The sequence below is a fragment of the Micropterus salmoides genome, unplaced genomic scaffold, assembly GCF_014851395.1.
Source record: "Micropterus salmoides isolate LMB-PRFRI ecotype aquatic unplaced genomic scaffold, ASM1485139v1 Ms_hic_scaffold_11, whole genome shotgun sequence".
Taxonomy (NCBI): Eukaryota; Metazoa; Chordata; class Actinopteri; order Centrarchiformes; family Centrarchidae; genus Micropterus; species Micropterus salmoides.
The window spans coordinates 16,022,933-16,167,111 of NW_024040152.1; the positions used below are offsets into that span (position 1 = coordinate 16,022,933).

The 144,179-nt window shown below is 40.8% G+C and overlaps 8 protein-coding genes across 11 annotated transcripts in view; 4 read left to right on the forward strand and 4 right to left on the reverse strand.

Moving 5' to 3' along the window:
- Positions 1-12,615: 12,615 nt before the first annotated feature.
- On the reverse strand, positions 12,616-26,454 carry tars2 (threonyl-tRNA synthetase 2, mitochondrial). Its single transcript, XM_038711352.1, has 18 exons — positions 26,255-26,454; positions 25,281-25,456; positions 25,083-25,197; positions 21,276-21,397; positions 20,799-20,907; positions 20,024-20,088; positions 19,850-19,928; positions 19,122-19,268; positions 18,784-18,882; positions 17,218-17,387; positions 16,964-17,126; positions 16,275-16,412; positions 15,740-15,817; positions 14,456-14,556; positions 13,440-13,541; positions 13,268-13,340; positions 13,023-13,137; positions 12,616-12,887 (listed from the first exon to the last, which is right to left on the reverse strand). The coding sequence occupies exons 1-18, from the start codon at positions 26,336-26,338 to the stop codon at positions 12,745-12,747; spliced, it is 2,079 nt and encodes a 692-aa protein (XP_038567280.1). The 5' UTR covers positions 26,339-26,454; the 3' UTR covers positions 12,616-12,744.
- A 2,010-nt stretch (positions 26,455-28,464) lies between these two features.
- rprd2b (regulation of nuclear pre-mRNA domain containing 2b) lies at positions 28,465-47,221 on the reverse strand. The gene is made up of 10 exons (XM_038711348.1): positions 46,923-47,221; positions 37,006-37,135; positions 36,588-36,835; positions 36,401-36,453; positions 36,139-36,265; positions 34,927-35,102; positions 34,357-34,642; positions 33,964-34,221; positions 33,152-33,316; positions 28,465-32,997 (listed from the first exon to the last, which is right to left on the reverse strand). Exons 1-10 carry the CDS (start codon positions 47,116-47,118, stop codon positions 30,989-30,991), a joined length of 3,648 nt encoding a protein of 1,215 aa, XP_038567276.1. The 5' UTR covers positions 47,119-47,221; the 3' UTR covers positions 28,465-30,988.
- A 112-nt stretch (positions 47,222-47,333) lies between these two features.
- On the reverse strand, positions 47,334-58,522 carry prpf3 (PRP3 pre-mRNA processing factor 3 homolog (yeast)). 2 transcript variants are annotated; one of them, XM_038711350.1, is made up of 17 exons: positions 58,364-58,522; positions 57,845-57,998; positions 56,924-57,054; positions 55,335-55,502; positions 55,154-55,240; positions 54,787-55,043; positions 54,551-54,669; positions 54,276-54,463; positions 53,976-54,142; positions 53,703-53,785; positions 52,949-53,092; positions 50,522-50,621; positions 49,815-49,928; positions 49,571-49,689; positions 48,353-48,430; positions 48,207-48,262; positions 47,334-48,132 (listed from the first exon to the last, which is right to left on the reverse strand). In XM_038711350.1, exons 2-17 carry the CDS (start codon positions 57,987-57,989, stop codon positions 47,983-47,985), a joined length of 2,106 nt encoding a protein of 701 aa, XP_038567278.1. In that variant the 5' UTR covers positions 57,990-57,998; positions 58,364-58,522; the 3' UTR covers positions 47,334-47,982. The 2 variants fall into 2 exon arrangements, with proteins under 2 accessions (XP_038567278.1, XP_038567277.1); XM_038711349.1 differs by having other exon boundaries at positions 54,787-55,067; positions 58,364-58,521.
- Positions 58,523-65,625: 7,103 nt separating this feature from the next.
- On the reverse strand, positions 65,626-72,891 carry LOC119897558 (circadian-associated transcriptional repressor-like). Its single transcript, XM_038711353.1, has 6 exons — positions 72,698-72,891; positions 70,624-70,967; positions 70,436-70,511; positions 69,786-69,864; positions 69,224-69,407; positions 65,626-69,087 (listed from the first exon to the last, which is right to left on the reverse strand). Exons 2-6 carry the CDS (start codon positions 70,963-70,965, stop codon positions 68,485-68,487), a joined length of 1,284 nt encoding a protein of 427 aa, XP_038567281.1. The 5' UTR covers positions 70,966-70,967; positions 72,698-72,891; the 3' UTR covers positions 65,626-68,484.
- Positions 72,892-80,230: 7,339 nt separating this feature from the next.
- Positions 80,231-99,589, forward strand: ca14 (carbonic anhydrase XIV). 3 transcript variants are annotated; one of them, XM_038711354.1, is made up of 13 exons: positions 80,231-80,487; positions 80,784-80,807; positions 84,554-84,733; positions 84,998-85,143; positions 86,963-87,058; positions 87,160-87,226; positions 87,629-87,786; positions 92,572-92,698; positions 95,248-95,271; positions 95,422-95,506; positions 95,667-95,708; positions 96,650-96,703; positions 98,689-99,589. In XM_038711354.1, the coding sequence occupies exons 1-13, from the start codon at positions 80,418-80,420 to the stop codon at positions 98,798-98,800; spliced, it is 1,185 nt and encodes a 394-aa protein (XP_038567282.1). In that variant the 5' UTR covers positions 80,231-80,417; the 3' UTR covers positions 98,801-99,589. The 3 variants fall into 3 exon arrangements, with proteins under 3 accessions (XP_038567282.1, XP_038567283.1, XP_038567284.1); XM_038711355.1 differs by lacking the exon at positions 95,667-95,708 and having other exon boundaries at positions 80,233-80,487; XM_038711356.1 differs by lacking the exons at positions 95,667-95,708; positions 96,650-96,703 and having other exon boundaries at positions 80,234-80,487.
- Positions 99,590-102,017: 2,428 nt separating this feature from the next.
- LOC119897560 lies at positions 102,018-103,363 on the forward strand. Its single transcript, XM_038711357.1, has 2 exons — positions 102,018-102,166; positions 102,391-103,363. Exon 2 carries the CDS (start codon positions 102,403-102,405, stop codon positions 102,985-102,987), a length of 585 nt encoding a protein of 194 aa, XP_038567285.1. The 5' UTR covers positions 102,018-102,166; positions 102,391-102,402; the 3' UTR covers positions 102,988-103,363.
- A 9,330-nt stretch (positions 103,364-112,693) lies between these two features.
- On the forward strand, positions 112,694-119,522 carry crabp2a (cellular retinoic acid binding protein 2, a). The gene is made up of 4 exons (XM_038711358.1): positions 112,694-113,029; positions 116,467-116,645; positions 117,268-117,384; positions 118,839-119,522. Exons 1-4 carry the CDS (start codon positions 112,948-112,950, stop codon positions 118,887-118,889), a joined length of 429 nt encoding a protein of 142 aa, XP_038567286.1. The 5' UTR covers positions 112,694-112,947; the 3' UTR covers positions 118,890-119,522.
- Positions 119,523-142,299: 22,777 nt separating this feature from the next.
- Positions 142,300-144,179, forward strand: part of itga10 (integrin, alpha 10) — a 38,143-nt gene continuing 36,263 nt past the window's right edge. Inside the window, exon 1 of the mRNA XM_038711359.1 lies at positions 142,300-143,201. Within this exon, the coding sequence (XP_038567287.1) occupies positions 143,150-143,201 (52 nt within the window). The 5' untranslated portion in view covers positions 142,300-143,149. The remainder of the gene's footprint in view (positions 143,202-144,179) is intronic.

The window sequence follows — 144,179 nt, forward strand, 5'->3', positions numbered from 1 at the left end:
TGGGCTTAATAGTGTGCCAATACAAACACTAATTGTCCTACAAGTAAGTGGAAAATGCAATTGGGAAGTGGAAAATTATTATTTTTTATTTTGCATGGATGAAATTTAGCTGTTGACTGTCTGGCACAGAGCTGTTTTGCAAAATATATTTTTGAATGAATGTGTTTTCTGGTAACTGTTTAATCAGTTAAGCACTAGAAAACAGACATGCTGCACCAATTTGGAGCTCAGATACTGTAAGTACACCCAAGTGACATGCCACATCTGAGCAGGAATGACGACTGTGTGGATGTGTGTGTGTGGGCTGTGAACTCTTCTTGGTTGTGGTTTGAAGCAGATGTGAAAACTGTCTGATGCCAACTCGTTTACACAATATTTATTTGGTGGTAGTTCACCAAGCTCCCCAGTCAGTCAGTACAGTTTTCTAAAACAGAACCACCAAACAGCCCACAATGGGATACTGGGAGGTAAAGAGTGACGTGTATGCATCTAAACCAAAGTCTCTCACAACTTGTACAATTAAGAACTGGCATTCCTCCTCCATCTATTGAGGTTGGCAGATTTGGGCGAATCTAATTTTCTACTGTACTGTACATACTTCATACGTAAGTGTTTATTTTAGAGTGTCTTTTTTTAATGAAAAGGGGACAAAACCAGGAAAATTTGACTGGTTGCTTAATTTTCGTGTGTTTAAATTCGCTAACTTTGTCTCAAAAGCAGGGAGAAAAGAAGACAAGATGGACTATTTAGTCTTTCTTTTGATTTATGAAGTAGGTTACTTTATTTCGAAGTGCATATTAATAACATTTCTGAAAATTTGCCAGAGCTAAACAATTATAATAAAAACTTTAAGATTGTTGTAAACACGAGGGTCTGGAAATCTGATTATTAAAAATGGTTTGAATTGGTTTTCTTTATTTTGGGACTTTTTGTAACTTTGTTTAGTTAAACATCATTCTGAATCTAGTTTATTGGTGGCGTCTGTTAAGTCCATGAAGCTTCGGCATGACATCCTCATCATGAAAAAAAAAAACGAGGAGAGCATTAGTGAAGACAAGAGAGGATGAAGAACAGAGGGAACAGAGTTGGTAGGTCTTTCTGATCCCTCTTGAAACCTTCTCATTAACATTTCCCACCCTGCTGCCTCTGAGAAGAGTCGAAATGGTGGAAATGTGACAGAGAGAGCGAGGAGTGAAAGGCAGGGTGGGTACGTCGTGAGTTATGGTCTAACACATATTATAACACACCCAGGGCTTGAGATGTCCCAGGGCCAGATGCTGCTTTTCTTGGACAGGCATCCTACAACATGGACACGGCGATGGTGAAGAAGATTAGTGACTTCAAAGCCCACAGAGAGCTAACAACTGAGGACTTAAACCACATTACAGAGCGGGCTTAAGATTTGATCTGTCAAAATAAAATAGTTAATGTTAAAGGCGTTCCAAGAATGATGAGGGTGGATTCCAGAGGTTAATGCACATGCATAGACACATATGCAGTAGCTTTGTGTGTGTGCGCTTTGTGTGCGATTAGTGAAATGGATATCTCTGTACTTCTAAGCAGCATGTCTATCAGTAACTACAATTAGCCAGAGGTCATTGCCATGGCCACCAGTGGTCCATGACCACTTATAGCCGGCTGCTCCCCTCCCCTGCCCTTTTCTCTCTGGATCCCTGAGAAGCAGTAACTAACGCATTGGCCTGCTGACATGCACCACCAACCACACTACCCTGATAAGCAAAATGTCTATATCAACTAGTCACCACAACACACAGATGGGGGGTGGAGGTCCAGGGAGGTCCGTATGTAGATGCAGATCTGTTATTTGTCTCGGATGGCTGATCTGAGTAATGGCACTACAGATCAGAGTTGCACTACCCTGTGGGAGTGATATATCACTCTAAAAACGTCTTGTATGAACACACACCCTGCCTCCAGAAAACACACACACTCACCCCAGCCTCAGGCCCAGACACAGTAGGTCGGCAAACCTTTTACTGTTAATGAGGCCTTCAGGCTTCTTCAGACCAGCAGACAGTCAGAGCTCTGGGTTTGACCGACAGAGAGAGGAGTCAGGGCTGAAACATGTTTCAACAAAGATGCATGTAATCATCTTTGTGTAGGAGGGAGAAGAAGGTGTTGCCATCTAGGTATCAGTTTGTCCGTTGGTTGGTTCACCCCTTTGGTTCAGACTGAAACATCTCGTATATAAACTACTTTGATGATCCCCGCCACCAGCAGTTTGACATTTTTGTTTTTTAGTGAAATTACTTTTTTATGTATTGTCATGAATGGTACAGTCATGATTTGGGACACTCATGGTCCCCAGAGGATGGATGCTAATGACTTTGGTAATTCCCTGAATTTTACCTCTGGCGCTACCAGCAGGTCAAAGTTTTCACATATCCAGGAAAATGTATCAACATCTACTGGAGGTATTGGCACATATTTTGGTACAGACATCTGTACTTCTTAGGAGGTTTTGACATTTACATGCATCTTTGCAGAAGCTTAACTTCAGCTTCAGTCTTGTGGTGAAACTATAGCTCACACCAGAGCTGGCGTGCACACCTGTAAAATCTCAAGGACACAGAATCCATATCTGTAATCAAGCGCATCAAGCATGCATTGACTGGCTGGTTCTCCAGCAGTTGTGTTAACATGGAAGCAAAACAAAGACCCGAAAGGTGAAAGGATTATTTGCAAATTTAGGTTGAAAAGAGTTGTCTCTTTACAGATTTTTCTGTTTTTGTGTTGTCTGTTTTTGTAAATGTGCAGCACATAAGAACATTACATGAAAGTATGCTGGCACATGCCTTTGCGAATGTCTTCACACTTTGTCTGTGCATGTTTGAAGACTCACCGATGCAAAAGTATGTTCCAAGCTTAAGGCGTAGCATGTAGTTCAACATACAGCACACTGAAGGTGACACATATTCATTTGGACAGTGTGAGCTTTACAGTGAGATAGAGAAAGCCATGACTTGATTTCTGTGAAGGCGCCTAACTCAGCTGAGAGGAGGAGGAGGAGGAGGAGGAGAGTTCTGATCCAACAGTAAAGACAGCCTGAGAAGCCTCGAGCAGAGAGGAGAGAGAGGCTGACAGACGAGGACACAAAGGGAGTGAAAAGAAAGGCAGCGGCAGAAAGGGGATGAAAGGGAATATGAGAGAAAGCGGTAATGGCAGATTAGACGGGAACTGAGCAAGTGTAAAGGAGAGTGAAAGAAAATGAACGCAGGAAGGGGGAGTGATTTGTCTGGCTCAGATGGAGTCAATATTTGCTCCATTCCACCAATCCTGTGCCAGGGTCTGGATCAAAGCAAAGCATCAAAGTTTGTTCAAAAAAGGACGCAGAGAGCCAAAGGAGAAAACGGTGGACATCTTTACATTCTGATGTGGAAGTGGCTGGGAGAACCAAGAGGGATACTGTTTCACTAAAAGCATATTAGTTTGAAGTTAATTTATGTGAAATTGTAAGCATAGGTCATTGTTAAACCTCAGGCGGGAAGATCATTATGGATGAGAATAAAAACAAAAGCGAAACTTAGGGTTAAAAACGGGTAAAAGAGGGAGATAAGAGGATCGACGGGTGGATAGCTCTAATAAGGAGTTACAGTGGCCACTGGTGAGACAAGGACATGAGCAGGAGAGAGAGGTCGGCTCAGTTGGACCCTAATTGGCTGACGAAACAGCTGAAATAACCTTGGTCCAATTATCGCACAAAGAGCAATTGTTGCCCATTCAGAGAAGCCACTGGTCCACATATGTACACATAACAAGAACAAGCAACAGGATTTATGTCTGTGTGAACGGGCATGTATGGTATGGCTTGGCACAGTGCAGTCATGGTTGGCACAGGAGGCACTGGGCCACAAGAGATACAGCGGAACGACTCAGCTGGATAGTAAGCGCTTCAGTATATTTACGGTCGATTGGATATAAAGACTACTGTGAATTGTATAATAGCTTACATTTCAATTACCTGCTGCTGTTGATGAATTCCTGTCTTGTTCAGTCATGGAGCTCTTGGTCGTTACTTTTAGTTTACTGTGCAATATTGATGGATAGAAGTTCTGTTTAACTTAAGAGTCTACAGCCACGCTAGTGGCTCCATGAGGCTGTATTGTAAAGAAAACAAAAACTGTTAAATGGATAAACCAAAGTGTTGGACAAAGTTCACAAAGACCATGAATCTCAACAAATTGCATGGTAATCCATCCAACAGTTTTTGTGATATTTCACTCCGAACTACAAATGTCAAGCTGCTGGTAGTGTTGTAGTACTTGAGACTTGTATGGTCTTGGTCTCGTCTTGGACTCGACAGCATTTGTACTCAGCCTTGTCTCGGTCTCGGACATTAAGGACTCGGGATTATATTTCAAGACCATAACTTTGGGAATATCAATAAATTGCTTTTGCATTGTCTGATTTAACATCCTTTGATTGGATGTAAAACGTATTGCTTTAAATCCAACCAATAACCCTAATTAAAAATGTGTTACCGTTAATGACTGTCACCCCTCCCTGCGATGGCAAACATGGAAAAGGAGTGTTGAGTAAAGATGCTTATGTTGATTTCAGCTATTACTGTTTGTATGTGGGTGTTTTAATGGGAATGTGGATGTTTCAGATCAATATGAGAAGTACCTATGATGTCATTCCACATTTTATTATGTGTCATGTAATGTGGGGAACTGGTCTTGGTCTCGACTTGGTCTCAGCCCCTTAAACTCTTGGTCTTGTCTCGGTCTCGATAAACTCTGGTCTTGGTCTTGACTACAACACTAGCTGCTGGTGGCGCTAGATGAAAGTCTGTAAACTTCATTCTCCGCGAACCACCAATTTATGGTAATGCCTGTAATCCATCCCATAGCTGTCATAGACATTTCACATAAAAACACACGTATCACCCTCATGGCGGTGCTAAAGTAAAAGTCAGGGAATCACCAAAGTCACTAACATTCATTGTCCGGGGACCATGTATGTACAAAACGTCATGGCTTTCATGGTGCACCCAGTTTGTGAGTTATTTCAGTCTGGACCAAAGTGGTGGACATTGCCATCCTTTAAGCCACAGCACTACGGTGGCTTAAAATTGCAGAATAGACTTTATTTACATATATGAAAAAAGGCAACAGGCTTGAATGAGAAATAAGTTATTATTCCTTTCGCCACGTACACTATACTTAGAATTATTACCAGCAATTATACTGCTAGGGAAAGCTGGAAAGCTAGACTGGTCTGCTGAAGAAAATAGAGAAAACAGTTCTCTAAGGCTCTGTTGAAACGAGTACTCTGGTGATTTAGTGTTGCACTTCCATAAACTCACAAGCGACGGACTAAAAAAAGATATGGATAAAATCGATGCTGCAGTGCCAATGTCTTGACTTTTAGTACACATGGGTCGAGCTCCAAAGATGCAGGATCCTAAACTTGCCATAAAGTAACTCAGTAGCATCTTGCATTAGTCTTCCCCTGTTTCCTAAATGCCCACTTCTTTCAAACTCCACACCTTCAGTTTGTAACACAGGCTTTCTGTTAAAAACAGATCTGATCAGTTGCCTTTAACTCCCGTCAGAGCCACAGGGTAGGCTGAATGGTTCTTCTCATGACGAGTAAACTGAACGTTACGTGCAAAATCAGTGGAGTGCCCCTTTAACGTCTTATAGGGCCTTTATTCTAGCTTTATATTCATTAGTTAAAAAAAATAACAAAGCAAATCAATAGCTCCTTTCTATCTATTTACCTATAATAGTAAAAATCGTGCGGCATACCCAGGGCAGAAAAATACCAACTGTTGTGTGAAAGGGGCCCGAATCTCTACACAACAGAGATGCAAGACTGGATAATAATGCAGGAATCTGAGAGAGGCCCCTATCAGTTCAGTCGATACTGTGGCTGAATAGTGCATATTCCCACACAAATTTGCATTTAATCAAATTACTGAATAGCAAATGATACATAGTAAATTTGGGGAGTGCAGGGCCCCAAATGCCCAGGGGCCCTGGGGCAGCGGACTGGCTTGCTTGAATTGTAATCCAACCTCAATAGAAACAATTCTCCCTAAATATTATCTGAGGTCTGAACACTATGTGAAACTTGCTCTCTATTACAACTTCTGGAAGAGTAAAGAAAAAATAATTCATAATGCAGAGAATTTGCTTCATTTGTGCATACAGAAAAAATATTGTTCAACATAATACTTCAACATTTTGGGAGCTACGCTGGTTTGTTTTCTTGATAAAAGTTAGATGAGAAGGTTGATACCATTCATGTCTGTAATAACCCACCATGAAGCCACACCACCGTCAGTTTTACACTTTTTGGACAGCTTAATCAAACGAGATGCGTCTTAATTTGTGAGCTTAAGAAGAAAGAGCTAGGCTAGCCTTTTCCCCATTTCTAAATAAGACAAGCTAACTTTCTGCTGGTTTTAGGCTTTCATCTAATGGACAAATATGAGAGTATCAATCTTCTCATCTAAATCTCAATAAACAAGCAAATAATCGTATTTCCCCAAAATGTTGGACTAATCCTTTAACTGACAAGGCCATCAAATTTAGTTACATTCTCTTTAAGTAATGTTCTTGTTTATCTATCTGCAAGGTATCTGTAATATAAATATAATGTCTTTGATGCCAGATGCATTCTGTACTAAAACACACACACACACACACACACACACAGCTGGTCAAGCTGGTTTTTCTGTAAAGACAGTTATGCAACTACAAACAGACTCTCTACCACACATACTTAAGTTCAAAGATATTGAAAGAAATAATTATACATCAATCATGTGAGCGAGTATGAGTTGCATGATAAAACCCTACAACATTTCAAACATGCCCTGAGCCACATCTACGTCAAGGATTTGGCCGCGTACTCTGTTACCCTCCCCTCCTTTAGCCTTGTATGAACTGACTGGTCTGTCTTTCCTTCCCTCACCCAGGTTTAAGTTACAGCACCCTCCAAAAGCAGGAATCCTGAAAACAACCTGAGGTCACGGTCTGAGGTCAGCTTCTCCTCCTTCTTACTCCCCAAGGCTGCACTTGTTTCTGCACATCATACTGAGATGAGGAAAGGGACTGAAGGTTTGTACAACATGCACTGGATATACTACATGCACAGCAGAACATGCAGGGCTGAATTTCTGAATGAACAGGTTTACACAGTGGCTTCAATTACAGTTACAGCATAGTTGGAAAAGAAGCAATTGTTTGATCTACTGATTAACTTCATTACAAAAACAACTTCACAAATCAACTTGAGTCAACTTCCTACAATAACTGTTATCTTTAATAACTTCTGGTTTGCAAATAATCTAATATTTAGTCCATGACTGAGCAGTGATAGAGGTACATGCTTGAAACTTTCCAGTAAATATCACATCCAAAATGTTTTTTGTAAACAAAAGCAAAACTGAATCAACTGTTGCAGCTACCACTTGTAAGTTTTATACAGTTAACTTGCATATTGGAAGTCTTTGAGTCTGGATTTATGACCCACCCTCCAGTTTTCTGTCATTTTCTCTTTACTGCCCCATTATTTCTTGAGCCTGCCTTGGCTCTTTTGCGCCCTGCAAGATTCAAACAACACATGCAGCAGTATGGGATATCAGAGCATGGGCGTCTTCCACGTGGGTTGGCACAAAGTCATGCAAGCAAATTCAAAACTGATGCTTGCCTCCCGAGCCTTCCTTTCTTCACTCCCGCTTATAAAAAAAACATTTCACAGTGAGTTACTGCAGGATGAGAATGGTAAATGTAAATATCTGTAAGTTTACAAAGGTGTTGATTTATTCTCCTCGCGTCTAACTTGGCCAACATGACCTCTGACTTTCCCCTGAACCCATAAACTCCTCCCTTTCTGAGAGGGATTCAACAGGTTGGCTAGAACAATAAACCAAATGCCTCTTTCACACAGAGGCTCCTGATTGAAGAAAGCGTCTCTGTCTGCTCTCTCTTCTCTCTAGGTATCCCGCTCTGATGATAGGAAATCAGGTCAGCAGTGTGTTGAGCATAGCAGACATACTTGGGAGCAGACTGAGGCCAGACAGAGACTGTACACTACTGTGCTGTGTTATGAGTTATCTGTGTGTCTTTGTGAGTGTGACTCCCCCGGCCTGGCACAGTCACCAGCTCAGCATGGATGTGTGCATGCAGGCACATCTATTACTTTTAAATGAATCTAATGCCAAGTGCAAGCACACATCTAAATCAAAGTATGTAAACTGCACACCCGTGGATTAAAAGTGGAGACCGTCTGACGGATTGAGAGAGCAGCCAGATCAAATAAGGACCTACATGCCCAAAAACTCTTTGTATAAACTGAGAGCTGGGGCTGGGCTGAGAGGACTTACTGGACCCAGAAGAGTGAGGGGAAAGGAAAGGAGAGACAGACAGGGACTTGGCGAGAGGGAATAGGAGCTGAGCATGTTAGGCCAGGCAGCGCGGGTGGGCTGAGATTTTTGGGGTCGATGGAGAAAGCTTTCTGACTAACTTTATTCTGCGTTTTTTTCCTTTTAAAATATTTTTTTTTTGTTTTGCTTGATTGTTGCTTGGTGCTTTAAACATGCAAATGAGTCCCTACCCAGATGCATAGATCTGTGTTTTGTTTTTTTTGTGAGTGTGCTCATGCTGCACTGCTGTCATATATTTGCATATATATGAAAAACATTTACACCCGGCACACCTGTTGAACAGAGTAAACAGTCCAAATGATCTAGTGATATTCCCTCAGGTGGTAATTTTCAGGCCCCTATCCAAACACGACCCACTTAAACACAAAAGGCACAGAAGAATTGGAATCCTGGAGGCTGATTATTGGAGGGAGAGTGACTAAACTATTAGCATGTTAAAGAGTCCAAATCTGTGTGTGTGTACTAACGTCAGCGCAGGGTCTTAACCGCTGGGTCCATGTCACTGTTTGGCTCTGAGCCCCACATACCTCCTGTTATTGTTTTCAGTGGCTTCACTTTCTAAGGCCACCTTGGCAATGATCACATTTCTCTCTTTCTGCTCACACACTCTTTTTCTTTCTTGCCCCTACTTTAAAACACACATAAAATGCATCAACACACACACACACAGGGGGGGTTATTTATAACAGGGTGGAAGGGAAAGGCAGCCTGGCCTCGCTGGGCCTATTTTGGGAGGTTCAGCCTTCAATCAGTCAGGCTGACAGTTTCTCAGTGATAGAGGGAGAACAATACAGGGCTGCCGGTTTATCTTCCTCCGGCCAGCCTGTTTGGCTCTGCCTTCCCCCCGCCTGGGTCACCGTCACTCTGCCTCCCTCCAGGAAAACTGGACTTCCAGGACAACAGTGATCTCAAAATATGTCACTTTACAGCCTCTGTTGGGCTCCCAAAATGCTTTTCTATTAGGATCAAACTTCCAGTCTTAAGCATGATATCTCTAGATATTCATGATTACATATGCAAAAATCAAAGTTAAAAAGGATCTTTAGGATTAACATTAATAAAATGCTATGAATCTCCTTCGTCAGGACGGTGTGGGTGTGTTTAGATCAGATGCTTTCAACAGCCGGACTGCAACAATCAGTCAAATAATACAAGTAATAATCTATCATAATACAAGGTGCCTGGGGCCATGTGAGTGGGGAACAGGGAGTTCAGGGCATGCAGTGTGTCCAATGTGTATGCATGAGAGTACTAGAATGAAGAGAACCTTTTGTTATAGTATAGTAAAGTGTAGGGTTTGTTATAGAGATCTATACAGTTGTTTTGTCTGTTCCCAGTTTTTCTTTAAGATACATAGAATGGTGTTATGATAGTGTAGAGCATCCTAGGTTTGTGTAACTGTATAAACTTAATAAGAAAACAATGAGCAGGACCAAACTTCCCAATTCAATTTTATTTAAAACACTTTGTTGTAAAACACCACACAAAATAAAACCCCTCACTGCCTCCCTCCCAAACAAAGAAAGAGTTAACTCTAAATCAAATGTCCCTCAGGGCTTCCTTACAGTCAAGATGGTGGCGAAGATAACCAAAAAGAGGATCTATTCTTCTCATATATCAGGCCAAAATCTCAGCAAAAATTGTGATTTACCGAAACTACAGAGGTCAATGAGCATCTTAGATGTGCAAAATATTAGGCTAATGGGTCCAGTAGTATGTGGAATTAGCTGCGGACAGATACACACATGCCGACACGACCAAACGCATGATGCCCTCCAGGCTTTCACCTGGAGGCATAATTACAGCCCTAATTGACAGTAACCAACCAACTGCCATCAGATTCTGATTCAAATGTACCTAAATCCTGATTGGTGCATGGAAGTATGTGACATGATCTTTTCCCACCCACAAACCAGAGAGAAGAACACAGAGAAAAAAGTAAATATAGAAATTTCTAATGTGAAATAAGCAAAACTATTGTAACCTCAGGAGTAAAGGGTGAGCTCATGTACAACCCCATCACTCGCAGCAAGAAGCTGATTGAGAAAAAACATTTTCAGGGCTTTTAACTTTTAATAGATAGACAGTTCTTTATAGTTTTCCCATGAGGGCTTCTCTCTTATATTACACTGCTGTAGATATCCATCTGTGCCTCCCTGAATGATTCTCTTTATTGTCTCACTATATAGAGTAGCAAAAAGCTTTTTTATACTGTCCCCACAGCAGCTTTCTTTTTCGGTACACCCCTTTAGCTAAAAATAATTTCCTATGAACTCCGTACGACTCCACCAGTTGAATGAAGGATTGCTTTGTGTGTGTGTGTGTGTGTGTGTGTGCGCGAGCGTGTGCGTGTGCGTAAGCAAAGATAGTAGGGGGTGGGAGTAGTGGGGAAGTGAGGAGGGCAAAGGGAGTCTGATATTGTTATCTATTAAGTAAAGATTTCAGTGTTTACCGGAGCTAATGGTCTGTGTCATCACTACGCAACTACTGTGAAATGCTGGCTGGTGGCTGGGCCACATTTTTCACAAAGCCGACAGCAAAGTTTGCAACAAGGAGTGCTTAATATATTCACTAACAAGGAATGATATTAAGAATAAATCAGTAAGAGTGAACTCTTTTTTTCCTCAAGGGAGGATGCAGGCTTAAAGAGTCAATTCACTTAAATTCCCAAAAACCTTTTTTTCTAGCCATGCAGATATGTTTGGTTTTGCCTGCATGTGCTTGTGTTATGAAATTTCTGTTCAGTGAGGTGTGTGGATTAATACGAGTAACAGGGACACTGTTTCTGGACAGAGATGTTCAATATTTAGCTACACTAGCGACATGGCTCCTGGGAATGTCACCCTAGCAATGTTGGTTGGCCCACAGCTTTTATCCTGACTGAAATATCTTAAAAACTATTGGACTACGAATTGCCATGACATTTTGTACAACCATTTATGACCCCAAGAGGATCAATCTTAGTGACACCAACAGCAGGAGGACATTTTTAGTTCAAAGTGAAATATCTCAACAACCTATAAATGCATTGCCATTACATTTGGTACAGACATATATCTCCCCTTAGGATAAATTGAAAACCCTTTGGCCTATTCTCATTTTCATCTAACATCACCATCAGGTCATGTGTACATCAAGTACTCAGCTGTGCTTTGTGTTTAGTGACAATTAGCAAGTACTAGCTTGTTAACATGCTGAAGAAGGTGAAAATAGTAAACATTATTCCTTTTAACATCAGCATGTTAGCATGCATGTGAAAGCCCTGCTGTGTGTAAAGTGTCTCAGGGAGCCTCCAGCAAGGCTGTAGACTCTTAGTCTTAGTTTAACTAAGTTTTCAACACTGAGCACATCAAATGAAATTTCATTCACCTCCATTATATGAGTGCACCAGCAGAAATCTCAGATATCTAAAAAGGTACTGTTGAGCCTCAGGTCTCCTATAAGGCCTTCTGTGATTCCCACATAGCTGGTCAAGAAACAGAGGAGTATTTAGCAACATGTCTTCAATACAGAAGCTCCCTATTACATCTGTGGGTTTGAAACGCAGAATTCATCGACTTTGTTAATGCATCTGAGCTTGATTAAGCCATTTTTTCAATCCGACTTGTCTGACTTATAGTAGAGGCTTCATCATGAACCCGCCTCCCCTTTCTTGCCTACTAAATGATCTCCGGAAGAACTAAACACACAAACAACTCTACTTGTTTCACAACCAGCTTTGTTGAAGCCATTGCCTTTTGTCCAGTTGACTCGGTTTATACTTTCCCTCGCTCTCTGTGTCACTGTTGTGACTGATGTCTTTTCCATCCTGCTGCCCTCTCTCATTAAAAAAGGAAAAACTTCCAATCCTTTTGACCTTTACCTTGACTCGGCTGTTTCCACTAAACACACATGAAAACAGACAGCCCTGACACTGCTGCTCCCTCTCCTATTTTAGTCAAACCCCCTCCGCATCCTCCCTTTCTTCCAGTCTTTTAAAGGTATGCCTGCTTTTCTATTTGGATATCTTGACACAGACTTACGTAAGCGGGAGGTTCGCATATTTAATGGACTTGAGTGAACAAATTGCAACTGCAGTCGAGTAATGCTGGTATTAGACCGATAGTGATCTTAAAATAACCTTAAATCTCTTCTCTGCACTTTTTTGGACACAGATTTATCAGCGCATGCCATTAATGGACAAATCAACAAGTAAGTAATCTTTTATATACTTTTATTACAAATTGAAGCAGCCACCTCTTTAGACTAAGCCAAAGTATAACAGCTTGAACATGTAAAACAAACATTTATTACATCTGTGACTCATTATCTACAGAACCGTCTCATCAAAACTCGTCTACGTTGCTCCTGCTGTCTCGTAGCTGCGTGAGGGATGTCAGCACCTCGTCTGTCGGCCTCCTCCCCAGCTGTTTACCTCCCCTGCTCCTCACATTCACTGTTCCACTCTCACTCTCCTTATCCCCCACCACTGGACAAAAACACAAAAACAAAATGTCATAATCAGGTATGGTGACCTCAACAGCAATGAGCAGGGAGTTAGGGATTGTGTAGTCAACTTAACAGACAGGCTTTAGTATAATAAGTATCTATTATTAATCTTTACCAAATATGTAGTTGTACTGGGCCAGCTGAGCAGAGCGAATCTTCTTATTTAAGGTTGCTCCCTGATCATCATTAAAATCAGCCATGAAGCCAGCTTCACGGAACTGCCGGACAACCTTAACAGAAGAGAGGCACTTCTTTTAAGATTGTATCGGTACTGAGCTTCTCACGTCAATGAGCAAATTAATAATGACAAGAAGAACAAAGTTTGAAAGAAAGTACACTTGGTCTGCACAATAGACTGACCTGTTTGCTGTACGACTCACTGTTGCCCCCCACAGGTATCACCATGACCTGCGCTGGGGACAACCACAGAGGCCTTGGTGAGGTAATAAGAGAGAGGTTAGGGTACTTCTGCAGAATCTCTTCAGCCTGATTAAATGCATCTGACTCCACATGAAAATTAATATCTTCTCACCATTTTCCTCCAAAGTTTTCAGCCAGTATAGCGATCATTCTCTCCAGTGATCCCAGCACTGCTCTGTGGATCATCACTGGCCTGTGCAACTGTCCATCTTGACTGTGCAAAAGGAAAAAGACAAAACAAAGGGAGTGAGGGTTGGGTTTTATGATGGTTACTTAATGTCAGAAGGTGTAATAATAATAATAAAAAAATTTGTAGTGCACTTTACAGTTGAAGCAAATTTCAAAGTGCTACAGTTAAGATCATAAAAGCAAGGTAAAAACATCAATATAAAATACAAATAGATAATGCAACAGCTTCCAGGGTTAATTAAAACTCATATGTTCTGCTAAAAAGAAATGTTTTTAGTCCTTTTTTTAAAAGTCTCAGTAGTCTGAGGTATATTCTGTACCTGTATTGTATGACTGTACATTTCTTTTTCACGTAGCAGCTATCCTTAAATATCTGAGATTATTAGGTTATGTTGCAAATCAATGGGCAGGACTGTTCAGTGCAGTAATGTGATAAAGTACCTTGCTCTTTAAAGTATTTGCTGGATTAACCAAAAACAGACAATCCTGTTTGGTTATTGTATGCATAAATGGTGTCTTAATTGCTTTTCCTGAAAATGTGCTACATTGCAACAAATATCAGTGATTCAATATAAAGTTACACAATCTGTGATGGAGGACTCTATCCTTATTCACTCCTAAATGGTCAAAAACACTTTGATGTAGAAGGACACCATGAGCAAAGTAAGGCAGGCTAATAAGAGGCAAAAAGGTTCATGGGAAAAAACAGAGAGCTTGAACTTAAATTCAATAAAGGACTAATCCTTCATGATCAAATTAGCTCCATATGAAGTTAAGATTTCTGCCATTTTAACTTGAGCAATTCCAGGACACTGCAGCAAGCATGTGGGTTTATCAAACATGTTTTAAAAGTGCCAACGTGCAGATCACGTACGTAAGTCACTACAGATGTAGGAATGTTAAGAGACTGAGAGCCAAATGCAGAAATCTAGGACTCACCCGACATACAGAAGGTCAAATCTGATTGGCAGCTGGAAATCCAACTGGATTGTGGCACACTGGTGTTGTCTGCCAATGGCATCTTTGATCTGGATGTCAATCTGTGGTGAAACACGTAGTTGTGTTCACATTAGCATTCACTTGTCTAACCCAGCCAAAATATACAAGTTCAGAGCTCGGTGCTACAGGCGCTGCTGGGGGCAAATTGCATTTTTGAAGACAGGCATGGTTATGAGTAGGTTTCCAAGAGAAGATAATCTAGCTAATTGTGGTTAACACACCTTTGCTAGATGGCTGGGAGGAATGTTTTGTTTGTTTCGTTGAGAGTGTTTGTGTATCTAGCCCCAACCTGACTTGACCTACCTCCGCTCTCTGTGCCTCCAAGTGAGCTCCATCATGTAACGTCTGCCTGAAGCTGACTTCCTCTTGATGTTTACTGACTTCTTGTAAAAGTGAAAATGAAATGCCTCAAAGAAAACCAAGGTCATTCTCAAGTCAAGCCACTTTATATATTTTCTTAAAGCACGTGGCTATAAATTTTCTATGAATAACTGTCACATTTCTGTTTCTATTACTGTTCCTGTGGTCTAGGACAATGTGAACTGAATCATTTAGTGCTCTTTGCAGAGCCAGGAAGGAAAACAAAGACGTCTGTGTCACTCTCTAATCTGTGCAGCAACACCAATTAACTGATCCTAGAAGAATCAGTTAGATTACATGAAACATTTGATTGTGAATCATTAAATCTACTCACTATTTTTAATAATTCTTAAACATGTGCTGCAAAATGTGTTTTCTTCCTGAGAATTACACGTGAGGATTGATACCACCTTCAGGTTACAGTCAGCAGTCAATTACCTTAGCTTAGCATAAAGAGTGGCTAGCCTGGCTAGCGCTAAAAGGTAACAACGTCCACCTGACAGCATCTCTAAAGCGCACTAACACGTTATATGCCATTTATTGATTTTTAATTAGTAAGTTTTATAAGTACTTTTTGTGCCAGCAACAGACTGCAGGCCATAGCTTCATATGTAACATATGTAACACGTGGTATTGATCGTTTCATCCAACTCTCTGCCAGAAATCGAATAAGTGTATTTCCCAAAATGTCGATCTATTCCTTTAAAGTGGCTTTTAGCATAAATAGCAAAACTGAAAGTGAATGAAGTGAGTGGATGCTCCCAACATGTTTTACCTGCTGTTACAGACACAATGATGAACAATAGTTACACTTGTGTGTGAAAATCAGTTTCCTTTACCACATAAATTGCCCTTCCCACTGACCTTTGGTCCGTAGAAGGCTCCGTCTCCTGGGTTCAGCTCCCAGCGTTCACCAAACTGCTGTAGACTCTTCTCCAACTGCTGCTCACACACACACACACACACACAGTAGGTAAGTAGGCATAGTAGATAATGTAAGTGCTGTACATTAATGCACATTATGGCCGTCATGTCGGCTCTTCTGTGGGTGTATGTGTGAGTGAGTGAGTGAAGGAGCTGTGGGAGCTTCGAACCATAATGTTCAATAATACTCAGTTGAATCAGGTTAAATTGCCGCTGTGCCTATTTAAAAGGCGCCCGTGGGGATTTAAAGATATACATCTACTGAGCAGCCCAACACGGATCATTTCTCCACTGGAAAGTACCACTTGTGTAAGTGACTGGTTAAGTGGATATCACTACACTGTGTCATTTTTGTTTAAAGTTTTTTTTATAGCTGGATCCAGCTTACATTTGAACAGCTGGGCCTGTCTAAGACTACATATGATTCTGGCATACCACAATGTGATAAAGTGTGTGTGAATGCGTGTGTGTTTACCTGCTCGGCATTATCCCACTGTTCAGGCTCCCCTAGGCATGTCGTAGGACGTGTAGACAGGAGGCAGTGGAAGGAAAACCCAAACACTTGATACACTCGCCTCACAAAGTCCAAACATGCCACAATCTCTTCTTGCAGCTGGAAAGAAAGAATGAAAAAAGTTGAAAACAAGGGCAACAAGAGGACATTGTAATGTAAATAATGAGACTAAGCCAGTGGACTTTATTTTCCAGCCAGGGTGGGAAAAGAAAAAAGAAATCTGATAATGTATTTACTGCAAAGCCCAGAGACCTCCAGAGATTTAATTAGTATTTCAGAAGCTAACCGAGTGATGATTATCATATGACTACAATCTCTGTCAATTAACAGGAAGCAAACAGAAAGACTGAAGGAGCGCAATCACTATGGTGCTATGTAGGGGGATCAGGATTACACAGACTATGCAGCCACAGAGATGCACATATGGAGGTGTAATGTTTGAACAGGACAAAGACCTTCATTCATCCAGGCTAAGGCCTACTGGAATGTCTCAGGGGTTATTTGTACAGCCCATCTAATCACTGTAATATGGTTCAACATGCGTCCCATTCACAGTTTATACCCCACTTATAGCATCTTAAGAAGTGTGCGGTGGTCTAGAAAAGGAAAATCTGCAACATTGTATGCATGTTTATATCTGTTACGTTTACCTGCTCAGGCGTGCAGAAGATGTGAGCATCATCCTGGCAGAACCTTCGAACTCGAGTGAGACCTCCCAGTGCTCCAGAGAGCTCGTTGCGGTGCAGCGCCCCGAAGTCGGCCCATCGCATGGGAAGCTCCCTCCACGAGCGGACACGCTGCTCAAACATAAGGCTAAACAAAAAGGAGGGAGAGTTCATAGAGACTAAGCAGCGCCTGCTGTGAAGACACAAGAATACAGTGATGTGTGTGTGTGTGTCTTCACCAGTGCGCAGGACAGTTCATGGGTTTGAGAGCGTAGGTCTGAGCGCCCTCTGAAGTCACAGTGAACATGTTTTCGCTGTAGTGCTCCCAGTGGCCTGAGCGCTCCCATAATGCAGTGCTGTACAGAGTTGGGGTCACAACCTCAGTGAAGCCTCGTCTTCGGTATTCACTCTACAAGACGTCAGGAAGGAAGGATGTGTGTGTGACAATGAGTGCAGTCCAGGGTGAGACTGTCACAACAGTACAGTAATTGAAGGCTAACAAGAGCAATATCCTGACGGCTCATGTGAACATGTGCATCCCCCAGGATACAATCAACACAGCACATTTATTGTCATGTTAATGTATGTATGTATGTGTTTGTGTGTGAGTGATGTTAACACGGACAATATTACATTATACATTTTTAACATAAGGAAGAAAACTAAGCATTTTTTGATTTCCTACCTGTTTGCACATTTCAGTTTTACTTGCATAAGCAGTTCTGAATAAGGTTATAAAGTTTCAGTTCATTTTAAGTGGTTGCTGCAGTACCAACACTGGTTATTTTATATGACAGAGGCTGAAGGGCTAAGTTATAACAATTTGGGTTTCTTTTTCTTTGTTATTTTATTCAAATTAAAGCAACAATTCACAAGCTGAGGTGGCCAATCATTATACACTCTATTGGGTTACACAGTAATACCACAGTCATTCTATTGTAACTCTGTATTACGGAAATCACCCTTTTACACAAGCAAGGTAAGCAATGGCAGACCTGTATTAAACTCAAGTTTGGAGCAATGACAGATGACACATGTTGATCCATTTCCACTGACAGCATGTGGCGGTTTATCCAGGATCATTGGTTTGGTTTTTCTTATAGTATACTTCATTAGTATACTACTATTTCATCTTTTGTAAGCTCTCTCTGCCAGTGATAAGTATAAACAGACTTGTCTGTGTGGCCACCAGAGTGGTGTTTCTGTTTGGGCTTCCATGTTTTTCTAGTTCTACCTTAAATCTTTTCTGTGTAACATACTTAAAACAAAAAAATAATTAAAAATGTTGTACCCATCGAACAGAGTCGAAGTTCTGCTCAAGATTTTTGCCTGTTAAAATGGAGTTCTTCCTTGCCACTGTCACCGAGTACCTGCTCATGGTGGGAACTGTTGGGTCTCTGTCAATAATATAATAAAGAGTACAGTCTAGACCTGCTTTATATGAAAAATGCAATGAGATAAGTCTGTTATGAACTGGCGCTATATAAATAAAATTGAATTGAATCTTCAGTCATTAATGAGGCTGTGATCTGTAGTGTGTACATGAGAATATCAATTGGATAGTTCTACAAACCCTGATATTTAGGATATATAAGAGAAGAGTTGCACCAAAAAACAAGAGGCATGTTTTAGTTTCAAGCTTTAGCAACTGAGCAATCTGCTGGTATTTACTTGTCATAGTAGTTTCCTGACAAACCTACCTGGTGCTTGTGATTTTTTAAGTAATTATGCACATAGTTTTCTTACAAAATGTTCTTATATAAAATAAAGTCTACAGTCAGTTCATTAACACATAGTCAGTTCACCTTAATGAAGTCAGTGAGGGTGTTGTAGATGTGGGCTCCTTTAGGCAGGAAAAAGCAACTGCCTGGACTCACGTCATTAAAGAAGAACAACTCCTGGTCCTATGCAAAAAAAACATAGCATTTATTAACCAAAAGCATTTACATTTATTCATTTAGCTGACGCTTTTATCCAAAGTGACTTACAATTGCTATACATGTCAGAGGTCTCACACCTCTGGAGCAACTAGGGGTCTTATCCACTGCTCCATCACCACCAAAAGCACTTATTTAACCATCTGCCTTTTATTATTATAATTAATTAATAATAATTAATATTTTTCATTTAGATATCATCTTACGGTCCCAATGCGTCTGTGGTCTCTCCTCCTTGCCTCCTCCTGCTCCCTCTCCCACTCCTCCTTGTCCTTCTCACCTGGAAAGGCCACACCCAGAAGGCGCATCAAACCCGAGGACTCTGTCTGATTGGCCAGGGTGACAGGCGACAGCTGGGATGTTACAGATACAGAGTGAGGAGAGGTTGGGGAGAAGAGTGTGAGAGAAAATGATGAGCAAACAAAGAGTGACGGTCAGCCAGAAGAGGATGTCTGACAGCACGTCTGATGGATGGCGGTGTTTGTAAGGGCTGAGAACAGGAATCTGGCTTCTGACAAACACAACATCCTGCTGCTGATATTTCCGGCCCAGCTGCCATGGAATCCCATTCTGCCCAGTGACAGCCCAGTATGGAAACTCCTCCCTCCTCTGGATCAATAAATGAGAGAAATTCCAACATGTGTCCCACAGGACAGACAGTGCCCAATGAGTCCAAATAAAACATAATTTTACTGATTAGGTGTTAACCCACAATCTTTGATTATAATTGAAACAAAATTCCTTAAATGGTATTGCTTGTATCGCTTTTGTTTAAAAAACTAAAATGGATCAAATGGGTAATGTACGAGGCAAATATGGGAGCAGTTGTGCAATAAAAAAATGTCAAGAGAGACATGAGGAGAGAACAGAAAGAGAACACAAAACCACAAAAGGTGGAAAGCAGACGACAGAACAATTACACACGCACACACACCTGGAGCATCTTGAAGACTTTGAGGAGGCCAGTGTGTGGGAGGAGGGGGCCGTTGCAGACCGCTATGCTGTCCCCACACCTGAATCCCAAAAAAAGGATGGTTTAATCTTTTGGTGTTTAAAGACACTAGCACTGGTACGTATCAAGTGCGTGCGTGCGTGTATTAATACATGCCTGTATACTGTAATGGTAGGGCCATTCATCTGCTCCCCAACAAGCTGCAGTCTCAGTTTGCTGTTCTATAAGAAGAACATCCCACAAAACACACAGAAAATTCACATATCTACAGTATGGACAGCAAGACAATGAGAAGGGGCCTGATCTTAGTAAGTAAACACTGGGACAGTGGATATATCACTGGCACGCCATAAACAGGAGCCACTCCTACACAGTCAGTAATGTCACTACTACTCCCCCATGTTATCAAAGACACCTATAAACACTCACAAGCTGCTACAGGTACAGTGCAACTCAAGATGGCACTGCGATACAATATTATTCTGTTACTTCATAGTCTCACTGTGATTTACAGAGAAGAAGAAAATCACCAGCTCTACATGCAGATTTATAAGATAAGTAGCTTATAAACACCAGAGAAGCAGCATTAGCATGGTCTTAACGCCAATGAACTATTCAATATCTTCTCATCGATTAATTATATAGTTGGAATACATCTTTTTCTGGCATTTGACATGTCAGGTAAAGCACAGGTGTATTTAATAACATGATCAACAACAGCAGTCCATTCAGTTTTGCCAGTTCCTGGACCCTGGTACAGGCCTTTTACTGAACAATTGTTAGTTACATGTGTGCTGTTCCTGATATGGCAAGTCAAGGTGGGTGCTAGACATCGGCCCTGAAGACCTTGACTATGTAAGATAAAGCGCTATATAATTGTAACGCATTACTATTGGTGGTGTATTGTTGTTGAGACATTGGTACTGCTGACCTGGAAGAGCTCTTGGACCTCTTCTGTATTCAGCTCCAGTTTGGACAGAGGAAGTTTGAGGGCTGCAGCCTGTTTACACCTCTCCTCCACATCACTGAGAGACAGGACACTGTGTGTGGGGAGGACAGATTCAGGTAAATCAAAAGCATAAGAATCTGCGGCAGCAAGATTCACAGTGTCTGAGGAAAGAAGCACCAGCTATTAAATGATTATGGGGAAGGAAAAGAGGTCAGGGACGTATAGATTGTTTTAATAATGCCTGTAAGGTAGAAGGGGTCATTATAGCAGCACAGCATAATTATTTTTTATTTAGACTTACATCAGCACTTCTATAATTTGTTTTTTGTGCTGGTAAGTGATTGTTAAAGCACAAATGTGAGTAGTCCACACAAGGCCAGATGGTATTTTGACAGACTGCATTATTAGGGCTACAACCAAGCAACAGACTGCACAGAGACAGTTACATGAATATCTCACCTGTTATCCAGCAGGTGGTCACAGTAAAATCCGAGCTCCGACGCTCCTTCTCTGCACACTTCGGCACCAAATACCTTCTCCAACACTCCGCCCAGGACACACGCCCCTGTCCTCCATGCTGCCTAAGAAAGGGAAGGTGGTACAGAGCAGGGTGGGTGTAGAGATCAAGGGCATTTTTTGAACAGTCCTTCTGGATTGGGAATGGGGATCTTGACTAACCAACGTGGACACATGGTGCCTCCGCTTTAATCTTGAGAAGCTGCAGAGCTGCAGTCTCTATTCATTCAACTTATACTGTAAATTTCCAACTAAACTGAGTCTTATTGTTGACCCCCCCCCCCCCTCCTCTCTCTCTCTCTCTCTCTCGCCTGCCATTCACCGGTCTTGTGCAGAGCTTTGCCTCCATGCTGTGCTGCCGACAACTGCATGCATGTCGCAGTGCATCGGGGGTCTATTTCAAGTAGCCGGCTATTTAAATAATAATAATAATAATAATAATAATAGTCTTTTTGTGGTTAATCAACGGTGATAAATTATCCTAAAGTCCCACGCGGCGCGGACAACTCGGCACAACACACTGGTGCTCCGTCTCTTCAGCAAGTGCTCCTCCTCTGCCACTACAAACATACACGCTACGTCTACACATGCTGACTGATGATCCAGGTTTAGGATTACAATTTTGGATTTATTCACGCACTTTAAAAACATTTATTGAAAGTTTTTCTTTTTACATGTTTATTACAGCATTAAACGTTGAAATGAATATTATAACTTATTGGGAGAAAACTGGTGGTTCTCTGTAAAATCAGATGTTGAGCACCCCCATATCGCCAAAATGGCATGATCCTTGTTTCGCTGTAAAGCTTTAACTGCGAGATTGACAGTCGAATCAGGCTCTGCCCATCGAAGCATCGAATCTTCGACTATTCGGGGTCAGCCCTACTAATTCTTTTTCTTTTCAATTCCTGTCTTAATAGGTAACAGAAAAAGAATGGTGAATGTGTTAACAGGAAGCACTCAACATATCCTGCAAATTTTACTTTATTAAACATTAGATCTTTGGCAGGAAAAACATTTTTAAATCAATGGTTTTATAATCATGCACAATCTTAATTTCATGTTTTTAACTGAAACTTGGTTAGACCAAGATAACAGTGCAGCTGTCCTTATTGGATCTACCCCTCCCAACAGTTTTATGAGCAAAGCTAGAGTGCGTGAGAGAGGAAGTGGAGTTGACATTTTGTTTAATGACTCACTCCAAAGTAAAAAGATATCTTATGAAAATTTTGAATAAGTGGCTCTTCAGCTGAATTCCTCTTCTCAAGCTATTTTTCTAAATATCTACAGGTCCCCTAAATACTGTGCAACCTTTTTTGATGACTTTGACTGTGTAGTTACTGTTGGTGATTTCAGCATCCATGCTGACAACCTCCAAGACAGAGGGACTAAAGAACTGTGCTGTGTTCTTGATAATTATGGACTGACTCAGCATGTGACGGAGCCCACACACAATATGGGGCACACGCTGCACCTCCAAGGGTCTGAACATTTTCAAGGTTGTGGTGACTGATGTTGCTCTCTCTGATCATTCCTGTGTTTTCTTTGAGAGTGCTATCTGCGTGCACACAAATGTTCAAACAGAAGTAATCACAAAACGGCATGTCACTGAAAACACTAGTGAAAAATTTATTGAGGCTTTCTCCTCAACACCCGCCCTCTCACGGGTCTCTGTGAATGAGCTTATAGATAATTTCAGTTCTAAAATTACAAATGTTATTGATGCCATTGCACCAGCAAAGTTTAAGGTGGTTTCTGGTAAGAGAAGATCTCCATGTAGAAATGCCACGCTGGTTAGAACTCAAAAAGTGTCGAAAAGCTGAACGCAGGTGACGGAAAACAAATGTCCAGGTTCATTATGACGTCTATAAAGAAAGACTTCGCATTTATAACTTAGAACTGAGAAATGCAAGGCGGTCCTGCTTCTCTGACATCATCACCAAAAACAATGATAATGCACGTGCCCTGTTTGCTACTGTCAACAGGCTAACCAACCCTCCTGTGTCTGTAGCCCAATGAATTTGCCTCCTTCTTCACAGACAAAATTCATACAATTACACAAGCAATCAGTGCCTCCATGCCAGTAACAGCCTATGTGTTGTCCCTGTGTCCACTTAAAAACAATTCAAACAGCATGAGACAATTTGATTCTATTAACCATAAAAACATAATACAACATCTCAAATCCTCGTCCTGCTGCCTTGATATTCTGCCAACAGGTTTATTACAAATGTTTCTGATCGTATGGCCTCAGATCTTATACAAATTTATTACATGTCTCTTCTCTCAGGTTTCTTCCCACAGGCCCTGAGAAAGAAAAACTCTAGACAGGTCACTCATGAGCAATTGTAGGCCCATATCAAATATCCTATTTTTTGAGTAAAATCAATGAAAAAGCTTAGAGCTTTCTAGTGCACTAAATAACTGTTTTGATGTCTTCTAGTCAGGATTTCGACCACACCACAGCACTGAGACAGCTCTTGTTAAGGTCTTCAATGACATCCATTTAAACACTGAGAGTGGCAGAATTTCAGTCTTAGTATTAGTGGATCTCATCTCAAAAATGACATGTGGAGTTCCCCAAGGCTCCATTCTGGGATCTCTTTTGTTAAACATTTACATGCTTCCACTGGCTCAGATTATGAAAAACAACAAAATATGTTACCATAATTATGCAGATGACACACAAATTTACATAACCATGTCACCAGGGAACTATGACCCCATACAAGCGCGGAGCGTACCAGAATTTTCTTCAATTAAACAAAGATAAAACTGAAGTTATTGTTTTTGGAGCCAAGGAAGAACAATTGAAAGTCAGTGCTCAGCTTCAATCGGCAATGTTAAGAACCACAAACCAAGCCAGAAATCTTGGTGCAGTCATAGACTCAGACCTGAATTTAAGCAGCCACATTAAGACAATTACAAAGTCAGCCTACTATCATCTGAAGAATATTTCAATGATTAAAGGACTTATGTCTCAGCGAGACCTGGAAAAACTTGTCCATGCATTTATCTCCCTAAAAAATCCATCAGACAGCTGGAGCTGATTCAGAACGCTGCTGCTTGAGTCCTCACTAAGACCAAACAAGTGGATCGCATCTCTCCAGTTCTGAGGTCTTTACACTGGCTTCTTGTCTGTCAAAGAATTGATTTCAAAATACTGCTGTTGCTTCGTTATGAACCATCCAGACCTCTCAGGTCGTCTGGGACAGGTCTGCTTTCTGTCTCCAAAACTAAATGAGGAGAAGCAGTATTCAGTTTTTATGTAGTTCTTTTAAATCTGAAGACTTTTTACCACTGCCTTTAATTAAATCAAATTTAAGGCTGTAGATTAATATTGTACACTGCACTGTGACTTACTGTCTTGTTTTAATTTCCTATGCAACTCTTTAAATTAATTTTATCCTGTTTTTAATTTCTATTTCACCCTTTCAAAAATTATATTTTAATGTGTTTTTTCCCCCCATTTTTCACTATGTTGCTTTTATGTTTTATGTAAAGCACTTTGAATTGCCTTGGTGATGAAATATGCTATACATATGAACTTGCCTTGCCTTCAATTTTGCCTTTTACAGACTTATGTTTCATTCTACCAATTCTTCCTTCCATGACCTCAGGATGTGAAAATAGATTTTAGAATTATAAGATCCACCCTAAAGGATATGTGAGTATGACACAATCTCAGTACATTTTAGACAAATGGAAAGAACATAAAAGAATAATTTAAAAAAAAACAGAACTGATTACCTGTCTACCCTCAACTGTGTTAAACCCAAGAAGTTGTAGTTCGCAGTCTGCCTCTAGGGGACGTCCAAGCTCCCACAACTCCCCATTCACCTTACTGACCAGTGCTCCTTTCAGACTGCAAGGAGAGATTCAATAACCCTGTTATTGTATGAACAAAATCAATAAGAGAAAACATTTCTGTACACAGTAAGTATTTACCGGACACTCTGAGCAACAAAGAGAGGTGTTGTGACACCAGCTGTTCCCTTTATTGCCCGGCCGTCAGCCAGTCGGATGCTGAGGGGTGCTTCTGTAGCTTCAACTCTCTTCTTATTGCCTTGTTTCTCCCTGAGAGTCTCAAAAACTCGCAGTCGCTCAGATAAAGCTGGGCACACCTGAAGGAAAGATGTAGATAAAGGTTAAAAGGGGTGAAAGGATGAGAGGGTGACAGCAGTGCAATCCAATTTAACAGCAACACACACACACACACACACACACAGAGCATTATGACCGTCATGAATGAAGGCATTACTGCTAGGCTGTTGTATTACGCTGCAAACATTTTAAATAAACTGGTGACTGAATGTATGCTGATGCTGATTAATATTGTGATGAAATAATGTGATAAAGCTTGTAGTCTTTTCCTCTGCTTAATGGCTGCATTATGGTAAATGATACCACACTCTTAAGTTAAATTACTGTTAAACAAATGAAAAAAGTAATTAATGAATGTATAGATAAAATGCCTAAACATTAGGTTGATGATTTTATTCTCACCAGATGAAATTCTGAAAGCATTACCCCAAATTATCAATTTGAAGGGATTTGGTCAAGAATATTGTGACTTAAACAACATGACCACATGAGAGAGAGCACGGAGAAGTAGAGGACATGGTTGGGTTCATGTCACTCATATATAACACTGTACTGTATATTCAATTCTTCACATACTGCTGTCTATCCAAAAACTAAGTGCTAAAGTTTGTCCTATATAACAGAAAACACTGATATTAAAAAGAGAGAAATAAGGTTTAACTAGCTACTTAACTAGGTAGTTTGGTTATTACAGCATAAAAACAGTTTCCCACATCTCATAAGCAACAACAGCAGCAGCTGCACCTCTGTACAGACTCACATTGTACTGAGGCTAACGTTAGCTGTAATGTTACTGCGCTAATGACAAGCCTGCGCACCTTGCTGTACCTCCTGTGCGCGCGAAGTACCGCACGAGCTGCCGACCGACAGATAACCAGTCGAAACAGCTGTGTCACCGCCATCCTAAACACACCTGTCTAAACACACGCGGTCATTTCCAAGTATCCCACATTACTGTAACCCTCCAGTGCGAGCGGCCATAACAAACCGGAAGCACGGATTAGGGCAGCAGCGGTTACGTCAGGGGCGGAATATATGACGCTGCGTTAGAGCAACGTGCGCGCTCCCGAGTATCCACACAAGACTGCGCGTCCACACAGGTGCTACACACACGGTACATCTGCAGATATTATAGAGGGCTAGTAAGTAATATATTGATGTTAACACATCATGCACACTCAGGTCAGGCATTTCAGACAGGATTAAAGATATGATGAAATTTAAACAAAACAGTTCATACTTAGGGAGTTGGTGACACGTGAAGCACAAAACAAGCCCATCCATCACAGCACGAGATCAGCTAAACTGCGCCTGCAGTTCAGTGAACCTCTGGTGTGCAACCCAGAGTTTCCACACACAGAGAGACACCGACCTACAGCGTTACGACACCGGCAGCAACGGAGTGGATGTGCTCCATAATGGAGCTGCGCACTTTGCTTTAAGAGCCGTCTGCAGTAACTGCAGCTGCATTATATCCTATTAGTTAGTCCGAAGCTTAAGTGACATTTACATCTGTAAGTAAAGTAAGAAAATCTAACTTGATGCAATTATTATAACCCTCACGAAAACAAGCTTCGCTGTAGCTACTCTTCAAATAATAGACACACTTTAAAGACTACCCCGTGGAAATGTAAAAAGTGTTTAAATGTTAACCTTATTAACATCTGAATGCATTCATCTTTGTCATGTCAAGCAATGACCTTCAGGTGGACTGCTATGACAAAGTCAAACAAGTGAATAGACAACTCAGTTCATTCTGACCAGGGTCGTGAATATATTTTGGTTTTACCATTTATAATTGGCCAACAGTAGTACTGAAGTACATAATTTAGACTTGGATGTACCTGCCTCAAGACGTACGAGCCTTAAGTACCACTGACCTGCCACTTGGGGGAGCTACAGTACTTTCTAAAAGAACAAGGTCCATAATTATTGATATCACTGGCCAAATCTGGACCCCATCACAGATGACCCCTGTGCGAATTTCAAAATATGGGACCACCTTCAGTATATGCTCCCTCACTTCACTGTGTTCGTGGTGAAATGTAGTGCAAAGCACACGTGTGTAGAAGCTTCGTTTTAAAACAACTTCCATGTTTACAAACAAGATCTCTTGTTGGCCTTCATCTGATAACTGCCCAACCAGGAGAGCATGTAGTTTTGCCTAATGGTGCAGATGCAGCACACATTTATAACATCAAGGACAAAACAGTTGGGCTGTACAATTAACTACATATTTTCACTGTTAACTGTAGAATAATAGCTGTGAGGTCACAGTGAAACATTTTCCTTTGAATATCCAGTGCAGCTGACAAAATGTTGCAAAATGAGTGCATTAACTGAATTCATCCATACATTATACAAATTACAATAGTTATTTACTAATAGCTGTACAGCCATTGCTTAGTGTTATTCTGTTAATGTTGTGACTGAGGTTGTGGCTGGTTCACTGGAATTGAGGCATCAAAGTTTCTATTTTACAATGTATTCAGTGAATTCTGCAAATGTGGCCCATATGTGCAAAGCTGACACCAGTAGTGTTACAAAGTTATTCCAACTGCATTTCTAAAATGTGGCTTTTCAAACAACAGTGTGCATTGTAGTATGCAAATGTTTAGCAACAACCCCCCAAAAAAAGAAAAGAAAAAGAAAGTAACAATTAGTCCTTAAGGAGGTATTGAGAGAAAAGTTTGAGTTTGGGTTTTTGTAAGAGGTGAAAGGTAGTAGAAAGCAGCAAATCACCTCCCTTGTTAAATTGAGACAGAACACCAACTGCTTACAGTTAACGGTGCAACCACAAACAAAATGACAGATTGACTAAATATGTGAAGGAAATGGATGCAAGTCACTCCATGAAAGCACTAAAAGTGTAGTTGTCCTTGTGTTCTGCAATATGCTTTGTGTAAAAAAAATAAAATAAATTTAAAATAAAATGAAGATGTATTCACCCCTTTAAGTATGAATATTGACTGTGACAATAAGAGCATGTGTGCATGTTCATCACACCAGAAAGGATTGGACACTCAAAGACCAGAGATATAGCATCATTGATGATAACAGCAATAAGAGCAGTTAAACTTATCAAATGTACACAGACCATCAGCTTTGTCACAAGTTCAGTCAATTTCAAACTCAATTTGTCAGAGAAGGTCAACAGAAAACGGAGAGAAATTATTTACAGGGACAAATTTTTTAAACAAAAAGTTGAACTTGGTATGTGGTTGGGAAGCAGTAAGATATTTATAACAATTAATCTAGCTTTGTATCTGTGCAATGTGAACACACCAGACTGATTTGGGTTGATATTTAGCTGTTTCAGATATAGACACAGTTTACAGAGGGTGGTAACAGACTTGTTTAACATTCAGCAGAACATCAGAAATCTGAGTATGGGCTAACACTGCAGTAAGGAATAGGCTCTGTTACATTTTTACAATGTATCTATTCACCAACTTTATACGTAACGTTTGCAGCACACACACTCCATGATCAGAAAAACATGGGAGGCTTTGAGCAGCAACACCCAACTTGCACCTCTCACTGCGTGGGATAAACTACATCAGTGCAGAACAGAGGGAAGCATTACAGCAATGACTCCTGCACAACAGGGAGGATTACTATTGTGAAGACTTTTTTTTTTACCCTTAGAAGTGTTTAGAGGTGCACAAGTGTTTCTGGATATGTGAGCACAAGGAGCTTGAGGGCAAAAGCATGAAATTAGCAAAGAAAAAAAAACAGAAGGGGCCACAATAACTGGAGTATTTAAATAAACCATTTTCAAAACAATCCTAATTAGCTCAAATGTTTTCACCCCCCTGATACCATCTGTGAGTGCCGTTGCAACTGGAAAATTGGCAATTCTATAGAGCAAAAAAAACAGCACAAAAAATGTTAATGCATTATGAAAATGGCACCAGCTGTGTAAATATATGGAAAAAATTCTGAAAAAAAAGGTAGGAAGAAAAAAAAAAAAAAAAAATCAGCTGAACAGCGCAAATTAATTACAACAGCGCAATTCAAGTGATAGTCACCAAATACCCCCCCCCCCCGGTTGAATTGAAACTCTGGATTTTATTCAAGTCAGTACATGTTGAAGCCTAGCAAGAGTGTGGTTCAGGCTGAAATACCCACCCACCCGCCTTCCACTATGGAGTTTTCTTCATGACTCGGTCTAACTTGAAGCGCGCACAGGCAGACATTTTTGTTGGAAATAAAAAATTAAAAAAATAAAATAAAATAAAATTCTTCACCCTCCTCTTCTGCATGGCGGTTTCAAAAAGGAAGACATAAAGCTGCGACAGATAATGCAGAGAAATTCTTCTGGAGCTAAAGCTTATCTCAGGCCTCAATCACAGTAAAGACAGGGCACATGAGTGACGATCATGGTCTTCATTAACAGAAACAAGAGCTTGAAGAGAAAAGGCTGTATCATCTCAGTTTTTATATTTACAAGCTTAAGAGATATACAGTGAGAGAGTGGAAGGGTGGAAAAGGTTGAGCAAGAGGAATATTATTTACAGCAGGTACTCCTGAAATAGGAACATGTGTGAACCTCAGCTGCAACACAAATCTCATCATTTCAAATGAGGAATACCATTTTAGGACACACAGCACACACTCATACAAGAGGAGATTACTTTGGAACATACTTTCATCACTTCAGACATTTTTAATAGACTAATTTGACTTTTTGGGAAATGTCATTATTGGCTTTCCTGCTGTGAATTAGATCACATATGTGCCTGTTAAATATAAAGCTGGAGACTGTTAGCTTACCTTAGCATAAAGACTGGAAACGGGCAGGCAGCTAGCACAATATCTCCTGCAAAACCCCAACATGTCATTTCTACACAAGTATCACATACAAATGAGATACGTGTTAACTAGTGAGATTTAGAAAAGATCCATGTAGCTGTTCCCTAGTTCCCAGTCTTTATGCTAAGCAAAGCTAAGCAGCTGCTGGCTATAGATTCGTATGTAGCTGAAAGATATCAGCGGTATTGAGATTCTCACGTAACTGTAAGAAAGCAAATAAGTTAATTTCCCAAACTGTTGAAACTATTGCTTTTAGGTTCTCTCCTCTGTATCCCATGACACCCATTTCTGTCTCTTTCACTCTCATGCGCTCTCTCAGAAATAAACTAACCCTCAATCACACTGGTAGGCAAACTCTAAATAAAGAATAGTTTCATTTCTGCTTGAACTATCTTGTCTTTGATTCCTAAGGGTTTGTCACTCTTGCACCAGACCTAATAAAACTTTTATCTATGGTGTACGAAGAGATGGAAAAAGTGATAGACTGAGGGTTGTTACACAACACTCTGCACTATGTAACTGATAACCTCACACTGTACAATGTAATATGACTGGCTGGCTACCTAGCTGAAGCATGAAGATTTAATCAGCTATTTACACACAACCTAAGGTAGTTTTAATTCCACCTAATTAACAGAGTAAAGACATCTGGGCTCATACCAGCAGGGCTAACACACACTCTGCACGTCAGTGCAGGGCGTTTTCACTTCTCGTTCAGCATGTCATAGATGACCACTTCAGTAGCGTGGGGGTAGGAAGGGTCTCTTCTGCGCATGGAAGGGACCACCTGTGAATGGAGGGCCAGGCCGCTTGCCCCCACGAAACCCCCCTATGTGGTGATCTTGGTTAACCTGCTGAGAGGGGTTTCGGCCTCGCAGCAGAGGTCTCTGTGGGATGGGAACCGAGAGGATTGGGGGTCGAGGACTAGGTAAATTGAGGAGGGGAACAGGGTTAGAAGTTTGGTTGCGGGGCTGAGCTGGAGGACTAGCGGGGGGCTTGTGGAGAGGCGGGGCAGTGGACTGAGTTTGGAGGCGAACGGGGACATTGTCGACTGCAGGGGAATTAGGCGTGGAGGGAGAGGGTGTGGAGGATGTGGGAGAGGGAGAGGGGGATGGAAGAGGTAGATTCAGAGGCTCCTTCACTCTGCCCAGTAAGGGCAGAGGAACACCAGGGGTACCTGGGCGGTGGAGAGGGGCAGCATGGCGGGGAACAAAAGGCTCTTTAACTGTGCCAGGACGGGGCAGTTTAGGGGGCTCGCCTAGCAACGATGACATGAGGGGCGGAGGGCCTACTTTGCTTCCTCTGGGGCCCATGCCACCTCGCTCTGAACCTTCAGGTCTGACTGGGGGAGGAAGAGAAAGGGGACTGCCAACGGGGACCAAAACTCCCCCCACCATGACTGCAGAGGGCACAGTGGAGTGCGTAGGTGGAGGGGAAGGACGCTGCTGTATGGGAGGAGGAGGGGGTCGAGGGATGGGTGGAGGAGCGCTGAAGTAAGGGGCTGTAGGAGGAGGATGCTGGTGGAGGAGTGATGGAAGAGGGGTCTGCATGTTCTCCGGGTGGTAGGGAATTTGGAACTGAGCTTGGGGAGGAGGATGTGAGTGAGGATGGGACGGAGGAAGGTGGAGATGTGAGAGGAGGAGATGTGGGGGAGGAGGAGGCATAGAGGGTGTCATGTCCTCAGTGCCTCCCTGGCCAATGTTATGAGGAGGGGGGACAGCATGGGGTGAGGGAGGCTGAGCTTCCATGTATTCCTCTTCTTCATACCACATTGCTCCACCTGGCCGACCACCAGGGCCTCCGCCTTGCCGAGAGCCGCGGCCAATCACGCGGATGCTCTCTACCGTCTTGATGCGCTCTCCGGCGAGGGGCCGGTTAGAGTAGCCTAGAGTTTGGATGGGTGCCCCTTCGGTGCAGGGTGACACTAGTGTCTCAATACGATGGTACTGGCCCTCCTTCCCACCCACACTGGGAGACCCCTTGTCCTCTCTTTTCCCACTCAGACCTCCATCATCTGAGCCAGTGCTTGCCTTACGAGAGCCTGCAGAGTGTCTCCTTTCTCCACTCGCTCTGTTGTTTCCCATCATCCTTAACTGGCTGTGTTGTCCATCTTTCTTACCCTTCTCGTGACTGGGGGAGGAGGAGACCCGCTTCCTCGCATTCATCACGTCATCGTGTTTTGTGCTACTCTTTTTCCCAGCTCCATACCGTGAAGAGGAGGAGGAGGAGGAGGAGCCCAGAAAGTCTCCATTGCTATTGCTTCCCGATGGGGTGATCACAGCATCCCAGGGGTCGCTGCGGTAGGCTGTGGGTGAGAGGTTATGACCTCCGCATGACCCTAGAGATTCTGGCACACTACTAGGTGTGTCCATAATCTCATCCTGGGTGGGGGTGCCAGCAGCCTCGTCTCTCACTGGGGTCCCATCCACTCCATCGGGGCTGACATCACCTAGAGCGAGACTAAAACCTGGATTACCCTGCAAGAAACTGTTGATTTTAGATTCTAGGCTGGGGGGAGAGACAGAGGCAGCTGGGAGACAAGGAGGGGGTGGAGGAGGGGGAGGGGACTGCTGTCTCTCTTTCTCCCAGTCTCTGGTTCTCCCAGGTGTGTCTTGTTTGAGGCTGTTCCCCACTGTGGATTTTATTTTTGGGGTGGTTGGGGTTTTAACTGTTGATGATTCTGGGGAGGTTCGGCTGGGAAGAGCAGAAGAGGTGTTTGTCACACTTTGCAGGAGAGAGGATAAACCTGCACCAAGACAGAAACAGGGTGGTTGGTTTGGGGGTGGGTCAGAGAAAGAAAAGAGATGACATTGGAAAAAATTAAATGATTAGTAATATCTACTAAATTTAAAAAATCACGAAATATTTAAGTGTATTGTATGGGCGTCTAGGCTGGGTACCTGCTGTGTTTGTTTTAGACAGAGCATTGAGTATGCCTTCAGGTGTGATGTCAACACGTGACAGGATGCTGGCCAGGGCAGGGCTCGAAGGGGTCGCTTTGGAGGCTGCCGATTGGCCAGAGGGAGTGGTGGGTGTCCCTGGAGACGGCCGAGCAGGGCTAGGTGCTGAGAAAATTGACATGTTTGAGAGTGAGATGGGTTTAAATGTTCTTTATACATAATCTATGTCTCCCAACTCTCTATTCCTATAATCATCTGATCCAAAATGTCTCAAATTATTACCCCAAGTCAGAAACCAATTTTTGTTTTTGTCCAATAAAACTTCAAACATTGTAAGCACATTAATTTAATAATCACTTTATGGCATAAAATGTATTAATTTCATTCAAATGTATTTTTTCAGTCTCATATTCAACATTTTAGAGTCAATATCACAAGGTCTGATCAATACACAATTTAAATAACTCAAAACTATGTTGCAGAGGTTATAATTATCTTCTAAAATAAAATAAAAATTACATTTTTTAAAGCCATTTCGAGCTAAAATACAGTCAAATAATAAATATCTCATATCCCCTAAAAATGTGTCATGCCAGTAGTCAGCTACATTTTCAAATATCAAGGCCAAAATCACAAGGCCCTTGATGCTGTGGGAGAAAACTTTCAGGTTCAAGTTTCACGTAACACATCTGTAGTAGCTTAACTGAAAATACCATCGCTGACAATTCATTAATTTATCAGAACATGTGTTACATTCTGTCTCACAAGGTCTTCTCCCAGACACTCATCTCCCTCCCAACCCCTGAACACACCTGTATTCTTCATGGCAGATGTGAGTGAGCTGAGAATGGAACTGATCTTCCCCAGGTCCACCTTCTCCAGATTGACTCCCAGAGGGGTTGTTGGAGCACTCTGAGCGGTAGCAGAGGTGGGGGTCGCTGGGGTGGCCGTGGCAGCAGCAGCACTTATGGTCTTAGAAGCTTTTGTAGGTATAGTGGGAAGCTTTGATGCTGTGTCTGACTTTGTAGTCTTGGCAACAGCAGCAGGCGCCTTGTCTTTCTTGTCATCTGCTAATAAAAATAAATCAAAAAAGACGATACATTTTCAAGTCTGATTCACACAACAATTCCACTGGGCAGCCTAATATGGATGTATATGGAGAGGACAATTATCACATCACTACACAACACTCTATAGCCACTAACCCCCTGCTGTGGCGACGTCAGCCTCTTCATCAGACATATCCATGTCCTCCGTGTCTCTGTTGTCGCTGGGTATTTCTCCCTCATCCATGGCCTTGCCATCCAGCTCTGGATCCACCTGGGCTCTGCTAGCCCCCAGTCCCAGGAAGGGTGATTCAGAGCCAGTGGGAGAGGGGGCATCTTCAGAGGGTGAGGGGATGGGGGAGTCCTCAGGTCCAGGTAGAGTCGACTTGAGGGAATCCAATTTCCTTTTAAGACTGGCCACGCGGTTGGCAAAGGCGTTGTACGCCTGAGCAGATTGACAGAAAGAGAGTAGAGGAAACAGAATTAAACAGGTGATATGAGGGAGTTAAGGAGAATGTTATCGATATCTGTAAAGTAAATGTCTGGTTCACCATTTTGTTAATGAATTTTCTATTAAATAGAAAAACTGTGCCACTTAAATTAACCAGACAAACTAATTGTCTGCCAAACTATATTCCATCTCTCACCACAAGAGCAAAAATAAACAATCTTTTAGGTTTCACCATAGCACCCTCTAAGCATGATGATGTCATTAGACTAAACACTCACATTGGCTACAATCTTAACCTCCTTGTACTGCATTTCATAGAAAATGTCTGCATTTCCCAAAGCTTCCAGCAGAGGAGGCCCTGTTTTCAGCTCTTTGTCCAGGAAGCCAACAAACTCCTGCAGCTTCAGACTGCCATCCTCAACGTCCTTAGCAAACTTGTTCCCTCCCGCCTTGTCTGGAATTGGAGACAATTCACAAACAAGCAAAAAAGTTAGATTCAAGGTTTATAAAAGTTACATTTATAAAAACCTTTGTTAAGACTTCTGAAACTGAATTTGGAATGTAAGATGTTAATTAATTTCAATAAAGCAGCAACATCGTTTTCTCCCAAAACAGTATCGGGTCACCTAACATAAACACAAAGCATTCACCAAAGACAATCCTCAGTGACAGAAAACTCAATGTTCCCTCTGTTTTAAAATCTAAAGCAGAACACATGTATTGAACCAACAGCAACAGTTAAAGGGTCAGTGCTGGGGCTCATCACATCAGAAAATTAAAAACCCAGCAGCAGCAGCATCTTTCCAGAAACAATATCCTGCTTACTGAGGATAATCATTATTTTGTTGGAAATACTTTTTACTGAGGACATATTTGCAGAAATACTCCTATTACATCTCCACTATCAGTGTGAAAGTGTGTTTTGACTAGAGCCTAGCCGAAAAATTGGCGTGCTGATGTTATCGAGCGATATGAGCCAACTGTAGATAAATTGATGTCTGTGTTAATAACAATGAATAAATGACAATTAAAAAAAGAAACTGAGAGGGAGGACGGAGCCTTCACTCCTCTTATGGGTGTTTGAGTGTCGTTTCATAGTTTGTCCACCAGATGGCACTCTGCAACTGTTGTCAACAAACTGTAATACCACGGCAATCAGCTGACATAATCAGCTATACTATTTATAACAATAAAAAAGTTTTTTAAACTGCATTATGTCATCTTACCCTGGTGAGGTTTTATAACTACACATTACAAATGTTACCGATAATCTTGTTTATGTTATTTGTTTTCTGAAAAGAAAACCGCTGTATTGGATTATCAGGTTATATCAAAATTGGTCTTAAAATCCCCATATCAGAGGGGATATCTGTGTCGTCTTCATGCCATGTCATGAAGAGGACACAGATATCAAATGTGTTTTTGGCTTCAGACAGTACACAGGACAATATGTGTGTGATGTGGCATAAATAAGCTCGGTGACATCTGACCTTTAAGTCTCTTGAGAGCCTCCGTGCTGCATACATCCACCCTGAGAGCTGCCAGCTGCTTCTCCCTGAACTCCTCTTCTGCAACTGCTCGCTTATACCTCGACAACTGTTCAATGAGGGAATGGGGCTGGAAAAGAAGGAAATGAATAAAGCAAATGAATAAAGTTGACAGCAATTACAATGCTTTAGACCCATTCTATTGCAAATAGAATAAGACAACGTGACGAGAACAAACAGTAAAACAACAATAAACAAGACTTACTGTGAACTCTGCTACAATCTTGGACTTGAGGGCAGCTTTGGTGTTTGTTGGGGCTGGTGAGTAAAAGAAGCATGAACTTAATAACATACAAATGTACATATAACATATAAATGTTAGCAAGTTATTTAACTTTTAGATTTGATTAACATGACTACTTCAGGGTGTGAGTGAAAAGTATCGAACTGACCATTTGCCAGTGGAGTATCCTTTTCTTTCTCCTTTTCTCTCTCCTTCTCCTTTTCTCTCTCCTTCTCCTTTTCTCTCTCCTTCTCCTTTTCCTTTTCTCTCTCCTTCTCTTTTTCCTTCTGCTTCTCTCGCTCCTTCTCCTTTCTGTTCAAGTTGGCTTTGAACTGGGCAATGACCTCCTCAGGATACACGCTCCTCTCCTCCCATATCACAAAAATCCTTTCCACCGACTTGCGGACCTTCGCGTCTCTGACAATACCAAAAAATGACAACACAAAATTACACATCTCAATACTGACAGAAAGGGAGGACAGGCATAAAATGTAGACCAGACATTTAACAGTAAACAGCCATGTACATTAAACAAAAACATATTTAGTGTTGGTCCAACACTACAGCTGAATAAAAACTGTAATCACTTGATGAGCTGTGCGGCATTAGGAAGGACTTCTGCGAAGGATGAACGAAAGACAATGGCATTCTTCCTTTTGCAGTTCTGTATCACATCATTGGCAAGGTAGAAGAGATTCAAGCGGTGATTGTTGTCAGCTGAAACAAAGCAGATGAAGGTTAAGATTAAGGGTTTAAATTCTTCCTATTGGGTACACAGATGCTTACAGACTAAATTCCTCCTACAAAAAAAAAGTAAAAATGTCCAGCCTGTGTTGGCATTGTGCGGCTGATGCCGATATTTGGGAATAAAATATTCCAATTTTATTGTATACATGTTGACTTCCAACTTTACTAAATTTTTTTGCAAGACTTGAAAGAATTGATATCCATATGGTGATTGTTTTATAGCTGAACAACCACCACCGATAAATTGATTGGTACAATGTTATTTTATCACAGATGTATTAGTATTAGAGTACATGTCAGACATGTATGATGATGAGTACATATCTTGGTAACATTAATTTAGAAATCAAATCTTGTGGATCGTGATGAAACGTATTGTTCTTTTAGCTTGTGTTTTGTAAAAAATAAAAATAAAAATAAAAATCTCATCTGAATTTTTATGCAAACAACTCATATCAAAATCAGTATCAGGCTATAATATTAGCATTATTTTTAATGCGGCAGACAAAATTTGTGCACCATCATATACACTAATATCTCAGCCCCTCAATGTCAGTTGGACTTCATCCCAAAACCTTTTAGGCCTTCTGATCTATCCATCAATCAATTACTGTCAGTGAATAGAAACAGCGTTGCAAGCAAGGCTATTTTGATAACCTGAATTTGTGTTTTATTCCAATCGCCCCTGTTGTTAATGATTTCATTTTTATCAATCACTTTTGCTGGAGTCGGGGGGTTTGAACTTTTTTTGCTTGTAAAGGCGGTGTGTGACAGAAAGACTAGCGGAAATAAAGTGTAAAACGAATCGCTCGACAAAAAGCCTCTCTTTCTCCTTGCCCATCATCTGCTCATGAATTCCCCTTCTTACACCTGAAATCAACTTAATAAAACTGTAGACGCTAACCACTTTGGCCTCCATGTTTAAATCCATACCAGGGCTCGGGTGATAATCGATTACGTAAATATGTTGACTCGCATTACATGCGTCGAAGCGTCGCTGCATCCGGTGTTAGCAGGGATTCCCCTGGACAAGCTCCAGCAACAAGACTGCGCCTACGATCGTCTAAAGGTTGGGAGTATTTTAGACAGACACTCAACAACGTGCTGCTCTCTGAGCTCTGAATTGGAAATAGCTTCACTGCAGCACAACTCTTTTCCACGAATACGTGAATCAGAATCAACACGTGAAACGAAAGTAACCTGGTGGACACAGACGGCAGCACCGCAAATCGTGTTAACTTTCTGTCTCCACACAAGCACGGCACATTATCAGCACGTATTTCTTCTGCCCCACTGCTGTCATGGTAGTATAACGTTACACCAGGTGTTATCTAACATTCAGCTGTTTTTATTTTCTTTATTTTTTTATATTTTCTGTTTATTTAAAAGCCATGTATGAGCGAGAAAACAGCTGAATCTAACATTACAGACAATATGTGACCGTCTGTACAGTCTGTGAATCGTTCCAGTTTTCTTTGCAGTATGATAACTGATGCAGAAATACATTTATCATACTGCATTACTCAATTTAAAAATAAATCCATGTCAGAAACATTTAAAGTTTTAAGTAAAGTAGCCTAATGTCTGTTATTGTTATAATAACACCACAGTGACGTGGAAATTGGATTCATTTTAAGGTATGCTATTATAGTCATTCTAATGTGCTTAACCAGGATGATTGAATAAAATATTTATTGATTAGACATGTTTTTGATATTTATTTTGGATAAAATGGTATGTTAATCGATTAATAGGCAACATTTTTTCTTTAGAATACACAAAATTAGTCGTTAGATTAATCAAAAAAATAATAGATTAATCGATCTGAAAAATAATCGTTATGTACAGCCCTAATGCATACAAAAGCATGCTGCGTGTGACTTATAATTCTTTTGCGCATGCGAGTCACTTTCAGGCCATGGCCACATGAGTCTTATATGGGCCACATTTATATGTCAGTCAATGGAGGAAAATAAAAAAAAATTCAGATCTTGGCAATAAATCTGAATTAAGCATTAAGGCCTGCAGTGTCAATGTATCTTATGTCACATTTTGTTACATTTTAGCAGAGGTTAACATCTCAGTTAGTCTAAAAGATGAATACTTCACCAGCAAATCATTGCTATAGTCTATGCAAAGTGCAAATTGTACATATGTTAATTAAATCAGCTCCACAAAAAGCAAGAAGGAAAGAATGCAAAAACAGAAACTGTGCAGAAACAACAGAGCATCATATACATAAGTTACTATTAACACCGATAAAAAATTATATATATATATATATATACACACATACATACACACAGACAATATGCAAATATGCTCTTCACTGTTTACAACACATTAAGAGATCCCTTTCTAGAATAGTTTCTTCAAATATTTTTAATAAATATTAGAATCAGTATTACCCCCATTTTAAAAATTATTTAAACCCAATAAGGAGAAACAATCAGACTGACCGTACATTGATTCACAATAATGCCTCAAATAATGCGTGTTTCGTGAGCTGTATCCAGCCACTTGAGAATAATTGAACAACAGACAATAACTCAACCCAGTGTTTCCCCTACATGCATTCATGAGCGGCGGTGCGCCGCTGCTATGTTACGACCACCGCTTCTAAAATTTCACACAATCATAATTATATCAATGTGCTACTAATTTTCACTCACACAATATGCGAGTACGGTAACACTCGTCGCTTGGCTCGCTTCCTCTCCCCATTCTGTAAAAGGAATACTTTGCGATTCTTATCCAATACACTTAAATTCAGCAAATATTTCCTCATGGGTTGGTAGCTCTCCGTTTTTCGTGTGCTCTGAAAAAAAAAATCCGGTTTTCCTACACAGCCCTGGGGTCTGTAAATTGAGCAGAAACAAAGCTGCTCGGAGCGAGCAGCAGGTGGCGGTGGCGAGCTCGAAGCAGTCAGAGAGACAATGTAAACAAACAGCGGTACATTTGAACATGCTTCTTACGGGACTTTAGCTGTCAAGATGGCTGAGAAACAGCCAAAGAGGGAAAGGTCTGAGGAATTGTGAGACAAGTTATATGGCCAGGCAAGGGGAAGACCTGTGTTAACATCTGTGAGGGGTTTCAATGCTGGATAAATCTACGAGACTAGAAAGGAATGAAAACCGATGCTGAGGTCCTCTGTTTCTGCTGGACGGGTGAGTAGGCTAACGTTAGCTTTGCTGTTCCACATAAACGACAGGTTCAGTAGGCTATTACAGTCTTGTTTGTCTGTTGTCATGTTTGTGATGATCCCAGCTGATTAGCTTTGCCGCAGTGGTCAGTGTGTGTGTGTGGTGGAGGACGAATAAACGGAGCGTGTGCGTGAACGGTGTCCCGGTGAATAGAGAGAAACGGGTCAGCAATAAGGCTTGTTCAGCAGTAAATGTACAGTATAAATTACAGAGGCTGGCGAACAAAGACTGCAGCTTCTCAGGACTAAAGAGGAGCTCCCGTGTGTTGCTGCCAACTGTTCAATAAAGTGAAGGAGGTTAGCCCCAAAGTTAGCATTGACTTCGGCCGTGTATAAAAACAGTCGGGGAGACTGTGCTAACCTGAACTTTTATCAGTCACTGTGTTTTTGTAAAAACTATTTCAAATAACTCGCTAGTTTTTTACTCTGCTGTGTTTTGGATGCTGCGTTTGTGTGCTTACATGTCGTTCGTTAAATGACGTTTGTTCACTAATTGTAACTATTTAAGTTCCTCTCGATATTCCTATCGATAAATAAACTAGACTCCGTATCTTAGATTTAGGCTTAGAAAAGTATTTTGCTTCAATACATAATTATACATTAAATACTGACAGGCTTTTTGTCACACCTTCTACAGTGCTGCTAAAACATACCCTCTTATTGAGGCTAACATGCTCTCGGACAGCAGACGCTGTGGATTCTGCTATATAACTCTCTACAGAATCGCATAGTATCCCTTTAAAGGACATTTAAGTGACAGGTGCTGTTAAGAGAGCAGCGTAACTCCGAATTGGGAGGTGTGTAGCGAGTGTTTGATTTTCTGAGCGGCACAAAGTGACGGTGAACGCGAAAATATTCTGGCAGTTAATCTAGCCTACTGTGCTAGCAAACCTCTCCCCTCCGCTTCAGATTCCAGAGCAAAATTGCAGAGGCTTATACTGCAGGCTGTGTCTTAAGCTACTATGTTACTTAACATTAGGCTACTTTCTATATCTATTTTATATTCAGACATACTACGCTTCTACTATTGCTGCTACAACTCCATCCTAGGGGAAACTCTGCCCAACCTCAATACACTTTCATGCACATACAAGGCCAAACACTCTGAATCACTTAAACATACAGACAGCTATGACATCAAAATGATAGATTTCTCAAATTACAGTATCTTTACAGAAGATTTGTCATAAATCTAATTCCCTTCCACCATCCAACACAGAGTTTACAAAACACTTGAAAGAATGAAAACTAGCTAACTGCAGATAAATAAATTGGTACCGGTGTTAATAACAACCCATAAATGACAACTAAAAATGAACGGAGTAGGGGGAAGGCCGATCCTTCAATCATGTTATGAGTGTTGTTGTTGCATAGTTCATCCAACAGAGGGCCCTCTGCAACTCCCCTGTTGGCAACAGGAGTGTTTGGAGCGCCACAAATCCAGCACAAAACACAGCAATCAGCTGTACTTTTATTCTTATATATCTATCAACACATTTTCGAGTGGCCTTTTATTGTGGCCAGCCTAAGGCACACCTGTGCAATACTCATGCTGTCTGATCAGCATCTTGATATGCCACACCTGTCCGATGGATGGATTATCTCAGGGAGAGGTGCTCACTAACACAGATTTTAAGAGATTTGTGAACAATATTTGAGAGAAATAGGCCTTTTGTGTACATATAGTCTTAGATCTTTTGAGTTCAGCTCATGATGAATCGGGGCAAAAACAAAAGTGTTGCGTTTATAATTTTGTTCAGTGTATATAAAACATTTTAAGAATGACAACTGACAACAACAAGTATTATACCTGCCAAAAGTTGACATATCATTGCTATGAGTAGTTCTTACAAAGGAAGTGACATCTGTGATTGATTGGTTTAACATTAAATAACTTACGCTTATCTTACACTGAGTAATCCTTCTTACCTGACCATTACTTTACCTTTTATGCCCACCCTCAGGTTAAGTGGTACATGGTCTTTATACCACTTAAGTTGAGGGGGCATACTCATGAGGTAAGGAGAATTACTTAGCAACTATCCGTATACTATCACTTTACTTGAGGATACACATTTATTTAAAACAACATCAACACAAGATTGTTAGATTATATTAGATGTATGGTTTTCTCAACACCATAAAAAAAAGAGAAAGAATATTCAACCACTTTAATTTTTGGTCGATTTAAGTTCAATATGTATCAATGAAAGTAATTTAAAATAGGTGATTTCCTAAATATCATACTGCTTTTACCCAATACTTTCAAATACTTAATCTTAGCCTAAATCAATACATGGGGTAGGCTGTTTTCATTTCAAATACATGCATACATTAAAGACATAGTTGTGAAACCATAAAATCCAAAAGAAAACACACAGAATATTATTTCCCCATTTCAAAAGTACTGTTTTGCTCCCTTTTGATATTACACACAGCAGATTTTATTCAGATCCATCGCAATCACAAAACTACATTAAACGAATCATCTGATGCCAAGAATTGATTTCGGGTAGTAATTATATTGATAATCTTTGTATTTGTGAGTAATGTGTTAGATGTGAATGTGCGGTCAATTCTGTTTAACCTATCCTAAAACATAACACTGTGCTATAATGTACTAACGGTACTCATGAAACCATACTGTACCTTAAACGTATGCATCCTGCATTTTATCATCCTCATTGAAAGTAACATTTTTCAACTAACACTGGACCATCTTTATTATCTCGTGGAATAAACACTGCAGTGCCTTCATAAAGGATCGATTAAACAAGTTAACTTGCCAAGCACAAATATTGATACTACAGTTTTGTTTGGTGCACCTCTAGTATTCAAAACACAACATATGCTATAAATATCAAATATTCCAGAGACGCATGTTGATGTTGGCAGCGGTGCTGAAGGTATACTGTGGGTATTTAGACAATATATGATGACGCTCTCCTTAGTCACAGAAGAGCTTTTTGGTCTTCTGTGATGAAATTAACGCAAAGTAGTGGTTTTCTGCAGTGTAAGAAAAAATCCTTTTCCATCTCCAGACTTTTGGAGATGGAACCCAACATTGTCAGAGTCTACAGCCAGCAATAAATGATGATCAGTAGATTGCTTCTTGGTTAGCTGGCACTGCTCTGCATCGGAAAACAATGGCTCAGGCAGCACGCAGCAGTTCACTGTGTTGTCAGCATAAGCTTTTATCATGCACTGCTCTGCAGGCAGTGATGCAGGAGGGATAAAAAAATGCCTATATAATGATTTGCCTGAGACACTGGCAATTCAACAAGAAACCCCCTAAAATAATTTAAAGCTAAGAATGCTGCACTGCTGCAGCCTATCTGGCAGACCTGCAGCATAAAGTTCAGGGTATAGTAAGAACAGCCAAATTTTGAGACTGTGCTAGAAACTCCACATTCCCCCAGTGGTGATTCCATAATGTGGATTATTATTATTTGTACTTTCACGCTTATAAAAATTATATGTTGGGTGAGGATTGTTTTGGAAACAAACACTTTCATGTTGGAAATGGACAGTGTGAACAACAACAACTCCTTGCACCTATTTCATGTAAATTTGCCTATATTATCACATTACATTGGTCTCCATACATATAAACATCCAAATTAACATCAAGTAACAAAACTCAAGCAAGTCTTTTAAATGCTGCTCCAAAAATTAACAACAAATATTTGATTTGGTATATAAAATGGATGCCTGATCCAGCTATTCAGGTCTACTAGCGCACTGCTTACGCATGGCCCAGGATGTACCTAATTGAATAGATCGGCATCCTTGTCAGCGATACCTGATCCAACTATCTGAGTCAGTATCGTGCTGATATCTGATATCAGTATCGGAGCATCCCTATTATATAACAGCTTCTAGATATTCACTTCATGCTAAAAGGCCATCGATCCGCACACAAAACAAGCATCGTACTACCAACTGGCATTTCTTTCCAAAAACACCTGCCACAGTGATGAGTAAATATAAAAAGATTCCCTATTTAGGTTAAATCCTAGTCAACGTAGGGAATACAAACTTATTCTACACAAAAACAGAAGAAAAGAAAAAAAATAATTCCTGGAGGGATTGACAAAGTCGTCAACCAACAGACAAAATGTCCAATTTCTGGTAAAAACAAAACAATATTAAAGCTATTCCTTCATCAAGCACTAGCGACATTCATTACATTTATTCGTGCATTCACAAACATGAATGGGCAAAGCAAAATATATGTGGTGTACTCCGTTGCCTCCTGGTTCTCCCCACACTCAGCTGAGAAGCTGATGAAATCTGCAATGCTACTGAACCATTCATCACTCCAGGTTTTAGAAACAAGTCTGCTTATAACACAATAATTTCCCTTCAAATTTTTAAGCTTCTTGCTTTCTGCAACACACATTTCTGTAAACCTGTTATAAGACAGCTACATACATAATTTAGTTGTACATAAGAAGATGATAACACCACATGTTCAGAATAGCAACATCGGACATATTATTCATGAGGCCGAGTCTTAAGCTGATGATACATGGGGCAACTTTTTGAGCAATGTTACTGGGCAATCTTGCTGGTCCGACAATGTTTTGAACGGATACCAGCAGGGCGGGGCAGGTGGTGGGGCGGCAGGGGAGAGGGATTACAGTAGTAATCTTTACACATTACATTACCCAACACCATTGCTCCAAAAGCTGCATCAGCTTTAGGGGGGATAGAGACCACAATAACAGACAAAATGACCTGTGATTTCACATAACAACCAAGTGAAGACATAACCAATAAACTGGCGACAAGCTAAAGAAGTAAAAGCAGTTCAGTGGCGTTTACCACTGTGTTACCTCCATTTCAACTCCTCCAAAGAACCCTTATTTGCAAATGACATCTATGGTTATTTTCTTATTAAATTAAGCTCATTTACATGTATCATGTAAATTGTAAGAAGTAATATTTAACTTACATCTAATCCTAATAGTAAAGTTGGACATCTTATCACAAGTATTTTAAATACTACATGCAGGACTCCCAATACCTCATAAACCAGAGCTATGTGAAGGAAATTGACACTGCTGCAAGATGGGTTCTGTGTTGTAATGTCTATTTAATAAAGCAGTAATCGTAATACTGGACTGGCATAATGTTGCCATTAGGCCCACCTATCCTATCAATAGTATGCAGACAAACTGTAAATTCCAACATTAAGCTAAATAATATAGATGACTGAACAGATTATTCAGGGAATGGACAACCACCCTGAATTAGAAATGGGCTACCCAGTGACACTTTTTACTTATCTGATAATCAGGAACTACTATTAACAACTAATTGATGATCAGATCATTCCCGTTTCATTTCTTTGTAACTAATAACAATTTTGATTACCCTGTTGTAAAGTCTAACCGCTCTATGTAATATATAATATGTATGACAACACAAGATTGTGAGATTATATTAGATTTTCTCAACACCATAAAGAGAGAAAGAATATTCAACCAATATAACTTTGGTCTACTTTAATTCAAAACGTATTACTGAAAATCATTTGCTGTGCATTTTCTATGTTGAGTATTGAAAAAAAAAAGTGCTTTCCGTAAATATCCTAGTTCTTTAACCCACTACTTTCACTAAATCTTAGTCAATATCAATGCATGGTTTAGGCTAGTTTCATTTCAAGTAAGTTAACATTACATGGTACGCACTAAAAATGGGCTGAGGACACTGTTAACTTCACTGACATGGGTCACATACCCAAAACACCTGCTTTGTTTTTAAGTTTGACATAACCAACTAGGACCACCAATTAATGTGAATGTGCAAACCTGCTTGGTCAACTTAATTTTTAATAGTTGTAATAATTACATTTGTCATTTACTTGAGGAGTTTAAGTGCAAACAGTTTGATATTTTACAATTACTTTGAGGGAATAATTTACATTAAACTGTGGTTTAATTTAACTCGGCATGTCTCTCCTAGCACCTTGTTGTTTTCTTATACATAGGAAATATAATTTCGGTTAGATTGAACTTTCCCTTCATCTTCTAAAACTATATACTAAAAATTTTAGCCACTGACTCGCATCAAACAACAATCATGCATATTAAAACGACTAATGTTAACAGTCAGCTAAAGATAAACGTGCACACAAATCAAAATACAAAGCTAAAACTGACATGTAACTAAATCTAACTAAACTCCTTGTAACCACCTTTATCTGATTATCTCGCATAATCAGCCAGTCCAGACCATGAACCCGGGTAACTTAGGCCCAACTGTAAACAGTGCTAAAGCTAAAGACCGAAACGAGACGTTAGCTTAGCTAGCATGAGCGGCTGTTTTCAAGTAACCATTACAGCGCCACTCTTTGTAAAACGCGGTCGACTGAAATTTAAACATTCACTTTACAAATTATTCATGGGCGTTTTGTGGTGCACTAAATTGCTTTACACTTCACGCAAAGCTACTGCCGAGTTGTGCAAGCTGATCACGGTGAACGCAGAAATGCATTTGAAGTAGCTAAAGTAAGCTAGCTAGCGGGTTAGGCTGTGTCAAGCTACTCACATTTCTTGAGCCACTTCATCCAGTGGCGAACGATGACGCCGTGGTGCTTTTTGTTTTCAATGCACCAGGTTGAAAGTCCCTGTATTGACTCCATAGTGTTCGAAACTCCTTGAAACCGCCGGTCCAAAGACGCCTCCAGAGCGACGTTGGAGCTGCGGGGTCCGTGTCCGCTTGCAGCCCCAGAACCGGCCGCCATCTTTCCAACACTATCTGAGGATCGCTCGCTGCTGCTGCTGCTACTGCGGATGGCGCTAACGTAATGAGGACGGACAAAAACACGCCCCCATGTTTAAGTTTAACGAGGTAATAATATTTATAACTGTACAAAAACACAGAATACAACGCTATAATAGTTTAAGTAATTTAATCAGCGGACACGATCCCAACTGACGGGAAAAGGGACAGAAGTCGGTTAAATGTTGTTTATTTAAGGCGGTGTAACGTTACAGAGAAATATAGCTACAGGTGACTGAAAGATTTTCTCGTTTCTCAAACAAAAAAAAATGTTCTGAAATTATCTGAAATGTACCTGTATTGACTAAAATAACTTTTAACAATGTTGTAACATTACCTCGGAATTCTTCCAGGTTTACCTAAATGGTTTAGCAGTTATTCACTGATGGGGTGTTTTTTAATTTTTTTTTATTAACTGCTTTACTCAAACAGGGATTATTGTCAGAGTATGTGGGAAAGGGGTTTCATCACAAAAATGAAATAATCTGACACCATTTCTCCTCATCACATAAAGCCTTGGTTAAGTGATTTACATCACACAGTGCAATCTGTCAGATCTTATTCAATAACAAATAACACCATACCTGACAGAATAGCCTACCACCAAAGAGATGAACACTGATGCAGGCATACACACATATACTGTCCTACAGAAACCCTGATCTGTTACACATTCTTGCAAAAACATCCACACAGGTTTTTATTGTTCCTCCTTTTCTATGTTCAAGTCTCTTGATTAAGTCTGTCCCAAGTTGAAGGCAGCAGTGAGGGCCACCTGGCTGTAGAGGGGGCCGCTGACTCAAACTACATGCTCTCCAGGCAGCTTTCAATCATCTGTGCCGTCCAACACGCTCTGGCTAAGAGCTAGATCCCAGTAGTGTTCTGTGCCGTGTTTCTTGAAGTGTTCTCTGGCCATGCTCTCTGTGGGGCACTGCTTGAACTTCATGTCGCCAAAACTACGGTCTTTAGCTGTGCCCTGGAGAACAAAAAGGAATCGTTAGACTTGAATGAAATCACGAAACAAAATAATTAAAATGTGTGTACACTCACCTCCCAAATCAAATAGCACTTGTTGTTCCTCTTTGTATCGTCATCACCATCTGGATCTAATTAATAATCAATGCTAGAGTTCAGTATCCTTGAAATCACAAAGCACAAAGGCATGACAACAAGCACAAAAGTCAAGCTCCTCTTACCATCTCTTTTACTGTTGTGTTCCTCCCATTTGATTCTGTGCATCATCAGCTTCTTGAACTTTTTCTGTGATTTAGGGCCTAAAGGAAAGGACAGATTCTGTTTTTGAGTATGACTTTGATGGTCCTACTACTTTATTTTCTCAAAGGGTAGCAGGGAAGATAAAATCTTGTAGAACCTTAACCACTTAAAATTGACTCTAAGCCTTTGTTTTTTTTTTTTTTTTTTAAAACACCACGTACTACCATGTAGTCGTTAACAATGTTTACCATGACATTAGTATTAGTTCTTTGGGCTTACACTGACATAACACACAAAGGATTATTGAGCTCAAAATGCTAAAACATTGACACACTTACTAACGCAGTACTGTAGTTCAGAAGGAAAACTTCCAAGTTACAGCCTGTTTAGTCAATGACAAAGCCGAAGGCACATAAATGATTTGTCTATACTAAGTTTGGACCCTTTTCCTCGTGCCCGCTGCTACTGCATCAGTTGCCTTCTCACCTGCAACCATAAACATGTCATGTGTATCTTCTTTCACATTCTGTTAAGTCCTCACCGACAGCGACACAAAACTCCATTTTATTTAATTTGGTTCAGGTGCATCTAAAAAAATAGAATATGGTGGAAAAGTTCATTTTGAGCACTAGAACCAGACTGAGAAATTAAAAGCTCAGGAAACCTTTGCCAGTGAGTTAATTAGCTGATTAGAGCATTTCTCAGGTCGACATTTCTGCATTATAAATTCTTTATTCGAAAACCTTTTGAGATACTGGAGTTTTGATTTCCATGAGCTGTCAGCTGTAACGATGAAAAATGGCTTGAAATATTTTACTTTGAGTAATGAACCTCAAAGTAGGTTTTTGAGAACATAAACACGACAAGGTGCAGACCAGTGAGCACTTAAAAATGCATGTCTAGCCCATAATGAAAAAACAAAAGCCCATAATGAGATTACTGACGAAACAGATCCATCCAGTAATTATGCAACACAGACTTATGTACATAGTTGATTATTAAAAATTTCACTATTTGGAAAAAATGAAATAAATCAGTTAATGATTGGTGTTAAATCTTCATACCACAGTTATGTTTTCCCCGTCAGAGAAAGTGTTTATTACAGATTACATGTCTTTAAAAGCTGTGCTATATGAAAGAGAAAACATTTTACTCCCAGTACTGATTGTGTGATTTGGGGCTTGTCAGTGTTCCCTTACCTCCCTCCACCACAACAAGGTTGACATCTCTGTGCAAAACTACTGTGCCCGTCAGGTACAGCTGGTTGGCATTGGCCTCCACTTTAAACTTCTTAGCAGGATTTTGCAGGTTACGGATCCTGTGCAGGGAAGTTAAGGTGCTTAAATTAGACACACCTCTAAGTTGTGACACTGTACACCCACACACTCTTGATTTGATACATATATTTGAACTACACTATGTGGTCTCCCTACAAATCCACACCTGTACACTGCAATATGAACACCATTCGTGACGTCTTCTTTTAACTTCTTGACCTTCTTCTCTTTCCTCTGCTCCGATGTGAGCTTACGGGCTGCATTTGCCTCCTCATGAGCCCTGCAAAGGACACAATTAGAAAAATCTTAAAAGAATGCTTTAGTTGTTCTTGGATTATCATAAAATGTTAAATGGAAATTCAGAGTAGTGCAAGATAGGGGTATGTCATATCACGTTATATCATTTTGGTACAATATGAAAATTATTCTGACTAAACACTGCAATAACAAGCATGGCTGATGAAAGTAACTGGCACCACGATGGAAGAGTTAGTTCTAGGGGAGCGATTTCAGTTTTGTTACAAAAGATATACGACAAACCATGGTAATATGTAAGAAGTGCAAGAAGACTAACAACAACAACGACAACAACAGGGGGGGCAATGCAAAAAAACTATTTTTACCACCTCAAGCAGAAGCTTCCTGTTAAGTACGAGATCAGCCAAAAATTCATTGAGGAGAGCTCAACAAATATGAGTTCTAAACCAAAAGTATTTTGGCTTCAGTATTTTGCCATAACATCAAGAATATAATTATTACAGAAATACCCTGAAATATTGTGATATTATTTTACCGCAATATCACACATCCCTCGTGCAAGAGATGAGGAGAGAGTGGGGGACAAGCAGCATAGAGGTTAATTGTGTTACTAACTTCTGTCTCTTGGCCATCTGTGCTCTGACGTGGGCCTCTACCTTCGTGGGGTCCTGAACCGCCTCCGTCCCCAGCACTCTCATCAGGTTGGAGATGCGAACTGAGAAAATAAAAACATATTAGTTAATCTTAGGGTTGGGTATCGTTTAAAATTTTATGCTACCAGTACCCTTAAAGGGGCATTACGGAGTTTCCAGCGGCCACTAGCTTTTCACTCAGACCTGTTCAGGCTCTGTTACTTCAATGTTCCCGTCTCAGAGGCAGATCAACACCGGCGCCGTACCTTTCATTCAGCGCAGCGAGCCGCATATTGGCACAATTCTCCCAAAAAAAGGCAGAGTGACAGCGGCTATAGACAGACAGGGAGAACAGACAGAGCTGGAAACTCAGGTAAACTCCCTACTATCTAAACTACTATCTGTGAATCTGTCACCGGAGGCTCAGCAATGTCAGCACAGCTACATGTATTGGATGATAATGAAACGGTTAGTGAGCTGGACTGAATATTATAACGAGATTGTGTCACACTTTATAACCGCTAGACTGCAGTAACTTTACTGTAACTACTGATAGTAGATGGCTCTTTCTCTGTGTTGTTGTGACTGTTTTGTTGCAGTGTTTTATATTATGTGGGTCAAGTTAGTTACACCGACTGAGAGGTGGAGAGGTGTACCTGAGTATTGGTAGAACCACAATAAACAAACTGAATGTTAAGAAGCAAACAGCAGCAGGTCCAAGCTGCTGTAGCGTTAGCTGGCTGTTCCACTACAGGCTAACGTTAGTAAACAAATCTCTCCACATTTGCTTTTTACCATTACATCCTTTCTTACAGGCTAAATCAACAGTAGTACACAGGATAGTAACACGGTCACGTTAGCTGGTGAAGTAATGTGGAAAGTGATATAACTTTGCACCGGATAACATTAGCAACTGCTCGGCGTTAGCCGACGAGCAAACGTGACTTTCTGTGTTTCTCCAGCTTTGCTAATGCTCACTTTGTTCTTACTCAACATCATCTGAACCTGTTAGGTCTGATGGGCTTCAGCACATAAGCCTTTATTGTGGTTTTGTATCCTTACGTGGAGCCTGTGTTTTGCGGTGAGCCCGTTGTTTTGTGGTGTTAGTGGACTGCATGTCGTTAGTTGCCGTGTTGTCGCTGTAGTACAAGAGCCGCTCAGTAGCGCGCACAGGGCTGAATCCGACCCGGAGACCTCACATTAAAAGCAGAATAGTGGCTGATGCAAGCAAAGGAGAAAACAGATGTGTGCTTCATTTCTAAGTGAGTGTTGAGCCCATTGACAATGAGACAATCAAAATTTGATTAATTTTATTGAAAAACGTAAATATAGTCCCTTTAAAGTGATACCAATAGCAATGGAGTTATTCATTCGATACCTTGCATAAAATGCCACCTGTTGAAGCCATAGAAGTTTATTGGTAGCCTATTATTTTTATTGTTATGGACAGTTGTTGTTTATTTTTTCTTGTTTCAAAAAAACCCCCCAAAAAACCCACTAGCAATTTTTTATATATATGAATAAGAGGAGGAGTGAAATAGTTTAGTGACCAAATAAGTAGTGGTAAACGAATTTAAGGTAATTTTTTCATACGTGTGTTGAAAGTAAAAAACGGACAACTTTCGATCAATAAACTGAATTGAAAGATCTCCGCAAGTGCCTTTTCCTTTATTGGTGAGTCGCAAACCTCCAAAAACGACAGTCACAAGCATAAAACGGGTAAGGAGTCCGTTTAAAACAAGTCACTTAATTACACCAAAGAATCTAAAGTTGCAAACAGAGGAAAAGAGAGGCTGCACGTCCAGCCAATCACACTGACTAGTCTACATCTGATATCAGCTGCAGCTGGAGCGCCACAAAAGCGTTTAATTGATGTGATGGAACGCAGTGATGGATCAGTGACAATTGTCACCGATCGATTGAATAGCAAATAAAAATGTACAGAGAAGTGTTAAATGATACCAGAAGATGAAACCAACAGAAAGCCAAGCTTGTGGTGATAAACTTGCAACAGTGACGAACATGCCTGAGACCACAGCCGTGAGCGGCTGTTAAAATCAGGCGTGGCCTTTTTTTTTTTTTTTGTGAATACAGTTTATGGTGATTAAGAAAGTAAGAAGAAAAAAAAATAAATAAATAAATAATAGAAAGGAGCGCTTCTCTTTCTTTCGGTGTGTTGCTTGCGTGTTTGGCTGCAAACAAAACCATACAAATAGTCATTTTTGGCCGCAATCTGGTTACAAAAAGTATCAAATAAAGTATTGGTTTGACTGGAGACGTTCCAAAACTCTATACTGGGCTGTTTCGGTCAATACCATAAAGGTATCAAGTAGCAATACCCATCCCTAGTTACACTCCATTTACTCTTTTTTGTAGTAGTTTGTAATAATAGTAATTTGTGTGTGGTTACCTTTGGGCTCTGGTGGAGGCATCAGTCCCAGACGAACCTTCTCTTGAACTTCTTTTTGTCCCTCCCTACGGGTCTGTCTTCTCAATTTCTTCTGTTCTTTCTTTGTCAGGTATACACCCAGCGTTACTGGCTTATCTGTGTCAACTGAGGGGGGGGGGAGAAAAGAGGATACTATATATTGTAATCATTCCAGCAAAGAATTATGGTAGTAATGAAATAAAAACCTTTAAAGACAGTTTAATAGCTTGTAGACAGGATAAAGATGTATAATTGTTTTTAAAAATTAGAGCATGCACATACAACACATTGCATAGCAGCAGGACAGAAAATTATACCAAGTCTGCACATTGTTGAAAGCTGCAGCACAAATGCACAATAAATGTTAGAATAAGCACAACAATAACAAAACTTGGGATCAAGGTCTGTGTTACAAAAACAAATTTGAACATCTATTATTTTAACTGGGCAACTCCATCTGTAAAAGAAGAGAGTGTGTGACACCACTGAAGGCTCCTTAAAAAAAAAGAAAGGAAAAAAAAGCGCTACTAATGGAGTTGCCTGCAGTGCAACAATCAGGAAATCAGAAATTGTATATTTCACATCTCTTTTTTCCAAGTTAATTTAAATATAATTTATTATATTAAACTCACCAGGTACTATCTCTCTGAATGTACATCTACCTCCCACTAAAGATTGTTATGAGACAGAAACTTTAACAGCACGCAGACTTAGTTTTTACCTTCCATACACTTACCTGGAGGGCTGATTTGGGCAGGATGTTCTACCAGGTTGGTCACACCAAAGAGTTCCAGCTCTTCAAATTTTGTGTCAGGTGTTCTTAATAAGATCAGAGGGAAAATCAGTTAACTACAGTTAATTGGTTGTAAATTACATTATTATTTATGCCATAAACATTATACTAGATATTCTGCGCCTTTATAGTGAGAATGAATGAGACAAAGAACAGTTTTAACGTTCCACCTAGCATCATACTAAGTGTTTAAGTTTCTGGATTAGCTGTTCTTACATGTCTATGTTGGAAGGCAGGATGAAGGAGTCCCACCACTCAATGTTGGGCACCTCCCATTCTCCAATCTCTTTTTTGGGGGCAATCAGTGCCAGCTTGGTGGATGCCTGGATTCCTGTCTTCTTTGCTGCCTGGGCAATCTCACTCTGCAGCCTTTCCAACTGCGCCTGATCGAGGTCAAGATCAATGCAGGAGGGACAAAAGAAAAGTTACTTTGAACAAAGTGTAAATTTTATGTCTCATTCAAATAACCAGGCTAAGACTACTGTTGATGCATCACAGTAAGGGGGTAAATCCAACCTTAGTTCTAATTCTCTGAGCAATCTTCTCAAAACGCCCCTGGTCATGGAATTTGAAGCTCCTGCGAGGGCGCTGAGCTGGCGTAATAGGCACACGCTGGTCGAAGTAGGACGTGGACTCTAAGTCCTCCCCAGGTTTCTCCTTCAGCTGCTGACGGAACTGCTCCCTCTTTACCGCTCGAATGTTAGCTACACGGACAGAGAAAAATCAATTGAGGATCATCAAAACAAGTGTGTACACACACACAAACACACACACGACCACTGTACACATACCCTTCAGTGTGGGCATGCGGTGCGTGAGTTCAACCTCTTTGCCACTGGCATCTACAGTTCTTCCCTTGTCATCCAGAATAAGAGGCGTTGGCTTGTTCACCTCCTTGGCTTCTACTTTCCTATTAAAAAGGACATACAGAAAAGCAGTCTCATTTTCACACTGCCACATCAACGACTCGTCACCCTATGTTTTTCCCCTCTTAAGATTTAAAATCACATATTGTGACATTACTCACGGTGGGGCAATTCCCATTGCATGTAGATTAGCTAGTGCCACAAGGTTGTGAGGCCCAGTGTTCCCCAGGGCTCCAAGGATACCAGGTTTCATTGCTAACTGGGATTGGATGCGGGCCTGTAACTCAGCAGCCTTGCGGGCCTTCTCGATAGCGTCATTCATGAAGCTGGCAGCCTGGGAGGGGGCGATAGATGAGGCGCCACCTGCAGCTGCAGAAGTGCCAAGAAGCCGTGAGACTGGAGGGCTTTCCATTTGTGACTGTGGTGTGGGAAGAGGCAACCGCTGAAGTCAGGGAAGAATAAGAACGGTGTCATATTAAATTCCTGATATTGTTTTTTCAGTCAGAAGTGAAAAGTAATTTATTTTACTTGTCCAGCAGGGGCTGAAGATCCAAAGCTCAGTTGTTTCTTCCTCTCTTCTATCTGTTTTGTGGCCGCTTCCATCATCTGTTTTATCTAACAGTACAGACAAAAGGTTAGTTAATGCAGAACGTTTATCTAAAAAAAAAAACTAACAATATTAACTCACACTGAGAAAATAATCTCATACCTGCATTTTGGTGAGCATGCCAGGGCTCTCAGATGGAGGTCCAGGTATGACCTCAGGCTCTTCCACCTCCTCAAAGCGAGGGACCCGTTTCCGCTTGGCAACTGTCACATCTCCTATCTCTGGAGTTTCTCGCACTGCGCCTGTTTCAGCCTCATCACCAAACACATCCTGAGACCAACCAGCCAAAACAGAAACACCAACATCACCTCACCATTAAACCAAACATAAAAGTACGTTTAGATGTTTCTACATTTAATCATATTATTAGACTCAGGGCTCTACAGTGTGCATTTTCACTTGTATATGCCCCTAAAAATAGATATGTGTGAGCACAGTGTGCGAGTAAAGGCTACTGTAACGTTCCAACTCACAAAAATAAAACTGCAGCCTTTAGTCACTGATACTGTAACCTACACTGGACATTTACAGCTAAACTTCACTGCTCACCTTTTCCTCATCTCTGCTACATTCACCTGCCGCTCTCTTGTTCAACCACACACTCAGTACACACACAACAAAGACAGCGATAGACAATATCGACTGCGTGATGTGGTAGTAAGACTAGTAAGAAAAATGCCACTGCCCTTGTTTGGGAGTACTTTGGGTTTAGTCCTGATGATAAGATAAAGGTAAGCCAGCCAACAAAGACGAAGTTGTGTATCTCTGTTTAGCCCACTAATGTGTCGGTATCTGCCGCAGCAACAACTTTTCATGGGAGACTCACGTTTTCCATTGCCCCTGGTTTCCTCCCGGGGTCACAATTCTCCTGATTTCCCATATGTCTCCCACTATATGACAAATGTTCACTTTGTGTCTTTTTCCATTGCCTTCATTATTGTTTCTGGCACTTTACAGTGCATACAAACCCTACAACTCTCTCTGTCCACCCAGACAACTAGCACGAACGTAACGTAGTGTTTTTACTCATCACTGTGATGAGTGATCAGTATTGTGAAAAGCTCTGTCCATGTTATAAATGCTGTTTTCAATGTGTCAAATTTTCAAAATCATCTGTTTCAATGTTTTAAAAAGTTTTGAGAATATTCTAAGGCCAAAGACTAGAGTCCAGATAGCAGGGTCTTCACTCCCATAGTCCTTAACAGGTTTTCACACAGAAGGAGCGCACACACAACCATATTAATACGAATGGAACAAGTTGTTAACTTACTGTGTTACTTGAACATTTTTCACTGTGCTTCTAAATTTCTTTGCGTGCTGTAATTTTTTTTTCATTGAGGACCACATATACTTCTTGGGAATAAGGTAAGCATAGAGCCCTGAGACGATACGATTTCCTAATTATGCTTTTGGAGAATGGATGGAGTATTGCCAATATTGTGTCTAACATGTAAAGTGAAAGTAATCTAGTAAAGTAACAAGTTCCGTAACTAGTTACTTTTATCACCCAGAAATAAGTAAAGTAATAGTATTACTTTTTTAAGGAGGAAAAAGTTACTAGTAACTTACATTTTCTGAGTAACTTGCCCAACACTGGTGGCCACTGTAATCCAAGATCAATTACCAGAGTAAAATTAGGTCTAATTTCCTACCAATACAGTGACAATACATTTGGTAGGGTGCTTGCTTACCTTGAGGTCTCTCTTGCGGTTCTTTTCTCCTGCTCCTTTGTTGCCACGGGCACTCCGGCTTTCCTCCAAAGCTTCAAAAAGACGTTCCACAAAACCTCCAGCAGAGTCATCAAGGAAGGGACGCAACTGGTCTGAGGTAAAAATGAGTGATAAATCATTTGCAAAAACTAGTGTTCCTTTGATCATTGACACAATGAAATGATAATCTCTTGACCTCACCACAGCGTGCCTTCATATGCACAGAAGATAAACATGATCGCAGTGAACACCACGATTAAGCAGATACTACTTTCTTAATGGGGTTGTTTCCTTTTTTAAACTGTATTATTTTATTTCTTGCTGTATGTTTTTCCAATGTGCTCTTTTTAATTTTAAAGTGTACTGGGACCTTGCTGCATGGTGATTCGGCATTTTAAATAAATTTGACTGATTCACTGTATCTAAATAAATTCAGGTAATTTTGGAAATCAGTACCTGACAGTGGAGTCTACAAGGATTAGCAGTACACTACAGCCAATACAATGGGGATCTTTATTGGTGCTTGTCAGTTTTCTCCTATATTAATTTACAGAGCATATGAAAGCAAAATCTATTACATGTTTTTGTTACACGTGTTACATGCAATATGAACATTACTGTCTTCTTGCATAAAAAAATTACTGCTGATAGCTAAAATCACATTGAAGGTATTCAGGGACTGCATATTAAATGTCATACCTACAGTGATGCAGCAAACAGCCAAAAGCAAATATTTGTGTTTGTTTTCTGTTTCCATGTAGATTTGGTTTTGATTATGGTTATGAAACCTTAATGATCACAAGTGGTTCCTTCAGACCCTGGATTTATGGTGCAAATTGCATTTTCTCTTAACTGGATCTACACATTAAAACACAGTAAGTCTCAAATGGTCAATACAGTTACCTATGGTCTTTCTTTTGTCCAGTCCCTTTCCAACACAATGCAAAGCCGCAGTAACCACCGTGGGCTCTGAGAAACCCAGCACCTTCTTCACAGTGCGCTCCACCCATGGCCTCAACTCTTCCATCTCCCGTTTAGGAAGAGACATCCTCCAATCCTGCAGAACAGTTTAAAATTGAACCAGATTATCTCCTACATGTCTCCAGGAACTGCAGCCCCGTTGGGGGTTAAAACAGCCAAAACAGTGCTAACGTTACATGCACAACCCCCCCGCTGTCTCTCTGAGATGCACAAACGTTGACAATATTCAAACTAATTAAAACAGTAAGTCAAAAACATGGTGTTTGTCAGCTGGTAGCTGCAATGTTAGACTGGCTGACAGCTGTGCTAACCAGGGGCAACATGCAAGCTAAAATCAATTACATCCGCCAAAACTCCCCGGCTGCCAGCTAGTTACCGTTAGCATACAGCTAACCGCGAGCTACAAACATCAGCCAAAACTGCTTAATTTAAATTAGAAACCTTTCGATTCTGCCTTTCTCCTTTGTCAGGCGGCTTACGTTGTAAAAGTAAAACAAAAACAATCAAGTTTGAGAACCGTAAAACACTCAAACTGCTAAGTTTCCCGTGAAAGTTTCTTTTGGATCGCGCCGTTCACACGACGTTTCTAGTACATGACCCGGAACAGGAAATGGATGCTGCTTCTTCTTCGTGAATATTTTCGCGCGCTCGTTCCGACAAATGCCCGTTGTTTCCACCTAGCAGCACCTGAAGGTAAACGTCGCCTGTTTGTCTCTCAAGTCAGGTGTTTAGAGAAGTCAGTTAGCTTGTTTTTGAAGAAATAAAAGGAGATGTTAGACAGTGGCATTGTTACAGAACTCGGTAAAACGGTTTGTATTTTTATTTTAATCAACATTAAACAACCAGCGAAAAGTGTTTATATGTTTACAAGAAACAAAACGTTCATTCATTTGCCAAACTATTGACTTAAGCTCTACAACTCTATGTTTTTTTATGCACTGACGTACATATAATCAGAAAGAAACATTCAGTTGTTGACTTCAAGTAACCACTGGTTAGTATTCAGATATTTGACCCACTGTACATTAGGCCTTCTTCTCTCTGAACAATGGTGGGAAGTAACTACCGTAAGTACATTTACTCTAGTAGCTACTGTACAGTTTGAGGTATGTGTATTTTATTTATTTGAGTTTTTCCATTTTATGCTACATCATACTTCTACTCCACTACATTTGGAAGCCACTACTGTAGGCTACTTTTTACTCCATTGAATTGACAAAATTAGTTATTTTGCAGATTCAGATTATTAACACAAAATATAAATCAACCAATATAAAGTAGTTGAAATGAGTTCCTCCTTTAACAGACAATAATGCATCACTAATTATAATCCACTGATGTTATCTATCTATCTACATTTCTATATCTATATCTATATATATATATATATATATATATATATATATATATATATATATAATGGTCCCTTTTCAGGCTTATATAAATATATATGTACTTTTTTAGTATATTTTGATGCTAATACTTGATGTTATGTACTTTTACTAAAGTAAGTATTTTGAATGCAGTATTATTATAACACAGTGTGGTTTTAATACTTTGAAGTAAAAGATCTATGTACTTCTTCCACTACAGAAATGTAGTGGGGTAGAAGTCTTTTTAGGGTATTTTATGGTTTTTGAAAGAAATTAGCTTTCTTCAAATTTCTATGGTATTTTATGGTTAATGTACAATTTTATTTGTTTTTTGTTTTGTTTTTTGTTTTGTTTTTACTGTAAAGCACTTTCTTACCTGTCTTGTCTGTGAAAGGTGCTATATAAATAAACTTTACTTACTTCCTTTAAGTTAGCATAAAATTGACAAAACTCAGGTTAAGTACAAATACCTCAAAACTGTACTTAATTACAGCACTTAGTAAGTTTCCACCACTGCAGGTCGTAACTGTAACTGCACAACAGGAGGAGGCTATAAATCTTGGCAAAGTTTTCAAAAATAGATCAAATTTATACAACATGCTGTTCAAGGTCAAGAATGAATTTCAATGCTCAAGTTTAAAAATATCAAGAAAAGTACAATAAGCATTGAAATAAGTTATATATTTATAATTGAACTGGTATTCAGATATTGTTTATTTGTTTAAATAAGAGGGACCAAATCACTTGGTGAAGTTGGTCTGAAGCAATATTGGTCCATAATGGAATCTCAATGGAACAATGTTTGAGTGCTGCAGCATGTGAGTAAGCAGCAGAATGAGATCTAATGGATGCCAATGCATCACATGACTCCTTCACTCTTCCTGCAGCTTTGGTTCATTTATTAAGATGTTTTAGACAACCAAAGTTGGTCACGTTAACTGACCAAATTTAGATAAAGAATTAACGTGGACCAATCATTATTATTTGTTGTAACGATCAATTACGTGTCATGCCATCCTTCTTATTTTTTTAAGTTATCAGCAAACCGTCGTTTGGTCTGTTTCACAAAGCTGATATATTGAATCCAATGTAAAAGACTAAATAGCCTACTAACCCGCAAATTAATGCATAATCTATAATAATAATAATAATATTAGCTTTTATCAGTCTAGAGTGAAACATTGCCTAACTATTGCCCAGCTAACCACAGATTAGTCATGAAGTCAGTCCCCTGGTAAAAACATGGGAGTATCAGGTGACCTCCATTTCCTTCAACTGTAGGTCCGCCCCCTCATTTTTTCACTACTATCTTTGCATGCAGTGATGTGGGTCATCCAGTGCAGTTGTAGTAGTGTGAGCCTGAGGCTACACCAGTCTGCCCCCATCCACGCTTCCACTCACACCGCTCACTGTGTACTATGTAACCATCCAGTGTCTCGATAAACTGTATATACATAACATATTTATGTATTTGCCAGACATGTTCTTACTGCAGAGTTCTTTCTGCAGAGCACTATAGCCTGATTTATGTTAAAAAAAAACAGCCTGAGTTGTTTTTACAGGGTTGGCAGTATCCAAATTTGGTGTCTTGAAGGATATATGGTAGCTTAAAGGAAACCTCTCGGAGGAAAATAATCGGTGGAAATTCAAATACTTTCATTGTGTACTTTTATGTTATTGTATGAGCTTTTTTTCACCACCACAAGCCTCTTTGTTGAACTTTGGATCCAGTTTACTCTGTGACCTCTCTGGTGTATATGTGCAGAACTAAAACACCACAAATGATATGGTGTAAATTCTGTGGAAGAGAATTGGGCTGCAACTAACAGTTTTGGTTATTGATTAATTTGGACATTTTTATTCTGGTCTACAAAATGTCTGATGTTGTGAATTCACAACTTCCCAGGGCACAGGAATATTAATCAACAACTATTTTGATATTGAATTAATTGTTATTTTTAAGTATTTCTTTAAAGCAAAAATGGAAAAGAAATTTACATTTATCTGACACTTTTATCCAAAGTGACTTACAATTGCTATACATGTCAGAGGTCGCATACTTCTGGAACAACTAGGGGTTAAGTGTCTTGCTCAGGGACACATTGGTAGATGGATCACAGTGGGGGATTGAACCCAGGTCTCTCACACCAAAGGCAGGCATCTTATTTATTGCACCATCACCACCCCTTAAGAAATCATTGCTGAATATCTTTGGACTGTTGGTTGGACAAAACAAGCCATTTTAAGATGTCTCCATGGACTTCAGGAACTTTTTGCTATTAGCTGATATTCTATAGACCACACAATTAATCAATTAGTCAAGCAAAATATGGTCAGATTAATAAATAATGTTTTAATAAATGTTAATATGTAATAAATAATTGTTAGTTATAGGCTTAGTGACTTATTTAGATAGATTTTTATCTTCTCTCAGCAGTCAACAATATGCAGTTTACAATGATATAAAATGGAGCTGTTTTAAACAATTATCAGAATTGCTGTTGGCTAATTTTCTGTTGATCAACAAATTGATTTATTGGTGATTTCAGAAGTATATGAGACAGTAATTGGAAGATTTATATATAAATCTTGTCATCTGTCAGTCAGTTAATTCTTGCTCCAATTTTATTCTCTAATTGTGAAATTTATTCTCTAATTATAAAAACCATCGTCAACCGCTTATCATGCGTACAGGGTCGCGGGAGGCTGGAGCCAATCCCAATTTACATCGGGCGAAAGGTGGGGTACACCCTGGACAGGTCGCCAGTCCATCGCAGTTGTACTAAAAACGACCTGGTAAAATACACATTTACAAGAGTTATTCCTAATCTGGTAGTAATCAAATGATTAGTGGGACAGTAAACAACATATTCACTCCCATTTACCCACTCAGCTACCTCCCCCACCATCACTACCCGTGATCAACCTGGACTCCTCTCTCTCTCCAGCCAATTCTATTATGACAACTCAGCAAATAATATGACAATACTGCATATATTTCTATACAAGTACACACAGAAAACCAAAACACACACAGGATCACATGCACACACACATGCCTGCTTTTATCCACACCGGCACCGGTGACTTCTGCTACTGCACTTGTCTGTGCAGCTAAAACAAGCATAAGCTACAGCATCATGGGGACTGGTGCTGAGAGCTGTATGAATTAATCTGTTATATTACTGGAATGCCAGGCATTTAGTGTGCAGTTAATCCTTGTCCAGTATTGGCAAAGCACTAATTGTCTCTCACAAGTGTTTCCTTTCATTTGCTGAACAACTTCCCCCAGCGTTCTCGACGTACTAAATCACAAAGTGATGTCAGCTGATTGTATTAATGTGCATTATTGCTGTGCTATAAATGTTACATAAGTGGATAATTTGTGACTTTATTCGAGATATTCCCTATGTTCCTTCACACAGCTTTTTGATTCATCAAGTGTGTGGTTATGATATATTTCATCATGCTGACCCACTTTTATTTCATTGTATTTGACAAGGGCTGTAAATCATCTTGGAAGATACAATCTCAGGGGACTCCACTGTCTTTACTTTACACATGGGCTGCTATAGGACCTCAGTGTGCGTACCAGTGTGAGTGCACGTGCATACATACTAAATCCCAAATTGTTCACTAAGAGTTTAAGCTTTTATCTCTCGCTTTTCTCTCATTCATAACGGCCTCTGTTTGCCATCTCTTTTTTCCGTCCTCAGTCTATATTATGTGGTGTTTCCCTTTCACTCGCTGTATCTGAATAATTGAGCAGTCGTGTAGGGTGGCGTCATCACAAGCAGGCTCCCTAGAACACATTCAGGCCAAAGAAACTGATGAGGATGTTATTTGCCTGTAGCTTGCCTGTGCCCCAAATATTACACACAAAGTCATGAGATACACGTGCGTCCTTGAAAATTTAGTCCTGTATCGCTGTCTTTACCGTGTCCCCTGTTGGCGACTTTACAGTGATGGGGACCACAGATGGTGGGCAGAGCAATGTCTTCAACCCCACACACATCGAGGCCCGTCATTGCTGTGAGCTCCAGCAAGGCAGACGTGACTTCGAAGTAGCTCAGATTTCCATCGCAGGGCTGGCCCCTGTGCAATTTTAATGAGCATCCAGGCTGTTTTGGGACTAGTAGGCACTAAAATCCCCGAGGACTTGGGGTGAGTAAGAGCAAGTGTGTGAGCGTCCTCCTATCATGTCTTTGTGTGTGTAGTTGTAAAGTCACAGTGTGGCTTCACCTCACGTGAGTTCTGCTGGAGTGCAGTGAGTGAATTGTGGGGGAGGGGAGTTTTTAATAAGTGAATAAGCACCTCATTGTGTCATTCCCTTTATTATGCACATAGCTCATGCAGCAGGACTGGACAGACACCCTTAAATCATTAACTTGTTAAAACCAATAAGGGGATGTGGAACCACAATTAAAACCTACACAAGGAGGGCTAAGAGGGGCGGTAAATTCATTATGTGCAATCCTATTGATCCTATTGACACACATGCTCTATTAATCCAACACATGCTTGTTGGATACTCTGGAGAAGTGAAAACAACTGAGCACAATTGTGATGCAATAACAATGACCTAGGGTAAGGGTTACTTGTGGTGTAATGTAGACTATTACAGATACAGCATGCTAAATTAGTATAATGTAGTGGGGGTATAACTTTGTTCAAAACAGAATTGTAGAAGGCAAAGTGAAAAACACAAACAAAACAAAACAAACAGGTGGTGCTAAAACATGGCAAAATAAGTGGGGGAAAACAACAAATGTCCTTCATGCTCCCCAAAACTGAGTGAGGTCAGGTCTCCTCCATGTGCCCTCCACACATCCTCTTCCCGTCCTTTTTCTCTTGCCCCTCATTTCCATCCTCCAGAGGAGGAAGTGAGGGGGGGAGTAATGGTGGAGGGGGAGGGGGAGGGGGGTGGGGGGTAGAGGGCAAGGGCTTCTCTGCTAAAAACTGCATGGATACAAGGGGGGGCCGAGAGGGAGGGAGGCAGAGGAGAGGAGGGAGGGAGGGCGGTATCTGTTGTTGTAACGTAGCACAGTCAGTGTGTCAGAGACAGGCCCATCACAAAATCAGCCAGTCAGTGTGTCAGAGCGTGCGGTGGAGAGCGGCGCACGCGTGTGCATCTGTGTTTATGACTCTGTGGAAGGTTTGCGTGTGTGTGCGGCAGCACTGATGAGCAGGGAGAAATCAAACCACACCCTCTTAAAATTTGCCACTCTCGTGCCCATGTGCACGCGGTATCCATGGATGTGATGCTGGAGTGGAGAGAAAATGGAGAATGTTTCAGCATTTTTAATTTGTGAATTTGAGTCAAATGACATTTAATATTTGAGTGAAAAATTTCCATTGAAATTTCCATGAGCCCAAATTGTTTATTTTGTCTGACCTTCAGCCCAAAATCCAAAGACATTCACTTTACAGTGATATAAAACAGCAAATCCTCACGTTAGTGAAGCTGGAACCAGAGAATATTTGTAGTTTTTGTTTGAAAACAATCAATCGATTATCAAAATAGTTTCCTACACATTTTCTGACAATCAGCTAGTATTTGCAGCTATGAAATTAGTACAAAGCTTTTTGTCTACAGCTGTGCCTATTTTCACCAATGATTTACAGCATATTGTGATGTAAAATTAACATTCATTTATGTAACATAATACTGGAAGTTTTTCGTCAAGATCTAAAATTACCTCTCGTTTAGTATAGAAAATACATCACTGCCAACACAGCGCAGTTTTATGGGTTTAGCAGGATGTTTTGGTGAGTGATCAGTACGGTTCACCTTTGACTCTTGCATTTTTTTTTAGAGGGACTGAAATCAGCATGCCTTGGTTCAGAGATCAGACTTGAGCCCCTGTTTGACTGATCTATTACAGCACCAAGGATGCACCACAGACACAACCACACCAGGCACTTCTCTACTACCTATAGTGGGTATTCACTCATTGTGACCTCATGAAATAAACAACCAAGCCATATGAAGACACATATAAAGTACAGTAGTGTTTGCGTTCTGTAGAAGCAGCTGGTTGGAGGATCAGCCAGCCCCCCTACTATTGCTAGTCAGATTACCGAGGCTGTAGTCTCACACCCTGCCACCTCTCCTTCCCTTCACCACCCCCCTCCCTCTTCAAAATGTAGTTTGTAAAAATGCACCCCATCGCGTCGCACATCTGCTTAGTGAGAGCTGCTTTCCAAAACACAAGTCTTACTCACATCATTGCATATTATGTCAAAAATCTAATCAAATATGTAAATGTTTAAACGCATACAAGTGTACAAAAAAACTCACAAAACAAGCGAATTAATATAGGCAGAAAGTTCAGCTTTTAAAAATTGTTATTTATTAAAAGATTTTCTCCTCTTTATTACTGTTGGAAAAGTAACCAGAGAAGTAATGTTGTGTAAAGATGGGGGTGTGAGAAAGATAGAGTTAAGTTTAGAAAGAAAACATACTAGCGTGAGGGCGGGTGGGAGATGAAGGAGAGAGGGCAAGGGCAGACGAATGCAGCAGAGTGGGGGAGGGGAGGGCAGCCGAGAGGGGAACTATAGTCAGCTTTTACAATTTGAGAAGACATTTTCTGATCAATTAGCAGTGGAGCAGCTCCAGTAGAAAACGTACATGAAAAAGGACAAACAATAAGAAATAAGTGCAATTGGTTTCTCTGTCATACCACAACCGTATAAAAAGAGGAAAGGGGTGGACCCCCCCTTCCTCCGAGCCTTTGACCAGCGTCTGGCATAACATACTGCCACATCTGAGGACAGGATGGGGTAAGACAGTCTGACTCTGAGTCTGTGACCGAGGGTTTGTACACTCCTTCCTCCACAAACATAGGCAGTAACATGGAGGCTGCCAGCGGCTCTGTGTTCACATGCGGTGCTTTTTGGAGGAGTCTGGTACTCGGATATCCCTCCTCTTGATTTCTGTAATGTATGAACCACTCATACCAATTTAAAAAATATTTTAGTCTAAATATTTACAATACTTTTGCAATATAGGTAAATCCAATCACATCGCTAAAACCCCTTCTACATTTAGAAGATTATGAGTACATTTCCAAATAAAGAGAGGCGTCAAACATCTAAATTAGAATAACAATAGCAGCAGTAGAGCGTGGTGCAAATAAAGATTTACCTCCCTTAATTACATTTATATTTTCTGTGTTGTTTTTTTCAAGTTTTTCACAGCACCAGCTATAAGTGCAGTTGGTTCCTCTGTCGTTCAGAAACAAAAGACAATAGTGCGTTCCATTTGACATAGGAAGTCGGAATTTCCACGTTCAAAGTCGGAAATTTCAAAGGGAACGCCCCCTTAAGTCGGATTTCCGACATGGAAAGTCTGGAGAAACGCACTACTCCGACTTTGTGATCCAAGATGGCTGCTCTGAGTATTAACACTGTGAAACACTTTGAAAGCTGTAGTTTATACTGTTTATTAGCATTTCTGTGTACTGTGTCTCATAATTTTTCGTACACAAAGTGCTGTCCAACTGCTGTCTGTGGAGGTGCTGCTACAGTGTTTAGTATGAGTAAATCCCGCACAATGTGTGTGGTTTTTTTTTGTTTTTTTTTTTAAATCAACCAGCGTAACAATGGCTAAGCCTGGCTAGTTGTAAACAACGGCTGGAGGAGCAAGGTTTTCCAACTTGTTAACTGGAACGCCGTCAGCTCAGGTGTGACGTCATTCCCAGCTCCGACCTCCGAGGTAAATGGAACGCACCAAAAGCCCTGAAGGCTACACTTTAATAACCCCTGGAGAAATAGTAGCCACTTCTGTTTGGTGTGTGTAAAAGTTGGAGATGTAAGAAGTTTGGATTAACCGTTGATGTCAGAATACTAAAGCTGGACCCCGGTTTTTAAGCAGTAGATAGTTGATGATACTGTCGGTTTTTATGCTGTGCGTTAACTTGAGAAGCACAATGAAAATGATTACATGTAGGCTTTTGTGAAATAAAAGCAAACAATCAAAACGCAGCATGAATGCACTGAAAGCACCAAATGCTCTTATGAACACATCGTATTTGGTAAAAGGCACAGTAGTCCAATAGTTCAGATTTCGCTTCTGTATTTGTTTTTTTTCTCCTCATGACAGCAATAAAAAAAACCCACAAACTGTCATCTTCCCAGTTGCCTCACAAAAACTTTAGGCCAAACCATGCAAGCGCACAGCAGATGATATTCAGCTGGCCAATAAATAAATACAAACAATAAATAAATGCAGTGTCCAATCAACACATGAATAAATTAACTGTGGGACTTCAAGAGTCATAAGTCTTTGAGTGGTCCTTGTGTTTTCCTCCGGCTGGTCTGTTAAAAGTTTTTCTTGGATTTACATGACACTGATTGCCCGTCGGTTGGCAGTGGACGACCGGGGCACAAACTTCGGACCCGCAGCATGACAAGCAACATTGTGTGACCTCTGATCGCCGTGATGTCACTCGTCTCGATGCCTCGCCGCAGATCTGCCAGCCAAGTGCCCCGAACAGTTCTTGGATTACATTCGTAATTGACGACATCGTTTTTTCCACCACAGTCTCCAATGACTCCCAACACACCGCATATACAGTATAATGTTGCCTTCTGTACACTGTATTCCACACAACACTAGCTACAACATTTTCAGTGACATCGCAGTCACTTTTCCTCTTCAAGCCTGACGCCTCTATTCTATCTACAAGTGAGTGAAAGTTTGTGTCTCCTGCCATGAGACTAGAATCAAATTCAGCTCAATCTGTGTTACCTCATCACAATAAACTTTGGGAGCTTCCATTCTGAACACTGACATCAACCTTTCTAATTTCAAATCAAGTCTGCCCGAAACAGTCATCTCTGAATATACTGATTGCTTTCATGCTGAGGAGAAAGTATTAGTTGCTCCTCAAAATCTCCATTAATCATTACTCAATAAGCTGTAAATAGCCTATGAGGTGTTCTTCACTACCCCCCCCCCCCCCCAGCCACAGCTGCTTTAGTGCACATGTTCAAATTATTGTGTAATTGTTTTTATCAACTCTGATAGATTTGTATGATCATCATTTGTCTTCAAGATCTATCGCCTTTCCTCCCCTTCCTGTCTTTAATGCATCTATAATCATAGGCCTTCTTCCTCCCTCAGCAGCTCTTAGCCCACAGTGGTGTAACAAAGCAAGGCTGCCGGCTCTTTGCTTGATCGATGCATCAGGTCTCTAAGGGGGTTGGGCCCACCCTGGGCAAGGGCTTAAGTGTGACCTGAGGGGATTGACTTTGACCCTGACAGGCCTCAACGGTTTCATTCTCGCTGTGTTGTGCAGCAACAGGCTGGCTTTGGCACCGGACTGGCTTCTTCAGATTTTTGGGGTGCTTGTAGGTCGTGGTAGAAGAGATAGAGCTGTCTTGCATAGCTGGACTGCCCCTCCTGCGGGGTGGGAGGACGGCAGCGACAGGCTGGTTTTCATTGTTACCCGCCGCTGTTCTGCCCTCATGTGAAGGGCAGGCTTTTCGTGGGGACAGGATGGGGGCAAGGTGGACCCACGTCAGGCTCGGCTCAGAGCGTTGACTAGTTTTGTAATTTGGTAGCTTGCCTAGTTCCTCTCTGTCACTGTCCTTTCCCTTTGTGTCCAGATTTAGCTGGCGGTTACCGGCCATTTGGCTTGCATTAGATGCCAGTGATGGAGAAGGAGGGCCGTCCCTTTCGTCACGGTCTTGCTTCAACCTTTTGTCTTCTGACTTGATATGAGCGCACTTGAGAAGCACTGGGGAAGGCGTGGGGGAGTCCGTACCTGTCCAGCTGAGTCTGCGCTTCTGGAAAGTGAGCAGGAGATTCATTGGCAAGTGAATACAGAACTCAATTTCTGGTGGTGTTAGTGGAAGGGGAGATGGTGTTGTCATGAGGTATTAAAGTACGCTCTTGCACACACGGGAATGTGTGTGTTCTCACCTTGACTGGAATATGTAACTGATCCCTGTGCTTGTGTGGCGGGGTGGCGCTTGAAGTGTCTTGGAAAGAGCGAGCGGGGGACGTGGCGATGCTGGAGGCTGCTGAGACAGGCTGAGTGGAGATCTGAGGAAACCAAAGCTTCAGCAACATCTCCACCTGGAGCAGGGTGTTCAGGTACTTCTCCCTACAAACATTGAAAGATAGTAATTTGTAAAGTGAGGAACAGATGGCAACTATGTAAAGGAAAACATCTGGACTATTATGGCCCTGCATGTAGATTTAGATAACTTTAGTGTTTCTCTGAACTGCCTGTGGATGCTGTAACTCTACCTATCCTAAGGACTGTTTAATAAAACATGGAACAGGAAATGAGGCTTGAAATGGACGACTATCTCACTGGTCGCCACTTGTTGCAACTCCAATTTAATAATTAATCATTAACATGCTAAAATCTAATTAAGATGTCTTGTCTCATGATGCAAAGACAGACAAGGTGAAAATGAGTAACATATAGTTTGAAACACCAAGATTAGAGGATGGGACAGCGTGCATGACATCTTACCCGCTGTTAGGTCTCTGTAAAACCCCCACAATCCTCTGGATTCGATCCATAGCAACACTCTGCTGGAAACTGCTTAAACCTGTCAATCAAAAACATAATCAGTCAGTCAGCATTTACACTCAAACACTCCATAGTCAAGAAAAAAAAAGCATGCACATGTAAACAGGCTCGCTTTCTCTCTGAATGACACACACACACACACACACACACACACACTTCACTCTGTGAAATCAGTGAACTCTCGTGAGCTGATGAGTCAGCCACAAGACTGTCGCTTCACACACGGTGCACTTTGGACTGCATCAATAGGCTGCGTCAATACAGGCTGCTGCACAAAGGAGCACTCTCTAATACAACGGGCTGAGGCCACTGAGACCATATAAACTGGTGTTCAGCATCTACAACTGTAGCTGCCAGTCTCCACACATTTACTGTATTCATTTTAGCCGACGCTTTTTATCCAAAGCCACTTACAATTGCTATATATGTCAGAGGTCGCACGCCTCTGAGACACATTGGTGGATGTGTCACAGTAGGGAATTGAACCCGGGTCTGTCAGACCAAAGTGTCTTATCCATTAATGTGTCTTATCCATTTTTCCACCAACACCCACATGCTCGTCTGGACGCATCAATATTAAGGATGCTTACCCCGGTCGAATCGGCCCCTCTTCAGTCCATTCAGCAGCTCCAGCAGGGGCCTGACAAAACCCTGTAGCTCAGCACACTGGCAGAGGAAGAGGAGGAGATGATAGGGAAGTTTGTGTTAGGCCTTGCTGTCTGAATCAGTCTGCTGGGCTCTTCTTATCACTCTTTGTCCCCTCCAGCCAGTCCCTTACCTTCTGCGCAAACAGCAGGTCTCCCTGTGATTTTGCGCTCTGGCCTGTCGGATCTGTCTCGTCCAAGCTGATGCAAGCTGCCTTGCCGGTGTTCTCTGACCCGTATGACTCCTCTTCATCGGGGAAGCCGCCACACATCCACCTCGACCCGGGACTCTCCGACCCTCTGTCTCCATTGGTCGTGGCCCCGCCCACGGCACCGACGATGACTGAGGAAGAACTGTCTGTCAGGAAGACGTCTGTGTCGTCCTCTGCCTGCTCAGAGTCGCTGAACAAGAGGCTGTCACTGGAGCTCAGGGAATCAAAGGAGGGTTGAGAGGAAGTGCTGCCCTGGGACTGCATTGCTGTTGGGGCAGCAGCAGAGGGTTAGGGTTATCATGACAGTCAATTCAGCTTAGAAAGAAACAAAAACAAAAGGGCTTGGCTGAAGACTAAAAACCAGCATGTTTTTTAAAATTGTCACTAGAGTGAGAGGCAGACAACAAATGAAAAAATAATTTCAAAAGAACTGCTTTCCATTTTGGCAAAACTCCATTTTTTCCCCCTACCTCTCTCCCAAAAATAATAACCCCAATTACTCAAAATGGTGGGCATATACCAGTGCCCTAGTTTAACATGGTGCAGAGTGGGACTGGGGGTAGGCAGTAGGCACACAATGGTAGCGCATGTCTGGCTTCCATTGAGGAGATTGGAGACTGGAGAGGAGAGTAAAATGTGAGGGGGATGGGAGCTTGTAGAGTAGTGAAATCAGAATAGGCAGTCTCTCTCTCTCCCACTGCCTCCGGTGCTCTCTCTAGCCCCTCCTCTCTGTCTCAGGCTTACTCTCCATCCCCCTTGGAGTCACACACACACACACACACACAAACCTTTCCTTCCTCTATGGCTGCGTTTCTGTATGCCTCTCATTACTCTCTACTCTCCCTTCAGCTCATCCTGTTCGTTATGCGCACAAGCCTGATACTCTTCTTCCTTTCCTCTTCCACAGACCAGCCCTCCTCCTCCTCCTATTCCTCACTTACTCACATTTTACATTCTCCATCTCCGGCCATGTGCCTCTCTCTGTCAACTGTCTTCCCCGTTCTTTCTCTCTCTTTCTGTAATCTCTGAGTGCCTGCTGGTCTCTGATCCCAACAACAGGGGGGGGGGGGGGGGGGGATTAGAGTGGTCACACAAACACACTCAGCAACATACACACACCAACACTTAGCTTTTATCAGCATGTGAAATAAAGTCTGAACTCCCTCACAGACAAAGAAGAGTGGTAGAGATTTTAGCAGACAAAAATAATATCTAGAGAGCATTTTCAACAAGCTTTTCCAGCCTTTCCATTCAAATTTTATGTGTGTCTCATGGCTGGCTTCCCTTCAGGGCAGTTGATTCCTCTTAAAATCAAATGTCACGTTGTTTACATGCATCTGCACGAGACAACTGAAACAAATAGTGGAAGATCACACTAATTGCATTGCCCCCTCATTCCTATGCCTATGGTGGGTGGGATAGGGTTGGGGGTAGAAGAGTGGGATGGGATAGGGGTGTAGGCGCTGGTGGTGCATGTGTCAGTACAGTCTGCACAGGTAGGTATGGATCATGAGGCTGCGTTTCAGGTGTTGGCTGCCTGTCTGTGTGTGTGTGTGCGCGCACTACTATACCCAGAGACTAACACCCCGCATATCTACACAAAATCTTCCATACAATTTAACAAATATACATAATTTGAAATATCAGAAATCAAGCCGGGTGACAGGGCAGCAAGGTAAACATGAAATATAAGAGAAAAAATGAATCATCAATGTAATGTTCTGCTAACTTAAAAAGCCATATATATATATATATATATATATATATATATATATATATATATATACACACACACACACACAACCGCACGTAAAATTAACAAAAATAGATGGAGCAACGCCACGTGAGAAGAAATAGCTTTTGGCTTTATTAACACAGGCTACCGGGAGCACATAGAGGATACAGCGGGACAGGAAATTCCTTTAGGCTAGCCGGCCAACTTCAGGAAACGTTAGCTATAAAACAAACAAAAAGAAAAACCGTTGGAGATACTCACCTTCAGTAATGTGAGATAAAACAGCAGCTGCCAGAAACAATCGTAAACGGCTTCTCTCCTAATTTTGATACGACAGATCCGTTAATACACTCTCCGTAGCCGGAGCAACATCGGGGCGCCCAGCCTCTCTCAGCTCTCTGTCACACACACACCGCCCGGCAGTTCATCGATTTGTGTCTTTGCTGGCAGTTTTATCTCGGCAGTTTACGAACGTCAACATGTGCGCGGATCCACGTGCCCACGTTTTGCGCGCATTCTATTGGCTGCCGTCCCGGCTGTGGCGCGCACCATTGGCCAACCCTTCCAGCCAGTGATTGCTTTACTATCCTTTGATTGGACGGTGACCCAGGCACTCACGGTCCTGCCCACTCATGTGTCGCTCGTGTGTATGCTGTCGGGCAGGGCTGCTCTACTACAGCGAGTGGGTGTAAACACACACACGCACGCACTACGGCGCCGGCCCGAGCGGTGCACAATTATGTTTAATATATCTGATGTACACAGCGCTTATGCCCTGCCCCCTCACATTCACCCCCAAAACACAAGAGCACGAGCATACTGAACGCATCAGGAAAAAAAAGAAACCATATGCAACCCAGCTCACTACTGATTTAGGTTTAATTGAAATGCACGAAGAACTGACACCAGCAAAGCATAGGCAGGAGGATGCCAGACCTCTAATCAGTGGAGAAGAAGCCTGTAATCAAACGGAGAAATACATTTATCTTTATCATTTATCGGGATTGCTGTTATGTAAAATCCATTCAGGCACATTAAACCAATCATCATTATCTATAGTCAACAGATATTATATATTTAAATATCATTTTTAATAACTGTCTCCAGCCACACCTAACCACACAGAACATGTTAACATACATTATAGTGGAGTAGAGCACTCATGTGTTTGATAGTTTGCAGAGTCAGTCTCCAGGCAACATCAATAACCCCGATTTGATTCAATGACACAATCCAACTTTCACAACCAGCTAATGCTAATATACACCCCCACAGCTCCCTCCTCCGTTCTTCAGCTGTTTTCATAAGTCTCTTCAAGAGCTATGTCTTACTTGACGATCCTATAGGAACAAACACCTATAGAAGATGTCACATTTCCAGGAACAGGGCAGGAAATTATTCTAACATAATTCTTTAACCCTATCTGATAGATATTGGCTAATATAACAGGTTTGTTGTTTAAGTTGTGTATATTTCTTGCCATTTTCCCTCAAGATATGTGCATTCTCTATACTTTCTTCAGCTGTCTTATAATTTAAACGGACAAACAGGTTGTGTGACTCAACTTGATGTTACAAACAACCCTAAACGTAGCATTCTTGTGCAACAAAGGTTGTCATTGTTCAGGTTGCCCAGCTGGGGAAAGAAACATGGCTAAAGATAGGAGTTAAAAGGCGAATAATGAAATAAAAAAGAATAATATCTTTTTTCTATTTTGTGTCATTGTGTTTCTATTGTTAACACTTAAAAATGTAAGTTATAGGGATTTAACTATAATGCAGTAAGTCATTCATTCATGTAGCAGCCTCCCCCTCTACAAAGTGAACTCAATGACCCAGTCTTGAAACATACATTGAGTGCAGTATACCAGCACTATATATTTGTAAACCACAGACATTATCTGTCCCAGACTCATCATATCTATTCTCTCCCTACAAAACTTAATTGCAGATCACTTAGTATGTCGGCTTTTACTGGTATTTTTACATGTGAAACACCAGGTTAAAGCACGAGGAGTGGTGGAGGTCTCTAAGCTCTTTGCATGTCAGGAATGAATAAGCTGCCCTTCCCCCGCCCCCCTATGCACAACATACACATGAACCCACTGAACCCTCTCCTCAGCATACGCACACACAACAGGTTGTGTCCTTGATTGATTGACAGTACTGTCTTTGATCCTTGCAGTTACATGCACACACTTGGTAACCTCAACACCTGGTGAGCAAGCCACCCCCTCATCTTATTGTCAAAACACAATAATAGTTAATGTTTAGTAGTAAACTGAGGGGAAGGTTCCTGTTTGTGCATACAGGGACCAGATCGATGGCTAAAGCTTTCCACGCCCAGCAGCATTCCTCTGCAACACATGAACCCAATGAACCTCCTCTGAGTTCATGTTGTTGAAGACCACCCCCATCATTTCCATCTTTCCAACTCCCTTCCCCCCTTTCATCCCATCCCCCACCTGGTATCTGTGTGTTTTTCTCTTCATTCTTTTCTCAATATTTTCTTTTGTTTTGTTGTTCCTGAGAATTCAATAGGAGTGACCGGTGACCATGTTAAGCCTACCACCATGGATGGTGGTTTGTCGATGGAGTGGGTCAAAGTGCAGTGTGTCAAATTGGTCCCTAATATGGAAACTACAGCCATCAGTTGGGTTACTCAAGCCAGAATGATGGAATGATATCTGCATATCTGAAATAATATGAATTTATATATATATAAATTTATTTTATTATAATAAAAAAAATTATAATAATTTTTTTTTTGTAGATTCACTTCACTCCTGATGCTTTTGTCCTCGGGTTACATGTAGGCTGGCACAGTAGATGATCCTGTGGTTTATCTGAAGAATTATTTAAGAGAGCTTAATTATATTTAATAATATTGAATATCATTTTGTTAGTCGATTGTTTTGAGGCCTGTGCTCATGTGAAAGCATGCAGGCGGTCAGGTAGTGAAAGCATGCAGGAGTTCCTGTAAGGCCAAATGCACAAGTAGGTGTGTTGAGAGCGAGACACCACAACAGAAATCTGACCTGCCTGAGGGAAGACAGAGGCCTAAAGAGAGACTAAACTGTGAACTGTCTCCACCTGCTTTGCAGGGGCTGAGCAACATATCATGTTTCACCTGGAAACCAGGACAGCTGGGAAACAATACACACTCCTGCTGTTGTGTCCTGTCTGCACTATACCTGCTGCCAGTAGTCTCAAATATATAATACAGTTAAAAAATTTTGACAAAGGAACAAAATTAAATATATATTCCATGTCTACTGTATATGCGAATTGCATATATTTTAGTGGGTGGACAGTTCATAGGCTATTTCATGGCATTGCTGGCAGGAACAGGGATAAATGATTGTTTTTCACATTTAAAGCATTCATCATTTTGTTGGAAGCAGCCCAGTAGGCTACACATTGATAATTTAGTTCAGCAAAATCATCAGCCAGCCACTATCTGTCTTTTAGTCACACGTGGATCCTTTTCTGGTAGTCACACTGAAATATTCTGCATTGAGAGCCATGATTTGTCCAGTTGGACCAGACCCTGGAGCGTTAACCCTCTTGGTGCGGTTCGTTTGGGTTGGTGTAAACGCCGGACTCGAACTCTGGTGCGAACCACACAACCGCTCTCTGGTCTCTGGCTGTAGGTCGAAGGGCTGCTGTAGGCTGTGTGTCATTTCATTGGTTAGAAACGTTTTCTCTTCCTGTTTTGGTGACTTGTCGACCAGTAGGGACAAATCTGGACCTGATCTAGACTCACAACGCTGTGTGATGCCTTCTGAATAAAAGGGCTGAATTACTGAAGAATGGCTTCCAGTGAACTGTTGAGCTGTGTCATGTGTCATGTTAAAGTTAAAGAACTGCGTTAGCAGTACTGTAACATAGCCTATATATTTGGAGGGGTTTGTTTTTCACCTGCCAACCCTATATAACTGACTGCCAGTAACTTTATGACCAATAATTGATTGGTTCGATTCAGGAACCAGACCAATCTGGCATAGCCTACTGGGCGGTGGGCTGAGTGACATGGGGCCAAAGAACAGAGAGAGCGGAGGTGAAGCCAATCTGTGACCTGTTTGACCCTGTTTGAATTGGCAGGTGTTGGCCCCATCACTTTTTGAAAGAATTTCTAAAAAATGCTCAAAAAACAGAAGAAATGTTAATTAACAAATGAATGGTATAAGAAAGATTTATTTGCACAATAAGAAAACCTGCAATGCAATGTAAATATAGAAGAAATATCTGTTGTTCAAGAAAGTAAGCTAAAAAAAAATAAATAAGCAACTGATTACTGCATTATTTTGTATTATATTTTTATATTTTGAATTTTCACCTGCCACCTGAATTTCGTGTTTCACCCAAAGACATTTCCACCCGCGCTATCCTCAACCATAAAATGAAACTAGTGAATATTATAACATTAACGACTTAATCCAATTTATGGAGTAAATGTCTTTATTTACATGAAGGGAAACAAAATTAAGGTGACGGGTGACAATTAAAAATTTAAAAATATAGGCCTAATGGAATATAATTCAGTCAGCTTTTGGACAATGCACATTTGTTTCTTCTATATTTCAGTTGCATTGCATGTTTCCGTATTGTGCATTGTTTCATTTGTTATTCAACATTTCTCGTTGCAGGCTTTTTTTTCAGAACATTTTTAACAAAAGCTTTCAAAAAGTGATGGAGACATTCTGATTCTGACCTGTCCCCAGCGTCCCCAGTGTTGATGACACCTATCTGTCGATACTTTTAAATGTCCCGCCCCATCCAGGCTGTGATTGGTCGGTTCACAAAAAATGACATTGACGAGCTACATTCAGTGCACGGCTGCTTGAGAGGCACCCGAAGTTCTCTCCTTCCTCGTCTCTCTCCGCCGACAGAGTTTAGCAGGCAGAGAGAACAGGAAATGAAAGTAGAGTAAAGGCTCGTGCAGACTACACGACTTTGAGCGTGCTGTTCATACTACACAACTTGCCGTCCTGTGACGGGAGTCTTGAAGTCGTTGTGGCGTTCACACTACATGACTGATCGGTGACAGTGGGTCACACACTACAAGAGCTGACAGCGGCTGTCACCTGAAATGTGTCGGGGAGCCCTTTTGTTGTGTCATTGAGTAGTTAACACATAACGACTGGCGACTGCCGATCAGCTGCTGATTTACTCCCGATCACAGCCTGACGGACTGTAGTGTGAACTAGGCTTTAGTGACAATGATGATGATTATTTATACTAAGGTCAATGATTATAACATAGGCCTAATCATAACGCTATCATAAAAGTGAGACTTTCACCTACTGCGGGTGATCACTCGCGTTATCCAGCGCTGCATAGCCAAAGCCATTTGACATTGTTTTTGTAGCTAGTTTCCTAATGCAGTCTTAACTTTGGCTAACTGTCCTAATGGCTGAGGTGAGGTTATTTTGTCAGCATCGGCGTTGGCTAATCCCACGCTGCTGTGAAAATGACTTGTAGGCTACTTACTTGAGTATGAGTTGTGTACTTCATGGCCAACTCTGATCACCATAGAGTAAGTAAATGAGTGTGAATGAGTGCACTGGTGCACTTACTACTCATATGGTTAGGAGGAATAATACAGTAGGTATATGTGGAAGCATATTGGTGAGGGGTGTCTGGTCGATTTTGGTGGGCCGATCTTTTGTCCCTTTCCAGCCCTGGCTGTAGCTCTAGGAACAATGTATGTCAACATATAATTAGCCTACAGCATGTATATAGTATTAGCTTACGCATGAACCTATATTCAAAACCAGAGAGGCGCTTCATCTGCCGAAGCTGCAGCGTTTTTCCTCCTCGCTCACATTTGCGGAGCCGGGACATGTTTTCATCGGTATAACCCTATGGTATAAACAGAGGGGATACTCACATGTCAGAGAGACGCTGCTCTGGTAGATTTGTGAATGAAACCAGCTGACACGCCCCCCTGCGCATACGCGGCCAATAGTGTAAACAAACATTGTAAGCACGCCCCCTCAGCGGCACGCCGAGCGACCAATGGGATGCCTGCAAAGGTTATTGCTGTTGCATAATTTGGCTGAACTGATTCACGTTTGAGCGAGATGCTGCACAGTGCGAAGAGATGCGGTGGAGAGGTAGACAGAAGAGATAAAGAGCAAATAAAACAGTGGTTTGATGTGGAAAAATGATTATCTATCTGTCTATCTATCTATCTATCTATCTAATGTTTTAAGTTTATCATTGAATGCGATGTAATTTAGATCAGAAGACTCTTGTCTGGATTGCCCTTGATATTTTAACGGACGTATTTTAATGCACCCTAAAAAAGAATTTTGAATTGATATTTCAGTGATTAAGTAGCCTAAAAAACAACTAATCAGTGCATCAAAACTTTAATTGGTGACGCAATTGGGTGGCTGTCCGCAGTTGTTCCATTGACAATAGTGATGGACTCACGTGGGTCCAATGTTTTTTTCTAAAATAGCTGTGATTCACCATTTCCCATCAAAATTACCATCGTCGTCCCGTTATTCACTGCCTATGGAGCAGTTTCAAGCATGTAACAAATCTTTACTGTCGCCACACAATATAAATAGTTTTAGGGTGGATTTCCTGTTTAAGGACTCAGCCCACAGTCTGTCACGTGGAGAGGGCTCCCTCTAGTGTTCAAAACTGAACAAGTCGTTCAATAATATTCTGTCAACGGTATGTTTAGTTTATACTAGTGACATAATGTCTGAAATATAACATCCATCCATCCATCGTCAACCGCTTATTCTGCGTACAGGGTCGCGGGGAAAATATAACATTTTTAAACAAAATTCACAGTCAGTCTTTGTTTGGTCTAAAACATATACAAACTATTAAACATTTTCCTACGCGGAGAATGCAATGATGAATTAGTATGATGCAAGTTTATACAATCCTAACAGAGACAGTCAAATGTTCATATTAAAAATACACATTTCAAGTCAGGTGTAACTAATAGCTTCCTAATTTAAAAAAGAATAAAACATTCTGCTACATAAAATTGTCTTTATTGTTCAGACTTTTTGATCCCTTTTTTGTGAAATACAGTATAGTTTCGCCTGCTGAGCGAGTCACCCAATCAGAAGATCGGTGGTTCGATCCCTGACTCCTCGGGTCTGCATTTCGAAGTGTCCTTGGGCAAGATACTGAACCCCTATGTATGTATGTAATGAATGACTGCGTAGTGTAAAGTGCTTTGAATCAGTTTTTGATTGTTCGCCAAAACTTATTGTTTCATATGCCAGGCTCACTAGAGAACCACTTTCTATTGTGACATGAACCTTGTCTCTCACTTCATCTCCTCATGTCCATTATTTACTGTACGAGTAATAAAAATACCAGTAGAATAAATGAGATTAAGATCAGATGAAGTTTAGTGTCAAATTTAAGATCCCAGAAAGATTGAGAAACACATTGTCCATTTTAGCAACTCAGACACGTCTCAGATTGACACGTTAATTTCTCCTCAGTAATCTGTGCATTTTTCCATCATCTTTCTACCTTTCTCTTTTATTAAGTCTCTGTTACCCCTGCTGCCTAGTTTTTGTACCCCATTATTTAACCTCCTTCTCTAAGCCCTGGATTTTGTCTCTCTCTCTGTCCTCTCACCCTCTGTTGTAGCACCCTTTTTTTTTTTAGCAACTCTGAATTAATTCTCACTCATTGGTCCCTCTTTGTGGTCTCGTCTCTCCCTGATTTCTTTCCTCCTCTGTCCATTCTTTCTCTCTTTTCTTTTTATAGTTTTCTCTCCATCTGTCTGTTGCTGAGACCTGTTCTGGGTCCTGTATGCCTGAGTGGAGCCAGCTGGGAACATCCACACTCTAAACAGAGCTGTGGCAGGTAGGATCGTCCGACCCCGTCAGTCTCTCCCCCTTCCCTCTCTCTTTCTCTCTCTCTCTCTCTTACACTTGCTCCTCATCTCTCCGTCCACTTTTATTCATTTCTGTGTATGGGCAAGGAGGGCTAACATGGACTCTTTGGGTCTTTTAATCCTTCTAATACTTCTGTGTTTCCAGTGGACAGCTGCTCTTGCTGCTGGTAAGGTCTTAATTAACATAATAATCAGCATCATGTGAGATTTGAGCCATAGTAGTGGATCAGTAGTAAGATCCAGACATAACAACAACTGTAGTTAGGCATAAACGAGTTTAGAATTGTACCGGAATTTTATATTATTATGGCTGTAGGCTGTAGATTAGAAGTGATAAAAACACAACATTATAGACTGAGTGAAATATCTAATATTTTGTCTCAGTTACGATGCCACTGTGAACTTAAAGAAGGAGAACTGGCTAAAATAAGTGTGGTTTTTCATTTCTTTTATTATTTTTCAGAGGAAATTACCTGGAGCTACACTGGTAAGTTCGAGTTAAAGTTTCTAAATTTGTAAATCACGTGCATAATTCAAAGACGTATGTATGTAATGTTTAATCTGGGGCTACAGTATTGAGACCTTTATAGACCAGAAGCAAAATCCTGAAGTCAATTCTGTAATAAATAAGTGGAGACGTGTGATATGATTGATTTGTTTTTGTCCTGTCCAGGCAGTTTAATGTCTAATACAGGATGACATGCTTAGAAAAAATGCATGGACAAGTTTTCCTGAAAATGAATGAAACTGAATGAAATTACTCATACGCAGTTTTTTTCACCCCGACTTTACTGCACATTTAAACATGTATCTCCAAAACATTAATGACAGAGCTATCATACAAGCTTCTATATATTGGGTAGGATTTTTTCTTTCCCCCTCTCCCTCTGTTTTTCTCTGCTTCCCTTTCTGTCTGTATTAGTTACAGTTCAACAAGCTGGCATGAGCACAGCAGTCACACAGAGATGATGAAGGGGTGGTGGGAGATAGAGAGGAAGAAAGCAAGAAAAAAGGCTGAGATAAGAGAGGCAGGCAGAGGGAGGCAGGTGCAAGGCAAGGATGAGGGAGAGGGAGATGGGACGGGGTGAAGCATAAGCATACCAAATTGTGCTCTTATTGTTGGAGCGCACAATAACCTATGTGTTTATTGTGTTGTGGATGCACACTGGCTGTCTATGCTGTGGACAATGACATTGTGGAAATGAATAGGGCTCACAGACCACCACTCTCTGCATGTATTCAAGAGTGCAACACCAATGTACAGTACATACAGAATACACAGCAAACTGTGGAGGCTGTGCCTGGAGCAAACTGGTATTTATAGGCCATTTAGGCATTATTATAATGCACACGGGGGCAAGTGTGTTGGGCAGAAACAGGTGGTGCAATCTTAGACTAGTGACCACTATGTTGAGTGATGCATGTCTTGCATTCAGATGCGTTTAATTTGTTAATTTTCAAACAAAACGTCACTGGGATTTGTACACAGTCCATACAGCACCTGGATGAGTGTGTGTGTGTGTGAGGCATGTAGTGTGACACAGCATTGCACGATGTGGCCATTTGCTGAGCGGTTAGCTGAAGTGGAAAGTCCGTTTTGTTATGCACAACATTTTGTCACACGACGGAGCAGAATTACACGCTTTCAGAAATGCTTCTTACCACGAGAAATGAAAGACGGACAGTTATGTAAAGTAATCGAGGGAAAGTCGGTCTCACATTCCATCATTTCCTCATCATGCTCAGAGTGGGTGAATCTGTGTGAGTGTGTTTGTGTGTGTGTGTCTTTGTTCCTGGCTGTATTCAGGACAGGGAGAGCATGCTAGGGAGAGGTAGAGCAGGCGCAGAGGGTCAGGATTTTCGGCCTCCGGTTGCCATGGAGACTTCCATGACAACCAATGGCGGGGCAGCGGGACTCACTTTTGAAGTTGGGTTGTGGTGTGGGGCTTTGCTGTGGAGCAGAGAGGGGTTAGGGGGGCAGAGAACAGATTAGAAGTGCAAGGTGGGGGGTTTCAGGCAGTGAGAGAGGAGATGTGGTGTTTACATCCCTATACCTTTAATGCACTTATGAGCATGTTAAGAAGATTGTGTTACAAACAAACCATGATGGCTTACAAACATGTAACAGCAGGCTACTTGCAAAACATGCATCTGCGCACTTTCATTTTTTTTGCACACTACTGACAAATGTTTTTGTGTTTGAAAAGTGTCAGTGGTGGGCCTGTTTTCTAAAGCATTCCTCTCCTTGCAATTGAAATTCAGATAATCAGCTCACATGTCACTCTCCTTTTCTTTCTCTCTTTTTTTCTTACTTTCTTTTATTATGCAATTTGGGGAGACTAGGTTCTTTTTAACTCAGTGAACCAGAGCCTCAGTCTCTCTCATCTCCCTCTGTTACTTTCTCAATATTTCTCTTTTAATGAAATTCTTTTCACATCAATGGTTGTGTGATAAACTGGTGTTAATTTCCAAAACGTTTCTAAGAATTTGAAATATAGAGCATATTTTAATAAATATACAGTATTGACACACGTACATGAGCTGATATTAAATATTAGCAGTAGCCCATTTACTATGTAGATGTACAGAAAACTACATTTTTACATATTGCAGTCTAATCTTATGTTGTGCATCTTTCTAAAAGTGCAATTTATGTAAAACTGAGGTTTGAATTTAGTTTATGTCCAAATGCTGAATTTGTTATTTTGGAATCAAAGTCAAATGTTGTCAAGTTACATTTTTTACTGTGATTTTCCGATTATTTGTAATACATTTGAGAGCCATATAAAACTGTGATGGGAGGTTAATCCTCTGTGTTATGACCACAAAAACATTTCTACAAAATATTTTTCTGTTTTTGCCTGCCATGAAAAAAAGTCAGTATTCAGTTGTTAAAAATCTGGTTTTGGGATACAATAATTCCATCTATTTGCAAAGTCTGCAGGATTTTACACTAAACAAGACTAGGGTTTGTAAATAATTCCACTGCACGAAGAAAGGGACACTTGATTAAAGAATAATATAGAACATATTCATTTATATAAAGAGCTTTTATTATCTCATCCAAGTGTCAGACTTACTTAGTCAACTTACATCAAATCAATTTGTTTTATTTAAAAAAAAAACTATTATGTTGGTAATTTTGCATTAACCGTGACCAGATTTTAAAGGTGTTTATTAAGCTCAACAGCATTTCAGTTTTTTAGAGCTATACCTGTAAAGCTTATCTATTTCTGTAATGTAACTACAATTATACATACGATATCAAGATTGTATGTACAACCAAGGCTGGTAGAGATAAACTATTTACAAACACCAAACACTTTTAGTGTTGATAGTCTGATCAGAGCAGAGTTCATACAGTGGAACAAAACATATCAGTTGTGGTTAAAACTTGTGGTTAAACGGTATTGAGACGATGGTACGCGTGGTTATTGATACCCACTCCCCTCCATGTGTTCTCCTATGGAGACCAGCATTGAAGTCATATTGGAAAGATAGCACTATACTTCTATACTTCTTTATCACTGAATGAAGAACTGTGTGGATAAATGTTGGCAAGAAAATACTTAACCAAGGTTCATACTGAACACTGGAATCACAACTTTATGAAACGAGGTTTCAATAAACCTAATGGCTCAAACATGAAAAAGTTGTAGTCACAGATATTGAGGCTGATCAGTTAATTGAAATTTTAAAATTTTAAAATCGCAACATGGCCTACTGCAATTTCCAAATGGCAGGAGGAGCAATATTTGTTAAAGCTGATATGTGTCAATTACCATTTTAAATTAAATATTGTTGTGCTGCAGAGGTGTCCTATTCATATTCTAGAGACTTAAGAAAACATCTTTGGGACAGAATATGTTTTTCAATGAAAATGAGAATAATGAAATTAGCAGATTTGATTTGTAGGATCGCAAATCATATCGCAATTGTAATATCAGTCAAAATAATTTGATATTTTTTTCAAAATTGTTCAGCCCTAACAGTATATATTTTGTGTACATAAAAGGCTTTCATTGCCTCATTACGACCATTGTGAAAGCCTCAAACCATGCAGTTATACATTCAGCAATAAATTAACCACCAGGAACCAAAAGAGAACATAGAGGAATAATTGTTTTGTATAATTAGTGACTGATCAATGGAGGCTCTTCACTTGCTGACTGGGAGCCAGTGTACTGTGTGATTGGGTGACATCAGTGTTTCTGTGTTGTTCTCCTGTCAAAGGCTTGGTGGGTCAGTCTGAGTGGTCGCAGTATTTCCCTGACTGCGGTGGTACTTCTCAGTCCCCCGTTGATGTGGTGACCACCCTGACTAAATATGACTCCAGTTTGAGCCCACTGTCCCCGCTGGGCTACAGTCAACATGGCAACAAGCCCTTCACTCTGTACAATAACGGACACACAGGTAACTATAGCAGCCGGGTGATTCTCCTAATATGACCCTCTCCCATGTATCCAAGCAGCTTTACGGTTGATCTGTTTTTGCTGCACCATCCTCAATCATAACCTGGCAACACACTTTTTTAATCCCTGTTCATAAACTCAGGTAATTAGTTAAAATTTGAAGATTTTTCATAGTCATTTTTTAGGAAAATTGCACTCTCATCATATGCCTACCCAGTATTTCCCTGTCTGTTCTGTCTTCTTGTTTTACTCTTCTCTCCATCAGCGGTGATTGAGCTGCCAGAATGGATGGGACTGGCGGGTCTGCCCTGGCTCTTTACAGCTGTGCAAATGCACCTTCACTGGGGCAGCGGCGGCCAAGGTCACGGGGGCAGTGAACACACCATCAACGGACTGAGTGCAGATGCAGAGGTACCTTTAAACACAGCTCTCTGTAAACGGTAAAATCCACACAGGAATGTAAGACAAACTACAGCTAAGCTGCATTGTGAATTGAGTAAAGGGGCCGTCAAGGTCAAGCAGTGTGATAATAGTTTTTTAAAAAGTCAAGATTTTATACACAAGGATAAACTGAGAGTGTACCTCTTGTGATTATGATAATCAGACTGTTATAATTATGGGTGTGATGGACTGCAGGCTTTAGCAGTGTATGAATAATTTCTATAGGACACACACATCTACACACAAGGTGGAGAAGCTTCTATCGTATTGACATGAAAATGAATTTACATTCTTGTAAACAGGTCAGCAAGCAAAATTGTGTGAAAGCCTGATGCTATAATTATTACTACTAGTCCTATTATTATTATCATTAATGTTATTATTATGACTATAATTTTCAGTACCATTATTCATTTTCTGTCTGTACCTACCCTTTTACTGTTTGTATTTCTGTGTGGATATTGTGTTGGCTCTCTCTTACTTCCATCCGGTCGAAGGAGATAACCGACCACCCTGAGTTACGGTTCTGTTCAAGGTTTGTGTACCTGTTAAAAGGGAGTTTTTCCTTGCCTTTGTCACCAAGTGCTTTCTCATGGTGGGAATTGTTGGGTCTCTGTAAATAATATTACAAAGAGTATAGTCTAGACCTGCTCTATATGAAAAGTGCAATGAGTTAACTTTTGTTATGAATTGGTGCTATATTAATATAAGTAAAATAAAATTTAATTGAAAATATTCTGTTCACACAATATGTGATCGAATAAATAATAATACTCACTCCACAGCTGACAAAAGTCCTCAATAAATGCACTCTCTACTCCTGTTTAAGTAACATTTATTAAAATCTAAAGTGCCCAATGTTTTAGGAAATTACTTTAAATAAAAAAAAATTAAGACTTAAAAAAATTAAGTAAAATATTTGTGACCCCTAGAACTGCAACAGTTAATCGCAATCAATTAATAGCAACTATTTTGATAATTGATCAACTGTTTCAGTCTTTTTTCCAGCAGAAATTACCAAACATTTGCTAGTTCCAGCTCCTCACACACACACACACACACACACACACACACACACACACACACACACACACACACACAAATCTGTTACAGCTGAGTGAGCTTGGATCCCTGTTCTGGTTTAGTCTATGATAGGGATGGAAACACTGAACACACTGAACTCATGAGTCCTCTAGAGTAGGCTGAGAGAGGCATGCAGAGAGCAACAGTCGAGAATGTTTTGGGATAGATTTCCAAGGAGACCCAAAAGAGAGGAAGACATAAAACTTTTAAGTGGCCTTTGGAGGAAGGGGAAAAGATTGAGAAAGTGGAGAAGAATAGATTAAGATTAAGGAGGGACGGTAAGCCGTCTCAGCACCTCAGTGCCTGTCCATCTGTCAGTGTCCAGGTATGCCAACACACTATGGGTTGGAGAGGAAGAGGCCAGAGGGAATTTAAGCAGATTAAAAAGACAAACATCATGCAGAGTCAATAATATGATAAGAAGAAACATAAAATAAAATGAAGAAGAGGGCAATTATTAGTCCAAAAAAATGGAACCTGTCATGCGTGAGTGGTCTTATTACATAATGAGACAATTAATCTCTTTCTCATTCACATCAGTCTCCTCGTCGCTCTTTCCTTCAGTCATGCTCAGAAGTAAAACTGAGTTAGCACGCAGCTTTCCCTGTCCCTGCCTCTCCCTCTTTCTCTTTTTTTTAACCCTCAGCTGTCACGAGGAGAAAGCAGGACGTCTTTCTTGCTCTAATGGCGTTCTTCCTCTCTCCAGCTGCATGTGGTGCACTACAACTCTGAGCTCTACCCCAACATGTCCACAGCAATGACACAGAGGGACGGCTTGGCTGTTTTAGGAATTCTCATTGTGGTAATAAAACGATAAACAGTAGGAATATACACCATTATGAAGGAATCAGAGGAGTCATTGTTTTACACGTTTGCTGAAGTATTTAAGTTTTGGTTTCCCAGACAGGCGAGGAGACCAACCCGGCATTTAACAACATCTTCAACTACCTGAGCCGCATCAGACATGCTGGTAAGTCTACTTGAAACGTATAAACACACACTTCATTTACATTTTTTGTTATAAATCGAATTATGTTTGTTTTCTTCTTAAACAATGTTTTAAATGGTTAGTGAATAGCTTAAATCTTTTTCCATTTCCATGTTTGGATTCACTGAATTAAATGCAAAAGGGTCCTCCATGCTCTCCAGTCACAGTTCATGAATAGATATGATGAAAATATTTTTGTTCTAAAGAAAAACATAAAAAGAAAGATTGCTTTGAGCACTGAAGATACTGATGATGGCAACATGAAAACAGCACAGTTTTTTTCATTTGTGTGCTGCTACAGCTCGTTTGAATAAATTTGGCTCCAGCAGCAGTATCTACAACATCTCACATACCGTTTTCCCTCCTCCTTACACCCACTGGCAGATCAGAAGGTGTCCATCCCAGCCTTTGACATCCAGGCCCTTCTCCCTAACGACCTGGGACGCTACTATCGCTACAACGGCTCCCTAACAACGCCGCCCTGCTACCAGAGTGTGATCTGGACACTGTTCCATGAGAGAGTTCAGATCTCAAAGGCACAGGTAAAGCTTTCACCTAGACATTGATTTCGAACCTGAAGACAAACTGATCCAACATTAGGGGTGTGACGAGATTCACGCAATTTACATTTTTCACATGCTTTCAAGCCACACATTAATTTTCTTAAGCAGTGAAATACAAATGTATAACTGATAAGATCGAATCAACTCCGCCCTGCTGATGACACATCGGCGTACTGTTATCAACCGTACCGTTCGTGCTCTGAGTCCAAACAGCTGTGACGAGTGGTTACGTAGCTGGTAGAGTTTTGCAACATAAACATCTAAAAAATTAAGCGCAAGCTTTCACTGTTTTGGACTGTGAGCTGCACTTCATCAGAGCTGCAGAAGTTAACGTGTGTGTGGATTTGTGGTGAGATTTCTGCCTGATCAAAAGTGTTTTAGTTACTTTCGGTTTCACATGCAACATGCAGTCCCAAACTGCGTCGGTCAAACGGTCTGACGGGGATGACGTTACTTCCAGTGTATTAATAATGTAGTGCACCTCAGAGTAAAGGGCAGGTAGACTTCTCCTCATATGATGACATTCTCGTGTGACGCCCTGTGGGGTCATGTGTGGGGCATGGCCAATCTCTATCCCTTGCAGGAGAAGAGCTGACACTGATTGCAGTAACTCTGGGCTCCTGGGCTAATTGCCCTGTAGAGTATTTGTAAGGCCTTATTCTCATTCTCAGGAAGGTCGCTGCTGGGTTGAGGACACGGACCTCCCTGCCAACTACCCTCTATTTCCCTCCACAGGTTCCACCTTTGCCTTGGTTTCTGGACATGCTGTTTTAGTTGTAGTTATTGTTCCTTGCACATTACAACACCCTTACACACATTTTCCATGCATCCATCATCCTGCCCTGACATGACTGAAACCACTAATTCACACCCCATACTTTATCACCTTTTCTTTGAAACAATTCTTAATTTGGATTGTTTTGAGTTAAATATATTTTGTTAGATATTTACCATGGTGCGTCTCTTTTTTGTTGTGGGCTTTTGAGCCAGTGCATAACACTCGTTATATTCTGACTTTTTTCTGGACATGTCAGAGAACCCAGATTTGTGGGAGAGATTCTGAATGTGCAGAAAGTTTTGAACATGAGACGAAAACCTGCTGAAACACAGGAGCTACAGGAGAAACAGATCTGAAAGCAACACAGAATGCCTGAGAGCTGCACTGCATTATATTCAATTATAGTTAGGCTATAGATTTTGAATCGTCACCTGCCACCTGAATTTTGTGTTTCTCTTTATATAAATTAAAAAAATATGAAAACTAAACTGGTGCAGAAAAATTCACCGTTTTAGGAAATAAAGTGTTTAATACTCAAAAGTTTCATATAATTTAGCATTAAAGATTTCTTAAAAATAGGGTTAAAGTTTCGTCTTGTCTCGATCTCGTGGGTTAAGTGTCTCGTCACACCCCTATCCAACATGCATTGAAATGTTATCTAATGCCTAAGTAAAGGTGAACACAGCTGGTATTGGTCTCACAGAGACAGGTAATGTGCAGATTTTCACTCTCTACAACAGACAACATAAACCAAAGCAGTGACACTCTAATACATTTATGACATTATTTGTCCGTTTCAACCTGCAATTACTAATTATTGGCCTCATAAATTGTATTCTTGAGTTCATGTGCTGTATTCTCAAATCACCAAAGAGCATATCATTCCACAATGTCTAAATTGGATAATCCTACGTTGTTATAAGAAGTGAAAGAACTGGATATTCTCTCATCAATCATTCCCAAACGAAAGTAGAGCTGGAGATACGGTACTTAAATGTGCATTGAGTGCATTCCTGTTTTTAGGATTGGATGCAATAAGTATCCACCTGTTGTATCAGCTTACAGTGTAGGAAGTTTGTAACAACTGATATACCGATATAATGATATTGATATCAGTGCTTCTGATGCCTCTCAAATGGACCTGGGCCCTTTGGAACCCTATGTTAAGTCTGTTGCAACAAACTTTGGCGTTATAATGGATTGTGATTTTAAACTGGAGAAAAAGATAAATTCAGTTGTGAAAGCTAGTTTCTTTCAACTTAGCCAGTTGGTGACTACCAGCTATTTGCCTCTATTTCCAGGAAAAACACCTAAAATAATATCCAAAATGAATCAGAAAAAATCCTCAGCCATTAGATGCATAATTCTGGTCTGCTTTGATAGGTCAGAAACTAAAAGTGAACCTATTTATTTTGCTATTAAAGAGTAAATGGAGATGCAATAAAAGGAAGATGTGATATTTTTGTGTTCGCCTGTTAGAAAATCTATATTTTAATAGCAATAACACCATCAAAACCATCATCCAACTCATTATAATGCATCTGAATATCTTCTAATACACCTGGAATACAACTGGAACTGTACATTTGATGAAAATAAAATAATAAAAAAAATATATATAACACTTATTACACAATCTTTCAAAAATATACCAGACAAATGTCCATGTTATGGCCATATTTACTGTTTATATGTTCACTGGTATTTGGAGTTTTCTTCAAAACACAATTTCTGTCCATATAACCACGTACCCAATAACGTAAAGCTTCCAAAAAATTGAAATATTGATAAAAACAGTGAACATTCATCAACATTCCTATGACTGAGTGAACTCCCATGCTCCCATATGGGCCCATAATTTGAGAACAGATAAGAACATCCTACAGGGGTGTAAGTAGGCTATATCTCTTCGTCTTGAGTAGAAGAATCATTTGATAAATTGGATGTCTGTGTAATTACAACGAGTCAGTCAGTCGACAACGATAAAAAACATCTGTTCCAAAGCAACACTTTTCCTCTCCTGCAGTTTTAGGCGAACCAAAACTCAGAGAGAGCTTAGTGTCACGGTTTGTGTGTGGTGAAGCATGTTGTAGGAGATGCAGGACACGTTGTGTGGAGCAGGTATAGTTCAAAAGTTTAATTAAACAAAAGGCAAGCACACTTACAAACAGAGTGGCTGAATCCAAAAATAACATAGTCCAAGAAAACAAAGGTGATCCAACAGAAAAATCCAGAAACAGGTGTGTGATACAAAATCCAAAGAACAGGCAGGAAACAAGCACGACAAGACAAAGCATATGCAAACAACAGTGACCGGACAGGGAATGAACAGAAACACCAAACATTTAAACACAGGGACTAACGAGCAAGGCGGGAGCAACACAGGTGACCGGGATGACCCTAATGAGGCAGGCAGAGAGACAGCATGGAAAACAGAGACAAGCAGGCAGGCAGAGAGACAGCAGGGGGGAACAGAGAGACACTCACAGATGCAAAACACAAGACCATACATTAACTGGAACTCAAAGTATTTAGTGGACAAGCAAGCAGAGGAATTACTGGGGAAACAGACACAAGCAAACAGATCACAAATAAACACCAACAAGGAACACAGACTGAAGCAAGGATAAAACAAAACTCAGAGCAGACATGGGCAAAACACAGAAGTACACAGACCAGGAATAAACACTAAAGACATGAACTAAGGTACAGGACTAAGAACTAAAGACAAAACTAGGAACTAAGATACGAGACAAGACAGATATGAAGTAACTTAAAGATGCGGATGAATGAAATAATAAAGGCTACACAGAGACTAAAGCAGAATGAACAAAATCAGATTAATTAATGAAACTGGTAGAGAACATAAATGACACCTAACAAACAGAGAAACCAAAATCAAAACACAGAGAAGACATGGCCAAAATAATATAACCCAGACCAGCTCAGGACAGGATCGTGACACTTAATACCGCAATATCCAATATGGCGGCCGGAATTATTTTTGTCAGCAGCTGAGTTTTTGGACTGAAAACAACAAAAGAAGTCACTGGTTGAAACTGTATATGTATATTGGTGCATTTGTTATTATTATCCAGCTAATAACTCTGTGAGTTTGGTGATTTGAGTGAAATTAGAGTGGTCGGACGGCGGTGTAGGATGAGATCGGAGATATCTAGAAGGCAATAACTGCAGCCAGAGGCTTATATTTATATTTCAAGAGGCTTATATATGCATTTATCACAACCCGCCTTGATTATTGTAATTGCTTACATGTAGGTGTTAGCCAGGCCTCTCTCTCTTGACTACAACTTGTTCAAAATGCTGCCGCTCATCTCCTTACTGGAACTCATAAGCGAAATCACATCTCCCCTGTTCTTGCCCCCCTTCACTGGCTCCCAGTTCATTTTAGGATTGATTTTAAGATTCTATTGTTTGTTTTTAAAGCCCTTCACGGGCCAGCTCCAGCTTATATTGCTGATCCATTGAAGCCGTCTGCTCCTTCAAAGTCATTAAGGTCTGCTGACCACTTACTCCTTGTTGTCCCTAAAACACGGCAGAACAGGGGGGATCGAGCTTTCTCAGTCTCGGCCCTGAGACTGTGGAATGAATTGCCTCTTCATGTCAGGCGTGCCCCCAGCCTTCCAGTTTTGAAATCACAATTCATCTCTATTCCTTGGCTTTTAACCCAGTATGAGAGTTGCAGGTTGCTATTTTATGGCCGATTATTTTATTGATTAATTGTTTTATTCATTGATTGATTCATGTCAATGTACAGCACTTTGGTCAACCTGGTTGTTTTTAACTGTACTTTATGTACAATAAAATTGGACTGGAATGCAGATATTAAATTTACAGAACAGACACTTCGACATTTGAACTGAATCAATTTACTCAGTGACTTTTACTATATTTGGAGCTACTTTGATTGGGCCCCCCCTTCATCCCTCTACCTTTCACCTGTACACTTCACCTCTACACTGCAGCTGCTGAAGATGGAGACGATACTTTACTCCAGTAAAGCTGAAGATCTGGACAGGATACTGCTGCAGGACAACTACCGCACAACACAGCCGCTCAACCACAGGGTCATCTTCACCTCCTTCACTGCAGGTTAGACAGACCGAGCATGTAGGAAGAGATCATTCATCGCTACAAAAAGTGACACCCACTCTCCCATGTTGACTGCTGACATGAAAGAAGCCAGAAGACATTTGTCTATAGATTACTTATTTATATTATTTTGTAAGTGTAATATATGCAGCAGTGGAAGAAGTAATCTAGAACTAAGTAGAACTAATACCGCACTGTACAAACAGTATTTGTACAGTGCGGTAAATACTAAGTACTGAATGCAGAAAAATGGACCCCGTGACTGTGATACCATTATACCATTAGATTGTTATTACATTTGCAGTCATGTAAAAGCTGGATTTTAATTCTGTAGTTAGTTGAGGTGATGTTTGTTTTGTTCAACCAATTGTCCAACATTAACATTATTAACAATAATGAATGTTTTTTTTTATCTTATAATTAGGGGGCCTAAACATACTCGAGATCTCACCAAACTTTGCACATAATTCAGACGCAATTCAGATACAGATTTCGTATTTTATGGGTTTCGCATAAGGGCCTGGCAAAATGGCTCGCTAGCGCCCCCTACAGAACAGCCCCCGGACAAAGTTTCACCTACGTGTATGAAATTTCAGTGGCTCACATCTGCACCAAATTTGATATGTATAATAAGAGTCCCGCCGTGAACACATCCATATACCAATTTTCACTGAAATTAGTAGCGCCACCTGCTGGCAACAGGAAATGACACGTTTTACGCTGTAATGTACTACTCCTAGCGGGTTGGACCTATCAACTTCCAAACTGTCCCAGAAAACCCTTAACACATTGATGAAGCCATGTTGTAAAACTTGTGAGTTTGCAAGTTAATAACGTGAGGGTAGAGTGGCGGCAAAATTCCATGCTTCACCACGACACAGGAATTTGTTGTAACTTGACTGTACAAGGTCAGATCTGTACCAAATTTTACACATTTAATAAGAGTCCTGCCCTGAACACATGTACATGCCAATATTCATTCAAGATTTAACGAAGCAGCCCCCGTGGCCCGTTTCACCTACATGTATGAAATGTGGCACATGTATCATGTCCAGACGTACCAAAAAGCCTCTTGGAGCGATGCCCTAAACCCAACAGGAAGTTGGCCATTTTGAATTCTATGGTAATTTTTGGATGATTTACTGGCTCCGTACTTTTACGAACTCTTCCTAGCGAGTGAAGTCTGACCGACTTCAGATTTTCCTTGTCTACTCTAAAGCCCTTGATGATTGAAAGTTGTACAAACGGTGGGTTTTTGTGAAACGGCGTGCCCATGGCTTGGCATCCAAAATCGATGATTCGCCATGAAAGAGGAGGTTGTTTTAACTTCAGTGTACATGCTCACATCTGCACCAAACTTGACATGCTTGATAACTGTCCCGCCTCGAACACATCTACATGTTCAGTTATAGTCATAGTGCGAAGTGCTATGCTATGTAGTGCCACAAAGGGGACACAGGAAGTGACAATTAACACGTTTGTGCAACGTCCGAAGCCCATGGCAAATTTACAGCCACACCGGCAGAATCTGCGAGTGTGCTACCCGTGCGAGGGCCCACCCAACGCTGCTTGCAGCTGTAATTATATAATTACAATCAGTCAGCTAATTGTCCCAGCTCTACGTGTATGAACTGTTGGGTAGTTTAATTTATAATATAAAAGCATAATTTATAAGCTCTATGTATGTTTTTTATGCAAAAATATTTATTTATAAAAGTAGAAAGTAGCATGAAAAAAAAAATTTAATATTTAATTAAAAGGTACCTCAAAGTTGTACTTAAGTGCAGAGTAAATGTACTTAGCTACATTCGATCACTGAATATATGATTAGGATGATCTTTAGAGTTTATCCTTTCAGATTGCACAAATGTGAATATTCAAAAGGTCCCAACTCCAATGTTTCACCCCAACAGCACGTACACACACACACACGTGCATACATTGTGGGATTGTAATGCAAGCATGCTGCTCATAACGCAAACCACAATAACAAGCCTTTTTTTTTTAGCACGACCCATACAGAGAGTGAAAAGTGGAATGCGGAGAGAAATGGGACTATGCAGGATTACCGGTGACTTTGTCTGAGGGAAAGAGCCTTTGGATAGAGAGAGAGACAGAAATAAAGGGGAAGTGGTAGAAAGGCAAGGGAGCGGTGTTTGTTTGCGAGCTGATTAGAGAAAAGGATTTGCAAAGAAACGAAACACTCACTCCATTGTTATCACGCGAGTCTAACTGAGAAAAAGGGAGAGGAAAAAGAGACACAGAGAAGTGAAAGAGGGACACAGAGTGGAAGACAAAGACAAAGGAGAAAGAATCTGTGTTCATTGTGTTCAAGTGCTCATTGTAGTGAGTGACTGAACTGGAAGGCCTGTGGTATCAGCACTGCTGTCAAAGGCAGCAAGACTGACTAGACATAACATTTTCAAACAGCTGAACAGCAGATTCCACTGAGATAAACCAACAAATAAATGTGTATGAACTGTGAGACAGAAAGATCAAATCTGCCGTGATTTTTCTAATGATTTATTCAATCTTATGTTTTGTTGTAGAATCAGGGAAGGAGCTCTCTTCTGGTAAGACCGCATGAGATTTGCCCTCACGTTTACTGTCTGTCCGATGCTACTGATGATCACGAATAATACTTTAAATAATTTAACTGCTCTACTTAATTGCAGTATTTCCCTTCATCTTTCATGGCCTGTTTGTGTTTTCCCCCTTTGCAGGTGAAGTCACAGCTATAGTAATAGGAGTGATGTGTGGCTGTGTAGGTCTGGCAGTAATAATTCGCTTCATCGTGAAGACAATACGGTAAGGAATTTTGCTGTGTTGCTCAGTCATGTCACAGCAGACACTGACCACCAGTCTGCTGTTGCTCTGGTTTAACCGGGCGATCTGCAGAAACCGTTGGGAGCTGTCACTGTGGGAGTATCCGGCCTCTTCTCATTCTCCATCTCCTATCTCTTGGCAGATTTTTTACACTCCTCCACCATGAAACAGTCGTGGTAAACAGGTGGTTTACCTGATCTTGTTACTGACAAGGATGCACAACCCGCACTGACAGTGTTGTTTTTGTGATTTCTTCTTCTCGTTGTGCTTGACAGATATCCTTAAGCGCAGATCTTGGATCATGATAAATAATGGATTACTAAAGAAAACTGGGAATATAAATGTTTTAATCTATACTGAAATACCATTTTATTTTACAAAAACCTAAAGAGCCATGTACACTACAGGGACATGTATGATTTATGTTCAAAACCTGATAGAAAATAAAGTCTCTCCTCTTTGTAAGGTTTCACTACAAATGTTTAACGAAACCCCTAAGATCAGCGCTAAGGATAATCTGATTCAATGACCTCTAATGCAATAACAATGGCTGTTTCCCAAAATGTGCTATATAATTTATATATATTATCTATAATAATACTGTTTTTATTTTATCTCATAATTTCCACCTATTAATGATGTGGTGGGTTTCCCCTTGTGACCCACCAGTCAGTAATTTAACCTTTCCACTGCTTTAATCAGGGGTTCCCAAAGTTCCCATAGACTGTATGATCCCATAGATATATGTGATTTATGTTATCTCAGAGTCTTGTGTCTTAAGGACAGAAATAGGATCTTCATAGTCGAATATGTACGTAGCTGTAAAGAACTGAATTAATGTTTAAAAAAGGCTACAGGGACACACACACACACACACACAACACACACACATACACACATACACACACACACACACAAACACACACACTTTGGCAACCACTGGCTTTCTTAATGTCATTCGACCGTGTGCAATTACTTTAAAATGTCACCTCCAGTCCCTCTAGCTAATGAGAGCGGAGGAGGGAATGACTTTTGAAATGTTTGCACACAGCCTCTTTGAAATGTTGAATCCAAGATTTTCTTCCTGTTTCTGGTCATGTGATTCTGTCTTTTGATCTGCGACAGCTCTACCTCTAGCTGGGACGTCCTACCCAGTAACCGGCCTGCTCCCATGCCAAGGTCACCGTTCAAAATCATAACCTTTGACCTCAAACCCTTAACACTGACGTCTAAGAGTTAGATTCCTGATCACCTCTCTTTGCTTTAACCACCTATTCATAGTGACTTCTCCTCCTGGGCTAGACTTTAACCCCTTTAGTATTATATATTTACATATAAACTTTCAGGTAAGCCATAGGAAATTCCCAGAGTGTCACCTGTGTTTACAAATTCTTTAACGTCAGTAAATACTAATCAGAATAATAATAAAGTTTTAAGTGTTTTGACAGCTGGCTATTGATACAGTGCACCTACAGTGTAACCTGCAATGTTCACTGGACGCAGATGTGACACATTCTGGCTCTATCGTGGCTAAAGCATGAAAACATGAAACATGTCAGCAAAACTATATTGGAAAAGTGGCTGCTGAAGAAAGATGCTTTACTTTTAAAATGCCTCCAGAGGACATTCAAACCACAATGGAGACATGATGCAGCCACATCCAGTGGACATCCGCGTTAACACACTTCTTCCCTCTTGTATTTATCTTTGTATTTATCCTTAATTATCATATAACACGTCTCGGTCTTCGTGGGCTAAAACACGGCTTGTGTTTATAATAATAATAGTTTATTTGTACACCAACATTACACAGTGCTTTACAACGAACACATAAAACGTAACAATAAAATACACAGGAATGTATGAGTAAACAGGCATGACGAAGAACTTAAAAACAATGAATGATTAAAAACCATGAATAAAATGGCTACAGGCATGAGGAGCATAAAAAACAGAAAGCTGCTTCTCCATGTTTTGTTATTGTGAAGTAAAACTGCATGCAGCCGTGTCTAGAGGTCTAGGGTCTAGCAGGTTCATGCCTTTGAAGGAGGTCATTGATATAAATTGGTCCTAGCCCATTTGAGTGCCTTATAAACAAGCAACAAAACCTTAAACTTGACTCTTTCATTCACTGGAAGCCAGTGAAGTGATCTCAAAACTGGAGTGATGTGATCAAATTTTCTAGTCCTGGTTAAAACTCTAGCTGCAGCTGTTGTTGAGAGGCCTGTGAAAACGCTGTTACAACAATCCAGTCTACTAAAGATGAATGCATGTATGATTTTCTCAAGGTCCTCCTTGGACATGAGATTCTTGATTTTTGAGATATTTTTTAGGAGATAAGCTGTAATGGTTTTGATGTGGCTGTTAAAATTTAATTCTAAATCAATAACTATACAGAGGATCTCAGGCTGCGTAGAGGTTGGTAAGATAACTGCACTTCAGATACGTATTCTGGGGCCAGGCCACGTAGGGCTTTAAAAGTAACACGTAAAACCTTACAATCAATCCTAAAACAAATGGGCAGCCAGTGTAAGGTCATTAAAGTTGGAGTAATCTGTTCTCTGTTCCTGTTTTTTGTTTGCCGCAGTCAGCACAATTTGGAGTCTATTAATTGATTTCTGATTTATACCCATTTAAAGACCATTACACCATGAGGAGATAAAAGCATGAATAATAGTTTAGCCGTCACCTATTCTGGTAGGTATCCTAGTTGATAGCAGCATGGCTGGATGGTGTGCTTCTCAAAAAGTGAGGTTAGTGGCAAAGAGCACATCCAGGTCTCCTGACATTTTGGCTTAACATTAATTGACTGGGGACCAAGAGAGGCCTGGATGCTAGGATGCAGTTTGTCTAATCGTGAGGATCTCAGTTTTATATAGTTTTAATTTAAGCAAATTTGCTGACATCCATTTTTTATTTTATATCTACAAGGCAATTTGCAAGACTGGGGAGGTTTGGAGTCTTAAATCATCTCATGCTGGTTAATGAACAACATTTAGGGTTCCGCTAGTTATTTTGTAGCACACTAGAGCTAAAGTAAACTTATCTACGACCTTACATGTGTACCTTACCAAATGAGGACCTCTGCTGGATAACATAACAAACTACAAACTGCAGCATACCGGATGACTCATTAGGACTGACTCTTCCCTTTGATGTTTCAGGATGAAGGAGACAGAGAAAGCAAACGAGAAGAAACAAGACATGGCTCTGAACACGACTTCTGAAGGAGAAAAGAAAGAAGAGCCGTCACTGTCTCCTCAGACTGAGCCCTAGCTGATGGCAGCTTGTTCAGATGCTCGGAAATACGCTCTCTTCTTCCCTCCTGCCAATGATTTATATCACTGATCCGTGTCTCCCCACGGGCAAAACATGTTTTCAGTCATCAGTTACAAAAGGCAACAGGAGAAACCATTGGATATAGTAAAACTGGACAAATCACCTGCTGCCCCGATCACTTAACTGTTACTGTTGTTTTTTTTCTCCATCCAAATTCAGTGATCTTAGCAGTCTTGGTACCAGACATTTTTGCAGTTTGGACTTAAAAATGTCACTTTGCTGCCTCTGAGTCGTATGTTTGCTCCGGCAACACTTGGGATGCACGAGTGCTCATGTAAATACTTTATAGGATATATTTTACATCATTTGGCTGTTCTTTCAACTTTTTCATCCTGCCTTCAAACACAAGCACAATGCACTGTAAGAAATGTAAAAAACTTATGAAATGTTTACTCGCAAACTTCCTACCCAATGTAATATTATTATTTTCTTTTGCCCCAGGACTTGAGTATTGGACACAAATTTGGTATTAAACCACACAGCAGGTCCTTTTAAATGAATTAAAATCTATTATATAGGTCTTAAGGGATTTAAAGTGTTTAGTATAAATGGATGCTGTCCAAACAGTAACAGCTCTGAAGTCAATGTAGTTATATTTATGTACATGTTAATTCTATTGGAAAGAAATTATTTGTGGTGTCCTATTTCGCCTAGATTGATTTAATGCTGTATATAATGCGTCATCATGGGCGCCTCATAAAATAAAATCCTTGAATGGTAACCTCACCTGCTTTCATTTCTTCATTGTGTGTGTGACAGTATCTGGATCATGTTAGATGCAAAAGTCACCGCCTTATCCCTAAAACGTTTGGATGCATCCTCTACGGCTGCAAAAAACCCCAAACAACTAGGAAGAAGAACAACAAGAAGTTAACAGTCAACAGGCTGCGACAGATCACTCCAGTCTTTCAGAAACAAAGTTAAGTATGTTTGCACACCTGCTGCAGGGAAGGTAGTGCAGAGGAGGGGAATTTGATATTTGATAAATTAACACTACAAGCCCACAGTTGCAGTTTACATCAAGTATATAATTTAATGTAAACTAGTTTAATACCAAAATGAGTTGATTACTCCCTGAACTGATGCAGAAACCAGGATGTAGAGTACTTCACATGTTGTCTAAGTTTTTTTAAGAGTGGGAGCTACTGCATCAGTAATAACAAATTTACCTTCATCTCTATAGGCAGTGAATTTGGCACCTGCATTGTCAGAGATGTTACCAGAGTCAGGTACTGTATGTTGGTGGGATAGGTCTTTCACATGGACAGAGTGCAGAAACTCAGACTTTGAGGGAAAGTCTCAGTCCTGTAGCTGGATTTCAGGGAAAATCTAAATGAAGAAGGGAAGCACTCCTTTTACTATTCCTGCCCTATTGTTCTTATCACTATGTTTCCTTGTCTTATCTTCCTTATGTCCTATTGAACATATTTGTTATACTCTATTGTGATCCTTGTTCTTATATTCTGTATTTTACCCCCCTGTATCTTATTACCTACGTGGTTATTTGTTTTTGCATTTTATGTGTGATTTGTTGTGAAGCACTTTGTACTCTGTTTGATAAGTGCTATATAAAAGCTTATTATTTTAATTTAATATAAAGCTTATTATTATTATTATTTTGTCAACAGCCATTATGAAGTAACTGAATGAAATAACATGAGAGAGAAATTACAGAAAAGCACAAGGGAAAGAAAAACATAGGCTGTGATAAAATAATTCCACAATATTTGATCCTTCTCTGGCATCTCTCTGATGTATTTAACCTTCAATGCAAAACTCAAGGCATAACCTAATTTTAATATAACCCCCGTTTAACTAATAAAGACTGTGGGGACATTAAACAAAGCCTTTCATTTGTCCCAGAATCGTGATTAGCCTATCAAAATCTTGCATTGACTGGTTTGAGGAATACTAAATTAGGGCATGTCATTAATTGCATATTGAAAGACAAATCAGGCCAGCAGGAGGAAAAGACAGAAAAGATGTAATAAATGTTGTATAATTAACTTATTATGCATTTATATATTTATTCCTCACTTTAATGTGCGTTACTATTATTTTTTTAAATGTATTTAGTAAGGGATAAGATTTCTACTATTTCTACTCCAGAGGACTGATGGTTGTTTTCACATCACTGACGTCTGCATAGAGCGAACAAATGTAAATAGGGTTGGACAGACAGAGAAATCAGAAATGAGACAAGAGAATGAGGAAGCTCTCTATAGCTATTTTAATTATGAAAGCATTTTTTTCACATGTTTTTTAACACAGAAGCCTGCTGCACTACTTCTGAAAGTGGTGACTTTATGATGTCATTAAAGTCATTTTGCATTTATTTGCATTAAACATCATGTTAATGTTTGCTTAATAGAATCAATTATAAATGAGAGATAAGTTTCCCATATTTACTCAGATTAAACTGCCAACAGTATGTATGACTCTATATAAACTTTCAGTCAAATGTTGACGTTGATCACTTTATATTTTGGTCTTTTTAACTAAATCTCAAGCAATTTTAAGCGTCCTAATATTAGAGATTATAAATACAGAAGTAGTATAAGAGATGGATAACTGTAGATCTAACTAGAATTTAACATGATTGTGATCTCTCTATTTAGGCATATTTAGCAGACAATGGACTATATCAAGCTAAAGATCAAGTCTGTTCACTCCAATAAAACATAGACAGCGATATTAAAAGACAATCTTGTTGTCTGCTCCTGCTGCCTAATTCAATCAACTAGACCATTTCCTATCAGAATTACACTTTTGCAAGAATCAGTTCATTAATACACACCTTACATGTGAAGACATATCCCACAGTAATTTTTTTAAGCCCTAATGACCGACTGACCATTGGAAAACATACAAACAGTAGTGCTGGAGGCGGCACACAAACGTTCCTCTATCCCCATGAGAATATCTCCTTGACATAATGCATTCCCACCCCCTTAACCTAACCTTAACCATCTCTACCCACAGTGAAACAAGTCCCCATTGGTTAGTGTGCATTCAGGTTAAAAAATATGAAGCGCACACAACACACAGTGAGCATCCAAAAACAGCTCACTGTACCGTTAACAGGTATTTTTAGCTGTTACTGGATCATGTCTCACCGTGACCTCTGCTCTGAAGCACAACCATGTGGAAGGATTTCAGTAATGCACACACAGTTTAGGCCACTCCCACTTGCAGGAAGTGAGTGAAATGTGGAACTGCAACTGAAAGACAGGCTAAAGATCTTACATCTGGAGCCCTTAGGTCTCTTGTAGCTCACTCAACCTCCACTGCTGCCAAAACAAGGTAGGGAAGTTCTCAGCTGTCGTCTACATCCTCTTCTGGTTTCATGTTTTTTTTTAAAAACTACACAGACAGACAGCTATGGCTTTGTCAAAGCTCTTGTGAACATACTGTTTACTTTATAACGTGTCACTTATTTGGTAAAACAGATGAAGGAATGGTTAAAGACTGAAAAGTGCATTGTGTGTTCACACTGTTATAACTTTGTAGTCTTTGTTCCACTCTAGGACTGCTGGGTAATGGCTGCTCTCAGGGCTCTCGCGCTTGCCATCTGTCTCCTGTTGGGTCATCAAACCTTTGCCAAAAACGATGCTCCCTGCCAGCTCTCCAAATGGAACAACGGCTTCGACACCTTCGTCAAACGCCACATTCGTGCTGGTACTCCCACTTCTCTCAACAAGAACGAATGGGAGAATTACATCAGGGATAACGGGGGCTGTGACAGACCCACCCAGTCCTTTCTCAGTCCAAAAGACCTGGACAGGGTGAAGGATGTGTGTACGAACAAAGGGGGGAAGATATACAAGGAGAACCTGTGCATCAGCAAGCAGCCTTTCACTTTTGTCACGGTGAGGAGTGTAACGGGGACGTGCGGCATCAGGAGCGTTCAAAATGATACCAAATATCTGATCCTGGCCTGTGAAGTGCTGGGCAATCAGTGCCTGCCAGTCCATTTTGAAGGAAACCCTGATTATTCAAAGCCAAATAACAACGCCAGAGACTGCCAGGATCCTCAAACTGGAGATCATGCTCCCAACTTTAAAATGACGTGGCTCTGGGTGTTATCTGCTCTTCTTGTTGGCCTTTGTATTTATGGCTGTTAAATATATATTTTTTTTCATTTGAAAAACTAGATAAGATTCAATTAAGTTTTTATCAGAGGATATTTTGCCCTTTAGAGTCATCTCCTGAACACATTTGAACAAAACATTGACATTTCAATTGAAAAGTTTTAGATTTTCAGGAATAAATCTTAAATCACCAACACAACAAAAAAAAGTATTTTTGTAATAGACGTTTCCACTATTATATGCTTTGTGACTGTGTATCTGTGAGTGTGCTTTAAATAATTGTGCATGCACCTCTAAACGAAATGAAATGGCATGTCCTCATCTCTCACAGTTGCAGCTTGGGCATGGATGGCACAGAATGCTGAATTAATGTAATGTACTGTGTATGTATTTTACATTAAAAGGGAATTTAAAAAGAATTTAATAAATGTATTGTACGATTTAATAAACAGAACATTTGTCACATTCATACCAAGCTTTGGAATTCGTCTCCAGTCATACTTTTCAGTCATCATCATTTGACCACTGATGATAAGGTATGATATGTTCAGCTAAAATCCAAAATAGACAAACAGGTAATTTGTGAAGAGAAAATTGTCAAGTTGTCAGCTATAATCAATGTAAGGCAGATTTTCATACAACTGTTGCAACTGAAAACCCTTCTGCGCCCACTGAAACAATGGCAACGTTTCCAACAGTGATTCACATTTACAAACAGTGAGTGACTCAACCGAACATAAAAGGCTAAAAAGAGATAAGGGACATTCAACCTTAATTTATCAACCTTTATCATTCGTGTTCTGACAAGACTCCAAACCAAACCAAAACCAATATCATAAAAGAGGTATTGACTGTGAAACGTTTCTCAAAGATTGGAGTCCAGATCTACACACAGCCCTAATGTAGGCCTTTGCTTATTTAACAGTGATGGAAGTAAAAATAGCTTATTGAGCAGAGAAGACAGCCAAACGCATCTGAAATAATAGTGCATTTCACACACACACACACACACACACACAGACAGACACACACACTATTTATTAGCCTCAACATGCTTTCCACGCATGCTGAGACTGTCAGCAGATGACGGCAGTGACGCACACATTTGTTGTTTGTCAACTGAAAGAGGTCAAAGAAAAGGAAAGCCACTTTTCTATTATCTTAGAAGTTTTACATGGATGTGTCTGAACTGTGGATGTAGGCTGAAGTTGGTAAGGTGGGTTTGCTTTTTCATTATATTTTTTTATGATAAGAAAATATGGTGCCTTATTTGTTGAATCACGCGTATGGAGGGATGTTTTCTATCACTCTTTCTCACTCCCACACAGCTTCTTGTATGTCCATGCAGGAGACCTACATTGACTAATTCTCTGTTCCTTGAACCTGACGTTTAATCCTTTAATGTTTAACCTCTACCAGGGCTGGATTAACCCGCTGGGCACCCTATTTCTCCCATTTTCCGTCAGTCAGATAAGCCACACTCATATTATCAGGTCACAAAGGAGAAAGCTGGAGCCTTTTCTCCCTTTGGTAACAACAGTGAGTGAGTAAAGGGAAATGCAAAGTAATTGTATCTCCGTAACACAGCTTAACAATGCTATAAGCAATGAAGTTAATAATTATTAAAAGAAAGTTGATTTTATATGAAAACATTATTTGATGATGATTGATGAATGGGGATTATCTCATTGATATTGAACATGAATAAATTAAAATGGTCATTTGATTGTAAAAGAAGCAATATGGTCAAAGTAAGGAGATTAAGGGAAAAGGTTAATCATTGTGCAAAAAGTTGCTGAGTTTGGATAAAGACATCATGACCATGAGTCAGCAGCAGAGGCAGGGATGGAAAAGGAGAAATTTAAGGAGCAAACATTGACATATTCTGACCCCTTCACACACCGGCACATTCACCAACACACACACAATTACACCCAAAGACAACCCGAAGAGAGAATATATAAGGATAAGCAGAAGGCAGATCATGGTTATACCCTCGGCAGGCCCCCCCCGGGATGAGGAGCTCTGCAATTGGAATTGACCATCCCAAGAGCGACGCCGATTGCGACTGAAAACTTTAATCCAAGCATTTTAAGAAGAAATTGTACGCTGAAGTTTCTCTTGTTCTGCATCATGGACCGAAGACTTTTAGAGACAATTTGAGGGCTTTGGACAACGCCTCAAGTTTCTACAAGACTCCACAGCTCCGCAGAAGATGGAGAGATCTGCTGGCTCATTCCCCTCGCTCTCCAAACAGAAGATATCCAAATTACTCAAGCTCAGCTATTGTAATCAGGTTTTGAATGTTAGACATTGTATCATTTTAATCAGTATAATAGTTGTATGCTTGCCTATTCTTAATTTGCGCTATTTCAGAGGAACTGACATAGGAAGCAGAATAGACGTCTGGGCAAGACGCCCCCCCGTTCAAACCAAAGGACAACCCTAGTATGCAGAATTAACAAATTAGTTTTCACCAATGAATTGCAACACAGTGACCCTGAAGCCTTTGCCACCCCACAATGGTCTGGGGGCCCCGGGGCAGTTACCTGCTTTGCCTGGTTGTTAACTCAGCCTTGACCCCTTACCCTTTTCATGCTCTAAGTCCCAATACCCCTAAAAAGCTTGGGAACAACCGGAGGCCTGCACTCTGATAAACTGCTGTCACTAAGCAGGTCTCACAGTAAAATTGGTTCTCACAAAGACAGAAACACACAAACACAAATACACACACAGAGTTTTCCAACAGGTTTCTGGACAAACTTGCACGTCCTCTGACTGCACCTGGCCCTGCAGGGATTTGAGTGGGTCTAATCCGTGTGCAGTCACGCAAAGCTTCAAAACAGAAATAAACACGATAGTTTTATTGGTTACAGTAGGTCACCGTAGCTGCACATGCCCTGACATCTCCCAAATAAACAGAGCCAAGAAGTTCCACATTATCCAGGAGCAGTGACAATACCTCATTTACACCACTAGATGGCAGAAGAGTTACTTATTACTCCTACAGGAGTTCAAGGACTTGAAGCCTGAGCAACCGGATCTTTGATGTCACCTGTCCGTCTGTCCAACAGCGTTTTTTTCATTTTGTACTGCAAACATTGCATTACTGTGGTATGATTATCTGGTAACATTTCCCCACAGAGCCTCAGAAGAAATGCTGAAACCTGCCCGCCTGTTGTCTTAAAATGCTTTTACTGAGGCATTGAACCTGCCTGTCTATGCTTCAAAGCCGATTGTATTCCCAGTGCCCAGTGGAAATAACTCCTTTCTTAACTTCTTTTTGCTGCAGGATAGCAGCCTGCATTTGCAGCAAAAGAAGTGGCCACATATTTAAAATTCAACACAAAAAATGTTTGTTAAATTGTTTTTGGTGAACACGAGGCACCAGGCATCAACTGCACATGTGCATGAGCTAGTAGTTAGTGTCTACAGATGATCCTTTAGGATAGAAATGCAGCCCTGACTTTCCATTCTGCCACTTAGCATCATTTTACATCCTTTCCTTTTTTCTGCAGTTAACTTCTAAACTGCCTCATGATTCTGTTGCAGAGACTGAGAGGTGCAAGTGTTTTTAAGCTTATAATTCTGCTTTCCGATTAATTTTATTCTTTCCTTCCATTTTCTCACAGGCTGTTGGCAAAGTCATAGGATCACGGATCAGAAGACACAGTTAAACTAGATGTTCTTTTTCTGTTTTCTACCCAGAGGCCCCAGGGAATGGATATATCTGCTGAGTGCTATTCAAGACAATTAAAAAAACAATAAAACACATAAATATGTTACCGTTTCGTCAGGTAATTCTGGAGACTTTAGGGACCCACACAGGTCATATACAGTAACAGTGACCAGAGGCTGACCCCCAGTGAAGTATTTAACCATGCCCATTCCTAATCCATGACATCATTATAGTCAGTTACATGTGTATGAATGCACACATTCAGACACATACGCATCAACATGTATGCATGTACACTGTCTACTGAACGCACACGCTGACACACACAATCATGGCTGAGGAAAAGCAAACGCGAACAACAATCGTCGACTCGGGTCAAAGAGGAAAGGCTACAGGAGAATAAAAGAATGAGTGCAGAGTGAGAGGCGGTGTGAGGGTGGAGGGGCAGAGCAGTAGGATTCAAGGAGAAGGGAGGAGTAACACGATAAAAAAAACAGGGCTGCACTTTAATTGAACTTTTTGGGGGTTTTCAGAAAAACAAAACACATGGACATAAAATAAGGTGGAAAGCATGAGAACCAGCGCTTGTTTTTCTTCTCAGCTTTCCCTCATTCCACCTCTTCTCCCATCGTCTTTAGCTCGCTGCTCTTCACACAACCTTCCGTGCGAGGATCTCTATCTACTTCACTTCCTTTCTTTTCTCCTGTCTTCCTCTCAATCCTTCCCTTCTGTTGTCCTCCGTCTCCCAGTTCAGCGTAAAGCAATTCAGCATCATTCAGCACAATACAAAGCCGTTTACAGTGCTGTTGTCACGTAGCACCTCAGAGGGGCCCACGGGCTCATTAAACTGTAGGTGGCAGCAGCAGAGTGGACAAACTGCAAAAGCAGAGGGGACGCTTGGTAGAGGTGGACATTTGAATGAAGTGAATGGGACCAAAGTAAAAATAATGTTGATAAAATAAACTTAATTTTTTTTTTTTCTGGTTTGGATTCAGCACCTCTTCAGTGCCTCCTTTCCCAATTTAACCTCTCAGCTCTCCCTCTGTGCAGACCAACTCATAACAAATGAGCGCGATAATTAGAACCACAAAGACTTCTGAGGGGGAGGGAAGAGGGAAGGACAAAAGGAATAGAGTGTGAGTAATACAGGTTTCTGGGTGCAACTGCCCAGGCATCTGGAGGTTTAGTCTCAGCTCGACTCATGTCCACACACACACACACACACACACACACACACACACACACACACACACACACTCTCTCTCTCTCTCTCTCTGATATACTGATGCTTTAAATGCAGTGTAAGTAAGTGACAGGGTAAAGTGACGTCATGTGTGTGGGCAGGCCATTAAGTGATGATTGGTGTCTGACACTTTCTGTTCTGATTCCTGTAAGATCAGATTTTTCCAAAGAAGAACAATAAATGAGTAACAAATGTCCGGTAGAGGACGATTTTAACACACACACACACACACACACACACACACACACACACACACACACACACACACACACACAAAAGGGCTCACCGCAGACACATATTTCTGCTGACAAAGCAGAGGCATCCCGTATTTACAGCATCCACTCATGGCTGGCCTTGTATCTTGTAACAGAGAACTTTTTTCTTTTTTTAGGATTTTGGCAAGCATTACTGTACATGCACAATATCACAAACACACAAGGACACACTCGGTTCCTTATCTTTTCCTCTCTGCCCTTTGGTCTCCCTCATTCCCTGCTTCTCATTTCCACCTACGAAGTTAAATGCTGACATCTCCTCTGCTCTAATCAAACCCACATGGTTTGGTGGGGTCAGCGTGCCAGCAGCCCGCGCTGCTGCACACACTTTTGGCTGTGAATGAGGGTGTCACTGTGGCTGTTTTGTTGTGCAACTGGTGTGCATGTCACAGAGAGCAGCTAACTCTGTGTCTAGTGCTGTATATCTGCAGTCAGTGATTTCTGCATGTCAGACTGTCATTTTTAGAGGCAGGAGGAGGTAGAACTGTCCTGTATTTCACAAGTCAGGAGCAAGGATTAAAGAAAAGTACACAGAACAGTTTTTCTCCTCTTCCTGTCCAGTTAATCTCAACCCTTCAGATTTATTTTACGACCCCATGGGGAGGACCTAACCCCCCACTGACACAAAAGTTAATCACAAGAGAAAGATACTGTAATGGCATGTTTGTCTGCATGCATGTGCACATCATGCCCAGTGGCTTCCTCCGAGGGTAAAGGGCAGTGATAATGACTTCCAGGAGTTGGCGGTGGGGAAGGCCAGGGTCAAGTTCACATCTGGGATTACCAGGGCTGCTGGGATGAGCGTTATATTATTGGAGGTCATCTGGATGATAAAGTGGAGAATGCCACTGAAGTGTGACTTTATAACGGGCTAATCATGCACACTTTGACACCCACAATTTAAAACTTGTGCAGACAAGTTGCTCCTTTTCAAAAAATTGTGACTGCAACATGAACGTGACAAGGGCCACAACTGTAATAGGACACCACTATATACTAAACATACACTTGCATTAAGTGTAATGTGGTGCATGTAGTTTCCCATTCCACACCCGGATAAATGTTCCTTGGGACAATAAATAGTCTGTAGACAGCCTGGATGTTCCACAGAGATGGTTCACATCGGAGTCATTTGAATGAGAAGAGGAAATAGGAAACAATAAGCAGCAGAAGAGGAAGTGAGAGTTGAGATATTGTACCGTTCACCCCAGTGAGAGTGTTGATACAAGGCTCAGCCTGATTTGAAAGTAACAGTGGCCCACAAAACCGTAGAGAGACAGAGAGGGAGCGATATGGTCACTACTGCTACAACTGATTTCAGATTTCAGATTTCATGATTTTGGAAAACAATCTTTTTGTAGTTGTCAGTTTAAATTATAGTGACTGAACATTAACTTTACATATATGGATACAAGCATTTGAACTAGTAGCAATGATTATTTCATTGTCGATACGTCATTAAATCAGTGAAATGTCAGTCCAAGGTGACGTCTTTAAATTATTTGTTTAGTCCATCCAACAGTTTTCAAAGATTTTCAATTGCAATGATATAAAACAGAGAAAAGCAGAAACACCTCACAGTGAAGAAGCTGGAAACAGATTGCACTTTTTGCCTGATATAGGAATTCAGTGATTAATCAAAGTAGTTAGCGATTCACTTTCTGTTAATCAACTAATTCACCACTTTCAGCGCAATAAAATATAACTTCAGGTATCAGGATTTCCAAAAGAGAAACAGAAAATCATCAGCCTCTGTTCCTATTTCTATATTAATATATGCTGTTTATTTCTTTCTGGTTTGGTCTGCGGCATTTCTGCCGTGACCTCAGGATGATACGAGCCAAGCGTTATTGTAAACAAGTCACAGTACACTTTGTTTTGCTTGCACATGGTGCAGCCTGTGAATATCTGTGCTGGCAGTTGGTGATATCAGTTACGAACAATGGTTCTTGGTATGAGAGAGAACGCAGAAAGATGAAGATGACAGAACAGAAATGAACAGTATTACATGCGGATAATGTTTGGAAGGGAGCATGGAAATGAAGATGAGTGAAATAAAGTTGGCACCAGAGGAGCAAACTAATACTCCTCCAAAGACAGAGGAGTCTCTCTTTACATATCTGTCACCTTCATTCTTCCACCGTTTCTCAACTTCTCCATCTCTGTCACTGTCTGTTTGCCTTTGATCTCCTAGCTCTCTCTTCGCTGACTCACTCTCCCTATCGTTTACTCCACAACAATGAGATAACAAATGACCTGCACCTCTAGTCTCTAACTTTCTCACTAACTTTTCCCCCCTTTTCTTTCTTCTCCTTTCCATCCTCTCCCCTTCTCCCTCTCCTCAACGTGCTTGAGGAATGTGTCAGAGCAGCACAAAAGAACAAAAGCTTGACAGGAGGAGGAGGAAGAAAAGGAGAAGGGGGGGGGGGGGGGCAGTTCCATGAGGTAAAGGAGAGGCAGAAAGGAAAAGAGGAAATGCAGGGAAGGAATGAGCGGCGAGAGAAAGGTTGAGAGGAGCAGAGCACGGTTGAATGGATCTGAATGCCGAGCGGTGCTTTGTCATCACGTGCTGACATGCAGCATCACACACAGCTCTTTATCAAGCCCCATCTGAACAGCACGCACACAAGATGGGTGAGGCTGTCGTTGTGCTGTACTGCATGGCGGCCTGTTTGATTCACAGGCCTTGATGCATTTCTTGTTGTGTCATGGTAATATGCTAATGGCCTGCAGCGATGCTGAAGATGAATTTTCCCAACACTAGACAGCTCTCTATTGTAACCTTTGTGTTTGCATCAGTCACTTTCTAACCGGGGGCATGATCAGTTCCCTCTTTCTGAACAGACTGTGTTCGACAGACCACCATAGCAGCAGTGAGGCAGCCTTCATGCTGTGGTTTAATCTATATATATTTTTGTTTTAGATTTGGACTCAACTCACCTTCATATGGTGCTTTTCTACTTTACTGAAAGTGTTTTTTTATTTCAGTATTGCCAGAGCAAACTCTTAAAGAGATCAAAACTGCAAGTAAGCTGCAAAAAGTGAATGACAGGAAACAAAAAAGAGGGGATGGGAGATTGGAGAGGAAATTACAGCTCTGATATGGCTGTCTAATGGCTCATCTCTGTTGTTTGGACCAGGAGCAACTTGTGAGGACATGCTGTGATTGTGGCATGGTGTGTGGCCAATGAGGAACATGTGTTGTGTGTGTGTGTGTGTGTGTGTGTGCGCGGATGAAGGAAACAATGTGAGCGATCTTTGTTCACATCAGACAGAGCCGCTGGGCCTGATGCAAGGCCCTGGATTTGGACGCGGGTCTCTGCGTAAATGCGCGTATCGCGTTACCAAATATCAATCTGAGGCTGGTTTTCACCTTTGTTAGTCAGTGTGTCTTTGTTATAAGTCTGACAACTGAGCCAGTGTATTAGCTGGGTTGTGTAACGTGTTAGTCTACGGTTTGTTGGAGGACCCCACCCCCCCACCACCACCAAGGCACCCGGTTTACCTCACGCTAATTCGCCGTGCAGTGTAGCGGATGGGATCATCCATCAAGAGTCAATAGTTAACGTCGGCTTTGTCCCGTTGCCATCCATCATCAGCGCGTGCATGCCTGCGCGCGTACCTACAGCTTGTGTGTGAGTGTGCGTGCTCTTTATAGGACTGCCTCAGGCCCCGCGGGCCCCTGCCCCGCTGGTTCGTCTGACGCGCTGTTGCAAATGCCCCCGCGTCTCCTCCTCCTCTCTCCCCTTTCTTCAGTCTGCGCAGCGGGGGGCGAAAAGCTCTGAGGAGACGCCGCCGACTTGCGCCAATCCCACCTCTTATTTTAATTTCTGCCTCCTCTCACTCTCTGTGCCTCACTCATGGGTTCGGGGTGTTTTTTCCTCTGACGCAGGCCCCGTTAAAAGGATAGCCCACCAGTCCAGGCCAGAAGCTGTATCCCATTACCACCGCTTTTATTTTTATGACACAGCGCCGTGGCTCACAGGAGGCTGGCGGTGAACTTGGCCTCTCTGTGTCTCTCCTCAAAAACACACCCTCACATTCACAACAGCACTGCCATCCATAAAGTCTGCTAGTCTGGCAGTTGACTGGTTCTTCCTTCGCACCGCCCTGCCAAGACGACATGTTCTGTCAACAGACTGGCCTGGCTGACATCCTCCCTGTTTAGCACTAATAATGTTCACCGCATTGAAGCCATTCATTCAACCGTGCCATCACTGCCTGCATCACAAGTGGAAAAACACATCGTACACCTCAACATTTGATATAATATTAGGCTATATGAAGTCTGCAGAGGTTTCTATTGAGCGCACAGTGCCATCAGGGCGCGGCCACCTTGGCTGATTCAAGATACGCGCGTGGATGAGAGGCGTCTCCAAACGCTTGGTGCGTGAGCAGCTCTGAAGTGCACATGGAGCCTATAGGGGCGTGGTCAGGTCGAAGCACCGTGGACCTTTGCCTGCAATCTGTTGGACTGCGGGGCGTGACAGTATAGAAAGGGGCGTGTACATCCATACACAAGTATCGCTGCTTTCCGTGCCATTCATTTACAGCCGCGTATAACGTGGACCGGCACATAGGTAAGATAAGAGCTCTGACAGTCAGTCACTCATCCCTAAAAGAGGGCAGAAGTAACTGGACAGGCAGAGTCAAACCACCCGACGCGCCCCCACACCCATACCAGATTCAACAGTTGGAGCATTTTTTGGCAAAGACGCGCAGGGACAGCAGCGCACCGACCACACTTGGACCTGCCAGTTCACCTACATTAAACAACAAACTCCCTGCAGCCTAACATGGAGCGTAAGATCCCCGATTTCGCCGGCACCTGGGAGATGAAGAGTTCTGAAAACTTCGAGGAACTCTTGAAAGCGCTGGGTAAGTGATAGAAGTGATGATTAAAAAAAATCTTACCATGACCTAATGCGGCAGCTTGACTCATTTTTTGCGCAAGAGTGGTTTCTCATGAAGCCTTTATTTTTGTGCGTGATGACACAGATCCGACGTGTCAGCTCAAACTGTAGCTTTCGCAGCACATTATAGGTCAAATCTTCCTCTGTGTCCGTGCACCAGCGGGGATCGCACTCTGTACTGCGTAGGTGGGGGGTCTTTGTCATTCTGCAGAACCCAAAATTCAGTGCTTGGCCCCCAGCCAGTTTCACCCCTCTTACTCTCCTCTCCCCCTTTGTCCTCCCCTGCTAACACAATAGAGACAAACGGCGGCACATCTGTGTGTGTCACAGCCTCAGATTGTGTTGAAGAGGACCGTTATGGCACGATACAGTGCAGGACAGTCACGTCATTATCTGAAGTGACAGTCGGGGAATGAACAAACACCTGCTGCTGAGATTCACAGTTTTGTCATCACTGGTGCTTTTGGATTCAGGCGTCAGTGTGTGAGTGTGTGTGTGTGTGTGTGTGTGTGTGCGCGCCTCCTTAGTAGCCAACTCCAGTGCACACCTGGAATTCATATCATCACGTAAGCTAACATGGAGAGATAACTATGAGATGACTGCACCAAACAACGCCGCTTTTGATCTCTCACTTTCTCTTTCTCTCTCGCATATGGAGGTTATTGAAATAACTGTCAAATGGCACTATTGTTCTGGATAGACACCACTGGCCGGGAGCGCGAATTCTTTCCTGTAGACTGGCGCACCAATTAGCGTTTAATAGGTCTATAACTGCCTTTTAATATCCACCTCGTTCCGTGTGTGTGTCAGGCGGAAAGTGAGGTGGGAGCCTATAAAAAAGGGCAATAGGCCTATGATGATATAGAACCATGCGCAATAATGAGAGGATAAGCTCGTTCGTGCGCGTGTGCAAGAGTGCCAAATAGAGAGGAGGAGGATAATCTGTCATGTTTGAAATTTAATAAAGATCCTTAAAAAAAAATAGAGAGGAGGAGGAAATGCAACAGGAATGCAGGTTAAATTTCATGCCACACTGTTAGGCCTACTTGGTGCCACTGCCAATATTCTCTCTTTCTCCCTCACACACTCCGCACATATCCGGCAAATGCTCCTATAATGTCCCTCTGCATCGACATAACACAGAATGCAATGGCTCTTGGTTTCATGGGGGGGGGGGGGGGGGGGGGGGGGGGCAAAGCGCAGATGGGGGCAGCCTGTCAGCACCCAGCACCCTCCTCCTTCCCTCATTCCTCTCTTCCTTTCCTCACTCCTGCTGCCCTCATCTCCCCTTGTGCCAAATGCTTCCTCTGCCCTTTGACCTTTGACCCTGACCGTCTTTCTATCTGTGCGTGTGTGTGGCCAGGTCTGTGTGAATTCATGCATTTTGGTGACAGGTTTGCAAAAATCTGTTCAGGTAATTTCTAACTTCTAACAACTGGCTCCCAAATGGTCCACAGGCCAGCCCTTGAGTCAACAGACTGGAGAGACACAGAGGTCAGTTGGTGTCTGCAGGTGGGTTTGTTGCCTAAAGTAGGCTAATTCAGATGTTAAGGAAGGAGATTTTCTTTTTCTTAACAGAGTTATATTTTGAACTAAAGAGCTATAAAGGTGTGTTTGCAGTGATGTGCCATGTTAAACCCAACTACCAGTTTACCCACCTTTTAAGGTTGACATTATTTTATGTGATGTAATATACATATATTATGGGAAGTAGTAACAATGTATTACATTTTTTTATTTGTATTTTTTTTTATTTAGTTTATTTGTTTTTTGAGGCTAAATCCATACATTCGTTGATTTTGGATAATTTTTTAGCAACTGGATGTCACAGTTTGCAAATTCTAATATATTTAGAAACTGGAACAAGATAATGTTTGCTATTTTGTCCTTAATAAATGACTATTATCAACATTGGTGGAAATTCATTTTCTATCAATTAATCAACAGACCATTTCAGCACTACCCATATTTGCCACTACAGTATGCAGTGGTAGTGGAAGAAGTAGTCTTTATCTTCTTTACTTAAAAAAAGTTGCAATGCCACAGTGTGAAATACTGAATATGGTGGCGATGGAACAGTGGGTAAGACACATAACTTTGGTGTGGGAGATCTGGGTTCAGTTCTGCCTGTAACAACCACCAATGTGTCCCTGAGCAAGACACTTAACCCCTAATTTCTACAGAGGCTCTGTAATTCTTACTTATACACAGCATACATACACATATATATATATATATACATACATAGCACCCTGTACACTCTCTAATGTAAACCAGAAAAATACAATGCATCATATTTTGGATGTAAATTTTAACCTCAAGTGTCACTATAACAAAAACACAATGTAAATGTAGTGCAGTAAGAAGTACAATATTTACCCCTTGAAATATAGTACATTATTAGTATAAGGTAGCACATAATTGAAACAAGTACAGCAAAAATTGCACCTAAGTACAGTATTTGAGTATGTGTACTTACTTTCTGTAAGTACACATACTCAGTTTCTGTAAAACTGGTACCAAATATATGAAAACAAAGTGCAAACACAGAGACGACGACAATCCACATACACACTGCACTGTGTGTGTGTGGGCAGTACATACAGTGCGTACAGTCTGGACATCCTGATGCATGCTGAATGACTGTGCATTTCTGAGCGTGTATATATTTACCCTTGCTGACAGGTGGGAATGTGTGAGAGGTGAGAAGTGTGAAACCCAACTCGACGGCAGATACACACTGGACGACGGACACACACTTCCCCCTCACACTTGGACAGAGATCTTCACACACCACACACAGACCACTGCCCTTCGTCTGTCTGGTTCCCCCCACCTCCTCTCATCATCCTTCCCTCCACACTGGCCTGCTCCTTGTTCCCTCTCTTTTCCCACGCTGTATCATTAGTTTAACTGCAACACACTTTGAGTGTGCTATCTCTCTGTGGTTGTGGGAGGTAGAAGAGAGCAGAATAATGACGTTTACATTGCATAAAGTACAAAACACCATATTAGTCCATGTTTTTAGGCATAGGTGAGTGTGTATGCGCGTGTGTGCAATGATGATTAAGTGTTGGGGAATGCTTTGTCACATGACCTCACTGTTTCATCATCATTATTGGACAGAGCTGTGCAATGCTAGGCTAATCCTTTTATCCGGAGTGTGCAGGAGAACACTGAACAAGCAGCAACACCACACCACTCAAACACACACACACACACACACACACACACACACACACACACACACACACACACACACACATTCAAGGAAGCCACAGCAAGAGCAACTGTACTTATCTTTGTTTGTATTGACCTTTATATGAACCCCAAAACCCTTCTTGCATATACTCTTTCTAGTTTTGTCATTATCTCATTGTGTAGCGTGTGTGTGTGTTTTAGGTGTGAACATGATGCTGCGTATGATTGCGGTGAAGGCAGCCTCCAAGCCACTGGTGGAGATCACGCAGGACGGCGAGACGCTGTCCATTAAAACCTCAACCACAGTCCGCACCACCCACATCACTTTCACTGTGGGGAAGGAGTTCAATGAGGCCACGGTGGACGGACGTCCCTGCACAGTACGAAACGCACGGATGCAAACATATCCCTCTCTCACTTAAACTTTCTTGGCCAGTCCGCACACACTCACTCACACACACACACACACACACACACACACACACACACACATACACACACACACATACTGAAGACATGGGGGTTTTGGGAGGGAGCTATCCAGATTACATCAATCTGTTTAATTTGGCTTTTCATCATATTTGGACTGATAGCATATCTTTACCCCTCCCTTGGTCTCTGAAGGCCTATCGTGCTACACTACGCTCCTTCACACTATTTACGACCCCTTTCAACTTCCCTTCTTGCCCTTTCCTGCCCTTGGTCCCTCCTTAATTCTCCCGTTGCGCTCCCAATTTTCCCATAGTCTGTTTGGCCGTCTCCAAAGCAAACACATGCAACCAGACAGTGCTTTGTTCTAGTAACGATGAGAGCATCACAAGTTATAAGCTTTCAGTGATCGCCCTGCTCCACCTTTCTTATTCTGTCTCTCCATTGGCCGCTCTCTCTCCCTCATTATGTCCCTTTGCCTCTGAATGGCATAGTATACATCTGCGCATCCATTCATCTATATGTCCAACAATTTACATGATGTGGTCTAATGGTTTTTCTCTCTGTCCACAGAGTTTTCCACGTTGGGAAACCGACAGTAAGATCAGCTGTGAGCAGACTCTGCAGAAAGGAGAAGGGCCTAAGACATCCTGGACACGAGAGATCACCAATGATGGCAAGCTCATTCTGGTAAGACAGGGTTTAGATTTAGACGTTAACATTTTACTGTAGATTTCAGAGAACAAATTACAGTGTAAGATTGTTGTTCATATGGGTAACCAAATTCTTAACCGCATCTACCTGTACTGTTGTGGACACAAGTGACATGACTTGGGATTGAGTCAGTTACAAATCAACTTGACTTGGAATTGAATTACTCATGACTTAAATTGGACTTTTGCATTGCGAGTTCATTCTTGACTTGAAAATAGGTGTTTGAAAACAGAAAGGCCCACTTACAGCATATCACAGTCTTCATCAGCAGATCAGCAGATTGAGCAGTCAGTTGACATGGAGAGTTGTCGTCACATGACGTGCGAACTTGGTCAAATTATAATAGATGACAACTGAGCAAACTCCATGAGAAAAAGCTAGTGAGAGGACCTTGATTCAAGATTTTTTTTTCTAACTTACAAATTGTGCTTTTGTTTGTAGTAACGGACGATGTGCAGGCTACAGTATTTAACTGAACTTTGGCAGAATTGTGTTTTCAACATACTGAGCACTGTAGATGATAGCAGAGAAGAACAACAAAATAATACAGTCATTTGTAATTTGCTATAATCTAAAGTGTTGCCTTTAGATTACAATTATATAATTGTGCTTAAAGTACCACAATGTCAATATAATAATGTTTCTGGCATTAGATGAAAGAGCTTCTGTCGAGATTACAAATGCAAGTACACATGCTTGAAGTCATGAAAGTGAGAAAACAAAATCAAAATAGAACAGGGCGAGCTAATAATTATGATGTTGTGCAGTGAAGGTTGATAATGAAACATTAAAGGGTCAAGTATGATTTTTTTTGTCATTCTGAGTGGTTTGCAGTGTTTTGTTCTGCCCCTGACAGCTACCAAAACACTCTTCTGTGAATGATAAGGTGCTTGTTCCACAAACAGAACTGTATTTCATAAGAAACCCCACCCAGGTTGGCTAAAACATGAGCAGCGTGATAAGCATTTCAAATAATTAAATCAGCCCAAGTCTACCGGTAAACCAGTCCAACCAGGGATGACATCTTGCATCCTGCACAGTCCTCTCCGAAGTTAATGTGTTTTTGAATTGAACAAACTCTAAACAGAACATTTATTTATAGGGCAATGCTTAATTGAGGGTTGGTCCCTGATGTGCTCTTAAGCACCAAACTCACAACTGCCTTTTTAGAAGCCAGCAGGAATGTAACTGTGTCAGGGTTTTACACAGAGTTGCTGAGGACAACATATTTGCTTGAATATCTTTCCAAAAATGTTTGTTCAAAACATTTTGGCACAGTGAGCAGTTGGTCTTGACTGCTAGCTTAATTTGGTTGTTTAGAGAGAATTACATTAATGCCTTGTTCTACGAAATATTTTATATTTGAATTCACAAAAAACGTAGATAACAGTGCCAGTATATTTAAACATCACATTCTCCTCTCGTTTCAGACCATGACAGCAGACGATGTGATATGCACCAGAGTCTATGAACGACAATGAACAAGAGCACTTCTCACTTTTCGTCCTTCCAGCACCCCTCTCCTGCATCACCGCTTGCATCACTACTCCCCTTTGTTAAGGCAGCGCTGGGAGATAGCAGTCTATAGTTTTATTCCACAATCTCTGTTAGCTTCACTATGTAATAAGTGTGGTAATTGTATCTAGTATGTCACATATCTACAATGGTCTTAGCTTCTGAGTTATCTGTCTGCCTCTCCAGCTCCATCAAACGTGACCAGCTGGGTTTTAAACATGAAAATGTATGTTGCATTGTATGTGGTATTTGCTAAATGACAGCTCATTTATTTGGCATTGTGTGCGAGTGTGTGCGTGCGTGCGTGCGTGCGTGCATGTGTATGTGTGTGTGAGTTTGTGTGGCAGCAGACGAAGTGTGAGACTATATTTGTAGATGTGTAAACCAATCTTTGAGCTCTTCCAGTTTCAGGTCAGTTTTGATGTGTCCCTGCTCTCTGTTCCTTTAGCTCTGCCCATCTCACAATGATTTTATATTTATTACTACACTAGGAGTCAGATACAGTACTGTAAGTTTTTACTTTGTGTCTCTTTTATATGAAATGTGATCATAGGAAACAACACTTTCTATGGGAAACAATAAAGCACGATATTAACTCAGCCTGGTGTCGACTCGTTGGCCCTCCAGTACTGAAAACCATTAGGAGCGTAAAAGCATTTAACAGCACATATGTTTTATGGTTTGTGAGTGTAGCTGCAGTATATGTACACATTAGATGACTCCATCTTATTTTAGGCTTTCTGTCAGCTGTCTGCAACTAGAATAACTTGTCTGTCCCCTCCCTTTCACTCTCTCGTGCTCCCTCTCAGTTTTTTTGTCTTCCCATCCCGCCCTTCTCATTCTGTCAATCATTTCTCTGCCACATGCCCTCGTTATTCCTCCCTCACTATGCTTCAAGGCTGAAAATGTTTCCATATAACTTATTTTCTCTGTCTGCTCACTTTTATCACACATTGCATGAGGGTCGGCTCATCCTGAAATTTTCCCTGGCATGTGAAGCGACACACAGAGAGCTAGCTGTGGCAATGCCACTATTAGACTCTGCTCTTTTAGACTCTGTTTTATTTCCATTTCATTTGCCAATTGGTTGAATGTGGTCCATATTTCTCTGGAAAGTCTTTACAGGCTGCTTGACTTAAAATGAATGATTCAACATTATTTGGAAACACTGGGAACACTTATTTGCTGTCTTGACAGTTTGACAACCACTTTGACATCTGTAAGGTAAATCTGAAGCTAGAGCCAGCAGCTGGTTAGCTTAGCTTATGTCAAAAGACTAGAAACGGGGATACATCTAGCCTGACACACTCCGTGTAACAAAGGTAACAAAATTGGCATACTAGCTCCTCTAAAGCTAATTAATCTGCTATGTCATGTTTGTTTTAATTACAAAAACTTAAGTTTGCCGGGACTAACAGAAACAGTCCATTTCCTAACTTCCCCAAAATGATGAGCTGATGAAAACCAGCCTGTGGCTAACTCGGGTACATTTACATTTGCTTTGAATGTTAATCAGTGTACATTGTCTCCTTTTCAAATTGTCATTTTTTACACTTCAGTTTTTGTACAAAACAACAAACAACCGAGATACAACGTATCAGTTCGGGAATTTTGGAGGTCCTGGTAGGTGGATTTTTCTTCCTTTGTACAGAGCCAGGCTAGCTGTTTCCTCCTGTTCCAGTCTTTATGGTAAGCTAAGCTAACCGGCTGCTGGCTGCAGCTATGTATTCACTGCCATGACCACACAGACACTAGAATGGTATCAATCACCAGAATGCGAATAAGCATATTTCCCAAAATGTTGACCTATCCCTTTAAAAGTACAAATTTATGGAGCATCTGTTGTTATTGTAACCAAGGAGGGTGATCAGACAAAATGCGGTCAACCTGGGAACGTTTTGTGTCGGACACTGATCTTACCTGACAAATCATTGAATGGCCAGAGAGCGAGGGTCAGTGGGCGTGTCTCCAATGGCAGGAAATGCCAATTGGATTACAGGGTACAGCTGATTGACAGCAGATGTTCTTAACAAGGAGTGGGCTGTTAAGGGACCTGGAAATGAAAAAGGGTAAGAATGATGGATGACCCTGGGTTCACACTAACACACACACAGAGACACATACTTATTGTTATACAACAAGTAATAACTAGATAGGGAGGGATTCCTTAGAGAGGAATTTGGTGATGCTAAAACTGCTCTTTTATTTAATTATTTTTTTACAAACTGTCTCTTCTTTATTTCTCTTCTTGCCTTGCAGCTGTATGTAGTTACAGTGTGACCTCAATAAAGTCCCCTCCTCTGCCTCCTGCCCTAATAAAAGGGGTAAATAACTACCCCTCCCTCACTGTTTATTACCCCCTGGGGCAGTAAAAGGCAGCTGTCTGGCCCCCTTCAAAACACTCCCGCCCTGCACTGGACCCCGTAAACACACACACACACACACACACATTCTCATACCAAACTAAAAACACACATTCTGGGAACTCTTCACACATACCATCAAACACTCACACTGTACATGCATTACTTAAAACACTGTTGTGGCTCACCCAAATGGGGAACAGACAAATGGCCACGTCCACAAGAAACTGTGAAAACTCCTCTAAGACGTAACACCAACAAGAAGGTCTGAAAAGCAAGAACAAACTGAACACACCGTCTCTGCTGCTGGCATCCTGACTGCATCGTTATCTCTGCAGGTTGGTGGCTTTGCAGAAAACCATAACAAGGAACATAAGACAGTCTGGCAACATCCTAAACTCACTCCTACACAAAAAGAGTAAAAACACACACACACACACACACACACATACCCACAAAATAAAAAACACCTGTATGATGAATGAATATGCCTACGCATAACAAATGCACTACATCCATCAGAATTAAGTGGAAATCAGATACCTTTTTAACGTGTCTAACAATGTAACCATAGGCAAACTTTTGTGCTATTGACGCTTGTGCAAGAGCAGGTTAGCTTAGGTGCCCAGAGGCCACGGCGGAGCCAGGTTTTACAGATGACTTATGTGCAGGGAGGAGTGGAGTGTGTGTCTGCATACTTCAGAGGATGTCACAAAAGTCAAGATGGGTGATTTGTGATCTGATTGAAGCAATTATTGTCACATAGGTCAAGTGCATTCTGGGTTAGATAGTAAAGAAGTGGGAGGGCTCGCAGCAGAAATGCCCCGCAGGCTGAGTGGGAGAGCATGATTGGAAAAAAAATAGGCACAAGCCCCCATATCTTCGTCATAGTCTGTAATTGCACAAACACACATGAACTCATAGAAAAAGCATGCATGTCACAGTGCGATGACAGGTGAGTGTCATTAAACACTATACTGTACTGTCTCTGTCCAGGATATTGATTTACACCCACACACCTGAAAGCCTGCACAAACTGATACACACATCTAACAGACACACGCACCGTGGTAAAGTGCACCAATCTCCTGTGGCAAACGCAATTAGACCACCCAGGAACCTTTGAGGCCTCTTGTAAAACATTGGTCAAGAATAGTACACATGAGGGCATACCACACACACAGTGCTGCTCTTTCATCGTTACAGTCTGAATATTTACTGGAGAGAACGTACAAACAAGGAGTCACCAAAACCACACTGGGCTGCACAGTTTTCATTTTCATTTCTGTATGTGAACATAAGGAAATTAGGTTTTAAATATGACCTTGAATTATCTTAAAAATCCCTTATTTCTCTGTCAAGACGCAGAGGTAATAAACCACAGGAAAGATGTGAGAGAGTGGGGAAGGTATTCAGGACAGGTCATTGGGAGAAGTCTGGAAATCAAGAGTATATGGTTGGCACCTTTGCCCACTGAGCCACACAGCACACTCAAACCAAAAACATTCAAAAACTCTTCCCTTTAAGAATCCTTTCATTAGGAAAAATAAAATCAAGGAGAAATAGAGAGACATGGAGACGCTGAGTCAGAGACTAAAGGAGGGGCGAGGTATGCTCGAACGCTTCCTTTTAACTTCCTATTCTAATTTTATAAAAAGATGATTCATTCTTTTACACGCAAAGGGCCAAAGGTTTTTTATGTTCTTTGCTCAGACATCAACAGATCAACCGCCAGTTCGGTGGGGAGAATCCCCGAACTGATATCACTGGTCTTCCATGACCTTCATTATCCAAACCAGTGCTCCTACAGTATACCAGAGGTAGGCTGAATGAAGCCATTGTAGTGATAAAGAATGTAATGATAAATCTGATTACAGACTCTGACGGTGACCTCTGGATAGACAGAGAGAGACAATGAAAGATGGATGATGCAGTTTGAAGACAGATTAAGAGAAAGAGGGAGAGGGTGGGAGAAGTCAATTTAAGAATTCTCCTAAATGACGAAACTGACTCTGCGTTTTCAGATTCATATACTAACTCTATACAAACTTTATAATGTTCAGTTTTTGTTGACTCTGTCAAAAATGTGTACATTCATTTATATGTTTATTCCTGTGGTCATTCCTGTGAACCTTACAGGCATCATAAAAGTAGACTTTTATGGATTGAAGTTTGAATAGGTGTCCCTAATAAAGTGAAAAAAGAATTCACTGTACACATTCTCCTCACTATATATATATCTATCAGGAGCTGTTCTCTTTGTTTGTATATACTGTATATACAGTATCTCACACCTGAGACCTTGTAACACTAAACGAGTCACATGACACCGGGGAGGGAAAATGGACAAATAGGCCCAATTTGGACATTTTCACTTAGGGGTGTACACACTTTTGTTGCCAGCGGTTTAGACATTAATAACTGTGTGATGTGTTATTTTGAGGGGACAGCAAATTTACACTGTTACACAAGCTGTACACTCACTACTTAACATTGTAGCAAAGTTTAATTTCTTCAGTGTTGTCACATGAAAACATATAATCAAATATCTACAAAAATGTGAGGGGTGTACTCACTTTTGTGAGATACTGTATATCTCCTGTTTTTTGTTCACAAATCTTTGCTTGTCGAAGCTCTTGATGGTCAAAACATTGCATCATTTAATTTGGGGGGGCATGTAAACTGACCGAGAAGACTACCTCTCCTTTATCACTGCAGCAGTACACCCATTAGTGGTTGCATTTGGAACATCTCATTCCAAAACCATGGGCATATGCTGCTGTAACAGCCTCCACTCTTCTGGTTTTAGGCACATTTTGGGACAAAATGGCGGTTGATAAAGGCCTGGCTCACAGTCTGGGTTGCAGTTCATCCCACAAGTGTTGATAGGGGTTGATGTCAGGGCTCTGTGCAGGACGGTGAAGTTCTTCCACACCAAACACAGAAAACCATTTCTGCATGGACCTCGCTTTGTGCACAGGAACATTTTCATGCTGAAGCAAGAAAGCACCTTCCCCAACCTTTGCTAAATATTTGGAAGTACACTGTTGTCTAAAATTTAACTGTCTTCTGTACACAACTGTAGGTGAGCAGGTGTGTCCACGTACTTTGGTCATATAGTGTTGTAGCATGTACACATGCAACATAGGGTTTATATGTAGAAGGAGACAGCGAGCTAGTGGGATTGTGGAGAGAGGCGCCCAGGAGGATCATCAGGCGTTACAGGGTGATCAACTGTCAGAACTCAATGACTCATTCCTTTTTTATAGGATCAGCTCACTGTCAAGACACACACACACACACACACACACACACACACACACACACACACACACACACACACACACACACACACACACAGCAACTGTTTTTTTTTATTATGGATCAACAGCTTCTTTACACAGAAAAACCTGGATATGAGTGTTTTTTAACACATTAAATCGTCTCCAGGGAATCAAAGAGAAAGTCTACAGAGATTTAAGATTAGGAAATCTTAAAAGGAAAAATAACAGCTAGAAGTTAAGATACTGGTACATTTAAAGAGCATGCATTTGATTAGTGCATACATGAGGTTTAGCTTATCACCCTCTCTCTCTTCTTTCTTCTTTTTTCCTTCTCTCCTTTCCTCACTCTCTCCACCTCTTTCCTCTTCTGACCAGCTCCAGACAGCGGGCCAGGCCAAAGCATACCGGAGACCGACATGTAATTGCTGGACACAATGTGGCGCTGGCTGAGGGGTGCTGTGGTGTCATTTGATTGGTTGCAGAGGACTGTGATTTGAGAAACATGGGTGGAGGAAGCACACCTTGTAAAAAACAAATAAAAAAAACAACTCCTGGCTGATACTGCACACGCACGCAATGTCATACAAACACACGCACTGAAACGTGTGTGTGCATGAAAAGAAATCCAAATCGGCTTCCCACAAGTTGCTGTGTGAGAGAGTAATGTTTTCTGAAATGGCAAAGCCATGCACTCTTCCTGCACTGCACGCTGACAGAAAATCATCGTGATAACCAGCAGTGTAAAATGTTTGACAGACAGGCAAAACAGGCTTGTCTACTAACACTTAACTGTCACTACCGTCCAATTTATCCTACAAATCACAGCTAGTGTACTTCTCTGATAATATGTAACACACTGTTGCTATGGTCTGCCCTCCATCTATCCATCTACACAGCCAAGCTCTATGTCTGACGTTGATTTACTAATCATCCAACAGGCAAAATATCCCATAGACATGCCAACTAATGTAGTACGGCCAGCAGACATTCCTTGTGCTCCTCATCCTAAGATGTGCATTTGCTTTGACATGGAAAAGTCAACATGCTGAGCATTAGACGTCAGTTCAACATACAATCTCTGTTGATATAGCTCACATGCAGTTAAGAATATTTTCTGGGGGTAGGCCTATCTCTCATTTTTAGACTAGAAAATTTATGATTGTGTATCTAATATAATATGCACCATCAGGAGTAATCATCCAATATACATCAGAGGAGTAATCTAAAATACTGATGTCTAACTATCTCTATCTAATTACTTCTGGGTAAGTCTGGGTAGAATATCTAGAAATATTTAGGCAACTCTTAAATGGCTAATCAATGTCAAATCCCTTAGTGGGAACACAGAGAAAAGAGTATGTTATCAACCTTTATTCAATATTCGCTCTACTGTACAGCACTGGTTTGTAAAAGCCGTAAAACTACTCTGCATTGATTCAAGTTGTGTTGTTACAGCAGCATGAGTCTGCAAAGTTCGATTTTATGCTTGACGTTAATGGGTTCTTGCATAGTTTCCACTGGTGTGAAACAGTCTGTATGTGTGTGTATATGTGTGTCCTTTGGCTCCCACTCCAGTTCCACCTCTGTGCAGGAATCTTTGGTGTACAGTGTGGTTTGGTTGCGTGTGAGCTAGAGCATCTGACTTTACATAAGGCTACCAGTCGAGTTACTGTAACAGCCACCTTCCAAAAAAATGCAAATGTAGGTCACTGCATAGGTAAAAAAAAGTGTGTTTGTCTTCAGATCACTGTGCATTGTTATCATGTCATCAAAATAATGCTTCTCACTAACATCCCTGGAGTTGCAATGACAAGGGATATGAGATGAGAACAGGAACCACTAACATCCAAGAGGAGGACAGAAGGTGAAGAAAGCAGATGATAAAGACAAAGAAGAGGAAGGCAATAACGGCAAGGACACTGATGGAGACCAATGTCAATTAGGCAGTAACTGTAAGAGCAATGATGGACAGACAGAGGTCAATTATCTAATAAGCATTATCTTTTCCCCCACTGGATTCATAAATCAAAGCTAATGATGTTCTTTTCATTTCAAGATGTGCTGGCTACTTACGAGTTTACTCTCCAAACCCATTGCACTCTCTGTCCTAGTCCTGGCAGAAATCCATCACCACATGATGAGTCTCGACTGGGAAAAGCTGATTTACAAGAAACAGAAAAAGACATTCAGCAACATTACAACAAATGTGAAAGGAGGAATTCAGCATAATATGAATGCCTCATCAGCTGACAATCACGAGTCATAGCACTTACAATCAGAAGACAAATTGGCCTTGGGTGATCTTTGCAAAAAGAAAAACCCAACAATTATGATCAGCTGTTATAGTACTCAAGCACACCATGAGGCTGTTCAGCCAGGTTTGGAAAATACATTAGTTGAAACAGAGCGGCACCAAGTGGTGAAATTTGTTTTAGCAGCATCCAATTTAGCACATTTTATCAGAAATGCAACAGCATTTTACTGTAAAATGTCTCAGATTTCAGAAGCTTCATTTGTTGAATTTTGTATTAAGTGAATTTATAACATATAAATATTTTGGGTTATAAATAATATAACCCAAAATGTTTTGCTGAGACATTGCTGACTGTAGGACAAAGTTCCTGTCTGATCCATCGTGGGTTAATGTTTGGCTGTAGAATGGACTTTATTTGAGTGTTGTGTGTTGATAGTGTTTATTTGCAAAACAGGTTAAATTAATTTCCCTTTTTGGTGAAAACAATGCAAATACAATTTATAAATGTTCCTGAAAAGTCTTTTTTGTGGGAACACTTTGTCTAGCTGAAATACCTTCTAAGAAACTATAAAAATAATATTCAATACCTTTTCCAAAAGCTACCCCATTTTATAATTTGTCATTATTCAGTAGGCCACAGATCCCCAATTATGTTCTCAAGTAATGTAATATGTTGATTATGTTACAGGCCCCAGACGCAGTGCGTGTAGACAGATAAAACCTGTAAAATAGGAGAAATGAACAACACTGGAAACTTGCTGCTGTTGTCTCAACGGTCTTACCAGAATTTATTTAATAATACAGTTTTAAGTCGATCAACAAAGTTTCATCAAAGTCTTTTTTTCACGTCACGTTCACGTACTAAATTACAAGAAGTTAACAACATGTATCTATCAAAAAATAAATAAATACATTTCATACACAAATATGATATAATAATAATCCACCTACTCATCATACCTTGTTCAACCCATTAGAAGGGAACGTGAACCTATCACTTATCAACAGGGAAAATAAACCTTTCCTATATTATCAGGGAATGTAAACCTTTAACATACTGACAGGGAATGCAAACCTTTTTTTTATATTAACAGGCTAAATAAATCGTCTATTACAATAGTTCTGTACTAACTGACAAAGACACTACTTTCCTCAAATTACCAACGGTTTATAACGTTCCAGGCAAGATAATGACATTTAATAAATATGGATGATCTTTAAACAACACAAAACCTATTTTTATAAACAAAATACAAATAAAACACTTTGAATATAAAACTAAGAAAATGCCCAGGAGCTGTAAACATTAACGGTGTACATTTACATTGACTAAGGATTAGGAGTGCTATCTAACATTTTTGTTTGTTTTACTGTTTTACTGAATACGAAAAACAACTTAAACACAAGAGATAATGATTCACTATGCCTAATTATCATTTTTGTGCTTTTGTGTAACTCACTGACCTGTAAAACAGGAGAAACGAACACTTGAACCTTGCTGCCGTTGGTCTTGACGGTCTTACCAGAATGGCAAGATTACGATAGCTACGTCATCAAAACAATCGCCAACCGGCAGTAGGAAAGCGCTCTGCTGCCCCCTACTGTCTTAGTGGAGTACATATTCGTAATGCTAAAAACATTGGAGGACTTTGGTGACTCAACATCAAATTAATACACAGTGTTACAAAACAAAAGATATTGTTAAATTAAACCAAAAATAAAATATGACCATACATTTTGTGTTTATAATACATACAATACATAATACAAGCACAATTAGGACAGTACCACCAAATTAATCCAATGCTTGACTTGAGCAAATTATTACAAATTTATAAAAATATCTCTGAATCAGATCTGGCCCAATTTGGGATACTGTATCCTCCTACTAAAAGTCCAATTAGCAGAGATGCTAATCTGGAATATTAAAAAATGTTGCAAATTAATGTGTCTAATGAAATGTATGAAATTAATTGTCCTTATATACCTTATATCCCAAGTGAAAAAGAAATATACTGTCACATCATCATGACATAACATTACCTCGCGGGAGCAAGGCGGTCGCAGGCGCCGAGTCTGGCGCACGTGGTTGTTTTTCTCTTGCTGCACAAAGTTGTAACCACCTTTTGCCTGATCATTGTTCTAAGCTCACAGTAAGCTCACGCAGTCTACCGGAGGTAGATTGTGTCTGACGGCGCTGTTTTAATACCCCGCCCCCGCAGTCGCCTGCATCTCACATTAGACTAGTCTATCAAATCGGCTAAAGTCAGCCGCAGTCATCTCGAACGCACCTATTGACTACCAGTTATGAATAGCGTGCTATCTTCGACAGCTGTAGGCCCATTCTAAAGTTAACATAGCTCTCCTTATTGGCTAGGCTCCTTACATGCTCGCTAATAATTTCTGTGTGCAGTGGTGTTCATGATAACTACCATTCAATTCACAGACAGGTTGTTTGCATGCAGGAGAGAGAGAGGGAGCGACCGAGTGAAGGGAGCAAATATGTGCTGTGCAGCACTGCAATTAAAATGGGTTGCCAAATTTACTTGGCCGGCTGTTAATCTACCTGGGCGGCCCGCCCAAGTAAAGCCTATGTGTGGGAAACACTGAGGTGAAATGGTTTTCCGCAAGGGACCTGTCCCAGTAAATGCTCAGTTCTTCCATTACAACATAATCAAAAACATTACAAATACACTACTGTGCATTCAGCCAAGGAGCTGTATATGATAAAATGTTATTAAACAGGTACAACAAATAACACAAACTTACAGACTTGCTTCACAACTGTTCTGTCTACATGTCATTTCACATTAACACAGCAGTCAATTTATGAAGTACAAAAGTAGCCAATTACTTAATGTATAACAATATTTTAAATAAAATTATTTTTTCACAAGAATATTTGTTTATTTAGTCTGACCCTGCTGACATGTATTGAGAGTAAGAACAGTGATGGTGTGCAGGAGCCAGATATACCTATGAGCACATTGAGCTTGTGAGGGTCCAGCTGGTCCTTTGAGATTTTCGTGGCCTCTGAGCCACCTGAGTGAGGCAACGATCCCAGGAAGCTCTAAAAGAAAAGAAATGCAGTTGCAAATGAGATATAATAAATATTCAGTTAGGCCAGTACTTCCACCTAGTTTAGTTCTTCATTTGCGTATCATTAAAAACACTATAATTCTATTATTACAGCAAATCTTTATTATTATTCTTTATTAAATTTTTTATTTGATCTAAGGCAGGAAATTCCAACTCTGGGTTTTGCATTAAGTTGGTTAAAGTTGTCAAAGGGTAGGTTCAACTTTTAAAAGTTGAATACAGGATCTATGACCATACAAATGGACATAAAGTTGAGCAGTATTTTACATAACATCACAAGCTATTATATCGTGTGGTTAGGCATTGCATTACATAAAAACATTATTTCAAGCGCGTCTTAAAACAATTCTCACATACCCGTGTTCACTTTAACATTGCTGTTATACCTGAGTTATTGGTCACTGTAATGATTACACCCTCCATGGTTGCAGTGAAGTGAAATCTCTAAAAAAAAAACAGTGTACCTTTAGAAGATGTCCACTTTTGAATAGTCTAACACAGATGATTAGCCGATGATTCATAGTGGCTTCAGCTAAACTTTAGAATGAATTTATACAAAAATGACAACTGTGGTGATGTCTTTACAGACTATATGGGCAGGAATAATGATTACAGTGACCAATAACTTCCTGTAAACACGGACATGTGAGTATTAAGGTAGACTATAAAAATGTGAACCTATTCTTTAGCACACAGACAGCAACACAGTTGTTGCATTTATTAACGTTACTCTGATAAAGACCTCACTGGTCATTTTAACAGTGCAAAAGCAGAATTGAGGGCTCATACACACACATGCACAGGCCTGCCTTGTTAAAATCTCATGCATCAGGTCCAGCAACAGGTTAATGAGATTGTTGATTGTTCCCGAAATTTTAGTAACATTAAAAACTGCCTTACAGCAAAAAGCAATACATTACTGTAACGTTAATTGCGTTTCTTTTGTAACATGTTAGTCCCAACACTGTTTAAGGCAGACGAAATTTGCTGTCTCGATTATGAAGATATTAAAATGCTAACTAACGTTAGCTAACAAATATATTAATCCACGTGCTAGCATTAGCTAATACACACCAGAGCTAAAATATTTCCAAACCCAGAGTGAGCTCAACTTTAGTTAACTTACACGATTGTGTTGTCTTACTAACAATAATAAACTTACCAACAAAGACGATTTTTGCCGGCAGTCTCTGTCCTCTCCTGCTTGTAACTTGCCAGTCACGCCTCTTTAGCTCTTTTCACATTTAACTTCTGCAGGGAGCTGACCGAATATTCTTCTCTTCTGTGTTCTTTTCCTATTATGTCTGTGGTGTCCACCGTAAAGTAAAACAAAGGAAACCTGAGAAACAAAATGATTGTGCTAGTGTGACTGTGCTAGTGGGCTGGGCGGGAGGGCACACTTCGGCCCTGTGTACACGTGTTTACTGTTTACAAACTGAAACAAGTATTACTGTATTATAATTTAAAGTATGCTTATTTACCTGATTTAAAAAAAGAAAAGAAAGAAAAGCAATGGAAAAAAGATAAAGATAAAGATAAGTTAAAATAATAATAAATAAATAAGATGCTTTTTAAAAATCATACTTCTGGAAATCAGGTTGAAACAATGTGGCAATTACATAAATAATTACAATATTTTGCAGTAGCCTATACAATGAAGTTGGCATAAATGTTTGGCATAAATATATTTTTAACCCACTAAAAGTGTAATTGTTTAACAATGTACTTCCACTACACCAAAAGAGTATTTACTAAGAGTTAAATAAATATGTTTTGAATAGACTAAAATGATGTAAAAATATATACTTTTATTTAAGCATATTAATTAAAAGTTCAATTAAGTATATATTTATTACCAATTTATTCAATGTATACTTTTGAGAAGTATGTTAAAGCTCAGGAGAATATATCTTTAATATACTTAGTAGTAAGCATGTTCGAAGTATGAATGTACTATGTGAATTTCAAGTATATTTTCAGTGCCTTTAAGAGCACTTCTTTTTGACCTGGGATATAGCTTTGGCAATATTGTTGCTATACATTCATGCCAATAAAGCTAATTTTAATGTTTGAATATTTGAATGTGTGGACCAAATCAGACAATCACCATACATTTAAATGTCTCAGAAATGTTTGCATGTTAATCTATTCCGAATGAATTGTCTTTTTCAGTCCAGCGTTTCTAGTGTACATAAAATGGTATCAGTCTTCTCATGTAGCTAGCTAACTCTCGACAAAAAAAGCAAATAAGCATTGTAATGTTTAGCCCCATGGTGGAACGAGAAGACATGGACTCAGGAGTTCTTCACCTGGTGCTTCAATGTATTTCTTCACCAGACTCGTGGAACGTGCAGTAGTATATGTGTGAATTATAGCAAAAATATAAAAAAAAACAACAACAACAAATAACAAGGAAACTAAGTACAAACTATTCAAATTGTCATTACAAACTGATATTAAACAACACAAATTAAACCTATATCAAGCCCTGACTATCGGGCTCTAGCACATGTGCTCTTCCAGTCCAAAGCTGTTCTGCTCAGAGGAGCCTCGGCCTCCTTCCTTTATACCAGAAGCCCCTCCTACAAGACAAACCAAAGTTAACTAGAATTCAATTAAACACCATTATGTTACCTCAACATTCCAAAACATTTCTGGCTACATCAATACACAATATATCAACTATAAAACCAGAAATGACATGTTACATGCTGAACAAAGCTTCTCAAAACAACAACTTTATGTACTCACTACACCCTTCAGTACTGGCTCACACTTGGACCATTCCAGGTCTCCCCCACTATAAATTACTCCACACTCCATCACTTCCACCCAGATCCCTGCTTGAGGATGAGAACAGGTAAATGAAACATACAAACATTTGGATGACCTTGAGTAAATGCACTGAGCTAAAATAAATGAATAGAATGAAATGAACTGTGTATGTGTTGTATTTATCTAATCATCATTTCAATTCTTTCGACTAGTACTTAAATGAACTGAAATGAAATGACATGAAATGACAAGCATGTGTCCATTGATGCTAGCCCATAAGCTAAAGGTAATGCTAATACTAAAAGTCCTATGTTAATACTCAGCTAAGGTTAGCTTAGCATGCTAAGACCAATGCTACTACTGGCTTAAATGAAAGCATGGGTACCCCCATCTCATTTCCCCTTCCCTCTGAAGATGACCCCTGTGGCGTCCTAGAAAGGTAATCAGCTGTGCAGTTCTCTTTCCCTTTCCTGTAGAGAACATCCAAAGTCAAAAGGCTGCATGGCGAGAAACCACCGTGTTATCCTGGAATTGGTGTCCCTCATATTCTGGAGCCATGTCAACGCCCGGTGGTCTGTCTCCAGAATGAATTTCCGTCCCAGCAGATAATAGCGAAGGGAGTCCAACCCCCACTTAATGGCCAGGCATTCTTTCTCCACAACTGAGTACCTTCCTTCATGTTTATTCAGTTTCCTGCTGATGTACAACACAGGCTGAAGATTATCTGGTTCTTCCTGTAACAGTTAAAGTTTCACACATTCAAGTGAAATGCTTTTACATACACAACTGAAACGTTCCCACACACACACAAATGAAATCCTCACACACATACAAGTGAAATTCTATGGTTGGTCCCAGGTGCACTTCAGGTTAGTTAACATTAAAGCTATACACCCAAACTTTAAATAATGATTTATGTTATTGACATTATACATAAGATTTAAAATGCCTTAATGGTTTTAAGTATTTACTGTAATTGTGGTTTGCAACACCAAAATTGTCTAAATGTGAATCAGCTTTAAAGTAAGTTCTAACTGTTAAATGTCTAACAAACTATTTGAAGCAAATCAATTAAACCTGAATTCAGATTTTCACATAACTTGTTAATTAGTTATGAGTCAATAATTTGGATGTCACTTGATTATAGTGTTTCTTTTAATATGTTAATGGTAAGCTAATGTTAAGTAACATGAGCTATTTTGCTTGCATAATGGTAGCCATAGTTATTATTTCCACTTTTTGGCCTATTAAGGCATATTTCTCTACTTTTATTCCCACTCCCTGCTAGGAAGAGCAGCACTGGATCTCCTCATTGTCCATCAGCTGATCGAATGCACTTGTAGCAAATATGTGCTTTCTATCAGTTAATGTTTTTCACCCTTTTGCCTCACTACACATTATACAGTAAGCCAATAAACATATAATATCCACAAGACCTACTCAAAGGTCACAATAAATGACACCATCTATAGAGCTTCAAAACTATTCAGTGTACAGATAATTCTTTTTTTATGTAACTTCTTAGTGAATGTCACATTTGTCTCTTAAAGAATTTCTCCTTCTCTAGCTCTGCCAGGAGTCTGTCTGGTCAGAGTGCGCCTCCCTATGGCGCCTCCCAGCGCTGGTGTGCTGGCATTTGATAACTAGCAGTGGGCTAAAGCCGACTCATCTGATTAGTTTGAAATTGAACATATACTTTGAAAGAAATCAAACTATTACCTAAACTATATCCTGTTCAACTGAAATGCCTTCCTGTTTAACTGAAATGTCTTCCTGTACAACTGAAATCCTCTCATACAACGTACTGATATGCTTTTATACAACATACATTTTACTTGAGTGTGTGAGAGCGTTTCAGTTGTGTGTGTGAGCATTTCAGTTGTGTGTGTGAGAGCATTTCAGTTGTGTGTGTGAGAGCGTTTCAGTTGTGTGTGTGTGTGTGTGAGAGCGTTTCAGTTGTGTGTGTGTGTGTGTGAGAGCGTTTCAGTTGTGTGTGTGAGCGTTTCAGTTGTGTGTGTGTGTGTGTGTGTGAGAGCGTTTCACTTGTGTGTGTGAGAGCGTTTCAGTTGTGTGTGTGTGAAGATAATATTTTCAGTTGTGTGTGTGAGAGCGTTTCAGTTGTGTGTGTAAAAGCATTTTACTTGTATGTGTGTGAGCTTTTGTATGTGTATGAGTTTGGTTTCATATGTGTATGTGAGAGGAAAAGTACATGTATATGCATAGTAATTCTGAATAATGTCCCTAGGGGCACCTCATACACCTCATACAGACATGCATCACTTATTCTCTGTAGCACTTCCTTCAGATGACAGGTGATCCTCCCAGCTCGAACTGTAGACCACCACATCATCTAAGTAGGCAGCAGCATAGGTCTCTGTGCCCTTCAGCAACCTGTCCATCATCTTCTGAAATGTTGCAGGGGCCCCATGCAGACCAAAGGGGAGCACTGTAAACTGGAAGTGTCCAAAAGGGGTTTTGAATGCTGTCACCTCCTTGCTTTCTTTGGTGAGTGGGATCTGCCAGTACCTCGTACATAGGTCCAGTGTACTGATGAAGTTGGCACTGCCTAGTCTCTCAATGAGATCATCAACCCTGGGCATGGCGTATAGGTCCAACCTACTAACACCAGTGACTTTTCTGAAGTCCAAACAGAATCTTAGTGTTGTATCTTTCTTTGGCACCCGAATTATTGGGCTGCTCCATTCACTGACAGAAGACTCTATCACTCCCATCTCCCTCATCATGTCCAGCTTTCTTCAAAACTGGCAAAAGACGCTATGGGACTCTGTACACTGGTTGACGGAGAGAGGTTGGGTCCTTTACGGTGATATGATAGCATACCACCTCTGTTCTTCCAGGTGTCTGTAGAAAACATTTGAGAGGCAAGATGTCAAGGAGCTCCTTTCTCCTCCTCTTCCTCCACAGCTCGAACAAAGAGTGAATGGGGTGCAGATGCCTCTGGAACCGACTGGGGGACCCATTTCTTCAGCATATTAATATGAAATGTTTGAAATGGTTGTTTCCGCTCTGGCATGAAAATCTGGTAAGTCACCTCACCCATCTTCTGCTTGACCTCATAAGGGCCTTGCCATTTTGCCAGCAATTTGTTTTCTGATGTTGGCAAAAGTAATAATACCTGCTCACCCACTGCCAAGCTCCTTTTTCTGGCTGAACAATCATACCATTGTTTCTGATTAGCCTGGGATTTCAGTAGCTTGTCACGAACCATGGATGTGGTTTTCATAAGTTGTTCCGGCATCTTTAGGACAAAGGAGAAAACCTCTGACCTGATGACCACAGATGAGCTCAAAGGGGGCCTTGAATTGCTCAACCAGTCCATCAGTCTGAGGGTGGTAGGGGTGGTTCTCACTCTCTTAATATCTAACAGCTGATAGACTTGAGAAAGTGTGCGGCTCATGAAATTTGGACCTTGATCAGTAAGAACTTCCTACCTAGCTGAAAAACTTAAGCAAAGCTGTAGCTACCTGTTTAGCTGATACTTCTTTTAAGGGGTAGGCTTCAGGATACCTAGTAGCATAATCACAAATGACTAAAATAGGAGTCACGTAATGCAGTGATAAGTGATGGAGGCCTGAATCGTGTGCTCCCGCTGTCTTTGGTTTAATATTCTTAATATATCCTAAAACACGTTCAGATATAGACAGTCCTCTTCTATATTTTAAGTGGGAATTAAAATGTCAGAAGAAGGCAAAAGTTTGTCTTCTGGCACGAAGGGAGTAGCAGCTAGCAAAGATCCCTCAGCTAGCACTGCTACGGAGCCCGTCCAGCCTGAGATGGGTCAGATTCACGGGATGCTGAGCAAGATTTAAGAAGAAACAGCGGATTACAGAAGTGGAAGAGCGTGTGAGTCAGCTAGAGGATGAGCAAGCTAACATAAACGCAAGACCGGCGGCAGCCACTAAAGAGGACATACATACTGACAGACAGACTGGCCACAGCTGAAGATAGATCCCAACGCAATAACCTCAGATTCGTTGGGATACCGGAGGGGGGTGAAAAGAGCAATGTCACTGCGTTCCTGAATGAGTTTATCTCAGCGACCCTTGGCATTGATCCAACCCCGGGAGGAATCGAGATGGACCGTGCTCACAGGATCGGGACACAGCTGGAAGTGGGGGATAAGAATCATGGTTGAACGATTGTGGTGCGCTTGCTAAGATACAAAGATTGCCAAGCCATCCTGGAAGCAGCACGGGAAAAGAAACGCCTGACATGGAACGGCAAACAAGTTATGATTTTCCCAGATTATTCGAGGGAGAAGCAAAGGAAGCGAGAAGCATTTTCACGTTGCAAGAAAGCACTCCATGAGCGCAAGATTAAATTTGGAAGAACCCAGGTGAGCCCCCTTTCCAGGAGTGGAGCACGGAGTTGGCAAAAGGGGCATCATACGAAAAAATCTCTTTCAACATCAATAGCCGGGGCGGAAAAATATGTGGCAAAAATACATGCAATATATTGCTACCAGATGAGAGCATGGTGCTTATTGTAAAACTGTACATTTGATCCATGTGTTTTTTTGTTTTGTTTTTCTTCTGATTTCTACAACCTCTGCTGAACTAATTATTTTAGGTTTGTATTTTTATTTTATTTTTATTTTCTTCTTCTTTTTGTCCAAAAATGTATCATCACTATGCAATATATGTTAAGATGTCAACTGTAATGGTGATTACTATTACCAGCCCATGGAACAGCATGACCTACCCTGAGCACCTCAGTCCTCGATACCTCAGGAAGAACAAGCTGTTTCCCATACTCTGATTGCCTGTACAACAAAGCATTTTCTACCACAAAAAGCTCAGCAAGTGAACCATGACTAGCCTCTGCATTTTTGAGGTCATTTTTCTGCTGAAGAGCAAGGTTACAGGGGAAGGAAACATCTTCCTCAGCTAGCCCTGGAGCCTCAACATCCTGCTCTGGCTGTTCAGCTTACTGTCTTACCCATTCCTGGTACCTGTTTCTCTGCGTGACTCCAACCTGTCATCCTGTGTGACTCTTGACTCTGCTTCTATCTGCTCTTCACAAAATGGCACAAGATGTAATGTGTCAACTGGGTCTGGAACTTGCTTAGAGGGCATGTGGCTGTCTGTATCAGTTATTTGCTTCTCTGCAGGACCTGCCTCTAAAGCTGAACTCCCTACATCCACTGATGCAGACTTGAGCCACTCAGGCAGGGTGAGACAGGGCTAACTGATTTGAATGCCCTCTTGAATGTGACTCAGCCTCTGGATCCACTAATACCGGTAAAGGTGAGAGTTCCTTTGCCTTAGACCTTGGGATATCTCCACACTACTTCCTCCTACACTCTTGAATTAAGTCCAAAAGAATGGGAAAATCTGTTCCTAATAACACAGGATATGGCATCTCTGGAGTTACCACTACTTTGATGAGGTAAGACTGGTTGTGTACTTCTAAATAAACCTCTGCTGTGGGCACCTCAGGAGTGTGAACACAAACAACTGGTTCTGTCTCCTCTATTTTCCATAGCTCTCTTTGCACAAACTTGGTCTGGACAACAGATTGAATACAACCTGTGTCTAGCAATGCAGTTAGGGGTCTACCATTTACCAGGACTGTAATAGTTAACGAATCAGATGACGATCAGATGACGATGTGGGAAAGGTGCAACCCTAAGCCTTGGAACATAACACAGGTTTGTAGCTTTGGGCTTTTTAACTGGACAAAAGGGGCCTGTCTCACCACAGCTGTGACACACTACCTCTGCTTTGCGACCTGACCAAACCCTTTGGTTAGTCTGATCTACATGTGAAGGTTTTCTATAGCTGGCCTGACCCTGTGTATGGCTACTTGAACCACCCCCTTTCAAAAAACCCTCAGACTTACCCCCTTGGAGCCGGTGTGTCATAAGAGCGGAATCGTTGACGGTAAGTTTCTCTATTGATTTCATACTTTTTCAGCACTGCAGCTTTCACCAAGCCATAATTCATTGTATCTGCTGGATTCATTGCCACAAAGGCCCCTCTGAACTTTCCAGTCAACAGTGGGATCAGACGTATGGCCCACTCTTGCTGTGGCCAGTTGTAGACCTCTGCCAACCTCTCAAAAGTAGTGATGAAATGTTCAATGTCATCAAAGTCTTCAAGTCGTTGCAGCTTAGGCTCTCCTTTTAGTGCCCCCAGCTGTTTGTGTTGGTTGATGGCCACCCCTGGCAGCCTCAAGGTCCAACTGAAGTTGTGTGACTTGATGACTCAGCACACTGTATTTCTGTTCCTGTTTTGCAGCTTCCTTTTCTTGTCTTTTGTCTCTCTCCATTTGCAGTTGCATGAAACTCTCAAACATCTTGGCCAAGGAGACGAGACTAGACTCAACAGATGTACCAGGGTTTTCTCCTGACTGGGAGCCATCTTCATCTCCTCCAATGGCCCGTTCGTCCTGTTCAACTTCAATCTGCTGCTGCTGGAGCTTTTTGGGAGGCATCCTCCAGCTTGTTTCAACTTCTGACACCACATGTAATGTTTAGCCCCATGGTGGAAGGAGGAGACATGGACTCAGTGAAAGGACGACAGTCGTCTTTGCGACTTATCAGGGAGGTACAAGTCGATGGCAGGTGGGTGTAAAGTAAGACAAACATGACTTTGTCCAATGGAAGGGGGATCATTTGCATTGAAAGTTAAAACATCCAACATGAAATCAAAGATCAAAGATGGCGCAGACTTCCTCACTCACCGACTGTAAGTAACGTAAGAACTGTTGAGCAGTGCTGGCACTAATGGAAGGAGGTTCTTTTGCAATAATACTTTAAAAGTCATCCATCCATCCATCCATCCATCCATCCTCAACCACTTATCCTGCGTACAGGGTCGCGGAGACTGTAAAAGTCAAAGTAATTTTATTTGTCATATGCACCGAATAACGTTGCATCATCCAGTAAAGAGAAAATCTTGTGACATAGTGATGGCTATGCAGTAGGCCATACAAAACCATACAGGCTAGCTACATAGGCCTACTATAAAGAAAAAAGTAAACAATAATGACAACAGCAATCCTACTGAATGCAATTTACAAATGGGGAAGTAGCCTATGGTCAGATGATGCTGGGTCATAGACAAATGTAATAATGTATAGCTTCCATAATAATTAAGTATTGTATTTTCAACATTATAACATCTAATAGCCAAAACAGTCTTGAGTAAGGACTGGGACTAACAGAAGAATTTGAAATGCAACAGGTGCACCAGAGAGTTGTAGAGTAGTGGTTAAGACTCATGTCTCTCATCTGTGAACCATAGTTTTTTTGTTTTGTAATAATATTATGGCCTTTTCTAATAACTTTGACATTCAAAATCCACCAGTCAGCAGTGAACATCACAGCATTATTTATCTGTACTTGAAGCTGTGGTTGTCTGAGGTGATTAAAGGCTCACCTGCTAGATGTTTGTGTTGGATTGCAATGTACTATGTTGCAAAACACCAAACTTTCTTCTCCTTCAGAGTGAGGTGTGTGCCTTTGCACCTTTAAAGACTTGATTGGTATGGCTCCACATGGGGCAATAACTGTTGTGTCAGCTCTTCATGCAGGCTCTATCAGGGATAAAGCAACCTGGCAACCTGTCTTTAAGATGCAAAGCTGTCAACTACAGCTGTCAAATAAATATAGCAGAGTAAAAAGTACTGTATTTTTCTCTGAATTGCAGTGGATGGAAAAACTGAAAGTACAATAATTCAGACTCACTGTTCTTCTACCTCTGAAGAGAGAGAAATCTGTGCCACTGTGGACATGTGGAGGAGTGACTCTAGAGACCTGAGAGTGGCGCTCAAGAGCTTTACATGAATATCCAGGACAGAGGGGTCCCTGTATTGCATGTAATTCATAATTCAAGTGTAACCCCCTCCTTTCCCCCCTGCAGACATTACTTTTGACTGAAGAAAAGGATGACTAAATGTGATTTTACTTTAACTTTAACTCCCGAGGTGACCTTCTTCCATCGTCTTAAAAGGCAGACCTCAAGCCCAGGACAAAACCCTTAATGGGGCCTAAAAGATTTAATGCTGCTTTGATAATGTTTTCATTTTGTCATGCCAACAACAGTACACAGAGATTATGCAATCCTCTTAGCTGGTGGTCCAACAAACTAAATAGGGATCAATGGATTGATGGATTGATGCTAATTTGAGGATGAGGTTAAGTTGGAGAATGTCAAGGGGGAAGAAATTAAAACAGGCATTTTCTTGTGGTCCAACAACACAGCCAAGGCATCCATTGAAGTTTATACAGTTTATACATGGCCTTTATTTTTGATTAATTAATGATGAAATGTTTGATATCTACCTGGCAAAATATGATATATTTCTGCACAACTACTATTATAGCTTATCCAGGTCTCTGAACAATGCTGGAGGGATCTGTTTTGATGTTGGTGGTGGAGAGACCTGTATTACATTAGTCCCAAATTGGTGTTCAGTTGGTTTGAGATCTGCTCACTGTGAAGGCCATAACAAATGATTCATAACATTTTCATTCTCATCAAACTATACAGTGACCCCTTATACCCTGTAGATGGGGGAATTGTCATCCTGGTAGAGACATAGTAATGTTTCATCATCACTCGGGATAACTTTAAAAAAGTCACATTATAAAGAACATGAATGTATTATTTATTAAATGTTTATCATTAGTTTCTGTTGTGAAAATGAAAAATTTGAGCTCAAACAGTTGTTTCAAGAGTTTTGACACAAAAAACTTCCCTATTGACATTTAACTTGAGAGCCAGATGTTTATGTTTTCTCTCAGTTTTTTCTGTTCTTCAGTGTCTATGGGAATTAAATAGACTAACCTGAATCTTGATACCCTTTATCAAGAACCCTAACTTTATTTCCCCTTTTCCCAGCAGACATTTTTGGAACAGGTGACACAGGTGGCACTAATAGGATTAACAATTGCTCCTTTCCAGCTGCTATTGGATGCAATGTAGCACTTAATTACGATATAAATTACACCTGGTTTGACTCGTCAGTGTACCCAAACCAGGAAAATGCACCAGGAAATGTTACTGTATTTAAAGATTAATAAAGCAAAGGAATAATTTATGTATGATTTAGATGAGTTTTATTCCATGAATAAATAAAACATTTGGGTTGCCAGTTGTGGAAAATCCTCCTCCAGCATGACACTTTTTTAGCAATTTATCATGGACACCTTTCCAGGACTGTCATTCACTAGAGCAGAGCAGCAGGGCATCTGAACTGATATCAGACTGGATGTACTGTTGTAAAAACTTTACTTTATTAATGATTTATTGTTATTTATAACTGCAGACTGACTAACTTTTGCTTGTGGCTTAGTGAGAAACCTGGCGATCAAAAAGTGATCTAGCCTAATAATGGATTATAACAGATCCTATGTGATTTATTAACCATTAAGCCATTAATCACAGTGTATAAATCTTTTAAAGGGGGCCTTACTAGATACTGGTACCAAATGGCATAACTTTTCCACAAAGTTGGAGTATGTGTGAAGGGCTGCCCAAAGAAAGAAATATGAGGTGAGCAAACTTAAAGATTTTGAGAGGGAGATATCTTAGGAGTAAAAAGAAAGAGAGTGAGAGAGATGTGAGTTTTGTCAATGTGAACCAGTTGTACGGAGAGGAGTCTGCAGGATGGAGGAGGACTAGTGTAGGGAGGGGAGCTCCGAGGATAAATGCGCTCTTTCATTTCAAAGTGAGAGAAATCTGTTGAGAGGCACATTTTTATACCAACAGAAACTCACGGGAAACAACCGTTTTGTTGTTAATGTGAGGAAAATCAGCAGAGAGGATCATGGATAACAAGTTGCCAGAAGAACCGCGCACAGCAGTTCACCTCAAACTTTTGGCTTGATGAGCGGAGTTTCTGTCTGCAGCTTGATCTTCAAAGACGCGCTCCGGACTCGCGGAGGATAAAGCGCGCTGCTGACTGTGTGTTTGGGAAGGTGTAACACATTAGTAATGGTTTAATGACTCTGAACTTCGGCCTCTCGTTGCGCGGGACAGGTGTAGGATTTTCACGCCCAAAACATCATGGGTCACCCAGGAGTCAATTAAGTTCTTTATCCTAAATACCTTTTCATGCGCATGCAATCTAACCTCCAGTGGTGTCAATCAAACATTCCTACGGGGACTTGAAGATCCGAAAAACGCCAAAATCACGGACAAGAATTCTGGTGTCAAAGAGGTTTATTGTACTTTAATCTATATTTGACAAGTCGAGACTGCTTTTGTAAACTAACACGTCCTGAATTGAGCCTCCGCGCGCACCGCAGACATGCCACTGCGGCACCATTGGACCGGATTTTACGCATCGCTTGGGGAAAGAGAGAACTGAAAAGGCGCGTGTGTGTTTGTGTGTGTGGACGCCGATGCACTGCATTTCCAACAGCTCAGGGGAGACCACTTTGTAAAGAGAAAAAAATAGACTGACTTCATTTGGTTTGATAAATGGAGCCGCGTAAATACCTGTTGTGCCTGGAGTTCATCCTCCTTCTTAAAGGTAAGGACCATTTTAAAGTCACCTTTTAGTAATGTTTGGGTTTATAACTTTAACGCATGTTTTTTCAAAATAAGATGAAACTGCTTAAGGGTCTTTAGAATCTGAACTGGAGGTGAAATTATTCAGTCACTGCTCTTAAAACTAAATTGTGAACTTTGGAGAACTGTCAACCTCTTGTCCATGATTAATGCCTCTTCAGTGCCCAGTTGCTCTCCTGTACTCCAGCCCCTGTCTCACAGGGTGATATGGTCATTAACCTCCACAACATCTTAACACTTTAACAGACAACATGCATGAATAATTGTGTCACACTTGCCTCCCAAAGAGCTTTATTCTATGTGACAGTAAGCAACTAACCATGAAGACATTCCTAACATGGTTGTGTGCAGGAGAGTAGTGAAGCAGACATTAAAACATATGGCCACACTCCATTTGCCAAATAGATCAAAGGTATAGAAAGTTGCACACGAGTCCAACAAAGTAGTAATGGTTTCTGGTTCAAAGTCTGATCCTTCAGTAAATCTATCAGCTATGTCAGTACTGAGGAAATATTTCATTGGAGGCCTCCAGCTACCAGAAGATGTTTGGAGCAATCAGAAATATTTGCGTGTATCCTCTGCCAAAAGGTTACTGGTTCATCTCCTCTTACAGCTGACACCTTCTGACCTGGCAGCTGTGTAACTCGACCTCACCGGCAATATCAGCCATTCCCATCACTTAGACTTAATGCCCAAAGGCGCCTGGTCTATGCCATGTGCGTTTTCTCCATGGAGCATGAACATCAGCTCCCCTCATATACTCATGTTCGCTGTGGCAGAGCAGCCCAACACACCTCATTGAGCCATTCCTGCTCACCCTCAAGAAACCGAAGAAAAAGACTATTGTTGTCTACCAAAATTAAGTGTTTGCACAGCTGATAAGCAGCGGTTTAACTGCTCCATTATAGCATGCAGCCGTGAAGCAAGAGGAGATCCATAG

What these genes read in the sequence shown, in the direction of transcription:
- ca14 (XM_038711354.1), top strand. Translation starts at nt 80,418, where the DNA reads ATGGACTCTTTGGGTCTTTTAATCCTTCTAATACTTCTGTGTTTCCAG. An exon ending in GACAGCTGCTCTTGCTGCTG is followed by an intron (nt 80,488 to 80,783) that starts GTAAGGTCTTAA and finishes ATTATTTTTCAG; the next exon opens with AGGAAATTACCTGGAGCTAC. An exon ending in CGGCCTGCTCCCATGCCAAG is followed by an intron (nt 96,704 to 98,688) that starts GTCACCGTTCAA and finishes TTGATGTTTCAG; the next exon opens with GATGAAGGAGACAGAGAAAG.
- LOC119897560 (XM_038711357.1), top strand. Translation starts at nt 102,403, where the DNA reads ATGGCTGCTCTCAGGGCTCTCGCGCTTGCCATCTGTCTCCTGTTGGGT.
- crabp2a (XM_038711358.1), top strand. Translation starts at nt 112,948, where the DNA reads ATGGAGCGTAAGATCCCCGATTTCGCCGGCACCTGGGAGATGAAGAGT. An exon ending in GGAACTCTTGAAAGCGCTGG is followed by an intron (nt 113,030 to 116,466) that starts GTAAGTGATAGA and finishes TGTGTGTTTTAG; the next exon opens with GTGTGAACATGATGCTGCGT. An exon ending in TGGACGGACGTCCCTGCACA is followed by an intron (nt 116,646 to 117,267) that starts GTACGAAACGCA and finishes CTCTGTCCACAG; the next exon opens with AGTTTTCCACGTTGGGAAAC.
- rprd2b (XM_038711348.1), bottom strand. Translation starts at nt 47,118, where the DNA reads ATGGCGGCCGGTTCTGGGGCTGCAAGCGGACACGGACCCCGCAGCTCC. An exon ending in GATGAAGTGGCTCAAGAAAT is followed by an intron (nt 37,136 to 46,922) that starts GTGAGTAGCTTG and finishes GCTTTGTTTCAG; the next exon opens with CTGACAACAATCACCGCTTG. An exon ending in TGACGTCGCCACAGCAGGGG is followed by an intron (nt 34,222 to 34,356) that starts GTTAGTGGCTAT and finishes TATTTTTATTAG; the next exon opens with CAGATGACAAGAAAGACAAG.
- tars2 (XM_038711352.1), bottom strand. Translation starts at nt 26,338, where the DNA reads ATGGCGGTGACACAGCTGTTTCGACTGGTTATCTGTCGGTCGGCAGCT. An exon ending in CGCACAGGAGGTACAGCAAG is followed by an intron (nt 25,457 to 26,254) that starts GTGCGCAGGCTT and finishes TCTTTCCTTCAG; the next exon opens with GTGTGCCCAGCTTTATCTGA. An exon ending in GTGAGTCGTACAGCAAACAG is followed by an intron (nt 13,138 to 13,267) that starts GTCAGTCTATTG and finishes TCTTCTGTTAAG; the next exon opens with GTTGTCCGGCAGTTCCGTGA.
- prpf3 (XM_038711349.1), bottom strand. Translation starts at nt 57,989, where the DNA reads ATGTCTCTTCCTAAACGGGAGATGGAAGAGTTGAGGCCATGGGTGGAG. An exon ending in ACCGCAAGAGAGACCTCAAG is followed by an intron (nt 55,503 to 56,923) that starts GTAAGCAAGCAC and finishes GGTTGGTCTCAG; the next exon opens with GATGTGTTTGGTGATGAGGC. An exon ending in CTGCCTTCCAACATAGACAT is followed by an intron (nt 53,786 to 53,975) that starts GTAAGAACAGCT and finishes GATCTTATTAAG; the next exon opens with AACACCTGACACAAAATTTG.
- LOC119897558 (XM_038711353.1), bottom strand. Translation starts at nt 70,965, where the DNA reads ATGCAGTCCCAGGGCAGCACTTCCTCTCAACCCTCCTTTGATTCCCTG. An exon ending in ACCTGCTGTTTGCGCAGAAG is followed by an intron (nt 70,512 to 70,623) that starts GTAAGGGACTGG and finishes TTCCTCTGCCAG; the next exon opens with TGTGCTGAGCTACAGGGTTT. An exon ending in TTACAGAGACCTAACAGCGG is followed by an intron (nt 69,408 to 69,785) that starts GTAAGATGTCAT and finishes CAATGTTTGTAG; the next exon opens with GGAGAAGTACCTGAACACCC.